Here is a 131,502-nt window from a genome sequence, read left to right on the forward strand (position 1 = left end):
AATTCCCACCCTCTGGGCAGGGACTGTGGCCAACGGCCTTGGACTGGGAGTCCCGCTTGAAGGCAGTGAAAGTCAAAATATTCGTCGTTCAGTCCTGTCTGACTCTTTGAGACCCCATGGACTGTAGCCCACCAAGCTCCTTTGTCCAAGGGATTTTCCAGGCAAGAATACTGGAGTGGGTTGCCATTTCCTTCTCCAGGGGATCTTCCCAACCCAGGGATCGAACCCAGGTCTCCTGTATTGCAGGCAGGTTCTTTACCAACTGAGCCACCGTTGGCTGCATCCTTCCAGATTCAAGGGAACACACACCTTGTGGCCATCGTCCCTGCTCCCCCACCCACAGAGTTCACTAGGAGGGACCTCCTGGATTGCTGTGCCTGCAAACTGTGGCGTCCCATCCTGCCTTGGTTTCTCTGTTCAGGCTCTCTGGACCCTGCCTCAGTCGGGGTCTAGATACCCTCTCCTCTGCCCCCAGGTGGTTAACAGCTGGGACTCTTCTAGTCCAACTCCAAACCACCGGCCTCTGCCCCTCTGCCTTCCGACACCCATGGGTACAGAGAGAGTGGGGGCTGACTCTTGAGAGCCTGAGTGCACAGGAACCCTTCTACTTGGTCGCAGGCCAGGTGCCCACCACACACACAGTTGCAGTACTAGGTGTCTCCAACTATCTTCCTGCAAGTTCTGTGGCTCTGATGCCCTTGGTGCCAGGCTTCCTGTAGGGCTTAACCTGAGTGCCCTGTGAATACCAAGGGTGGCCTTGCCAGCACCGTGCAGGGCCTGGAGGGCTGCCTGGTGTCTACGTGAGGAGGACATGATGGGTAAGCTCACTGGTATGGCTGGAGATCAACTCAGTCTGTGTGCTCAGAGGCTCCAGGGCCCCTCCCTCAGGCTGTGTCTTGTTCTAGGGCATGTCTGTCCCAGGAATGTGTCATCTAGGGCCAATCTGAAAAGAGCACTCAGCAGGCACCTTTGGGGGTTTCAACCCTGTCCAGCTTCACACGGTTCCAGGATAAAGAGAGTGCCTTTGAAGGCAGGGCCAGGGGATGGGGTCCTCCCACTGGGACACCCAGAGAAGAGACAGTTGGAAAGGGCAGCAGGCATCTGGAGTAGGGCTGCCTCATGCCCATGGCTGTCCCACTTCTATACCCAACACCAGAACATCCTTTCATGCTGGCACCCTGCCCTCCTGCTCAGGTCCAACATGGCTGGATGCCCCACTTTCTCACTGAAAGCCCTGCCCTCCTCCAGGGCTCTTTATGCTGCTCAGGGGACCACCCCCAGCCCCAAGCCAGGCATCCCGCATGCCTACCTCCCTCATCCCTCAGGAGCCTTTTCCATTTCCCTGCCCATCCCCTAGGTCAGGCACCTCTCAGCCATGGTCCCTGCCCAGAGTTTCACAGTTTGCCCTACAGACACACCTCCAGGGCCTCTCCCCTTCCCACTTGGGGAAAGTGCCAGGCCTTCAGCCCTGGAGCATCCCTTCCTCTGCTCGAGTACTGGGAGTCTGGGCTGTCCCTCACCTAGGCCTGGCCTTTCCAGCACCACCCCCCCCCCCCAGACCCTGCCCAGAGCCTGGAGGGAGGAAGGCGTCCGAGGCCCACCCACCTCCCGAGCAGGAGCCAGCCCACCTTGCAGCAGGACGCCCAGGAGGGTGACAGAGGCCAGAAGAGCTACCTCGTCCTTCATGGTGGCGGTGGCTCTGGTGGGCCAGGCTGGTCTGTGAGCGGGTTATCTGCGGGGCTTTATCACCCTGTCTGCTGCTCCGAGGCTGGCCAGGGAGAGGAAGAGTGGCCCGCTCTCCCCGCCCCTCCTCAGTGGCCGTGGGTGGGGAGGGGCGTGGCCACAGCCTGGGCAGCTGAGCAGGCGGAAACAGAGGACCACATGGAGCCTGGGCAGGAGAGAGTGTTTGCCTGGGGACAGCCCAGCCTCCTCCTCTCAGTCCTTTTGGCCCTTCTTGGCCTAGCCTTGCACTGGCAGAACTCAAACTGTCCACCCTAGGCTTGCTTCAGCTGCCAGGTCACCCGAGTGTCCCCAAAGGCCCCACAACAGCAGCAGATCCCACCTGGCCCTCCAGACCTTCTCTTGTCCAGGATGTGATCTCAGGAATTGAGACGCTCCTACTTGAACCACCCATTGCCACCACTTCCCAAGTCCCATTCATTCTCAAATCCATGGCCCACCCTGCCCCAGTCACCTCTTGCTTGGCCACGGGTCACGGGCCCCTCATGCACTCCTGGCCCTGGCCCCCTATCAACCCACTCCTGCATCTCCCGCTCCCCAGCTGGGGTTGTTTTATAACATGCAACTCTGACTACAAGGTACTCCAAGCACCCAACCCACACGGGGCACAGCCAAGTCCTTGCTCCCTTCCAGAAAACCTGATGTCCACCAGTTCTACAGCTGCCTGGGCTCCATGCACGTGGGCCATCCCAAAGGCCACTGGGCTGGCCTGGTCAGCCCCCTCAGGATGGCTGAACCTGTCCTCTCTGGGCCTCTGGCCCTGGTACCCACAGTCACCTGCCGTTTCTGCCTGCCCAGCATCTCTTTTCGTGAAGCCTCAGCTCTGCCCACACTCAACTTCTGAGCTCTGGACAGCCGCCTCCCACCCCCAGGCCTGCAGGAAGGACACGCAGGCCAAAACTGCCTGTGTGGCCCAGGGCTGACCCAAGATGCTGAGCCGGAGTCCTGGCAACTTCCTTAGAACTTTGGGGAGGGGAACTCGGAATGGGAGGGAGATTCCTGAGGGCAACTTCCAGCCTCTCCTCATCCTGAGGAAGACAGAGCTAACCCAGGGCTAGGCTCTGAGAAGAGAGGCGGCTTACGTCCTGAAGCCCTGGGGCCACCTTGCCTGAAACAACCCCGACTGTTCAGCTTTTCCATTTTGTAAAACGGTCACTTCTCCTTTTTGCTCAAGTTGGTTTGAGGTGGGTTTTGGTCAGTGGCAACACAGTCCAGACTGGCACACGAGCACAGGCAGAAGCAAGTGAGCACACGCCATGCTGTGGGAGGGACAGAGCAGCTGGGTTCTGGGGCCGCCCCTGCTGCACTGGCTGGTGGGCTGCCAGGACGCCCTGGCACCCCTTTGCCTGGTCCCACTGGAGAGTCTCCGTGTGTCATGGTGCTGTGACCTGGGGATCTCCGCCCTCGCTGCCCAAGCCTGGGTTCCAGCCTAAGGGCTTTGTTGCCTGTTAGGCTCCCCAAGAATTCCCTTTGGCCTCTCATCACCTGCTCAACACCCAGCAAATGCTCTTTGTCCATCATTGTCCCCCGAGAACCAGCTGCATGCCAGCTGGGGTTGCTGGGAGCTCCTCAGGAGCAGGGGTGGGTCTCCAAGTCTGTGCTCCGCTTTGGACAAGTCTTCCCGTAGCAGTTAGTAGGTGCTCTGTGATGTGGAAATGACTGAAACAGAGACAGGAGTACCAGGGAGCAGATGCGGGATGCGTCCTCCAGCTCTCTCCACCAGTTCAGCCCCTACCAGGACTCCTGCTCTGACCTTTCCTCCAGCCCTAGACAGGCTCCCTGGAGGGTGGGGCACGTGCGCCACGGGTGGGCTGTGTGCCAGTGTTCGCGGGAACCTGTGTGTCTCCATGCTGCGATCCCATCGGTCAAGGTGTTTACGATTACTTTGAAGCTCGTTCATGGGCCTCTGTGTGTCCATGCGTCTCTGCACATGTTCAGGCTGTCTTCTCTGACAAGCTCTCATTTCCTCTGAGGACGAGACAGACTCTGTTCTGAGCTGGCAGCAGGAAGCTGAGTCCTAATTATCAGCAGCTTCTGAGGAAGTCCCTGGGCAGATGTCCAGGCAACAGCTGGGGGCTCAGCCCCTGAAACCCTCTCCAGATCTCTTGATCCGCACCTCCCTCTCTCTGAGCTTCCGCAGTCTCTCAGGGTTGGGCCTTGCTCAGGCTGACAGAGGTTGAGCCTAAGGCCTTCCATGCAGAGGCCACCCACTCACCCTCCTTAGCAGCCAGCCCTGGAAGTGCCAACATTGAAGGGAAATGAAAAAGCCCCTCCCTAAACCCCTGAAGAAACCCTAAGATCATGGTATCCAGTCCCATCACTTCATGGCAAATAGATGGGGAATCAATGGAAACAGTGACAGGCTTTATTTTCTTGGGCTTCAAAGTCACTGCATGTGGTGACTGCAGCCATGAAATGAAAAGACACTTGCTCCTTGGAAGAAAAGCTGTGACCAACCTAGATAGCATATTTAAAAGCAGGGACATTACTTTGCCAACAAAGGTCCGTCTAGTCAAGGCTATGGTTTTTCCAGTAGTCATATATGGATGTGAGAGTTGGATCATAAAGAAAGCTGAGCACTGAAGAATTGATGCTTTTGAACTGTGGTGTTGGAGAAGATTCTTGAGAGTCCCTTGGACTGCAAGGAGATCAAACCAGTCCATTCTAAAGGAAATCAGTCCTGAATATTCGTTGGAAGGACTGATGCTGAGGCTGAAGCTTCAATAGTCTGGCCACCTGATGCGAAGAAACAACTCATTAGAAAAGACCCTGATGCTGGAAAAGATTGAAGGCAGGAGGAAAAGGAGAAGACAGAGGATGAGATGGTTGGATGGCATCACCGATTCAATGGACTTGAGTTTGAGCAAGCTCCAGGAGTTGGTGATGGACAGGGAAGCCTGGCATGCTGCAGTCCATGCGGTTGCAAAGAATCAGACATGACTGAGCGACTTAACTGAACTGAAACCCCTGCAGGCCATGCCTCAGTGACTCAGGCCTATGCCCCTGTACTGCTGCTGCTGCTGCTAAGTCTCTTCAGTCGTGTCCAAAATGCGACCCCATAGACAGCAGCCCACCAGGCTCCCCCGTCCCTGGGATTCTCCAGGCAAGAACACTGGAGTGGGTTGCCATTTCCTTCTCCAATGCGTGAAAGTGAAAAGTGAAAGTGAAGTCGCTCAGTCGAGTCCGACTCTTCGAGACCCCATGGACTGTAGCCTACCAGGCTCCTCCGTCCATGGGATTTTCCAGGCAAGAGTACTGGAGTGGGGTGCCATTGCCCCTGTACTAGCCCCTACTTTTCCCTGAAGAACATCCTGGAAACTGAGCTCACCAAGGACCTCTGGAAATGGAAAGGCCAGCCAAACCATTCTGTTGAAAAGAAACCACAGTCTCAGTACCATAGACAAGCATAAGCAGTGCACAACTCAGACCCCAAGCTTAAGTTACAAAAAGATTTACTTTGAAATTATTTTACTTACCAAAAAAGTTGCAAAAATAGCACACATTTCCTATCACCCAGCTTCCTCTAATGTTAAAATCTTATATAATTCTAATTCAATTATGTAAAGTCAGAAATTAACATTGATACAATACTATCAGATATTTACAAATCTTATTCAAGTTTCACCCAGGGTCCCACTAAAATATTAACAGTACAAAGACCTCCAAAACGTTATGCAAAATTTTGGCAGACTCAAAACACATATTTGATTCTCTTTATATGAAATGTCCAGAAAAGACAATCCACGGAAACAGAAAACAGATCACTGGTGGCCTAGAGCTGGGAGCATGACTTCAGTCTCTAAGTCCTCTCTGACTCTTTGCAACCCCATGGACTGCAGCATGTCAGGCTTCCCTGTCCTTCACTATCTCCTGGATAGTCAGTGATGCTATCTAACCATATCATCCTCTGCCACCCTCTTCAACTTTTGTCCTCCATCTTTCCCAGGATCAGAGTCTTTTCCAGTGAGTCAGCTCTTCTCTTTGCATCAGGTGGCCAAAGTATTGGAGCTTCAGCATCAGTCCTTTAGGATAGACTGGTTTGATTTCCTTGCTGTCTGAGGGACTCTCAAGAGTCTTCTCCAACACCACAGTTCAAAAGCATCAATTCATCAGCGCTCAGCCTTCTTTATAGTCCAACACTCACATCCGTACATGACTACTGGCAAAACCATAGCTTTGACTAGACAGACCTTTGTCAGCAAAGTGATGTCTCTGCTTTTGAATGTGCTGTCTAGGTTTGTCATAGCTCTTTTTCCAAGAAGCGAGCATCTTTTAACTTCATGGTTGCAGTCACCATCTGCAGTGATTTTGGAGTCCAAGGAAAGAAAAATCTGTCACTGCTTCTACTTTTTCCTTTTCTATTTGCCATGAAGTTATGGGACCAGATGCCATGATCTTAGTTTTTTGGTTTTTGGTTTTTTTTTTTTTTTTTTTTTTGAGCATTAAGCAAGCTTTTTCTCTTTCCTCTTTCACCCTCATCAAGAGGCTCTTGAGTTCCTCTTTGCTTTCTGCCATTAGAGTGGTATCACCTGCATATGTGAAGTCGTTGATATTTTTCCTCGCAATCTTGATTCCAGCTTGTGATTCATTCAATCCGGCATTTTGCACAAAGTAATATGGATAGAAGTTAAATAAGCAGGATAACAATATACACCTGTGTCATACTCCTTTTCCACTTTTAAACCAGTCAGTTGTTCCATGTAGGGTTCTAACAGCTGCTTCCTGACCCACATACAGGAGACAGGTAAGGTGGTCTGGTGTTCTCATATCTTTAAGAATTTTCCACAGTTTGCTGTGATCCACACAGGTGATGAAAATGTTCTAAAACTGAACTGTGGTGAAGTCTGAAAAGTCGGTAAATTTACCAAAAAGCATTGAATTTCACACTTAAGATGGGTGAATGTTATGGTATGTAAATTACACCTCACTAAAATTGCTTTTAAAAAACAGTACAAAGAGAGGAGCTTCCAGGTGGGCCAGTGGTTTGGATGCCACACTTCCGCCACAGGGGGTGCAGATTCCATCCCTGGTGAGGGAACTAATACCCCACATGATGCAGCTTGGCCAAAGCATTAAAAAAAATAGTACAAAGGATGCTTGTAAACCCTTCCCCTAGCTTCTTCAAAAGTTAGCACATTACATAACAATGGTACTGTGATTAAATTCAGGAGACTAACATTGATCTAAGACTGACAATTAATCTACAGACCTTATCCAAATTTCAGCATGTCATTCCATAACATCCTCTTTCTGGACCAGGACCATGTGTCCTCCAGTCTGAGCCAACGGGATGGGTCCTCAGTGTGTGTTCATCTTTGATCATGTCAGCACTGTTGTGGAATGTGAGTTCTTCTGTAGATGACCCTCAATTTGGACTTTCTGATGTCTTCATATGATTAGACTGAGGTTATTCATTTGGGCAAGAATGCCACAGAAGTGATGTGTGTCCACAGTTCTTACCACAACCCTAAGCTTTACGCACAAATAAAGAACATTCAGGATGATGTCACGTCTTGCTCTTGACTTAACCCACTTGTTCCCAGCTCATGCTCTACACTGAGATTTATGGCTCACAGTTCATGGCTCTGAACTTGGCCCTTCTCAGCGTGATTCTGTTTGGGCACCTGGGGTCCCTTAGGCATCCCCAGGGTCTCTGAGCACCATTCCCTGGCAACCCTGTCCCTCTCCATTTTCCTTGTTGGATTTCCGTCTCCCTACCCTTCCAGGAGTGCCTGGGAAGAGATGACTGTCCTCTGCCTGGTCCCCAAGTCCTGCCCACGTGATGTAGATGCTCAGAGAAACATAACTAACTATGAACGAGCAAGTGAGTGGCTACCCAGGTGGTCTGGTGGCCTTTCTGTTCTCCCCCTGGAATCCATGGAACTTTCCTCCACCTCTATAGTTTTATCCTTTCCATGCCATGTGATTGGAATCACAGTAGCCTTTTCAGATGGGCTTCTCTCAGTAGTATGCATTTAAAGCTCCTCCATGAAAGGCGGCAAGAACGTACAGTGGAGAAAAGACAATCTCTTTAACAAGTGGTGCTGGGAAAACTGGTCAACCACTTGTAAAAGAATGAAACTAGAACACTTTCTAACACCACACACAAAAATAAACTCAAAATGGATTAAAGATCTAAACATAAGACCAGAAACTATAAAAATCTTAGAGCAGAACATAGGCAAAACACTCTCCAACATACATCACAGCAGGATCCTCTATGACCCACCTCCCAGAATATTGGAAATAAAAGCAAAAATAAACAAATGGGATATAATTAAAATTAAAAGCTTCTGCACAACAAAGGAAACTATAAGCAAGGTGAAAAGACAGTCTTCAGAATGGGAGAAAATAATAGCAAATGAAGCAACTGACAAACAACTAATCTCAAAAATATACAAGCAACTCCTGCAGCTCAATTCCAGAAAAATAAATGACCCAATCAAAAAATGGGCCAAAGAACTAAATAGACATTTCTCCAAAGAAGACATACAGATGGCTAACAAACACATGAAAAGATGCTCAACATCACTCATTATCAGAGAAACGCAAATCAAAACCACAATGAGGTACCATTTCATGCCAGTCAGAATGGCTGCGATCCAAAAGTCTACAAGCAATAAATGCTGGAGAAGGTGCAGAAAAAAGAGAACCCTCTTACACTGTTGGTGGGAATGCAAATTAGTACAGCCACTATGGAGAACAGTGTGGAGATTCCTTAAAAAACTGGAAATAGAACTGCCTTATGATCCAGCAATCCCACTGCTGGGCATACACACTGAGGAAACCAGAATTGGAAGAGACACGTGTACCCCAATGTTCATTGCAGCACTGTTTATAATAGCCAGGACATGGAAGCAGCCTAGATGTCCATCAGCAGGCAAATGGGTAAGAAAGCTGTGGTACATATACACAATGGAGTATTACTCAGCCATTAAAAAGAATACATTTGAATCAGTTCTAATGAGGTGGATGAAACTGGAGCCTATTATACAGAGTGAAGTAAGCCAGAAAGAAAAACACCAATACAGTATACTAAAACATATATATGGAATTTAGAAAGATGGTAATGACAACCCTGTATGCGAGATAGCAAAAGAGACACAGATGTATAGAACAGTCTTTTGGACTCTGTGGGAGAGAGATGGGGCGATGATTTGGGAGAATGGCATTAAAACATGTATAATATCATATAAGAAACGAATTGCCAGTCCAGGTTCCATGCAGGATACAGGAAGATTGGGGCTGGTGCACTGGGATGACCCAGAGGGATGGTATGGGGAGGGAGGTAGGAGGGGGGTTCAGGATGGGGAACACGTGTGCACCCGTGGCAGATTCATGTTGATGTATGGCAAAACCAATACAATATTGTAAAGTAAAAAAAATAAAATAAAGGAAAAAAAAAAAAGCTCCTCCATGTCTTTTCATGACTTAATAGCTCACTTATTTTCAGTGCTGGATTATATTCCATCGTCTGGGTGTACCACAGTTTATTTATTCGCTCACTACTGAAGGACATCTTGGTCATTTTCAGGTTTCAGCAGTTATGAATAAGGCTGCTGTAAACATCTATTCTATGTGCAGGTCTTTGCATAGATGTAAGTTCTCAGCTCATTTTGGTAAATACCAAAGACTGTGATTGCGGGATCGTATGGTAAGAGTCTATTTAGTTTAGTCAGGACCCCGCCAGCTGTTCTCACAGCGGCTGTACCGTTCTGCACGCCCACCACAACGGGTGAGAGCTCCTGTTGCTCCACAACTTGGCCGGTATTCAGTGGTGTCAGCACTCCGGACTTTGGCCATTCCAGAGGATCTGCAGCGGTGTCTTGTCATTTTGATTTGCATTCCCTGATGACATGTGATGTGGAACACCTCTTCATGTGCTTATTCGCCGTGTATGCCCTCTGGTGAGGTGTGTGTTAAGGTCTTTTGACCTTTTTTTTTAATTGAGTTGCTTTCTTATTGTTGCATTTTAAGTTCTTGGTATACTTTGGGGAATAGTCCTTTATCAGATGTGTCAGATGACCAGCCTTTTCTATAAATGCTGCTGGAACACAGGACATACAGAGGTGCATAAACAAACTTGCATTCATATCTCACACATATCTGAGAAGTAGATCAAAATGGCTCATATTCTTAATTGTAAAGCCTAAAGCAATAAAAGTTTCTTGAAGAAAACACAGGGGAAAGAATTTGAGACCTTGGCTTAGGCAAAAGTTTCTTAGAACAAACGCCAGTGATCCATAAGGGGAAAAGAATGAATTAAACTTCATCAAAATTTAAACATACTACTAGAATTAAAAGGTAATCCATAGACTCAGGGAAAATATTTGCAAACATATGTTTGATGAATGGCCTGTAACCAGAATATATAAAGAACTCTCGTGGGATCGCATGTAATGTTTAAAGATATTGGATCACTATTGAATCACTATTAGTTATAGACACCCAAAACCAATATAATATTTTAAGTCAATTATACTTTAAAAAAAAACTTTCCCATCTTGATAGCAAGAACATTTACCTGGGTAAACTGGGTGGACCCCTTTCGGGAAGGATGGAGTAAACACTGGCCAGGCATTGCAGTTTTCACCAGGGGCCTGGCCTTGACTTCAGTCAGTAGGTTCTGGGTCTGAGAACTAATAAAGGTCTGGAAATGGGATAAGGGATTATGAATTTTCCTGGGGCAGCTAACCTGGCTTTCTGCTTGTCCCTCTTTCTTGGCTGCAGCTGTCAAGCAGTCCATCTCTCCTGTCACTAGGGACATTGTTCTGTGAGCTGCTTCTCCAGATCCCAGCATCCTGATCTTGCTGACCATCATGGTCATCAGTGACACGTGGTTTCTGACAGTTCTGTGCTGCCATCTGACCTCTTTGATTTCTTTTTATTTCAACTAAGCATTTATTTTTAAATTTCCGAATTTCTAGCCTCTGGTATTTCTGACTCTTATAATTTCTGTCTTTCCCATGGAACCCAGTTCTAGAATGTCACCTCCTGTCCCCACGCAGACTGCAGAAGATGGCCACTCTGGGCGTTTGAGCGACGCTTACGCCCCAGCACTAGTGTGTCCATTGCTGCCTTGGTAAATGGCAGGCTCTAAGGAAAGGGGGATACATAGTCTCGGGTCTTTGAGGAGAGTGGGACACAGAGCTGATTTAACACTGACATCCAGGGACCTGAAGCACCATCACGGACTTCCTTCTTGGAGCAGGGGGGCAACCTAGGAGTCAGGTGACAATCCAAGCATACTCTGGCTTCCCAAATAGAGTCCCAGCCCGGGTCTTTTTCACATGAACCACTGGGTCCAAGACCCCTGAGTCAATTCCCTGGTTCCTGCATGCTTCATTAGTGTGGTCACACGAGGTGGTTGGCAGTGTATGAGAAACAGCTAACAGTCCTGAGACTGATGTCCTTGCAACCTGCTTGCAAAGCATCTGGGAACTTAGATTTTGGGAGGGTTCCCACCACTGATAAAAATGGCTCACAGTGTTAAAATTGTTTGGGTTTATGTTGAACACCTGCCTTCTTTGTGGGAGCCTGGAATCTTAGTACGTGCCAGCAGAGGGCACCTGCGTGACCTGCTGCCAACAAAAACCTTGGTGCTGAGTCTCATGAGTTTCCCCAGGTGGCAACTTTCCACATGTGTTTGTCATCATTGCTGGGAAAATTAAGCGAATCCTGTGTGTCTCCACTGACAAGGGACTCTCGGCAGCTTGAGTCGTGAGTCCTTATACTGATGACCTGGTGTGAATTGACCTGGTGAGCAGGAAGTGTTGAGTACATCAAGGCTTTGGTAAGACGCAGGCACTCCGGAGCGTCGGGGGCTTGTCCCCTTGGCGAGGTCACCAGGCAGTGCCATCTCAGACATCCCCTTGGAGCTAAATACAGGCTACTGCACTTTGCACCTCCTATCATGATGAAAGGAAGAGAAAACTTGGGTTTTGGAGGCGGCATATTCCATACCTGGGGACCCTGCAGAGACATATACACCAGGTGACACAGAAGGCTGTCAGCTGTGAATAGGGCCATGGGAAGGAAAGGCCTTTGCAGCAGGGCAAGCAGATGCTGCTTGGTCCACAGGACTCAGCAGGTCCCCGGGACTATAGGGTCTGCAGTGGACACAGAGATGTGACGTGTTTCTGGCGAGCCCCAGTAGGAGTCCTAGAGCGTAACCTCCAGCTGTTTAGTCACTAAGTCGTGTCCGACTCCTTTCAAACTCCATGGACTGCAGCCTGCCATGCTTCCCTGTCCGTGGGATTCTCCAGGAAAGAGTACTGGAGTAGGTTGCCATGTCTTTCTCCGGAGGATCTTCCCGACCCAGGTATCTAACCCATGTCTCCTGCATCGGCAGGATTCTTTACCACTGAGCCACCAGGGAGGCCCATTCTCCTACCTTACCTTATTGTCAAAGTTTGATAACTTCCACACTGACATCTCTAATCTACTTGGAATTAAGTTGCTTTTTATGTCAGATTGGGGTTGCATTTTTGCCCCAAAACTTTTTTTAACATAATTTTATACTTAAAGCTTGCAAAGAAGAATATAAAGAATTTCAGTATAGCCTTAACCCAGGTTTCTACTGTTTTACTATCTGTCTCTGGTCTCTCTCTCTCTCTGTACCCATAGACACACACAGAGACATACATAAACACACACACACATATTATCCTTCTGAGCCATTTGAGGATAATTTGCATACAAAATAGCCCTTTGTTCATCAATACTTCTGTGTGTATGAACATTCTCTTGTACAGCTAGAGCACAATGAGCAAAATCAGAAAATTAACATTAGGACAATCGGCTTCCTTGGTGGCTCAGGGGTAAAGAATCCACCTGTCTTTGCGGGAGATGCAGTTTTGATACCTGGTCCAGGAAGACCCCCTGGAGAGGAAATGGCAACCCACTTTAATATTCTTACCTGGAAATCCCCATGTATAGAGGAGCCTGGCAGGCTATAGTCCAGGAGGTCACAAAAAGTTGGACACAATTTAGTGACCGAACAACAACAGCAACAGTTGTCAATACACACAAATATTGAATCGTTGTGTTGTTACACTTGAAACTAATATAATGTTATGTCAATTATATCTCAGTTTTTAAAAGGTCAGTATCATTATCTAATCAATAACACCTTAACCAGATGTTGCCAATTGTCCCAATAGTGTTTTGTTTTTGTTTTGTTATTTCTATATTTATTTGGCTGCGTCAGTCTCAGCTGAGGCACCTGGGATATCTTTGAACTTTACTGGAGCATGCGGGATCCAGTTCCCTGACAAAGCATTGAACCCAGGCCCCCAACATTGGGAGCGTGAAATCTTAGCCACTGGAGTACAAGGGAAGTCCTCCAGTACTGTTTTTATGGACTCCAGGATTACATGTTGGGTTCAGCTGTCAAAAGTCTTCAGTCTCTTTTTAGTATGAAACAGTTTATGAGTTCATGTATCTTTCTTGGTCTTGTGTGATCACAGGTCACTTATTTTGCAGAGACCTACCTGTTTGGGTTTATCTGAGGATTATAACTGATGATCCACTTTGGGCAGGAATGTCAGAGAAGCGGTGTCCTCAACACCAGCGATGTCAGTCTGGTGATGCCTCCCTGTGCTGTTAGCATGGTGTCTGCTGCTTTCTCTATGAGAACAGCAAGAACTCTCAGCCCACACGCCCTGGAGAAAACCCTCCCCCTAAAGGACTTTGCCCAAACTCAGCCTGAGGCTGTGCCTATATCCCTGGGATGACCCCCTGAGGGCCAGGGAAAGCTCTAGGCAGACACAAGAATTTGCCGTTTGTTCCAGGCAACACGTAAAGTTAGGCTCCTGATTTCCCTGTTCTTAGAGGATTTATTTTTAAAACTCTACAATTTGTAAGAACTTCCTCTTTCCCTTTAAGATGTGTTTGTATCTCTTACTTCCCAGGAGTGTCTTTCTCAAGGAGTGTCATCCCCTTGAAACTTCATAATCAGGAAGACAGGGGCCTCTTCTACCAGTCTTTGGGAGAGAGAGAAAATCTAACTTCAGTAGTACCAGTTAGCAGACATGAATGGCCTAATCACTTTGACATTGGCCGATTTTCTTACCCGCTTTTTGTAATTTTTCACTTTCTGGACACTGCTGGAGTCCTCGCTCCATTACCTCCCCTACTTGTTGTCTGACTTTGTTTATCTTTGACTTTAACATTTTTTTCCCCCATTGAGGTAAGTACTTTTGTAGAGCCAGATTTTGAGAATATGTAAAAACTCCTGTTTCTTCTCCAACTTTCACCCCCCTTTTTTAACAAGTATTCGTGATTCTTGCCTGAAGATGGTGGTCAAATATGATTTTCTAATTCCATCATTCTTTTTATCTTTATTACTAAGAAAGAACTTCCTCTTCTTTTCTATTTATTTACTTATCTGAATCATTGGGAACTCAAATTCTTAAATTAAAAAAAATGATTTTACTTAATGGGTTATAATATTTTATTGCCATTATTTATTTGGATGTACATATTGTCCGAGATTTGGTCAGTGGGTATGCCTTCAAAGGGGCTTCCCAGGCGGCACTAGTGGTAAAGAACCCGCCTGCCAAAGCAGGAGACTTAAGAGACCTGGATTTGATCCCTGGGTCGGGAAGATCCCCTGGAGAAGGAAGTGCAACCCACTCCAGTATTCTTGCCTGGACAATCCCATGGACAGAGGAGCCTGGAGAGCTACAGTCCACAGGGTCGCAAAGAGCCGGACACGACTGAAGCGACTGAGCATGCACACACGGCACGTATGCCTTCAAACTGGCTTCTGTATCCTTTTGACTTGCACACATCTTCCTTTGAGCATGTCCTTGTTTTCTATCACAGTAAGATTCTCAGAATGCATCCAAGTACTTCCCTTATTCCAGCACTGGAATCACCCATTCCTCCAAGGACAAGAAGACCTATTCTTTTTAGTGGACAATGGTATTTAGAAACCAAAGTCTGGGCGCAGGTGTGCTCACTGCAACTATGCTATCATTGTGTCCATGCCTTCTTGGGGGAAAAAACTGGGAAAGAGATGTATGTATACACACACACACACACACAGGTTGTGTGTGTATGTATATATAAATATGTGCAATGTGTATATGTATATTTCTGTGTGTGTATATATGTTTAAACACACACACACACACACATAGAGATGCCTATCTTTACCTATATCTCTATGTTAAAAACCATGAGTTTGCACTGACAATTTTAAATCTAAAACCACAGCGTTCATTCTATCCTTCCTCCTTTCCATAACTCCAAGTTTCACCAACAGTAAAAAAATCTAGCTCCCATTATCCAAAATGTTATTTACATACTTGCACAGGCAAGAGTTCCAGAACTGCTAACTTTTGCCTCCAGAAACCTACAAGCTAGAGTTGCATATTTGTCTAGTTTTCTCTCTGTCTTCAGCCTGAGGGCATGTAGTCCAAACTATACATGTGTTTCTCATCCTTATTGACTTTATTTATTATCTCTCTTTCTTTTTGATTTTTGAGAATATAAATATAAGACACTCACAAATTTCCAAAAGTCTGCTCAGAGAAGGGTCTCGGCTGCCAACCCATCCCCACCCACACTCCCCTTCAGTTTCTGGTTCGTCTGCCCTGTGGTTTTTCCTTCTTTCTTATTTTGCATATATGAGTAGACACATGCAAATTTTCTTATTTCTTCTTTTTTCTTACACAAAAGGTAACATACTAGACATACTCTTCTGCAGTTTGCCTCCTTTCCTAAAGAAATACAGCGAAACATCCTGGACAGCATGCTGAACCAGTTCATAGAGCTCTTCCTCATTCTTTCTTGCTGCTGTTGGTGACCCCATTGTGGGTGTTAAGAGTTTATGCAATGATCCTGCTGCATGGGCATTTAGGGTCACTCCAATATTTTGCATTTACCGCTGAAGCTTCAGTGAGTAAATGTTTTCAACATAATGATTTTATAAAATTTAATTGGTGGCATGTGGGATCTTAGTTGCCCAACAAGGGATTGAACCTGCATCCCCTGCATTGTAAGGCAGATTTTTTTTTAAAGATTTATGTACTTATTTTGGTTGCGATGGGTCTTTGCTGCTGTTCATGGGCTTTTCTCCAGCTGTGGCAAGCAGGGGCTCCTTTGTCTCAGTGCTCAGGCTTCTCACCGCAGGGGCCTCCCGCGCAGGCTTGAGGAGTGCAGCCGTGAGAAGCTGCGGCACCCGGGCTCAGTAGCTGTGGCTGCCGGCTCTAGAGCACTGGCTCAGCAGTTGCGGCCTGGGCTTAGTTGCTCTGAGACATGTGGGAGCTTCCTGGACCAGGGATTGAAGCCACAGCTTCTGCCCTTGCAGGCAGATTCTTAACCACTAGACCACCAGGGAAGTCCCCTTTGCACTATTTAAAAAAAAAAAAAACTTTATTGAGGTATATATATACCAGAATATTCATCCATTTAAATTTACCCATTTGTGCAAGCATCATAATCTGATTTTAGAACATTTTCATCTCCCTGTAAAGATCCCAGCCCCAGGCCCCCACTGATCTGTTTTCTGGACATTTCGTATAAAGGGAACCATACAATATGTGGTTTTTCGGGTGTACCACAGCTTTGCAAAATGTTTTTAGGTCTTTGTATTGTTTTCACAGCTCTTTTTGTAACTCTGAAATGATTTAAAAATGAAAAGCAAGGGGGGCAAGGTGGGGGAAGAAGGAAAGAGAAGAAGAGGTGAATGTCTGCCCCTTTCCAGCATGGAAGGGGCCAACGTGCCACCAAGTGGCCGGCTGGTCTACTCGAGGGATGAGTTGACTCACAGGCTTGGCACTGGTCCCTGTCACTAGCAGGGTGGACATTCAGCAGTGTCAGAGCTAAACAAGCCTTGGTGAGTTAGGGCAATGCTGCTGGGATCATGTAGAGCCCCCCTCCCCTCCACCCCCCCCCCCTCCCCGCCACTGGTCGTAATAGCTTGTTTATTCATAAGCCCCTTTTCTCAGCACCAGGGTGGCTGACAGCAGAAGCCGGCTGATGTTTGTTGCTGCTGAAGTTTGAACTCAACTTGGCTGAGTTCGCAGCAGTCCAAGTCTTCTGCCAAGGACTATCTGCTGTTTGTAGGGACTGCTGGATTAAATAAGCATATGTGAGGGAGACCAGTACCCCTGCATACACTCCATGGAATTCTCCAGTCAGAATACTGGAGTGGGTAGGGATCTCCCCAAACCAGGGATCGAACCCAGGACTCCTGCATTGCGGGCAGATTCTTTACCAGCTGAGCCACAAGTGAAGCCCAAGAATACTGGAGTGGGTAGCCTACCCCTTCTCCAACAGATCTTCCTGACCCAGGAATTGAACTGGGGTCTCGTGCACTGCAGGCAGATTCTTTACCAAGTGAGCCACCAGGGAAGCCATAAGGCTTTTAGGGTGGTACTAATCTCAACTTTTCCCTCCAGAATGCAGTATCACTTTTTATACTCTCTTTGCTGGGAGAAGCAATTTCCAAAGCATTCACCAATGGGAGGGTTCTGTAATGATCAGGTGTGCCCGTTCTGATTGAACATCAGGGCTAGGGAAGCAGGGAGGTGGGTCTGTGGCCCCTGTGGTTCCATTGTGAGTTAGACCTGGGCTAGGACTCTGTTTCCTGTCTCCTCTTACTCCCCTAACCTAATGAGGGAGTCATGAAGACACTCGGCATCCCCAGGTGTCTCTGTCAGCTCAGACCTCGTATACAAATGACCTAAAAACATTAGGTCTTCTCTGAGTAAATAGCTATAACTCCCATTGGGAAGGACAGGGAGAATCATTGTATCATTCACAGTAACGGCTGCCTGTCTGAAACTGGGCAACGTCTTGTGACTTGTGGGGCGGCTTCCCTCAGCCACCCAATCAATGGCCCATTGTCGAGTCCTTCTGCCTGTATAGAGGAAGCCAGCCCCTTGTCAGCTCTTAGCTAGTCGCCCCTGGGCACACTATGATCCACTAACAGCTCCCTAGCTTTCTGTGGGTTGGGTCCTCTGCTCGTTGGCTAGCTGTTCACATCTGGCTTCTGAAGGTCAGTGCTGCCACCTGGCCCTACTGCTTGGGACCCCCATGACGCCATTACTATCAGGAGCCTGGTTCTATTATATCTCCTGCTCAGTCTCGGCCTCAGAGGGATGGCCGTCCAGCTTCTCGTAAGGGCCACCCGGTTCCTCTCTTCTTGGTAAATGGGATGTCCTCTGGATCCTCTTGCAGAACATAACTAGCTGGTAGATTTTGAGGCCCATCTCAAATACAGCCTGTCCACTCGAGCATACCTTTCACGGAGCACGTGGACCTCTCCTCTCCCGATTGCTGCAGCAGCTGCTGCATTTCCCCTTCCCCGAGCACGGGCCATGGCTCTCTCAAGGCCTCTGAGAGCCATGCCAGGGGCCTGTTAGCATGGCTCCTGGGACTTCAGCACCCATTGCAGGTCGTCCTGTGTTACAGCAGGGCCGTCCGACACGGAGGAAGCCTCCCTAGGCTGGTCTGCCATTAGCACCACCTTGCCCACACCCCACTCTTCTTGGTCCCACACACGCAGCTCCTGCCCATCCATCTTGGCAAGGTCTCCGAGTGCCTCTGGCATATTGTCCCTTTCCTCTCTTGGCAGGCCCAGCTTCCCCAGCCAGGTTGTTATTACATAACCCTCATCATTGGTCCAGCGGCCAGGAGGGGAAGTGGAAAGAGGCTTGTGCATGATTTTTAAGCAAGAGAAAGTACCAACCCTTAAGGGGAAGGAGCAGGCTGTGTTTGTGGGCCTCGAGGTTGCACGGGGACCTGGACTTCCAAGACTTTCTAGGGCATCAATCAGATGTTACCCCCCACCCCAAGTGTCAGGATCCCTCTCCTTCCTAACAATGACAGTAACCTTTGTGTAGCAGATTTGGTGGGCTGAAAGTTCAAGCTGCACTTTTAACCCCCAAGTCCTGCCCTGATCCCCTCAGTCTGTCCGCCCTTCTCAGAATCTGACAAACAGGCCCTTTGATTTCTTAAGTTGGTGCTTAGTCATCCTTAGCTTGTCAGTCTTTCTTCAATGCATTGGTGATGGATGGCCCCTAGGAATAATCCCCTGACACCATAGTTCTTTTAAAATTTTTATTTTGATTAAGAAGACTTAACATACCCTCTTAAAATTTTAAGTGTGTAATACAGTGTTCTTGATTGTTGTTATAGAGACCTCTAGAGTTTCTTCATCTTGCTTCGTTGAAACATTTCGCCCATTGATTAGCATTTCCCCTCCTCCAGCCCCTGGCCACCACCATTCAGCTCTGATTCTGTGAATTTAACTAAAATACCTCATGTAAGTGGTATTTTATATCTTGCGTTTCCCAGGTGGCACTAGAGGTAAAGACCCTGCCTGACAGTGCAGGAAACATGAGAGATGTGGGTTCGATCCCTGGGTCAGGAGGATCCGCTGGAGGAAGACATGGCAGCCCACTCCAGTGGCCTTTGTACCCCCATGTGGGCCAGGTTCCAGAGGTGGGCCGCCCCTGAGCCACAGGCAAGGAAGGCAGCTCCCTTCCACCGAAGGTGGACACAGCTGAGAGCCAGCGGCAGCCAGCATTCCCGGCATTTGGTGAAAGGAGCCCCTCAGTCCTAAAGAGGCAGCTGGGCTCGCATCGTCTGTGGGAGCAGGACTGGGCTCAGACCGTCTTGCTCTCTTGTTCTAATATTCCTTTAACACCATGGCGGGGCTGGAGAGAAGAGCCAACAGAGGAGATTGGACAGGTTCAACAGGAGGAACGAGAGGCAGCAGCAGAGTTTAAGAAAAGCCATCTTTTACTGCACAAGCAAGGATCCAAAAGAAGAAATGGCACAGGGGGAGATATGGCTAATAAAGCAGATTTGGACTTTCTTACTACTTGGGGGCAAGGACCCCCTGGTCTCTAACTCCCATGGTAACATGACATAGTAGGAAGGACAGTAACATATGCAGCTCTTGATTTTGAAGATGACTGTATGTGGTCGGGCTCCACCCTGCGTTACACAAAAGAAGGGAGTACCTAAGACAGTATGCAACCAATCTAGAGTCTTAAAACTCAAGATGAGAGATGGTGGTGGTCAGCGGTGATAAGTTCAAAGGTAGGGCAGTGAGCACGCACCTCAGCTGCATCAAGTGGAGCTAGCTCCTTCACAGTTTAAGTACAGGGAACCCCAGCTTTTCTTTCCATAACCTGGAAAAGTTCTGCTTTCCAGATACAAAGACAAACGGAGCCTTCTGCTTGGACTTCCGGTGTGGACCTGACAGCCCCCACGTGTGAGGCGCCCGTCAGCCAGGACCCGCAGAGTCACCTGCAGCAGGGACTCTCCCCGCCGAGCCCCACCAGACAGAAGAAGGCTCTAGAGCCCCTCGCCAGCTTGCTGCTGTGTGTTGCCGGGTCTGTTTCTGCAGTGGATGGCCTCTCCTTCTCTCGCGCGGGCTGCCTGAGCCTGCATTCCAGGACACTGGTATCAAGGCGGATCCGTGTGTCCTGTCCTTGTCCTGCTGGATTCCACTTTGAGTGAGGGTCTGAAGCCATTTCCCCCTAAGTTTCATGAAATGCTCTGCATGTACCAACTAGGGTCTGCAGCCCTGCTTACTGCAACCATTTAGAGGGCAAATTATCTGAAAAGTGGCGGATGCGCCATCAGCTTGAAGACCAAAAGGGAAACGTCCAGTAGGGCAAACTGATCCCACGTGCAGATCCGTTTCTAAAACATCACCCACCATTCCCGTGTCAGTCCTGGAGGACCCGGAGCTTTCAGTTGGTTAGTCTTGGAGCAAGTTCACAGGCAACCATCATTTTGCATCGTTTAACAGCTTTGCAGCTACATTGCCACTTCCGTGCCCTCATCAGCTGACTGGCCTTAAGGCTGACTGATAAACACGCGAATGATGGCAGAAGTCACCACAGGGATGAGCACAGCACCCTATCGTAACTTCAGCATCTCCCTGGCTGGACTGGCAAAGACCCCAGAGTAGCACAGGCCTCCGGATGCTGCAGTGCTGGGGGCACCTGGAGAGGGACAGTTTTTAATTGAACATTTTTCAGGCATCTGTTCATTTTGGTCTCTCAGCACTCCTTCTTTCCTGTTAACAGCACCCTCTTCCTTTGGGGACTGGCTTCCCAAGTGGCACTGGAGGTAAAGAACCCGCCTGCCAATCCAGGAGACATAAGAGACATAGGTTTGATTCCTGGGTTGGGAAGATCCCCTGGAGGAGGGCATGGCAACCCAGTCCAGGATTCTTGCCTGGAGAATCCCATGGACAGAGGAGCCTAGAGGGCCACAGTCCATGGGGCTGCAGAGTTGGACACGACTGAAGCGACGTAGCACAGCGCCTTTGGGGAACTTCCTCTCCCACTCCATGTGGCTATGAAGTGCACTTCCCCAGGCCTCTCACTGGCTCCCGACGGCAGCCGGCCTGTTAGTTATCTCCGTCCAGGGCCCACCACATCTCAAGCCTCTCAGGCCTCCCCCAACCCCCTCCCTCCCGGTAGCCCCAGCACGATCTTATCACTGCTTCAGTCCCTTCCTGACATTTCCTCATTTTGAAACCAGTCACGCATTTAGGACACCCCTTCCACATGCTACTAGAAGTCCCCGCAACAGGGCCCTGCGCTCCCGCGCTGCAGCTGCACTCCCTGCTCCTGAAACAATGCCCGGCCAGGCACAGCACACGCTCACAGCAGGTGAGCGAGCCTGCCTCCGCATAAGCCTGCCTGGTGACTCTCAACACACATGGGAAGACGGCTGAGCAGCAGAGACCAGAACTGCCTACCCTTGGCACTCCTGAGGCCTAGCCTGTTCAACATCTCCTTTGATTCTGCGAGTTACCTAGTAACCTAAAAAGCAGACTGGGGGCAGGGAATTTTCACGGTTTTGTTAGCCAGTTTTTCTGTTTGCACTCAACAGAAGCTTGATAAAACCTGCACTAAAAGTTACTATGTTCAAATCCTTCCCAAATAGTGGGAGCAGCTGCTCAGCCCAGGCAGGTCAACTTGGCACTTTGCCATGACTTGGGGGTGGGGGTGGGGGTGGGATGAGGGGGAGGTAGGGAGGCTCAAAAGGGAGGGACTATATGTATACTTAGGGCTGATACGGGGCTTCCCAGGTGGCTCAGTGGTTAAGAATCTGCCTGCCAAGCAGGAGACACGGCTTCAATCCCTGGTCTGGAAAGATCCCCTGGAGAAGGAAATGGCAACTGCAGTATTCTTGCTTGGAAAACCCCGTGGACTGGAAGGCGACAGCCCATGGGGTTGCAAAGAGTCAGATGCAACTGAGTGACTAAGCAGCAGCAGCAGCATAGCTGATTCACGCTGTTTTACAGCAGAAACCAACACTGTAAACCAATCACCCTCCAATTAAAATTTTTTAAAAACCTTCTGAATATTAAAAAATATATATATATATACACACACACATATACATATAATATCTCATCGTGGAAGTACGGCAACTTTCTTAACTAACCCCTTCTGACAGCTCTGTCAGATTCTCCTAGTTCTCTGCCGTTACAAATACTACTACCAGGAACAGCAACTTTCCTGTTCCATGTCAGCAACTTTCTCTGCTCCTGGATTTGTTTTCAAGGATGGCTTCTCAGAGTTGGAATTGCTGGGGTGGACAGATGGCATGAACATTTTAAAGGAGCTTACTACCTTTTTCAAAATCTCTTCCCACAAAGAACGTCGTACCGCACGCAGCCTGCCTCATCACGCTGCAGACGCCACTCTTACCTCCGTTGCTCTGACCAGCACAACTGCCTCGCTTTTGTTCTGTTTCGGACTTCTCTGACCACTAAGGAGAGCGAACCCCCCGCCCCCTGCACACGTTCTGTGCGTTCTCAGCCAAGACTTCATGAGTCTGGTGCTCTTCCCTTCCCTGTGCCCTACATTCAGGGCTTCATCAGAGTTAATCAAACCTTTAATTCCACCACGTGACAGGCTTCCTCCCTGAAGGCTGCTCTCTCCTGCTCTTCCGAGAGCTTCAGCTTCTCCAGGCCTGACCCTCTTCCAGCCTGTGCCTGAGGTGAGAGGTCACTGAGAAGACGCGCTTTCCAGGTTCCTGGTGTGTCTCCATTTGATGCCCTTGACAATGTGATACCGACAGGAGTGAGGGGGTGAACGTGCCAGAGCACACGCATTCTTACAATAAAAAAGGAAATGAAACAAGACCCAGAGAACTGCACTGACAATAAACCCAAGGGTTTTAAGTGAAACATTTGAACTGCTAAGGACCTAAGGTATCCCTGAGTTATCTGGTCCAACTTTCCTCACATTAGACACAGGACATGGATGAGCCAGACGGGAGAGACTGGCGGCCCTGGGCAAAGTCAGTGCTAATTTTCTATCTATCTATCAAAAGTAACGGAGAAGGCAATGGCACCCCACTCCAGTACTCTTGCCTGGAAAATCCCATGGACGGAGGAGCCTGGTAGGCTGCAGTCCATGGTGGGGTCTCGAAGAGTCGGACACGACTGAGCGACTTCACTTTCACTTTTCACTTTCATGCGTTGGAGAAGGAAATGGCAACCCACTCCAGTGTTCCTGCCTGGAGAATCCCAGGGACGGGGAGCCTGGTAGGCTTCCATCCATGGGGTCGCACAGAGTCAGGCATGACTGAAGTGACTTAGCAGCATCAAAAGTAAAAGTCACTCTGAGGGAAACCAAACCCAACACCCCCACCACCCATGTCCATTAAGAAAGCAGCTAAATCACACTACCACCGAACAAAGCAGCTGTGCGCTGGTCCGCCTCCTGCCTTGTTGGCGTGGCCATGTGAAGTAAAATACGTGGGCAGTTTCCATACTAGCAAAATACTTTTATTATTTTATAGTGATAAAACAGGAAAGTAAAGACTTCTTTTTGGTGTATACCAGAGTTAAGGAAGTAAAATAAGGGAATTAATAGAATTTCTATGTACTTTGATGACAGTAAAAAGTTAACAATACCAACTGTTTGTCATAAAACTTATAGCCCCCAAAACACATATATAAAGGATCATAGTTTTTAAATCTATAAAAGTAAAAAATATACAGTCAGAAGCTCTAACGCGTATTCCATCTTTAATATAAAATTGTAAACATTTATTTACACAAAGCAAATGTGTATAACAAAAGTCCGAGCACCCTTTACTTTTGCGTCATGGCTCCTGGAAGATGGGGATTTGCACTCACGTGGAGCTGTCTCCTCCCCTGACTACCCAAAAACCAGGTTCATAAATAAAGCCACTGGCAGCTCCCGGGGGCCCCAAGCATCACATTTATTGCTCCGACACTGCAGCAGGTGAGAAGCCTGCCGTCGGTCCAGGTGGCCCAGGACTAAGGCGGGGGCAGCCCTCCCCACGGGGGGCAGAGGTGTGAGTGCCGAGGACAGAGGTGAGCGCAGCCAGAGGGAGACCGGGAGAGGAACAGGCACCCACCACCAGCCTCCAGCCCGCTATTTTTGGTAAAAAAAAAAAACCCACTGAAGTCACCCTCTTCCCCTTCAGATTCGGGAACTCACTCAGAGGGCGGCGTCTTCACTGGCTTGATGATGCATCCCTTTCTCTGAGCTATGTTCAGCCTCCGGGGAAGGCTGCGAGGGAGATAAAAGGGAAACGGCCCCATGGCCACTCAGCGGCAAGTGGCTGCTGGAGGAGACCTGCGGGTCCAAGCACCCCCACGAAAGGCACTGCTGGTGCAGAGTAACGGCCAATGCGCGAGCCCTCACCCCCCAAAGCCACTCAGGCTGCTCGCATGAGCATTTTGCTTGGCTCAATTCTTTACATATGATACTCCCTGAATTATCCATGTTCAAACTCCAGGGAAATAAAAATGGGGCGGTGATTTCGCCAGAGATCATTCTGCATATAAGCCACTCTTTTCACTGTACTATTTTCCCTCCAATATTCCATTTCAAAGAGTTTCACCCTACGCTTACCATTTTGCTTTTGCTATATTGAAGTGCTCTCTCCGTCTTCACTTTCCACAAACAGCCCACAGGTAATACTATGTGGACTCTTAGCTTAGTCAAGACCTAAACAGTCATAGACCTTAAAAGAGAAATCCACTTGAATTTTTAGAAAGGATGTGTTAGTGTTACAAAGCAATTCTCTCTAAAAAGTGCAAGTCGTCTGAAGAGGCAGTGGCAGCAGGAGCAGAATGGAGCGGGGTCCCTTCCTCTGGCCTGTGTCCTTTTCCCTCCTTCCCCTGAACCTCTGCTTTCTGGGGAGGGGACACCCACCTCCTTACAACGCTAGGGTTCCCTGGGGAATTCTAATGACTCTTTTCCTCTCCAATCTAGTAAATTAGTGCCATAAGGAGGTTTTCCACTTGGGCTGGAGAAATAAAGAACAGGAGGCAGGAAGAACGGTTATGGGAAATGAAGATAGGGTGAAAGAAAAGACATCTGTGCACAACTCAACAATGATCACCTTCCTAATACATTAAATACGAGTCTCCAGAGAAACTGCAAAAGGTGAGGAGTCACAACAAAAGAGACACAGGAACCCCAGTTTGTATTTCAGCCTTTAGCCTGGGGTCCTGCTCTGAAAACATGGGAGGAAGGGATTCCTCAGCCCAGGTCCTCCTAAATGCCAACCTGGAAGAACAGCATTCTGGGAGAACGCGGGGCTGCAGTAACGACCGCATCTCTGCCACTAGCTCTGCTTCTCACGGCATCCTGTTCCTTTTTGGCACATGCAAGTTTCCAGTGAGCCTCTCTTTGTCCTGAAGGCTGACAAAGAGCAGGAATAAAAAAGGCTCTTAATCAAAAGGAAACCCTAAGTTTCCAATGCCACTTATAGATTTTAACCACCTACCCTAATCTGTTTTAAAACCTTAAAACCTTTAAAAAATCTTTTCTATGCTACAAATTGCAAATAGTTCCACTATAAAGTTTCAACAAAAATCTGTCCCAACACTGGGCAAAGTGGAGAAATCTTGGATTAGATCAAAACGATAGCACAAATTTTTATAAAGCTGGCATCGTGGGGTTTTACGGTTGGCTTTTTGGTCTTCTGGATAAAAAAACCCCCGTAGAACCCAGTCCTGCTGTCCCAACCCCATTCAGTGACACCTGCAGGTGGGGGGGCCAGCCTGACATCCCAACTGCTGGCTGGGAGCCGTGGGCCCCACGGTCCCGGGAGGACCAGGCCTCGGCTCCGCGGCTCTAGCTCCGCCTGCCCGGCTCCCTGGGCTGTGGGCTTTTGGTCCAAAGTAGTTCCTCTTTCTTGAATCTGAGAACAAAAATACAGGCTGTGTGAACACTGAAACCACCACAAATCCTCCTGCTACTGAGGCCCGAGGAGGTCGTCCAGATCGCTCATCCACTCCTCGGAAGTCCTGTTCTTCAGCAGGGAGTCGATCAGGTCGGCGTCCCCAGCCATGCTGGCCAGCCCGCCGCTGCCCGGCTGCCCGCTGTAGGCGAAGGGCAGCTCCTGGCCTGCGGTCCGCACGGGGTAGGCCTGGGCACAGTGCAGGCCTGGCCGGCCGCCCATGGCTGGGGCAGGGCTCTGGCTGAAGGCCCCCAGCTCAGGCCCCGCCGGGCTCAGGCCCGACAAGCCCTGCTGCGGGGCTCCCTGGGGAGGTGCTGGCACAGGGGCACTGGTCCTCTGCTGTGCGCTCACAGTGGGCAGCATGGACCCTGCCACAGCTGCTGAGCTCATGGGGGCCATGGGCCTGCTGGGCATCGCCTGAGAGAACTGCGGGCTGGACATTTTCAGGTGGGCCTGCTGCAGGTGGAAACTGGAGGCTGCGGTGAATGGGCTTACGGTGCTGTTTCCCGGGGGCTGGCCGCTCAGGTTTGGCATTCCCTGATGTTGCCACGTGGAATTCTGGCCTCCCATGGCTGCTGATACCCTTGGGACCTGTGGCTTAGTTAAACCCGAGTTCAGGGTCCCCTTACTGTGCTGCTGGGAGAGACCAGAGTTCCCCAGTGAGTTCTGTCCATAGGCAGCTGAAACTGAGGTGTTCTGGCCCACGCTGGTCTGCCGTGGAATGTGGGCATGTCCGTTGGTGGCCTGTGGTGGAGGCTGGGGAACTATCTGGGTTATGCTGGAAGTCATGCCGTAGAGGCTGCTCTGTGGCATGCTTTGGGAGCCAGTGAACTGAGCCACACCCCGGTCCTGCTGGCCTGAGTTTGAGGGGAGAGAAGAAACTGAAGTGTGTCCAGGGCCCATTGGCATCAGGTTCCCAGCCTGAGGGAACACTCGGGGACAGCTGGAGTTAGATGGACCCAAGGTGTTCACGCCAGGCATGGCAGAAGAGGACCCTAGAAGGCAGAGAAAGTGCTGTCAGCCAAGCTAGTGTTTCTTCACCACCACTATGGAGAGACATCTAAGACCCACGCGACAACTGCTACCCTACAGGCATGAAAGGCAAAGTCAGTGTTCTGATACCTCACCAGATACCTCATGATCACTGCAACCTTAATGAAGAGAGCCCTGGGGGCCAAAGGTTCCCCACAGGGTGGAATGGAGCCCGCAATAAGGAGATTAAGACAGGTACATTAAAAGAAAAAAAAAAAAAGGCACAGAGGAAGGGGCAAACTCGGTGGCTAGGTTGTGGGGAAAGTGTCTGGGATAAAAGGAAGAGATAGTCTTGGCCAGATTCAGAGCTGCAGCCCCCATATGGGGACAGGGCTGTAGGGCTGCAGGGTAACTGGACTGTGGCTGGTTTAGACCTCGCCAGCCAGGGACTGACAGGACCACTCGGATGAGGGCCCACACGACGTGGTACCGCAGGGTGCGGGAGGGAGGCCATCAGAAGACGTGTACCGAGCGCCTGCTCTGCGGCGCAGGCCGTGCTGGGGGCACAGAGGGCGTGTGCTCGGGGAACCTGCCAGCTGGGGCTCTGTCCCAAGCAGTGCTGTGGTGACCGCACTGACGGAGATGCTCCCCATGTGCGCAGGAGGGGCTGCTCAGGAGCTGGCCATAACGGAGTACACTTTGTTTATCCTCTTCTGCTTTCCATTAGCACCTAACTAAAAACTGAGTTGAAAAAGAGAGAAATGCTGAAATAATCCACTTCTTTCCCACTGATAACACACAGCAACATTAAATGGGGTGAAGGCAGGAAAGCTGGCCAAGGCTCATCTTCTGAGCTGCCCAGACTTCAATCCCCTGGTCCTGTCAGCGTAACATAAAACCCACTCAGCCTCCTCTGGAAGCGCGGCTGTGGGCAACTGCATCAGGACCTGCTATAGCAAGAGGCACTGACCGAGGAAAGCACAGGTTTTGAAGATAGTCCAAGAGCTAGGAAAGCAAGTATGGCCTGGACTTTTCTGCATCTATCAACTGAACTCTCTATTCCTAGAGCAACAGCCTGAGCAATGCTGGTCAGGTTCTCTCACATATCTGAGACATGACAGCTGAAACTTCAGAATGCTTCCTGCCCCCACCAGATCAACTGTCTGCTGCTGACACCAACATGAGTAGACAGAAAGAAGAAAGAAGCAAAAGGCCACAAGTGCATGAAGTTTCTCCTTATCTGGAAAATAGGACAAGATCATTTTTTAAAGAGACACATAACAGTAGAAGCAAAGAACTTTCTTAAGAATTACAGAAGCCACTTCCTATGGATAAGATATCTATCAACTAGAGATGATTTTGCCTTAAACGACTATACAGCCAGGGACCCAGCCAAAGCAGCCTGCTTCTGTCCTTGTCTGGCTGACCTACAGGGCACCCAGAGAGCCAGGCTCCTTATGCAGACTGAAGCTACAGGAGCGTGGAAGTCCATCTGGCACCTGTACTGGAAAGCTGAGCACAGCAGGAAGTCAGCACGAGGGGAATGTCTGCTCAGCACCTGCCTCCCCTGCCCCACATCATCGTCTCAAACACTCCTCACCTGTGAACTGTCCAACCTGCTGTGGGAAGGTGCTCTGTGTTGGGTCTTGGTACTGGGGTGGCGGGCGGGTCAGATGGCGCTGAAATTGCTGCTTCTCCTAGAAAATGCCAAGATCAACAGAAAGCAAGACCCACATAAAACAAAAACAAAGCGATCAGAGAAAAGTAAATTGTCCAAGTTTGTTACTCAGAGGGATTCCTGTGGAGATAATGTTCAGAATCTCATTTGGGGGATTCTTAATAAACAGTATGACACAGAATGATGGGTCAGATCTAAGGAGCCACAGAAAGGAATGGAGTTCTGATACACCAGACAGTATGGCTCAATCCCGAATGCTTTATATGAAATGTCCCAAACAGGCAAATCTACAGGGATAAAAAGTAGATAGTGGCTGCCTAGGCTTAGGAAGATGAAGGAATAACTTTTTAATGGGTACAGGGTTTCTTTTAGGTAATGTTCTAAAACTGGTTATGGTGATGGTGTGTAACTCTGACTAAACTGGAAACCATTTGAATTGTATACTTTAAATGGGTGAATTGTATGTCATGTGAATTATATCCCCAAAAGCTGTTATTTAAAACATGGTGAAACTGAGGCAGTAATGTGGGTTTTAAAGTCATCCTCAATCAACTTTATCCTCTGGGTAACTAGTTCTCTTCTGTCTTAAGGATGTAATTTAAAGTCCTGAGAATTCCTGTAACCTTGGAATCTGCGTAGGACAATCTGATGACCAAGGGGGCGAACAAACTGCAGGACTAGGAGGGGGTTGTCAGTCCCTGACAACCTGGGGTTCTCGAATCCCAGGACCTCAGGGATATCTTCATTTCCCTACTTTATGTTCTGCCTTATAGCAAACTACAACAAAGCAGGATCTCACAGAAAATTGGTGGATCAGTGAGCTCAGTGCTTTGGTAGCTGCTGGAAAAATGGTTCTAATACATTGCGATTCCACTTTCATTAATTCCCACTAAGTGACATAAAGCTGCTCTGACACAGGCTACCACTGTCTGAGAAATAGCACACTCCTGTTTCCCAGAGTACTCTAAAACCAGACATACAAATAAGCACAAATCCACACACATACATACCGAAGCTTGCAGCCACTGCCGCGACCTGGGAGGCAGGCAAACACGGGAAGGGGTGGGGGCAGGGTTTTCTCCCGCCTTTCTCTTTACCTGTTCTGCCAAAAGGTGCTGTTGTCTTTGCAAAAACTGCTGTTGCTGCAAATGTTTTTGTTGCTGCTCCCTCTGTTTCTGTTGGTCCAAAAGCAATTGATGCTGCTTCATTACCGCTGCCTGCTGCTGGCTACTGAGATAGGAGGTGCTACTGTGCGTGCTGGCCACGGAAACAGCAGGCGGCTGAGTCCCCACACTGGCAGCCTGGGTTGGTACAGGGACATTGGGAGGGTTCTGGTCCTGTCAACAGAAACAAGGGGGCCTCAAGTCAGGCGGGACACACCGAGGACTCTAAGCCCTGATCAGAGCGGACGAGCTCTGTCTTGTGAGAGCCTGGCTCCAGGCTCTCTTTTGAAGCCGCTGCTCTTTTGGCATGTGACTCCAGAGCAGCAACACTGCAAGGCAGGGCTGGAGACCAAAAGCACTGACACCTGAGTGCCAAGGCACGGCAACGAACAGTTAGTAGCTGAGTGTTAGCTTTGTTTCCTACAATTCACCAGTGGCTTACACTTGTATTACCTGCATACCCAGTTCCAAAAGCAACTGCAGCTTGTAAATGCTCCCTTACTGGAATGCATGGGCACAGACAGGCCCCCAGAGAAGAAGTTTCTGAGGGACACTGGTTGATGGAGAGGCTACACCGAGTGTGCAAACCTTGGGCCCCTGGAGGCAGGGCTGTCCCTGAACCAACAGGGCTTGTACGGGTTGTCCACCTATGAACAGCATTTTCCTGGGAACAGACTGCTTGGCTTCTGTCAGATATGTTGTTGTTGTTTAGTCACTGAGCTGTGTCCAGGGACTGTAGCCCACCAGGCTCCTCTGCCCATGTGGCAATATAGTGGCTGAAATAAGTAGAAGGATGGCCATTACACACACATTCTTCCACTGAGAGACACTTACACTGCTTTCAGTTTTTGGCTATTAGAAATAATCACGCAATGAATATCTTGTACTTAACATTCTTCTTTTTCTTTTTCTGGTATTATTTCTTGCAGGGGTATAATGTGTCAATGTTTACAAACATTTTTATGGCTTATGCAAACTATTTAATGTCAAATTACTTTCTGAAAGCACTGTGCCCATTTACACATCCTTACTATGATCTGAAACATGTCAATTTCCTCAGCTATTACTAGCATCGAGTTTTTCTATTTTTAAAATGTTCAGTTCAGTAGCTCAGTTGCGTCCAACTCTTTGCGACCCCACGGACTGCAGCACGCCAGGCTTCCCTGTTCATCACCAACTCCCGAAGCTTGCTCAAACTCTTGTCCATCGAGTCAGTGATGCCATCCAACCATCTCATCCTCTGTCATCCCCTTCTCCTGCTTTCAATCCTTCCCAGGACCAGGGTCTTTTACAATGAATCAGTTCTTCACATCAGGTGGCCAAAGTATTGGAGTTTCAGCTTCAGCATCAGTTCTTCCAACAAATATTCAGGACTGATTACTTTTAGGATTGACTGGTTTGATCTCTTGCAGTCCAAGGGACTTTCAAGAGTCTTCTCCAACACCACAGTTCAAAAGCATCAATTCTTCGGTGCTCAGCTTTCTTTATAGTCCAACTCTCACATCCATACATGACCACTGGAAAAACCATACCTTTGACTAGGCAGACCTTTGTTGGCAAAGCAATGTCTCTGCTTTTTAATATGCTGTCTAGATTGGTCATAGCTTTCCTTCCAAGGAGCAAGTGTCTTTTAATTTCATGGCTGTAGTCACCATCTGCAGTGATTGTGGAGCGCCCAAAAAAGTCTGTCACTGTTTCCACTGTTTTTTCATCTATTTCCCATGAGGTGATGGGACCAGATGCCATGATCTTAGATTTCTGAATGTTGAGTTTTAAGCCAACTCTTTAACTCTCATCAAGAGGTTCTTTAGTTCTTCTTCACTTTCTGCCATAAGTTTTGTGTCATCTGCGTATGTGAGGTGATTGATATTTCTCCCAGCAATCTTGATTCCAGCTTCCTCCAGCATGGCATTTCTCATGATGTACTCTGCATATAAGTTAAATAAGCAGGGTGAAAATATACAGCCTTGACGTACTCCTTTCCCTATTTGGAACCACTCTGTTGTTCCATGTCCAGTTCTAACTGTTGCTTCTTGACCTGCGTAAAGATTTCTCAGGAGGCAGATAGGGTGGTCTGGTACTCCCATCTCTTGAAGAATTTCCCACAGTTTGTTGTGATCCACATAGTCAAAGGCTTTGGCGTAAGTCAATAAAGCAGAAGTAGATGTTTTTCTGGAACTCTCTTGCTTTTTTGATGATCCAAAGGATGTTGGCAATTTGATCTCTGGTTGCTCTGCCTTCTGTAAATCCAGCTTGAACATCTGGAAGTTCTTGGTTCACATACTGTTGAAGCCTGCCTTGGAGAATTTTGAGCATTACTTTGCTAGTGTGTGAGATGAGTGCAACTGTGCAGTAGTTTGAACATTCTTTGGCATTGTGTTTCTTTGGGATTGGAATGAAAACTGACGTTTTCCAGTCCTGTGGCCACTGATGAGTTTATTTATTTTTGGAAATAATTTTAATTTATCTAGCGATATCTGTACAGGAAATCTGATGAGTTTAAAATGTTAGTGTTACAAATACACAAAGGTTCATTCACTGCAGCCTTTTACTTACAGTAGCGAAAGGAAGGAGATACCTCACTGCACCGTGACAAAACAACTGTCATACAACTGTTACAAAGTCACACGACTGTCAGCTCAGTGTCAGTGGGTCCCTCTATGTGCAGTGTGGAGGGCAGGCAGTCCAGGACATACCTCGGTGGACAGAAGCCAGCGCTGGTTCTGAGGAAGGCTGGGAATGCTGTTTGTTTACTCTCCCGGGGGTGGGGGACACTTTAGAACGTGAATGTGAGTAGAAACGCAGACAATGATCATGATAAATCGGTTCTCGACCATCCTCCACCCTTCAGACCCAGTGATTCTGCCAGGCTTGAGAGCCTTAAGTAAATAACCATGTATTTGAGACCTGTTAGGAAGCAGCATTCACCTAAATGCTATAAGCTTACTAAAACTTAGGGCATTTTGAACATACATATCTGAAAGTTTGTTTAAAAAAGAAAAAAAACAGAGCCTCTAAGGACATTAAATGTGATCTTTACCTTCAAAACACGGCCACGAATGATTTAAGTTGTGTGGCATGAGAGAGACACCAGGCCAAGTGCAAGGGGTTCTATCCTATTCTACTGAGAGTCAATCCTGGTTTGCTTGATTGATTTTCATTCCCAAGGGGGCTGGAAGTCAAAAAGTAGCTGCTCACTTACTCCCTTTGTTCCCCAACTATCTGGGACCTGAAAAACCACTCAGTGGGTGGATGTGAATGCAGAGTATCGGAGCAAAGACCCGTGCTCACCTGGCTAGGTGCAACCAGTGATCGGAAGGGCATATTTCCTGGCTTTGGTTTTATCAGAAATAAGGAGCTCTGCTCACTGCTAAGATGAGGCAGCTGCTGGGGAAGATAAGCCATCAGGGCCGGCTTGCTCTGGCCAGCCCCAGGGCCGCCTTGTCCACAGTCTGCTTTGTAGTGAGAAAGGGGCTTGGTGTTGCCATAGTCCAGCACCGAGCCTTGGCTAGCCACGGGGTTTTGATTCAAGTTACTTGGCGGCTGGTGGAGGCTCACATGGCTGGGCTGGAGGTAGGGGCCTCCAGGTCGAGGGGAGCTCTTGTTGACACTGGGCATCATGAGCAGTTTGGAAGTGGTGAAGTCTGGCTTGTAACCAGGAGGGCTGGCTGGCTTTTCCACGGGGTAAGGGGCATTTAAGGGACTGTGGGCAGGGCCTGTCTGCTGCCACGTGGACATCTGGCCTGGAGCGGGTGCTGGGGCAGCCTGCTGCGGGTTCTGGAGCATCTGCTCACGCTTCTGCTTGGCAGCGATCTGCTGGAGTTGGTGGGCAGAGGACAGCTCTGAGCCTCCGCCTGGGCCCTGGCTAGGCAGCACCACACTGGAGAGGGCTCTCTGTGCATTCTGGGCCTGGGCTGATGCCGGCATCAGGCTGGGACTGGGGCTATCCACTCCAGGCTGACCAGTGGTGAGGAAGAGGGGCTGGGAGCCCCCGAGGCTGGGTGAATCTGTGGTCACAGGGCCAGATGAAGGCCCCATAAAGGTCTGTCCTGCAGACCCAGCCCTCACTTGTGGAGAGCCTAACTGTTCCTGTTCAAAGGCCGCTGGAGAGAATTCCGTCTTAATATTAATGTCCTGTGCCAGGGGGGTCTGTGTGGCAGAACCAGAAGACTCTGGGTCCTTCTTCTCTTCAAAGTCCTCATTGAACAGATCCTTCATGTCTTCATCAGGAACTGACCTGTTCAGCTCCTCGATGAGCTCCTTCCACTCCTGCTCATTGAGGTTGAGGTCAGGCATGAGGTTGCCTTGAGAGATGGAGCCTCCGGCCCCTGCGATCATGCAAGGCAGGTCATCCATGGGCTCCTGTTTCAGTTCTTTATTCAGGCTCAGGGGAAATGACTCACTAGTGTTGCTGCCTCCATTCAGGTGGAGGCTCGAGTCTGCCAGACACTTCTTGCTGATGGAGTCCAGCCCCAGTGCATGCTTCCCAGTGGCCTGCAAGGCTTCAGGGCCAGGCTTGTCGGGCTGGCCGAGTGGGGAAGCCGGGGGCAGGCCGTTGGAAGAGACGGCAGCTCCCAGAGAGGCCTCTCGGCGCGTCTTCTTGTGCCCAGGAAAGAAATCTCCGTAGCCATTCTGCTGATCACCATTTTGAGGGGATGTGGCACTGTCGAGATTCCTCTTAACCGTATCATGGAGATGCTGAAAAACATGAAAAAGAGTGACTCACATATACAGCACCACGTATGTGATCCCTCTGCTTCTGAGGGTGACTTAGACCAGGGTCTGCACCCCTTGGAACACTCTCCTGCCGATTCTGCTTGCCTAGTTTACACTCTCCACTTCCAGGAACACACTCCCATTTCCCTTCCAGGGCTGTCTTCCCCTTCTCCTTTCCTGTGGCCTTGCCTGAATCAGGACTAGCTCAGCTGTGGCTAAGCAACACAGCTGCAGTCAGTGAGTCACTCCCTGGACACATGCAGGTCTTTTTGTAGGACACAAGTCTGATGCGGCCCAGAGTCATCTAAGCTGAGGGTGTGCCTGATAATGGAGCCAATGAGAAAGAGCCACAGAATATATATATACATTCTTGAGAATATCATTTGAGTTCTGGGATCTAGGTTATGCCTAAGACCAGCCATCCCCCTGGACTTTTCACTCACGGGAACCAATGAATTCCTCCTTACGTTTAAGCTGGTTTAACTTGGATTTCTGCTGCTCGCAGCTGAAGGAGACCTGGCTGGCGTAGGTTGGACCCTGTCGGGGGCTGACCACACGCTCCAGGCTCCTTCTCAGAGCACAGCACTCCCATGCCCTCCCCAGTCTTTTCAGGTGCCCTGCTGGCTCCACCCCTTCTCTCCAGGCCTGGCTGCTTCCTCACACGCCTCGCAGGTCCTCTGCCTTTTGCCCTACTCTCCTCCCCACCAACCCTGAGCACCTTCCACCCCCTGAACCCAGTCACCAGCCCTCACAGACCCCACCGCTTCTGAACAGGACCGCTAATTCCAATACAGTCCTATCTTCCTGGCATTGTTCCTTACCTCCCATCTCCTCAACTGCATTTGTTCACCTAACCTTATTAAGAGTCTACCATGTGTCAGGGACAAGTGCTGTGGGGATATCAAGACAAATGAGGCGGTCCCACGGGCTTCCAATCTTCTAGGACATAGCTACAGAATAAGATAAACACTCTATGCAAGCAGTAGAGCAGTGAGCACCCTGAGAGTTCAGGACAGGCGTTTCACAGAGAGAGCATGGCAATGGAGGTGGGGAAGACAAGTGGTGTCATCTTTCCGCATCTCCCCAGCTTTGCTTCCAGCTGCCAGGACTCAACTCCTCCACTGACAGAGGCACCAACACGCAACCTCTACACATGGCTGCTCCTTGCTGATGCTTCCTTCTGTGACATCTTTTATCCTTTATCCCCCATTCTCAATTCCACACCCCCCACTAGCCCTAAGCATCTATACGGTGCTATTTACAAAGTTCCAAATAACAGCTTTCAATATTATCATTAAGTAGATTTCAGAGAACAGCACAGGACATTCTGCGCTGCTGTCTTCTGCTGCAGAGAAGGGCCACAAAGACCCACCCCACCCCCTCTATGGGGCTGAATGCAGAAGTACCTGATCCCCAGGTGGGAGTGGGGTGCAAAGGGAGCCAAGGGCACCAGCTCTCAGCAAGAAACTACCTGTAGACACACATGTGCAATGAGCAAGAAAATAAGGAGGGTAATTCTATCAATCTCTGAGTTTCAATGTTCCATTCCCTCTCCTTCAAGATTTACTGTTAAAGCTGACTGCACAGTGTTCTATAAATTCTGGCTAAGTACTGCTTTAAATAGATATTTGGATACTTAAGTTAGCTCAGAAAAAGTTAGAAATGCTGAGTAAATGGAACTGTAGGTCAGAGGTATAAGCAAAACATGATCCTAGGACCCAACTCAAGAACACAGCCCCTGTGTATAAAGGACACATATCTCACAATAATAAATTTATGACAAATCCACAGCCAATATAATATTCAATGGTAAAAAGCTGAAAGCCTTCCCACTAATTCTGGAATGAGACAAGGATGCTCACTCTCACCTCTTCCATTCAACACAGTACTGGAAGTCCTAGCCACAGAAATTAGGCAGGAAAAAGAAAGAAAAGGTATCCAGATTGGAAGAGAAAAGGTACAATTATCATTATATGCAGATGAAAATACATATAGAAAACCCTATATACTTCACACAGAACTACTAGAACTGATAAACCGAGCAGGGTAGCAGGATACAAAATTAACATACAGAAATCAACTGCATGTCTTTATACCAACAGTGAAATATCAGAAAGGGAATGGAAAAAAACACCACCACCTTCTAAAATGTGTGCTCAGTCACTCAGTTGTGTTGGACTCTTTGTGACTCCACGGACTTAAAGCTTGCCAGGCTCCTCTGTCCACGGAATGTTTCCCGGCAAGGATACTGGAGTGGGTTGCCATTTCCTTCTCCAGGGGATCTTCCCAACTCATGGATCAAACCCGTGTCTTCTGAGTCTCCTGCAGGCGGATTCTTTACCATTAAGCCACCTGGGAAGCCCCAAAAAGTCATAACAGAAAAGGAATGTTTAAAAAACAAACAAAAACTTTTAAAAAAGTAAACCCCAAAATAAAACACTTAGGGATAACCCTGACCAAGGAGGTGAAAGACTTACATGCTGGAAACTATAGAACATTAAAAAAGGAAACTGAAGATGACTGAAAGAAATGTAAAGTAATCCCATGCCCTTGGACTGGAAGAATTCACACAGTTCAAATGGCCATATGACCCAAAGCAATCTACAGATTTAATGCAATCCCTATCAAATTACCCATGACATTTCTCAAAGAACTACAACAAATAATCCTAAAATTCATATGGAACCATAAAAGACCCAGAATTGTCAAAGCAATCCTGAGGAAAAAGAGTAAAGCTGGAAGCATAACCCTTCCAGACTTCAGATGATACTACAAAGCTATAGTAATCAAAGTGTGATATTGGCACAACAACAGACTTATGGATCAATAAAACAGAACCAAAGACCAGAAGTTAAACCACACACCAGTAATCTTTGACAAAGGATGCAAGACTATACAAGGGGAAAAAGACAGCTTCTTTAGAAAGTAATGTTGGGAAAATTGGATAGCTGCATGTAAATCAATGAAGCTAGAACAAATCCTCTCACCATACACAAATATAAACTCAAAATGGTTTACAGAACATAAAACATGACACCATAAAACTCTCAGAACAGATCATAGGCAAAACATTCCTTGCTCTAAATTGTACCAATGCTTCCTTAGATCTTCCAAGGCAAAAGAAATATAAACCAAAAGACAAAGCAAAAAACCTCAAATAGGACCTAATGAAAGTTAATGGTTTTACATAGCAAAGGAAACCATGGACAAAATGAAAAGACAATCTATAGAATGGGAGAAAATATTTGCAAATGATGCCACCCTCAAGGACTTAATTTCCAAAATATACAAACAGCTCATACAACTCAACAACAAAGAAACCGAAACAACTCAATCAAAAAATGGGCAGACCTACAAATATTTCTCCAAAATAGACCTACAGATGGCCAATAGGCACATGAAAAGATGCTCAACATGGCTAATTATTAGAGAAATGCAAATCAGAACTACAATGAAGTAGCACCACACAATGATCAAAATGGCCATCATTTAAAAGCCTACAAATGACAAATGCTGTTCTTGTTGTCCTACACTGGTGGTGGGAATGTAAGCTGGTGCAGCAACCGTGGAGAACAGTATGACGTGCCTCAAAAAATTAAAAACAGAATGACCATACGATCCAGCAGTCGCACTCCTGGCCATCTATTCAGACGAAACTGTAGTTCAAAACGATGCGTGCTCCACTATGTTCACAGCAGCAGGTTCACAACAGCCAAGTCCTGGAGACAACGTAAATGTCCATCGACGTGAATGGATAAAGATGATGGGGGGCGTGTACACGGTGGAACACTGCTCAGCCTCAGAGGAGGAGGAAACAATGCCACCTGCAGCAACACGGCTGAGATGATCATACTAAACACAGTCCGTCAGAAGGAGAGAGACGAACGCCACGTGCTGTCATTTATATGTGGCCTAACGACCCCCTGGAGAAGAAGGCAACGGTACCCCGCTGCAGAGATCCTGCCTGGGAAACCCCATGGACAGAGGAGCCTGGCAGGCTAGAGTCCATGCGGTTGCGGAGAGGTGGACACGACTGAGAGACTAAACAACAACAGCGGCAAATATGATACAAATGAACCTGTCTGCGAAACAGAAACAGTTGCAGACTGACACTCGCTAAGAGGGAGGGTGGGAGGAGGGCTGACACTGGAGGCGGGGGCCAGCACCTGTAACTTCTTATATACAGAATGAACAAACAAGGTCCTACTGTACAGCAGAGAACTATACTTAATATCCTATGATAAACCATAATAGGGAAGAATACAAAAAAGAAGTGTGTATAGACACATATATATAACTGAATCACTTTGCTGTATAGCAGTAATTAACACAACACTGTAAATCAACTATACTTCAATTACAAAAAAAGGACTAAGAACACAGCCCCTGCAACACAAGGACATGTGCTTCATTTTCATGCAGGTTTTTCTGCTTCTTGCTGCCACCTAGCGGTAAGAGGGGGAAAAGGAACCATGATCCTAAAATGGACCCTGCATAAGATCCATTGTTTTAAAAGTTTCCTTTGGGGAAAGTAAAATTTATACCCATGTAATTAGTCAGAAGGAAATCAAAATGAATTGCTAATATTGAACAGATTTTTTTTAATTTATTTTTTATTGAAGGATAACTGTTTTACAGAATCTTGCTGTTATCTGTCAAAACTCAACCAGAATCAGCCATCCAGTTTCACTTCAGTCGCTCAGTTGTGTCTGACTCTTTGCAACCCCATAAACCGCAGCACACCAGGCCTCCTTGTCCATCACCAACTCCCAGAGTTTACTCAAACTCATGTCCCCATTGGGTCAGTGATGCCCTCCAACCATCTCATCCTCTGTTGTCCCCTTCTCCTTCCGCCCTCAATCTTTCCCAGTGTCAGGGTCTTTTCTAATGAGTCAGTTCTTTGCATCAGGTGACCCAAGTATTGGAGTTTCAGCTTCAGCATCAGTCCTTCCAATGAACACCCAGGACTGACTGCCTTTACAATTGACTGGCTGGATCTCCTTGCAGTCCAAGGGACTCTCAAGAGTCTTCTCCAACACCACACTTCAAAAGCATCAATTCTTTGGCACTCAGCTTTCTTCACAGTCCAACTTTCACATCCATACATGACCACTGGAAAAACCACAGCCCTGACTAGACGAACCTTTGTTGGCAAAGTAATGTCTCTGCTTTTGAATATGCTATCTAGGTTGGTCATAACTTTCCTTCCAAGGAGTAAGCGTCTTTTAATTTCATGGCTGCAGTCACCATCTGCTGTGATTTTGGAGCCCCCCAAAAATAAAGTCTGTCACTGTTTCCACTGTTTCCCCATCTATTTCCCATGAAGTGATGGGACCAGATGCCATGATCTTCGTTTTCTGAATGTTGAAATTTTAAGCCAACTCTTTCACTCTCCTCTTTCACTTTCATTAAGAGGCTCTTTAGTTCCTCTTCACTTTCTGCCATAAGGGTGATGTCATCTGCATATCTGAGGTGATTGATATTTCTCCCGGCAATCTTGATTCCAGCTTGTGCTTCCTCTAGCCCAGCGTTTCTCATGATGTACTCTGCATATAAGTTAAATAAGCAGGGTGACAATATACAGCCTTGACGTACTCCTTTTCCTATTTGGAACCAGTCTGTTGTTCCATGTCCAGTTCTAACTGTTGCTTCCTGACCTGCATACAAATTTCTCAGGAGGCAGGTAAGGTGGTCTAGTATTCCCATCTCTTTCCAGTTTGTTGTGATCCACACAGTCAAAGGCTGTGGCATAGTCAATAAAGCAGAAGTAGATGTTTTTCTGGAACTCTCTTGCTTTTTCGATGTTCTAACGTATGTTGGCAATTTGATCTCTGGTTCCTGTGCCTTCTGTAAATCCAGCTTGAACATCTGGAAGTTCATGGTTCATGTATTGCTGAAGCCTGGCTTGGAGAATTTTGTGCATTACTTTGCTAGTGTGTGAGATGAGTGCAATTGTGCGGCAGTTTGGACATTCTTTGGCATTGCCTTTCTTTGAGATTGGAATGAAAACTGACCTTTTCCAGTCCTATGGCCACCGCTGAGTTTTCCAAATTTGTTGGCATATTGATGATGCAGCACTTTCACAGCATCATCTTTTAGGATTTGAAATAGCTCAATTGGAATTTCATCACCTCCACTAGCTTTGTTCATAGTGATACTTCCTAAGGTCCACTTGACTTCACATTCCAGGACATCTGGCGCTAGGTGAATGATCACACCACCATGAGTTTCTCAGCCCATATAGCAAATTCCCGTTGGTTCTCTATTTTGCATATGGTAACGTAAGTTTCCATGTTACTCTTTCCATACATCCCACTCTCTCCTCTCTTCTCCCCATGTCCGTAAATCTATTCTCTATGTCTGTTTCTTCATCGTTGCCCTGTAAGTAAATTCTTCAGTACCATTTTTCTAGATTCCGTATATATGCATTAGAATACAATATTAATCTTTCTCTTTCTAACTTACTTCACTCTGTATAATAGGTTTTAGGTTCATCCACCTCATCAGAACTGGCTCAAAGGCGTTCCTTTTTATGACTGAGTAATATTGTGTATACACTGTGAACATGTACCACAACTTCTTTATCCATTCATCTGTTGATGGACATCCAACAGTTTGCTTCCATGTTCTAGCTACTGTAAATAGTGTTTCAATGAACAACGGGATACATGTGTCTTTTTCAACCCTGGTTTCCTTAGGGTATACGCCTAGGAGTGGGACTACTGAGTCACATGGTGGTTTTATTCCTAGTTTTTAAAGGAATCTCCACACCGTCTTCCACAGTGGCTGTATCGATTTACATTCCCACCAGGGATTTTTAATTTTATTATATTCTTTCTGGAAAATCATGTGTTCCTCAGTGTCAGGTTTGGGCTGTTTGTAAACCTGGGAGCTAAGCTGAGTTTTCTATTTTCCTAAGCGGGGCAGATGGACGCCTAAAAGGTCAACGCACTTGATGGTTGTCTCAGATTAGGAAAAGAATCCTTCTTTGCCCTGCTGCTGCTGCTAAGTCGCTTCAGTCTCGTCCAACTCTGTGCCACCCCATAGACAGAAGCCCACCAGGCTCCCCCGTCCCTGGGATTCTCCAGGCAAGAACACTGGAGTGGGTTGCCATTTCCTTCTCCAATGCAGGAAAGTGAAGAGTGAAAGGGAAGTCGCTCAGTCGTGTCCGACTCTTAGCGACCCCATGGACTGCAGCCTACCAGGCCTCCATCCATGGGATTTTCCAGGCAAGAGTACTGGAGTGTGGTGCCATTGCCTTCTCCGTTCTTTGCCCTAACAGTTATAAAAGCTACCACTCCCTCTTTCAATATCCACATGCAAACAATTGCAAACAAGTTGCAAACAAGTTAAATTTGCAATATCAATTGCTTTTAGCCAAAGGAAACACCTGGTCATTTTCTCAACTGCTCACAAAATTTAGCTGGAGTGCTGTAGGCAGGTTTGGGAAGTGTGGAATGTGGTGGCTCTGGCAGACCTTCACATCTTGAGCATTTGCAGGAGTGCAGGGCATTGCAGAGGAAAGCAACGAGATGGGGAAACGGTCTGAAGAGATTTTACATTATTAAGAGCAATCATGGTAAGAGCTGTAAAGCATATGAAACTGGCTTGCCCTCAGCTGTCTGGTGCTCCTGGGCAGTCCGCTCAGAGGGTCCTAGTGTAACTACCAAACGGTCTCCCCATGCTCAGGGTCTCTGGGGGTTCAGTTCTGGCATAATGTGATCTGGAGCTCGCTTCGCTTCATTCCTTTTGTTGAATACTGCATGTTTTGATGGTAAACTGGAGGCCCTGCAATGCTCACCCAGCCAGTCATGACCCCTACCCTTGCCTGTGCCACCCATCATCTTCTATTCGGGAGAGGGGCCCCCAGATTATCAACGCTGAGTCAAGCTGGAGCTGCCATGCCTTATGAACAACAGATCGGTGTCCTGTGTCCCCCGGCTAGCCTCACAGGAGAGTCCATCTCCTTGTCCCTGCTTCCTCCCTCTCCCACCACCTACCAATGGAATTTCAGCTGCTCCGTGGTACAACTCCTCCAAGTGAGAGCTCTTCCGCTCCAAGTTCACCAGCAGCTGTGACTGTTAAGATGGGGTGTGGCTCCTATTAATGTTCCGTAGGCACTGCCAGTCACCCGGGGCAGCCACCAGCGCTTCCTGCCTCTTCTCAGGGACATTCGCTTTCCTCCCCCTCCCTCTTCCATCACCCTTTTATCAGCCAAACACCACCACCTCCATCCCTGAGAGCCAGACAGCGCTTTGGTTCACTACCTGGGAAGTGACTCAGTGTTGGACGGGAGGACTGCTTTCTGGCGATGGCCTTCGTGCTATTAAACACAGTCTAACACTGTGTCTTTTCCTTCCCTGTACTCTCACTCTTCTATCATCTGCCACATAATGACTCCCTTCATTCACTCATTCATTTGGTTGCACCAAGAACTATGTGGGGTCTTAGTTCCCTGAACAGGGATGGAACCCTCATCCCCTGCATTGGAAGGCAGAGTCTTAAACCACTGGACCACCGAGGAAGTCTCTATTCCCCCCATCTGTTTGGGGAAACACACTGACTGAAACTGCCCACCCTGGCCAGGCACCAAAGTAACTATTTGCATGAGTTATTTCACAACAGGTCTTAGTAAGGAACCGGAAACTAACCAGCCATCACCAACCAGAAGAGTTTGGGAAAGGTCAAAAGGAGATGCCACTGGTCCTACCGCCTCCCAGAATCCTTCCTGCTGGCTTCCATCTTGGCAGAACAATGCATGTGCCACCAGGAAGGACCTCGAGTCAAGAGAGGTTGGCCAAAGAAATCCCATCACCATAAAACCTGAGAGTGCAAGCCATGTTGCAGAACAGTTCCCCTGGATTCCATTACTCTGCTCTCCGCCTGGGCGCCCCTGTCAGTGAAGTCTCTTGCTTTGTCAGCTCATACGTCTCTTTGGACAATTCATTTCTGAGTGTTAGACAAAAGCCCACTCTTGGACCCTGGAAGGGGTTCCCCTTCCTGCAATGAAGGGTGACTCTGGTGGACTGCAACTGACATCCTAACCATTCGGGGTACTGAGGGACCAACCCGCTTCCTCACTGATGGACCAGACCCAGTGGCCGCAACTCGGACCCTTTTGTCTCTGGTCTTCTCCCGACATGGACAACTGGCCAGAGTGCCTTGACCTGGTAAGAACAAGAGACTCACTGACCTCTTTCCCCTTCCCTCTCTCTTTCCTCTCCTTAACCCTTCCTATCCTACCCTGTTTTTTAGGTCCCCGAGTCCTGGACGCAGGAGTCTGGTAAAAGGGCCTCAGTCTGAGCTGAGGGTTGGAGCTTGATCATCTCTGGTTGGCAGAGAGAACTAGAATTCTGGTTCCGTTCTGGTCTGGTTTGTGGTAGGGCCGAGTTCCAGTCCTCCCATCCCTGGAAGCTCAGGGTAAAGTCCGTGATGCCTGGGTGTCTGCAGGTGGCAAGAGACATCTGTAAGGTCATCCCTTTAGTCCCCCTTCCCCAGCCTCCTTCCCTCTCTTCTTTCAACCTGGCCTCCTTTCCTCCCTTTGAAATCTCTGAAGACCTGAGATATTTCCATTTACTCTGTTGGTACTTGTCCCTATAGGAGGTTTTCTGAGAGACTGTACTCTTGTATTTAAGGGAGTGTCTGACTAGGCCTACCGGGCCTGTGTGTTTTATACTTTGTGTTCTGGGTTGTGATTTGTGACAGCCATTTTGTTTAGACCTCAGAGAAAACTGGTTTAGGTAAAAGTGTGAAAAACTGGTTCCAAAGCTGGTTTGTTTTACATAAAGAGTAAGAGCAAGCTTGGTTAAAAGACCTTTCAGAATTTTGAGCCTGAGGGGAACAAGTTCTAGTAGAGCTGACTGTCTCTCCCTGTGCTCTGAAACCAGGCTCTCAGGAACACTAGACCTAGATGATCTCTAACTCCTGAGATTGGGGGGAGACAGGAAGAAGCCTTTAAAAGTCTAATTATTCCAACTGTCATTTATAGACTAGTGAATCTGATATAACAAATCTGATTCATAACTAAGCTTAGAAAATGAAGTTAGATTTCACATTCTGTCTAGATATGTGTATGTCTCTCTGTATGTGTTTTTTGGTTAATATTGTTGAGATTAATTTGTAAATGAGCTCTGCTTAAGTGGTTTAAGGAAAAGTAAGCACTTACAAATCAAACAATTCTAAATTAAGCTAAATAAATTTCAGGTCCTTATGAACTGGGAAACAGCCAGTATTAAATTAATACCTGGTAATACAGACATGCCTTTAGAACCATCAATAAGCAAAACACTTCTATTGTACCGAGCTTTACTAGAGGTCAAATACGACCGTATTCTATCTCTTACAAATTTGTCAACAACAAAAGGAACTCAATGTGGAAAAACGTCTAAGAAAAATAAATGTGTTTTCAGTAAAAGAAGGTGTGAGAAATGAATAAGTACTGAAATGAGTAAGTTATGCATGATCAGGATTTTCTAAAATTGGATTACAATTAGTTGGGTGAACGATTTTGTTAGGAATGACACCGTCACAGAACCAACTAGGTCCAAGATGGCAGAGTCAACTTTTACTGGACCTTGAGCCTCAGTATACACCCACTGTGACAGATCAGTAAGCTAAGCGACACAGCCACCAGCATCGGCTAAATCTGAGTGTTCTAAACTCTTTTGATTTTTTTTGACAAAACATCCTAAATCAAATTCTACTGAAGTTCTTTTGACCTTTCTTATCTTTAAGATGCTTCAAAGGGGCCCCGAAACATCCCAAAGAGAGATATTAAACTAATTATGTTCATTTGGTTGGTTACATTATATGGAAATATTATCAAATGAGTAATAAATGCTCTCAGGATACACTGTATGAAAAATATTACTAATACAGATATTCTAGAGGTTATATGGAGTTCTTAAAAATCTGATACATCCTGGTAAAATGTTATCAGTCATAATTCTTTGAAGCAGTATCTCCAACCCGGATGAAAGGACCCTTGTCAGGGCCCCTGCAATGGACTAGTCTATAGTGAAGATGGCTGACCTCAAAATCATCTTAAAATGACTCTCAAAGGCAAAACCATACTCACACCAGGACGAGAAGATGACGACATCATAGAGAAACAGCTTGCCCAAGGTCCTCGATGTGACTCGTATGATCATTTATGTTTTCCTGATGTCTTGGACCTTTGTGTGTGAATCAATTTTTTTTCTATTGTAGGCATGATCCAATGCTACTTTTAGAAATCAATCCAATTGTTGGGTTTATGGCCAATTACCTGTATCTAGTAGTTCTGCATTACCGTGGATGGATCTCTCCCTTCCAAGCCTCTAACTGGATGACCTTTAGCAAAGTTCAGCTCTGTTCTGTCTGCTCCTGACATTACTAGATGGGATCCCCTCACCTGGTCAATTAACAATGCCTGCTCTGATCCTGGCCATAAATATGAGTTTTCTTCTATTACTCAAGCTTAATCAGAGCAACAAGCAAAGTTTCAGCCAAGGAATAAAATCTCCCACAATTATGGGATGGATTTATGAAGATAACACCAGGCTATGGTAATTTAAGTTTAAAGTCTCCTTTATGTTGGGAACAATTCAATCATACTAAGGAATCAGTATAGTAACACCAGGAAACTGGGCTATGTGCCTTATAGACAGTGAAGTGAAAGGAAAAGGAGAAAAGGAAAGCTATACCCATTTGAACGCAGAGTTCCAAAGAATAGCAAGGAGAGATAAGAAAGCCTTCCTCAGTGATCAATGGAAAGAAAATAGAAGAAAACAATAGAATGGGAAAGACTAGAGATCTCTTCAAGAAAATTAGAGATACCAAGGGAACATTTCATGCAAAATGGGAACAATAAAGGACAGAAATGGTATGGACCTAATAGAAGTAGAAAAGATTAAGAAAAGGTGGCAAGAATACACAGAAGAACTATACAAAAAAGATCATCATGACCCAGATAACCACGATGGTGTGATCACTCATCTAGAGCCAGACATCCTAGGATGTGAAGTCAAGTGGGCCTTAGGAAGCATCACTATGAATAAAGCTAGTAGAGGGGATAGAATTCCAGCTGAGCTATTTCAAATCCTAAAAGATGGTGCTGTGAAAGTGCTGCACTCAACATGTCAGCAAATTTGGAAAACTCAGCAGTGGCCACAGAACTAGAAACGGTCAGAAGGTCAGTTTTCATTCCAATCCCAAAGAAGGGCAATGCCAAAGAATGTTCAAACTACTGCACAATTGCACTCATCTCACACGCCAGCAAAATAATGCTCAAAATTCTCCAAGCCAGGCTTCAACAGTGCATGAATTGTGAACTTCTAGATGTTCAAGCTGGATTTACAGAAAGCAGAGGAACCAGAGATCAAATTGCCAACATCCACGGATCATCAAAAAAGCAAGAGTTCCAGAAAAACATTTACTTCTGCTTTACTGACTGCGCCAAAGCCTTTGTGTGGATCACAACAAACTGTGGGAAATTCTTAAAGAGATGGGAATACCAGGCCATCTCACCTGCCTCCTGAGAAATCTGTATGCAGGTCAAGAGGTAACAGTTAGAACCGGACATGGAACAACATACTGGTTCCAAATTGGGAAAGGAGTACGTCAAGGCTGTATATTGTCACCCTGCTTATTTAACTTATATGCAGAGTACATCATGAGAAATGCTGGGCTGGATGAACCACAAGCTGGAATCAAGATTGCTGGGAGAAATATCAATAACCTCACATACACAGATGACCCCACCCTTAAGTCAGAAAGCGAAGAAGAACTAAAGAGCCTCATGATAAAAGTGAAAGAGAAGTGTGAAAAAGTTAGCTTAAAACTCAACATTCAAAAAACAAAGATCATGGCATCTTTGATGGTCCCATCACTTCATGGCAAATAGGTGGGGAAACAGTGTAAACAGTGTCAGACTATTTTTTTGGGCTCCAAAATCACAGCAGATGGTGACTGCAGCCATGAAGTTAAAAGACACTTGCTCCTTGGAAGGAAAGTTATGACCAACCTAGACTTCATATTAAAAAGCAGAGACATTACTCTGCCAACAAAGGTCCATCTAGTCAAAGCTACAGTTTTTCCAGTAGTCATGTATGGAAGTGAACGCTGGACTATAAAGAAAGCTGAGTGCTGAAGAATTGATGCTTTTGAAATGTGGTTTGGAGAAGACTCCTGAGAGTCCCTTGGACTGCAAGAAGATCCAACTAGTCAATCCTAAAGGAAATCAGTCCTGAATATTCATTTGAAGGACTGATGCTGAAGCTGAAGCTCCAATACTTTGGCCACCTGATGCGAAGAATGGACTCACTAGAAAAGACTCTGATACTGGGAAAGATTGAAGGCAGGAGGAGAAGGGGACAACAGAGGCTGAGATGGCTGGATGGCATCACTGACTCGATGGACACAAGTCTAAGCAAGCTTCACGAGTGGGTGATGGACAGGGAAGCCTGGCATGCTGCAGTCCATGGGGTCACAAAGGGTCAGACACGACTGAGTGACTGAACTGAAGTTCAGGAGGAACCAGGTGTTATCATGACAACAGAGGGAGATACCCTCATGGGTTCCTTTACCAAGATCCTACCATGTGCCACATAATGCCCTATACAGGCTGTGGACAAAATTATGGTGAATTCAGATATTCGGGAGGTTTTTACTCTACTCCAGGCAGAGCACTATGCACTGGAGATAAACAGATAAACAAGACATGAGACCCTCTAGGCTGCCTGGTGCTTAAGACTCCAAGCTTCCACTGCAGGGGGCGCAAGTTCCAACCCAGTTGAGGAAATTTAAGTTTCTGCATGCGGCACAGTGCTGTCAAAAATTAAATAATTAAAAATAAATAAAGCATTCACTTAAAAAAAAAAAAAGATAAATAAGACATAGTTCCTGCTCTACCTCTGGAATCTGATGGAGAATCAATGAAGTATTATGGAAGGAGAGGAGAGAACAGTGTGGGAATGGCATGGTAGACTTCTCAGAGAAAGGGATGACTGAGTTAGGTATTAAATAAGCAGAGAAGTCATCCAGAAGAGGGGGGAAGGCACTTTGGCTGAGAGACAAAGGCGAAAACATACAAATAAGCACGGAATGGTGGTAGACCGAGGGAAGCAAGCAGAACAAAATGAGCTCTTCAGCATCGATGAAGCGTAAATGGCACAACAGGGAGTGCTGAAAGGCTGGAATGGACTGTGACTGTCCCGAAATGTGATTTAGTGGAAAATGTTAAAAAAAAATACACAAAACTAGAGAGAACAGTACAATGAATCCCAATATGCCTGTCCCTCACCTTAATTATTAGGATTTGGTCCTTTTGATTCAATTCTATCTCCTTATCCTCCCCCCTTCTACCCCCTCCCCCAACTTGACAATTTAAAAAACAAATCCTAGACATAACATCATTTAATCCACAAATGCTTCAGTATGTATCTTTAAAAAGTAAGAACTCTTAAACATACAAGCATGGGTATAACATCACAATACCATTATCACAACTAAAACATTAATTTTTAAAAATTTATTAGTTTTTACTTTTTATTTAATGGACAGTAAATGATTTTATTTTATTTTAACTAAATGATTTTAAATAGCCAAAACATTTTAACAATCATTTGGGACTTTTAAAATCTTATTCTGATAAAAAATTTTTTTCAAATTGTATTTTACAACTTCTTTTTTCTTCCCTGAGGTGAGCAGACATCTAATTTATTAAGTCTCTGGCTTATCCTAAATAATTTTTTATCACCACCACCTTAAACTCATGAGGATGTCTGCTATCAAAAAGCCAGAAAGTAACAAGTACTGGCGAGAATACAGAGCAACTGGAACCCTTGTGCACGTAAAACGGGGGCTGTACAGATGGTGCAGCACTAAGAAGACAACACGGGTCCCGAAACCAAGCCCTCCTGTAACTGGTAAGCAGCCTCTCGTCTAGGATAATTCCATTTCCACAAGAACTGAAACCGCGGGTTTGTATACCCAGGCTCCTAGTAGCACCACCCACAACAGCCAAAAGGCAGAAGCAACCCAGGCGTCCATCAGCGGATGCATGGATAAAACAGAACACGGTGTGCCCACACAAGCCTTAAAAGCAAGGAAACTGCACGCATGCTCCAACAGGGATGAACCCCAATACACTGTAAGTGAAACAAGCCAGTCACAAAAGGACGAAACAATGCTCTGTGACTCTCCTCATACGAGACACCTGAAGCAGTCAAATTCGTTAAAGACGGAAAGTAGAATGGTGGTTGCCAGAAGCTGGAGAGAGGAAGAAATGCGAGCTGTTGTTTAACGGCTATAGTGTTTTCAGTTTTGTAAGATGAAAAAGTTCTGATGATGAAGGGTGGTGTGGCTGCAAATCTGAACTTCGTGCCACTGAACTGTACACTTAAAAATGGTTAGGATGGTAAATCTTTGCGTTATATGTCTTTTACCACAATTTAAAATTACTCTTTATTATTATCCTATATCCCATCAGTGTTCACATTTTCCTGTCTCATCAATACCTTTTGCAAACAAAACAAAAACAAAATTAAGCATAATACATTATGGAAAATTTCAAATATACACTACAGGAGAAAGATACCATGACCTCTCTGTACCTACTGCCCAAGTGAGACAACACAGCCCACCTTCTCTTACTCACATCCTACCCATGCTCCTGGGGCTAGCCGAGGAATCACAGAATTTCTCCTTAAACACTTCAGCATGTATTGACAAAATATAAATGCTCTTTAAAAGAAAATCACGGGGACTTCCCTAGTGGTACAGTGGCTAAGACACCAAGCTCCCAATGAAGGTGACCCAAGTTCCATCCCTGGTCAGGGAACCAGATCCCACACATCACAACTAAAGATCAAAGATCCTACATGCTGCAACTAAGATCTGGCACAACCAAATAAATAAATTAAATAAATCAAGGGTGAGCCTTCAGGTCTTAAAAGAAAACAAAAGACAATCACCAAAGAAGTACTTTAAAAATATGAACTAAAAAAATAAATAAATAAATAAAAATAAAAAATAAAAATATGAACTAAAAATGTTAGTAGTAATAATAGGGGATTATCTGGTGGTCCAGTGGTTAAGAATCCACCTTGCAATGCAAGGGACACTGATTTGATCCCTGGTCTGGGAAGATTCCACATTATCTCAGAGCAACTGAGCCTGTAAGCTACAATGATCAAGCCCGTGCTCTGGAGCCCCTGAGCTGCAACCACAGAGCCCACCACCCTAGTCTGTGCTCTGCAACCACTGAAGCCATGCGGTGAGAAGCCCTGCATCGCAATCAGAGAAAGCCCATGTGCAGCAAGAAAGACCCAGCACAGTCAAGACTAAACAAATATTAAAAAAAAAATGTAAACAAAGACATTATAGAAACATGACTAGGGATAATCGAGTTTACAGAGGGAGAAACGGAGACAAAGCAGGTTAGTGGCCGCCTAGGGGTGGAAAGGGGGTGGGGGCACGATGGCTGAGGGGTGCAGGCTTCTGTCTGCTGTGATAACATGTTCTCAAGTTGACTGTGCCGATGGTCACACTCAAGCACAATTAATTACTGAGAATATACTAAAAATTACTCAAGTGTACACTTCAAATGGATGCTATGTAAATTATGTCTCAATAAATGTTTTTAAAAAGCGGAGGAAAGAAACTGCTTGATAGCCAGAGAGGGTCAAAGGAGGGTTATTTTAGAGTAATACTTGAGCTCACTTAAAGAACAGCAGATAATCAATCACTTATTGATTAGACTAGATCTCTCTGATACCCTCTTAAGAATTCAATCAGGCATAGGAATATGAATATGAAAAATGTATCATGATATCCTTTTCTTTCCTCAGCTTTTTGTGAAGCCTCCTCTCAGACAACCACTTTGCCTTCTTGCATTTCTTTTTCTTTGGAATGATTTTGGTCACTGCCTCCTGCATAATGTTACTAATCTCCCTCCATAGTTCTTTGGGCACTCTGTCTCTACCAGATCTGATCCCTTGAATCTATTCATCACTTTCGCTGTATAATCATAAGGGATTTGATTTGGGTCATACCTGAATGGCCTACTGGTTTCCCCTACTTTCTTCAGTTTGAGCCTGAATTTTGCAATAAGCAGTTGATGATCTGAGCCATCAGATCCAGGTTTTGTTTTTGCTGACTGTATAGAGTTTCTCCATCTTTGACTGCAAAAAATGTAATCAATCTGATTTTGGTGTTGACCATATGGTGACATCCATGTGTAGAGCCGTCTCTTTTGCTGGAGAAAGAGGTTTGCTGTGACCAGTGTGTTCTTTTAACAGAACTCTGTTTGCATTTGCCCTGCTTCATTTTGCACTCCAAGGCAAAATGAGAGAAGCAAAAGGCAAAATGAGGAGAAAGCAGCAAAAGGGAAGGGTGAAAGGGAAAGATATACTGAGCTGAATACAGAGTTCCAGAGAATAGAAAGGAGAGATAAGAAAGCCTTCTAAGATGAACAGTGCAAAGAAATAAGAGGAAAACAACAGAAAGGGAAAGACTAGAGAGCGCTGCAAGAAAACTGGAGCTATCAAGGGACCATTTTATGCAAGGATGGGCACGATAAAGACAGAAACAGTAAGGACCTAACAGAAGCAGAAGAGATTAGGAAGAGGTGGCAAGAATACACAGGAAAACTATACTAAAAAGGTCTTAACAACTGGGATAACCGCAATGGTGTCATCACTCACCTAGAGCCAGACATCCTGGAACGCGAAGTCAAGTAGACCTTAGGAAGAAGCATCACTAAGAACAAAGTTAGTGGAGGTGATGGAATTCCAGCTGAGCTATTTCAAATCCTAAAAGATGATGCTGTCAAAGTGCTGCACTCAATATGCCAGCAAATATGGAAAACTCAACAGTGGCCCCAGAACTAGAAAAGGTCAGAAGGTCAGTTTTCATTCCAGTCCGAAAGTATGTCAAGGTTATATATTGTCACCTTGATTATTTAACATATGAAGAGTACACCGTGCAAAATGCCGGGCTGGATGAAGCACAAGCTGGAATCAAGATTGCAGGAGAAATATCAACAACCTAAGATAGGCAGGTGATACCACTCTAATGGCAGAAAGCAAAGAGGAACTACAGAACCTCTTGATGAGGGTGAAAGAGGAGAGTCAAAAAGCTGGCTTAAAGCTCAGCATTAAAAAAACTAAGATCATGGCATCCAGTCCTATCACTTCACGGCAAATAAGGAAAAAGTAGAAGCAGTGACAGATTTTCTTTTCTTGGGCTCCAAAATCACTGCAGACAGTGACTGCAGCCATGAAATTAAAAGACACTTGCTCCTTGGAAGGAAAGCTGTGACAAACCTAGACAGAACATTAAAAAGCAAAGACATCACTTTGCAGACAAAGGTCTGTCTAGTCGAATCTATGGTTTTTCCAGTGGTCATGTACGGATGTGAGTGTTGGACCACAAAGAAGGCTGAGCACCAAAGAATTGATGCTTTTGAACTGTGGTGTTGGAGAAGACTCTTGAGAGTCCCTTGGACAGCAAAGAGATCAGACCAGTCAATCCTAAAGTAATCGACCCTGACTATTCATTGGAGGACTGATGCTGAAGCTCCAATACTTTGGCCACCTGATGCAAGAGCCAACTCATTGGAAAGACTGTGAAGCTGGGAAAGGTTGAAGGCAAAAGGAAAAGGGGGTGGCACAAGTTGAGGTTAGATAGCATCATCAACCAGAAAAGGCAATGGCACCCCACTCCAGTACTCTTGCCTGGAAAATCCCATGGATGGAGGGGCCTGGTGGGCTGCAGTCCATGGGGTAGCGAAGAGTTGGACATGACTGAGAGACTTCACTTTCACTTTTCACTTTCATGCACTGGAGAAGGAAATGGCAACCCACTCCAGTGTTCTTGCCTGGAGAATCCCAGGGACGGGGGAGCCTGGTGGGCTGCCATCTATGGGGTCGCACAGAGTCGGACACGACTGAAGCGACTTAGCAGCAGCAGCAGCAGCAGTATCATCAACTCAAAGGATATGAATCTGAGCAAACTCCAAGAGACAGTGAAGGACAGGGGAGCCTAGCATGCTGCAGTAGATGGGATGGCAAAGAGCTGGACACAACTCAGTGACTGAACAACAATCATGACAACTACTAAAAGTATAAACACCATGATGGTTCCATCTGTGGGGAAATGCTGACTTAATTAGGAGCTCAGGACTTCCCTGGTGGCCTAGTGGTTGAGAATCTGCCTGCCAATGCAGGGGACATGGGTTCTATCCCTGGTCCGGGAAGATTCGACATGCCGAAGAGCAACTAAACCTGTACACCACAACTATGAGCCCAAGCTGTAGAGCCCGTGTCTGCAACAAGAGAAGGCACCACAATGAAAAGCCTGGTCACCACAACCGGACAGCAGCCAGGAGAAGCAGCAAAGACCCAGAACAGCCAACAATAAATAAATAAACTTAGAACAATTAAAAAAATAAACCAGTGACCTTTGGCTATGACCTTAGCCAAGCCCTCCACCTGTATTCTCACCCTATTTGGCCTTTCAATGAGATCTTGGCTCATTCAATTACCATCTTATTGTCTATTTGCTATTCATTTCCCTCCTTACCAGTTCCTTCCTCCCCTAAGCACTGACAAATGCTCAGCACCTCCAATCTTTTAAACTCCATCCCACTCTACACACCATTGAGCACAGTGTTAAGCGCACAGGAAGGCTGAGCTTGAACCCTGGTTCGGCTGCTTAACTGCTGTATGCCCACAGGCAAACTATCAAACATTCAGAGAAGCTTTGGTTTCTCCTGTAAAAAACAGGGGGGGGCGGGGCGGTGAGTACTGAGAAGAGCCAATTCTGGAGGGTGGGAGGACGGACTGTGAGGAGCACCACTGCCTCTTATTGACCTTCTTCAAAGACCAGACTCTATTTTGTCATACCAAGGTGACCTCCTGGTTCTCAAATCCAAGCAACACTTTTCAAACTGTATTTACTTGACCTTTTTGAGGCACTGAGCTCCAAGCGTCACTAAACTTCTTCCTTCCTTAAGGCCCATGCAACCACTCTGGACCTGCTCCTGTCTCCAAGGCCACTCTTTGCAGGCTGCTGCAGCTCATGCCTGCTCCTTCAGGGATGACAGCACAGGACGTGCGTCCCTCTTTACTGTTCTCATCTCCCCAGGCAGCCCACCCACAGCCTGACACCCTGGCACAGAGCAGGCACTCAAATATTTATTGAGTGAACATTTCCCAAACCATCCTCTTTGCGAGCAGCCCTCTGTCCTGTGCCCCGCGTAACTGGAGACTGGTAATGTCCACATGGAGATTAGATAGGCCACCCTCCAAGTTCAACTCTTTGCCTTCTCCCCAACTCAGCCCCTTCCCTTCTTGCACCCTGACTCGGTGCATGACTGAAATCTTGACCCATCAGATGATTAGGGCTTGATTTCTGTTGACTGTATCTTTTTAATCACTCTCTAGTGAGATTCCTCCATGCCACCTCCATCTTAGTTCTTTTATTTCCCCCCCTAGATTACTGAAGTAACTTCATGCTGATCTCTTTCTATTCTCCTTCTGTTCTAACCCACTCTTTATACTTTCAACATGATCTCTAAAAAACACATATTTTAACCATTTAAAATTAGTTACTTCCCTATCACTTACACATGACACTCCAATTCCTTAAGTTAGCATGTACAGGCCTGTTTGATCTGATCACAGTAACCTTCTCTGCTTCATCTCCTGCTAGTACTTAGAAGCCTGGACTTAAACTGAACTCCTTTCAGGACTGAGAATGTATCTCTGGCCTGGGAACCTCCTACTATTAACATTTAGCTCAAACATCAACTCCCCTGCAGTACTTTTTCTCTGGCCACTTCCCCCAAACTTGGCCAAGCTCCTTATGCTGCCCCCTAGCGCCCTGACAGAACTCTGTACTTACACTCCACCACCAGTCACACTGTACACTCACTGATCTGTCTCTGCATCTCCCTCCACCCACGGAGGGCAAGAGCCCTGCCCCTTTCATCTCCAGTGCCAGACCCAATGCTCAAAGTTATAGGTACCCAATGAACATTTCCAGAAGGAACCCGCCCACCTTCCCCATCACTTCCATTCACAGTCTGACTCTACTGGTTCTTCAGCCCCATGGATGTCTGGCCTTCAGTTTCGTGGGCTCTGCCCAATAATGGACGGTACCAGTTCTGCAGTACGAGCTCACTTAATCTCCACAACTACCTATGTCATGGACTTAGTGCGAATGGAAAGTGAGTGCTGAACCAGGACTTAAACACAGATCTATCTGATTTAAAACTTAACCTCAAAACTTAACGTACACCCATGGCTGATTCATGTCAATGTATGACAAAACCACTACAATACTGTGAAGTAATTAGCCTCCAATTAAAAAAGAAAAAACTTAACGTCTTTACTTATCAATGCTCTTCTCTCCCGCTCCTCTTAGAGGGAAACATCTCACCTTGCAAAGATTAACTTCCTTCAGCTGCACCTTCTTATTTTCTCTGAACCTGCCTCATCTGAGACTTTCTTCCTTCAAACTCTTCCCCTTTCCATCTGAGGAAAAATTTATTATTTTTTTTTTTTAGGAAAAATTTAATGCTGTTGTTTAGTTGCTAAGCCTTGTCTGATTCTTTTGCAGCCCTGTGGACTATCCTATGCAGCCTCTGTCCATGGGATCTCTCAGGCAAGAATATAGAGTGGGTTGCCATTTCCTTCTCCAGGGCATCTTTCCAACCCAGGGATCAAACCCATGTATCCTGAATTGTCAGGCGGATCTTTACCACTGAGCCTAGAGCAGTGGTTCTCAGTGTAGCCCCAGATCAGTAGTGTCGCCTGGGAACCTATCAGATGCAAACTCTGAGGCATTGACTTGGGTTAATGAGATCCACTGAATGAGAAGTGTGGGTGTGGGCTCAGGAAACAATTCTAACAAGGCCACCAAGTGTAATCACATGAAAACAAGCAGGTGAAACTAATTTTAACATCTTATTTATTAATTCACTATATCGCTATTTCAAGTGTAATATTTAAAAGATTTTGCAGAGAACAAGATGGCAGAGGAACAGGTGGGCGTGGAGTACATCTCTCTCCACAGATACATCAGGAATACACCTTCAGACACAGAAGTGCATGCAGAACACCAGCTGAGAACGGACAGGAATACCTGACCAGTGGAAAAGAATATATAGACCCACGCAAAACTCGGTAGGAGGAAGGAACTAGGGGGAAACACAGGAGTGTTAGCAGGACTGAACCTGCCCTTGGCAGGTGGGGGAACTGAAGCAGGGGTCCAATCCCCACATGGGGCAAACGTCTGAGTCAGAGGAGAAACATTTAAGGCTGGGAGTGAAACAGCTCATCTGTGGCAGCCTAAATGGGATGAGAATCAGAACCTGCTGCAGCCATACGTACCCCGGACAGGGACGCAGGTCCCCTGGAAGTCTCAGTGGCTGGGAGTTGGAATTTAGGGATTGTGGAGCAATCCCAGGGGCAGGGCTGCTGTGGACTACGGAGAGACGGACCGAGGGGACGTGCGGGAGGAGACTGTGGTGGGAAATGCCTGTGGAGGAAAGCCGGCAGCCATGGAAGCAGGGTGACACTGCTGAGTCACGCGTGGGGCGGAGCCATCACCAGCCTCTCTCCTCACACACGCCAGCACTGGCAGCTGAACAACAGAGGCTGGCCCCTCAAACGCCTGACACACTCAACGACAGAGCAGGCCCCTTCCAGGCGCTCCTTTAAGTGGCTGATGTGCCAAACTACAGAGTAGGACCCCACCCAGGGTGCTCCTTTAAGTGCCTGACACGCTGATCTACAGAGCAGGACCCTTGAAAAATAGAGAGGCTGGCCCATCAAATGCCTGGCACACAGAAAAACAGAGAAGGACCCCAGGCAAGGGAGCCCTCTAAGTGCCTGAATGGGAGGAGATATGGAGAAAGACTGGCCAAAGAGGCCTTCTTACCACCAGCTACAAGAGGCTCGACAAAAGACTCTGATAGGGCCATAATTCCTGGGGCAGAGGCAGTGCGTGTCCCTGCACACTTTGCGCCACCAGGGTTCCCGCAAGCCAAGCAGCTGCGCCACCTTCACACTTAACTCCCACTGGGGCAGAGCTGCCACAGGCAAAAAAAAAATCTTGCGTCTATACACGCAGGGTCGCTTCGGTCATGTCCAACTCTTTGCGACCCTGTAGTCTGCAGCCTGCCAGCCTTCTCTGGGGCATGTCGGCCAACACTGGTTGCCATACCTTACTGGAGCGCTATATTACCTGCTGCCCTAGCTGCCAACCCCCGAGTACCTGGTGCCGCCAGAACCCCTGCGGCCCAAGCAGCTGCACCACCTCCACACCTGGCCCTCACAGGGGCAGACCCAAGTCCTCCAGGGCAGCCTCAGGAGCAAACCCCAGTGGACGACCCACATGCAGAGGTGGAAATAAAACCACAAATGAAACCCGGGGGCAGTGTGGCTAAGGAAGAAGACCCAAAACCTTCCCACCAGCTGTACAAGCTGCAGGTTAAATCCACATAAATCAACTAGGCAGACTCTGTGTCTACGGAATATATAAAAGGCCACTGAGAGCTCCCACAAAACAAAATGCACTAGTTCTGATAGCTGTGGATATTGGAGGCAAGAACACGGAGGAGGAGGACCAGATCAGAATCTGAGCTGCCCCACAGCAGGTCAGAGGTCAGCACAGTGTTGGAGGGCATCCCAGGGAGGTGAGGAGGGCTGTGACTCCCAGAGAGGGAAAGGCCTCCGACAGCAGGGACACAAGGAAAACAGTTATTATTCTTATGTTTTCACTTGTTCCCCCCCCCCTCCCGTTGTAGTTGTTGATTTTATTGGCACTATGAAATCTAATTAAGCTTTTAAGCTTTTTTTTTTCCTCACTCACATTTTTTATTGTTGTCATAAACTTCTGCCTCTACATTGGGCTTTTGCAGTTCTGTGGAGTTTTCCTCTTTCTTTTCTCTTTTTTTAATTTTAATTTTTAAAACCTATTGTTATTTTTTCTACACATTTATTCCTCTGCTTTTCCTATTATTCTTTACCCCTTGCAGGTAATCTTTAATGTATAAATCTTGTCTATCTACCTCTATTTAACTTTGCATATCTATTCTTTCGCTCTTTTCTTTCTTTCCTCTCCTCTCAACATATTTGTTAGTTTTATTTTCATTGTTTTATTCCCCAATTGGCTTCAGGTTTGTTTTCTACTTTGTGCTTTAGTTTTGTTCTTAACTGGTAGATATAATTTTCAGTTTTCTTTGTTTGCCAGGTCAATCTATTGTACTTTATTTCTGTTGGACTGTTTTGATTTTGCTTATGGGTGGATATGTATATGTGTATATTCAGTCACACTTTTTAATGTGGTTATAAACCTCTGCCTCTATGTTGGGCTTTGGCAGTTCTGTAGAGTTTACCTTTTTTAATTTTTGCTTTTCTCTTTTTTATAATTTTAATATTTAATCTTTTAAAACCTATTATACTTTTTCTACATTTATTCCTTTGTTTGCCTTTCCTACTGTTCTTTTCCCCTTGCAGTTAATCTTTAATGTATATAAATCTTCCTCATCTACCTCTATGTAACTTTGCATACCTATTCTTGCTTTCTTTTCTTTCTTTCCTTTCCTCTCAACATATTTGTTAGTTCTGTTTTCATTGCTTTACTCCCCACTTGGCACCTTGCTTTAGTTTTGTTTTCTGGTTTGTGCCTTAGTTTTGTTCTTAACTGGTAAACATAATTTTTGATTTCCTTTGTTCACTGGGTCAATCTATTGTACTTTATTTTTGTTAGACTATTTTGACTTTGCTTATGGGTGTATATGTATATGTGTATATTCCATCAATTATTATTTCCCTGATTTTGTAACTGCCATTTGTCTGGGGTTCATCTTTGGTTTCTCATTTTGGGGTATATGTTTTAATCTCAATGCCATAACAAAGCACTTGTGGAATCTTCATTCCTACCAGATATCAAGCCCTGAGCCTTTGGAGTGGGAGCACTGACTCCAAGCCCTAGACATCAGAGAACTAACCCTAGGCGGTATCAAATAGTGAGAACCCACACAAAGGAAACCACCTGAATACAAGACCCAGCATCACCCAACCACCAGTAGCACCCTGTGCAGGAAGCCTCATCTAAACAACAAACAAAACAAAAATACAAACCTAATCATCAGCAGATTAGATTACCAACTCACTCAGCCTTGCCCATCAGAGGAAAAACAAAAAACTCAGCAGAAATCTCAACCTATATGAAGCTTACAATAACCACTGGATCAACCTTAGGAGGGCAGAAACCAAAAGGAAGAAAGAATTCAACCTTGAAGCCTGGGAAAAGGAGACCTCAAACACAATAAGTTAAAAAAAAAAAAAAATAATGAAAGGCAGAGAAATATTACACAAATGAAGGAACAAACCAGAAACACAGAAGTCCAAATAGATGAAGAAGATACAGGCAAACTACCTGAAAAAGAACTCAGAATAATAATAGTAAAGATGATAAAAAACCTTGAAAACAAAATGAAGAAAATGCAAGAATCAATTAACAAAGACCTAGAAGAATTAAAGAATAAACATACAGAGACAAACAACACAATTACTGAAATTAAAAATACTCTGGAAGAATCAATAGCAGAATATCTGAAGCAGAAGAACGAATCAGTGAGCTGGAAGATAAAATGGTGGAAATAACTTCTGAAGAGCAGAATAAAGTAAAAAGAAACTGAGGACAGTCACAGAGACCTCTGGACAATATCAAACACACCAACATTTGAGTTTCAGGGGTCCCAGTTAAGAACAGAAGAAAAAGAAAGGGTATGACAAAATCTTTGAAGAGATTGTAGTTGAAAATTTCCCCAACATGGCGAAGGAAATTACCAATCAAGTCCAAGAGGCAGAAAGAGTCCCATACAGGATAAACCCAAGGAGAAACATGCCAAGACATTCTAATCAAACTAACAAAGACTAAATATAAAGAAAGAATATTAAAAGCAGCAAGGGAGAAGCAACAAGTAACATACAAGGGAAACCTCATATGCTTAACAGCTGATCTTTCAGGAGAAACTCTGCAGGCCAGAAGGGAATGGCAGGATACATTCAAAGTACTGAAAGGGAAAAATCTACAACCAAGATTATTGTACCCAGCAAGGATCTCATTCAAAACTGATGGAGAAATAAAAAGCTTTTCAGACAAGCAAAAGTTAAGAGAATTCAGTACCACCAAACCAGCCTCACAACAAATGTTAAAGGGACTTACATGGTCAAGAAATACAAGAGAAGGAAAAAGATCTACAAAATCAACTCTAAACAATTAAGAAAATGGCGATAGGAACATATATATCAATAATTACTTTAAATGTAAATGGATTAAATGCTCCAACCAAAAGACAGACTGGCTGAATGGATACAAAAACAAGACCCATATATATGCTATCTACAAGAAACCCACTTCAGACCTAAAGACACATATAGACTGAAAGTGAAAAGATGGAAAAATGTATTCCATGCAAATGGGAAGCAAAAGAAATCTAAGCAGCAATCCTCATATCAGACAAAATAGGTCTTAAAATAAAGATTACAAGAGATAAGGAAGGACACTACATAATGATCAAGGGATCAATCCAAGAGGAAGACATACAATTGTAACTATCTATGCACCCAACATAGGAGCACCTCAATACACAAGACAAACACTGCTGCTGCTGCTGCTAAGTCGCTTCAGTCGTGTCTGACTCTGTGCGACCCCATAGACGGCAGCCCACCACGCTCCCCCATCCCTGGGATTCTTCAGGCAAGAACACTGGAGTGGGTTGCCACCTCCTTCTCCAATGCGTGAAAGTGAAAAGTGAAAGTGAAGTCGCTCAGTCAAGTCCGACTCTTAGCGACCCCATGGACTGCAGCCCACCAGGCTCCTCTGTCCATGGGATTTTCCAGGCAAGAGTACTGGAGTGGGGTGCCACTGCCTTCTCCAAGACAAACACTAACAGATATAAAAGGAGAAACTGACAGTAACACAATAACAGTAGGAGACTTTAACACCTCACTCACACCAATGAACAAATCATCAAAACAGAAAATTAATAAGGAAACGCAAGTCTTAAAAGATACACTAGATGAAATGGATCTCAGTGATATCTTCAGGACATTCCATCCAAATGCAGAATACATCTTCAAGTGTACATGGAACATTCTACAGAATAGACCCTGTCTTGGGTCACAAATCAAACCTCAGTAAATTTAAGAAAACTGTAATCATATCAAGCATCTTCTCCGACCACAGCGCTACGAGACGAGATATCAATTACAAGAAAAACACTGTAAGAAACACAAGCACATGGAGACTAAACCGTATGTTCAGAAGGGAGATTAAAAACTTTCAAGAAGCAAACAACAATGAAAAACACAACTCAAAACCTATGGGATGCAGCAAAAACAGTTCTAAGAGGGAAGTTTATAGCAATACGATCCTACCTCGAGAAACCAGAAAAACATCAAACAGACAATCTAACTTTACACCTAAAACAACTGGAAAAAGAAGAACAAAAAGCCCCAAAATTAGTAGAAGGAAAGAAATCATAAAGATTCAAGCAGAAATAAATGAAAAAGAAATGAAAGAAATAATAGTAAAAAAAATAATAAAACTAAAAGCTGGTTCTTTAAGAAGATAAACAAAATTGACAAACCTTTCACCAGACTCATCAAGAAAAAAAGAGAGAAGAATCAAATCAACAAAATTACAAATGAAAAAGGAGACGTTACAACAGACAATGCAGAAATACAAAGGATTATAACAGACTATTAGGAACAACTATATGGCAATAAAATGGATAACCTGGAAGAAATGGACAGATTCTTAGAAAAGCTCAATGTTCCAAGACTGAGCCAAGAAGAAATACGAATTATGAACAACCCAATTACAAGCACTGAAATTGAAGCTGTGATCAAAAATCTCCCAAAACACAAAAGCCCAGGACGAGATGGCTTCACAGGAGAATTCTATCAAACATTTAGAGAAGAGCTAAGGCCTATCCTTCTAAAACTCTCCAAAAATTGCAGAGGAAGGAACACTTCCAAACTCATTCTACGAGGCCACCATCACCCTGATACCAAAACCAGACAAAGACAACACACAAAAAGAAAACTAAAGGCCAATATCACTGATGAAGATAGATGCAAAAATCCTCAACAAAATTTTAGCAAACAGAATTCAGCAACACATCAAAAAGCTCATACACCATGATCAAGTTGGGTTTATTCCAGGAATGCAAGGATTTTTCAATATACACAAATCAATGTGATACACCATACTAACAAATTGAAAGATAAAAACCGCATGATAATCTCAATAGAAGCAGAAAAAGCCTATGGCAAAATTCAGCATCCATTTATGATTAAAACTCTTCAAAAAATGGGCATAGAAGGAACCTACCTCAACACAGTAAAGGCCACATATGATAAGCCTACAGCAAACATTATTCTCAATGGTGAAAAACTGAAAGCATTCCTCCCAAGATCAGGAACAAGACAAGGGTGTCCACTTTCACCACTATTATTCAACAAAGTTCTGGAAGTCCTAGCTACAGCAATCAGAGAAGAAAAAGAAATAAAAGGAATCCATCAGAAAAGAAGTATAGCTCTCACTGTTTGCAGATGACATGATACTGTACATAGAGAACCCTAAAGATAGTATCAGAAAGTTACTATAGCTAATCAGTGAATTTAGCAAAGTTGCAGGATACAAAATCAATACACAGAAATCACTTGCATTTCTATATACTAACAATGAAAAATCAGAAAGAGCAATTAAGGAATCAATCCCATTCACCATTACAACAAAAAGAATTAAATATCTAGGAATAAACTTACCTAAGGAGACAAAAGAACTGTACACAGAAAATTATGACACCGATGAAAGAAATAAAAGATGACATAAACAGATAGAGAGATATGCCATGTTCCTGGGTAGGAAGAATCAGTATTGTAAAAATGACTATACTACCAAATGCAATCTACAGAGTCAATGCGATCCCTATCAAATTAGCAATGGCATTTTTCACAGAACTAGAACAAAAAATTTCACAATTCATATGGAAACATAAAAGACCCTGAATAGCCAAAGCAATCTTGAGAAAGAAGAATGGAGCTGGAATGACTTCAGATTATACTACAAAGCTACAGTCATCAAGACAGTATGGTACTGACCCAAAAACAGAAATATAGACCAATGGAACAAGACAGAAAGCCCAGAAATAAACCCACGCACCTATGGGTACCTTATTTTTGACAAAGGCGGCAAGAATATACAATGGGGCAAAGACAGCCTCTTCAACAAATGGTGCTGGGAAAACTGGACAGCTACATGTACAAGAATGAAATCAGAATGCTTCCTAACACCATTCACAAAGATAGACTCAAAATGGATTAAAGACCTAATGTAAGACCCAAAACTATAAAACTCTTAGAAGAAAACATAGGCAGGACACTCGATGACATAAATCAAACCAAGATCCTCTAGACCCACTTCCTAGAGTAACAGAAATAAAAACAAAAGTAAACAAGTGGGACCTGATTAAACTTAACAGCTTTTGCACAGCAAAGGAAACACTAAGCAAGGTGAAAACAACCCTCAGAATGGGAGAAAATAAAAGCAAATGACACAACTGACAAAGGATTAATTTCCAAAATATACAGGCAGCTCATACAACTCAGTACCAGGAAAACAAACAACCCAGTCAAAGAGTGGGAAAAAGACCTAAACAGACATTTCACCAAAGAAGACAAACAGATGGCCAACAAACACATGAAAAGATGCTCAACATCGCTCATTATTAGAGAAATGCAAATCTAAACTACAATAAGGTATCACCTCACTCCAATCAGAATGGCCATCATCAAAAAGAGGGTGTGGAGAAAAGGGAATGCTCTTGCACTGTGGGTGGGAATGTAAACTGATACAGCCACTATGGAAGACAGTATGGAGATTCCTTAAAAAACTAGGAGTAAAATCACCATATGACCGAGCAATCCCAACCCTAGGCATATACCCTGAGGAAACCAAAATTGAAAAAGACACACGTATCCCATTGTTCACTGCAACAGTATTTACAGTAGCTAGAACATGGAAGCGACTAGATGTCCATCAGCACATGAATAGATAAAGAAGTTGTGGTACATATACACAATGAAATATTACTCAGCCATAAAAAGGAATGCCTTTGAGTCAGTTCTAATGAGGTGGATGAACCTAGAACCTATTATACAGAGTGAATGAAGTAAGTCAGAAAAAGAAAGATAAATTTTAATGCATACATATGGAATCTAGAAAAATGGTCCTGAAGAATTTACTTAAGGGCAGTAATGGAGAAACAGACATCGAGAACAGACTTGTAGACATGGGGAAAGGGGAGGAGAGGGTGAGACGCATGGAAAGAGTTAACACGGAAACTTACATTACCATATGTAAAATAGATAGCCAACAGGAATTTGCTGTATGGCTCAGAAAACTCAAACAGGGCACTGTATCAACCTAGATGGGTGGGATGGGAAGGGAGATGGGAGGGAGGTTCAAAGGGGAGGGGCTAGCTGTATACCTATGACTGATTCCTGTTGAGGTTTGACAGAAAACAACAAAATTCTGTCAAGCAATTATCCTTCACTGAAAAACAAATTTAAAAAAAAAAAAAAATTTGTGGGACTTTGCGGGTGGTCCAGTGGCTGCGAATCTGCTTGCAATGCAGGGGACTTGGGTTCAACCCCTGGTCGAGGAGGATACCACATGACGAGGGGCAACTAAGCCCACATGCCACAACTCCTGAAGCCTGTGAGCCTAGACCCTGAGCTCCATAGTAAGACTAGGCCCCACTCGCCACAACTGGAGAAAGCCCATGGGCATCAGTGACAACCCAGTGAAGTAAAAAATAAATAAGAATTATTTTTAGAAAACATTTTGCATTCTTTTTTTGGTAATCAGTTTTTAAAATCCAGTTATGAATTTTATAGTTTTGGCAAAATTTAATTTGGACTAGACACACAGTCGGTAAAGAATCTGCCTGTAATGCAGTTCAATCCCTCGGTCAGGAAGATCCCCTGGAGAAGGAAATGGCAATCCATTCTTGTTAAATGTTAAAGTGCTGTTAAAGTGCTGCATTCAATATGCCAGCAAATCTGGAAAACTCAGCAGTGGCCACAGGACTGGAAAAGGTCAATTTTCATTCCAATACCAAAGAAGGGCAATGCCAAAGAATGCTCAAACTACCACACAATTGCACTCAACTCACACGCTAGTAAAGTCATGCTCAAAATTCTCCAAGCCAGGCTTCACCAGTACATGAACCGTAAACTTCCAGATGTTCAAGCTGGTTTTAGAAAAGGCAGAGGAACCAGAGATCAAATTGCCAACATCCACTGGATCATCAAAAAGGCAAGACAGTTCCAGACAAACATCTACTTCTGCTTTACTGATTATATACCAAAGGCTTTGACTCTGTGGATCACAACAAACTGTGGAAAATTCTTCAAGAGATGGGAATACCAGACCACCTTACCACCTTACCTGTCTCTTGAGAAATCTGTAAGCAGGTCAAAAAGCAACAGTTAGAACCGGACAAGGAACAACAGACTGGTTCCAAATTGATAAAAGGAGTACGTCAAGGCTGTATATTGTCACCCTGCTTATTTAACTTACATGCAGAGTACACCATGCAAAATGCCAGGCTGGATGAAGCACAAGCTGGAATCAAGACTGCCAGGAAAAATATCAATAACCTCACATACACAGATGACACCACCCTTATGGCAGAAAGTGAAGAGGAACTAAAGAGCCTCTTGATGAAAGTGAAAGTGGAGAGTGAAAAAGTTGGCTTAAAACTCAACATTCAGAAAACTAAGATCATGGCATCTGGTCCCATCACTTCATGACAAATAGATAGGGAAACAGTGGAAACAGTGAGAAACTTTATTTTCTTGGGCTCCAAAATCCCTGCAGATGGTGACTGCAGCCATGAAATTAAAAGACACTTGATCCTTGGAAGAAAAGCTAAGACCAACCTCAGTTCAGTTCAGTCGCTCAGTCGTGTCCGACTCTTTGGCACCCCATGAATTGCAGCACGCCAGGCCTCCCTGTCCATCATCATCTCCCGGAGTTCACTGAGACTCACGTCCATCGAGTCAGTGATGCCATCCAGCCATCTCATCCTCTGTCGTCCCCTTCTCCTCCTGCCCCCAATCCCTCCCAGCATCAGAGTCTTTTCCAATGAGTCAACTCTTCGCATGAGGTGGCCAAAGTACTGGAGTTTCAGCTTTAGCATCATTCCTTCCAAAGAAATCCCAGGGCTGATCTCCTTCAGAATGGACTGGTTGGATCTCCTTGCAGTCCAAGGGACTCTCAAGAGTCTTCTCCAACACCACAGTTCAAAAGCATCAATTCTTTGGTGCTCAGCTTTCTTTATGGTCCAACTCTCACATCCATACATAACCACAGGAAAAACCATAGCCTTGACTAAACAGACCTCTGTTGGCAAAGTAATGTCTCTGCTTTTGAATATGCTATCTAGGTTGGTCATAACTTTCCTTCCAAGGAGTAAGCATCTTTTAATCTCATGGCTGCAGTCACCATCCGCAGTGATTCCGGAGCCCCAAAAAATCAAGTCTGACACTGTTTCCACTGTTTCCCCATCTATTTCCCATGAAGTGATGGGACCGGATGCCATGATCTTAGTTTTCTGAATGTTGAGCTTTAAGCCAACTTTTTCACTCTCCACTTTCACTTTCATCAAGAGGCTTTTTAGTTCCTCTTCACTTTCTGCCATAAGGGTGGTGTCGTCTGCATATCTGAGGTTATTGATATTTCTCCTGGCAATCTTGATTCCAGCTTGTGTTTCTTCCAGTCCAGCGTTTCTCATGATGTACTCTGCATATAAAGACCAACCTGCTGCTGCTACTGCTGCTAAGTCCCTTCAGTCGTGTCTGACTCTGTGCGACCCCAGAGAAGGCAGCCCACCAGGCTCCCCCATCCCTGGGATTCTCCAGGCAACAACGCTGGAGTGGGTTGCCATTTCCTTCTCCAATGCATGAAAGTGAAAAGTGAAAGTGAAGTCGCTCAGTCGTGTCCGACTCTTAGTGACCCCATGGACTGCAGCCTATCAGGCTCCTCCGCCCATGGGATTTTCCAGGCAAGAGTACTGGAGTGGGGTGCCATTGCCTTCTCCGAAGACCAACCTAGACAACATATTAAAAAGCAAAGACACTACTTTGCTGACAAAGGTCCATCTAGTCAGAGCTATGGTTTTTCCAGTAGTCAGGTATCGATGTGAGAGTTGGGCCTTAAAGAAAGCTGAGCACCAAAGAATTGATGCTTTTGAACTGTGGTGTTGGAGAAGACTCTTGCGAGTCCCTTGGACTGCAAGGAGATCCAGCCAGTTCATCCTAAAGGAAATCAGTCCTGAATATTCACTGGAAGGACTGATGCTGAAGCTAAAATTCCAATACTTTGGCCACCTGATGTGAAGAGCTGACTCATTGGAAAAGACCCCAATGCTGGGAAAGATTGAAGGCAGGAGGAGAAGGGGACAACAGAGGATGAGATGGTTGGATGGTATCACTGATTTGATGGACATAGTTTGAGGAAACACTGGGAGCTGGTGATGGACAGGGAAGCCTGGCATGCTGCAGTCCATGGGGTTGCAGAGAGTCAGACACGACTAAGCGATGAACTGAAGTGATGATTCTTGCCTGGAAAATCCCATGGACAGACGCACCTGGTGGGCTACAGTCCATGAGGTTGCAAGAATCTGACACGACTTACCGACTAAACCACCAGACAAACTTCAAAGATTTAACAGTCCTCCATGGCTGGTGGCTATGGAGGCACAGCAGGACGGCACAGCTCTAGAAACCAGCGCTGAAGCTAAGTTTCCAGGACAACACTAAGACAAGGGAGGGCTCCTAAACCTGCTGCCTCTTTCTGCCAGCAGGCCCCTTGCTGCACACAAGGCTCCTTCTCACAGCCTGCCTTCCTGTGTCAGGCAAGCTGAACTTCAACACACCAGGCCCTGTAATGACTCTGCATGGGCAGCTAACTGGCTAGGAAGCCTCAACTTTGCCCCTTCTCAGTTTCTCCCAACTTCCTTCTCGTCTCATTCAGAGTATTCAACCAGAATCTACTGAGCGCTTGCCAAGCCAGCCACTGCCTGGGCCTTGGCGATATAGCAGGGAACAAAACAGACAAATCCCTTGCTTTCCTAGAGTCAAAATTTTAATCAACTTGTACTCCCAAGGAAATAAAGCATAGAAAGGGAGTTTTGTGGGGCTTATGTTTTTGGTTTTTTTTTTTGGGGGGGGGGGCTTATGATTTTTTAAGTCTGCTCAGTAAAGGCCTCACTGAGTGTTGAGAATTCTGAACTCGAATCTGTGAGAGATGAGTGAATGAGCAGTGCCGTCTCCTGGAAGAGTGATTCAGAGGCTGAGTGGGAGTGTGCCTAGTGGTGGTGATGGGAAGCATGGAGAGATGGTGCCAGAAAGGACCGAGGAGGAGTAGGGGGCAAGAAGGACAGGGGTACCACACTGCACAGGGTCTGAGGGCTCTGGTTAAAGGCTGGCGAGATGGAAAACCTGTGGCAGGGTCCAGCAGAACAGAATTGTGCTGGCTGCTGGACAGAGACCACAGGAAGAACAGGGAAACAGGAAGAATGGTCAGGAGGCCATGATCCAGGGAAAAGAAACAATGGACTAGGGGCGGACCAGTGGTAAAGAATCCCTGTGCCAATGCAGGAGACATGGGTTTAATCCCTGGTCCAGGAAGATCCCACATGCCATGGAGCAACTCAGGTTGTGAGCCACAGCTCTGGAGCCCGAGCCCTGAAACCCAAGGGCTGCAACTGCTGAGCCCATGCCCTAGAGCCCGTGCTCTGCACACAAGCAGCCACTGCACTGAGAAGCCCAGAGGCCGCAACTCGAGCAGCCCCCTCGCACCAAAACTGGAAAAAAGCCTGTGCAGCAGCGGAGAGGCAGCACAGCCGAAACAATACTTTTTTTCTTCTAAAGAAAGAAACAGTGGCCTAGATCGGGGTGACAGTAGCAGAAGTGGAGAGCTGTGGCCAATTCTGGACGTATGTTGAAGGTGGAACTAGCAGGTTTGCTGATAGGGTTTTGCCCAAAGGTCTTTGGGAAAAGTGTGTACCTGGCAGGCTCGTGTGTGGGTAGAGCAGAGTAAGAAATGACGGTGGCAGTAGAGGTCAGGTTCAGTGGCGCTGTTCTGAGGGACTCCCAGGCCTGTGATGGGGAGAGGCCACGGGTCCTAAGGATGGAGGTGAGCAGGCAGAGAAGTGGATGTCCCAGGAACACAGTGAGCTATGTGGGCACTCCTCGGCACTCCACAGTAAAGAGCACCCAGTGCCCACATTAAAGCCTTCCTCAATTCCCAGAGGCGACTGCAGAGTTTCCCACTGGCTTTTCACGTTATCCTCCAATGTGGCACATGTAACACAGCACAGGGATGGCCCGTCTCTGTTAGTCCCAAAGGAAGGGTCACTCCCTCATTCAACTCTGTCTTTTCAGCACTAGATTGGGACTTGAGTCATTAACGCTGATCAGTACACAGATCTCTAAATTCTGCCTGGTGGTTCAGATTGCCAAGTTTGCCAAACCAGTTCATACTTCATTTGATGAACAAAGGTCAGCAGGAGATCAAAAACAACAAAATAAAAACAAACATTTAAAAAGAAATCCCCTGGACTTCCCTGGTGGTCCTGTGATTAAGAATCCACCTGCTGATGCAGGAGACACTGGTCTGGGAAGATCCCACACACCTCAGGGCACCTAAGCCTGTGTGCCCGAACTACTGAGCCCATGTACCGCAACTACTGAACCCTCGCACCTAGAGCCTGTGCTCGGCAACGAGAGAAGCCACCGCAATGAGAAGCCTGTGCCCCCAACTAGAGAGCAGCCCCCCCGCCCCACTGCAGCTAGAGAAAACCTGAGCACAGCAACAAAGACCCAGCACAGCAAGGAATAAGTGAAAATTTAAAAAATACAAATATGAAAAGAAATCTCGTAAAGCAGGAACAGTTGTCATTTATTAAGTATATATTCTATGCTAGGCAGAGTAACTCTGCAAAGCAGCTGTTATCACCATTTTACACGGAAGGAAACTAAGGCTCAGAAAGGGTAAAGACAGCGAGAGGAAGATCAGCGGTAATTGTAACTCAAAAGCAATGGCAGAAGAGTGTGTGTGTGGAATGACCACGAGAGTGACAGCTGCTCACATCGCAACTGCTCACGTCTAGAAGACACAACAGAGAACACTGGGGAACGAGCCTCGAACACCCACCTGCAGCGTCGCAGCTCCCTGCTATAGGCTGGGGCCACACAGGCACAGAGCACGCGTAATTCCCAACTCTCCACATAACAGACTGCACACATGCGCTCAAGCTACACCTCAGAATCCAACCTATGACTAGACTTTCTAATAAAAACATTTAGGACAACAGTGTAAACGGTTACACTCTTTGTCTGTGGTTTTCCACACATTTGTCCACCGGATTCTGTGCCAGTGCTCCAGGTGTCTCTTGAGATGTGCATTCACATAAGACACTCCATCTCTTCAGCTTCTGGGGGACCTGTCTGGTGTTCCTCTGACAAGCTCTTGTGCGGACTGACTACTGTCATTCTGAGGCCCCCCTCCACTGGGCCCTCGAACCCCGGCTCTTCACGGAGTCTGGAGCATACCAAACTGTGGAACTATAGCACTGTTCTCCTGGGTCTTCAGCTTGGCAACCGCAGATCTTGGGACTTGTCCGCCTCTGTCACTGTGTGAGCCAATTCATTACAATAAAACCAATCAATGCCCCCCTCCCCGGCCCCATATATATGTCTCCTAATGGCACTGTTTCTCTGGTGAACCCTAATATAATAACGTAGTCAAGGCTTTTATAATTTGACATGTTTTACATCTCCAGGATTTCTGCTCAATACATCCTTCTTCTATTACATTTTTCCTTTGCAATTAAAATCCTTTTGTTGTGAAAGGTATCACAATATATGCATATGTGAAGAGTAATAAAATGAACACTGTGTATCAACTGCTCAAGCTAAGAAACAAGAGTCCAGCACTTTAGAAAGCTGGCACTCAAAGTATTGTCCCACAAAAGAATGAGCATCACCTGGAAGGTTTAAAAAGTGCTGAATCTCAGCTTCCTCCTCTGCCTTATAATCTGCGTTTTAACAGGATCTCCAAGTGATTCATATGCACATTAAGTCGGAGAAGTTCTCCTTAGAAGCCCGTTTCTCTTCTCTTCAACACTTGCCACAAATCATTAATACCCTGATTTTGTGTTGATCGCTTTTAATAATAGCTCTACCACCCTCATGGAATCTATCCCCACTGCACATAGCACCTCGTCTTGGAAATGGAGGGCCAGCGAACACCAGCCATGCGAGGAGGGGGCAGCACTGATCTCACTGGACGGAGGCTCCAGGAGGAGGAGAGCAGAGCAGTCTCAGGCCACGGTTTGACTTCCGCTTCCATGGAAGTTGACAAGGCCCCCTCTGAGGAAGATGCAAGCAAGGTCACAAGCCAGTCCTGGGAAACACAGGGCTTTCCACAGTTGGGAGCCTGGCAAGACAAGCAGCGGGCGGGCCAGGCGCTGGACATGCCGCAGAAGTCTGGTCTGTGAGAGTGGGCTGATCTGCACTTCGGCCTCTGAGTCCAATGTGGCCTACCCCCTGCTCTCAGGGAAAAGTTGAAAACGTCCATGAGTGTCCTCGGCAGAGCTTGGATAGAAGACATGATGAAGATGAGCCAGGCACCGCTGAGGGCCTGAGCCAGGCCCTCGGCACCCTGCCCTCAGGACACACGCTGGCTCACACTCCAGCCGCGTGGCTCGGCTGCCCGTCACGCCTGACGCAGAGCTATCATGCTGGCATCACGTTTCTTCCTCCTCCAAGTGAAACCTTGCCATTTTTTTCTGTTGGGTCTCTTATTTTCTGTGTCTCATGTTTCACTGTTCCTTGATTTAGTCTTTCAATTTTGATGGAGTATTTCTTACAGTAACTTCTTAAGAAAAGGTATGTGACAGTTAAAATTTTTTAGATCTCTGATTTCTGAAAATGACTATTCTATACTCATTCTTGCTGTATACTTTGGCTACCTATATAATTCTAGGTTGGTAATCGTTTTACTGCAGAATTTCAGCACCGTACTATTGCCTTCTTGATGCCTATGTTGCTGCCAAGAAGTCCAAAGATAGCCTTGATTCTTGAGATGTGACTGGTACCCTCCCCGTGCTGGAAGTCTGCTCTCCTCTTTAAACTCGCGTTGAGGAACTGGATGAGTGCCACGGGTCTGTTTTCTTCCCCAGTGCTGAGCATAATGTGCCCCTTTACTCTGGCCGCTCATGCCCTCCAATTCTCAAGTTAAATCATTTCTTTCTTCCAGTCATTTCTATTTTTCTGATGTTCAATCTCCTACACTCGTCCTCAAATTTTCTTCTCTATTTTTAGCTTTTTCTCTTTTTTTTCTTTACATTTTGGGAAAATTACTCATACTTCATATGTATAATTCACACATATATTTCACATTTTGTAATATTTCTCAGCTTTTGTTTTCTGAATTAAAAAAAATTACTGTTTCATAACATCTCATTGGCCAAAGTAATTCATAAGTCCAAGCTCCAAATTAAGGAATGGGGATGTATACTCTGCCTGTTCTGAAGCTATGGCAAGGATGCAGGTGTATAATATGACCCAAATAGTGAAAAACTGAAACCAAACATTTAAGCTATCCCCACACAACTAAGAGATATGACACAGTCCCATCAATAAGAGTGACTCATTGGAGCAGTGATAAGGGATGAAAGTCAAGGGAGAGGTGGAAGAAGGAGGGTATCTGTAGACAAAAAAGATGCACAGGTGAACATGCCCCAAGTGCTGCGTGGGGCTACGCCCCCGGTGGATGCGGAGGCCGGGAAGGTGCTGAGCTCTGGACCGTCTCACTGGAGGAAGCACTTCACACCTCCTCTTTGGCAGCTCTGGATTTCCTGCATCACTACTCTTCTGTTTTGGGACCATTGTTAAGTAAAATGAGAGTCAGATGAACATATACACTTAAATACCAGGACAATCAATCTGATAACCCAGATGGCTAAGTGACTACACGGTGTGTCTATACACAGCATAGATATGTGAGACAAAGGGATGATTCATACCCCCAGGCAGACAGAGCGAGGCAGCACAAGATTTCACACACTGCTCAGAATGGCACATGATTGAAAACTTATGACTTATTTCTAGAATTTTCCATTTAATATTTTCAGACAATAGTTGACCTCAGGTAACTCAAACAGTCAAAAGCAAAAGTGCAGTTAAGTGGGGACCACTGTAATTCTGATATACATGACCCTCTGCCAGAGTATCTTTGAAAAATTATTGTTCTACACTAAATATTAACCAATTAAAAAAAAAATCTAATTTTTATGAAACTCCTTCTCATGCAGGATCTCATCTGCAGAAGCCAAATGGCACAGTAGAAGGATAAAGAGTTTTGGTACTGGAGTTTGGTCTGAATTTCTGGTCCTACCACTGAGCTGGCAATCCTGGCAAGTTAATCTATGAGTCTTAAGTTTCCTGACACGTAAAACTGGATATAATATCTATCCTATGAGACTCCTATGAGGACTAAATGACAATAAATTTAAAAGAGTCTGGTTCTTTCAAAATTCTCTTGACATGACCAGCTAGGTCACCTGTATCAGAGCAGACCTGACTGGACGCCATGATCCCAAAGCAGGCACATTGTGTATAAGCAGCAGAGGTGGCTGAGGGCGGAATCCCAGGACAGCCGCCCCTTCCACAGCAGACCATCTGCAGCCAGCCTACGGCTTTCTTAGTGGAAAGGCCCTGGTATCATTAGCCAATCAGCAACACTCAGAGACTCTGCTTTCCCAATGAGGGAGAAGATGGTTCGTGGTCTTCTGGTTTTAAAAAGATCATCCAGTTTTTCCTCCCCTGAACCATTCACATCCATGCCTCGGAGCCTAGACTGTGCTAGACTAGTTTCCCTCCTTTGGAGGTAAAATTTTTCTACTTATTTTACAATTTCTGGTCTCTTAGAGTATTTCCTTAATACCTTTGAAAGGTAAAAAAGTTGGAGCAGAAAGTAAGTAAGTAAGAAAGTAAGTAAGTAAGCAAGCCATGCCTAAAATCACACAATTGTTGTTGTTCAGTTGCTAAGTCATCTCTGACTCTGCCACTCCATGGGCTGCAGCACACCACGCTCCCCTGTCCTTCACTAACTCCTGGAGTTTGCTCAAACTCATGTCCATTGAGTCAGTGATGCCATCCAACCATCTCATTTCTCTGTCTCTCCCTTCTCCTCCTGCCCTCAATCTTTCCCAGCATCACAGTCTTTTTCAGTAAGTTGGCTCTTTGCATCAGGTGGCCAAAGCACTGAAGCTTCAGCATCAGTCTGTCCAATGAATATTGAAGATTGATTTCCTTTAGGACTGACTGGTTTGATCTCCTTCCTGTGCAAGAGACTCTCAAGAGTCTTCGCCAGTACCACAATTATCAATGCTCTGGTGCTTATAATTCTTATGGTCCAAATCTCACATCCACAAAAGACTACTGAAAAACTGATAGCTTTGACTATACCGACTTCTGTTGGCAAAGTGACGTCTCTGCTTTTTAATATTCTGTCTAGCTTGTCATGGCTTTCCTTCCATGGAACAAGTGTTGTTGTTTTTTTTAATTTCATGGCTGCAGTCAGTGTCCGCAATGATTTGGAATCGAAGAAAAGAAAATCTGTCACTGTTTCCACTTTTTCCCCATCTATTTACCATGCAGTGGTGGGACCAGAAGCCATGGTATTAGTTTTTGAAAGCTGAGTTTAAGCCTGCTTTTTCACTCTCCTCTTTCACTTCATCAAGAGGCTCTTTCATTCCTCTTTACCTTCTGCCATTATATTGATATCATCTGTATATCTGAGGTTGCTGATATTTCTCCTGGCAATCTTGATTCCAGCTTGTGATTCATTCAGCCCAGATTTTGCATGTCATACTCTGCACAGAAGTAAGCAGGGTGACAATATGCATACTTGATGAACTCCCTTCTCAATTTTGAACCAGCCTGTTGTTCTTTGTCCAGTTCTAACTGCTGCTTCTTGATCCGCATACAGGTTTCTCAGGAGACAGGTAAGGTGGTCTCGTAGTCCCATCTCTTTAAGAATTTTCCACAGTTTGTTATGACCCACACAGTTAAATGCTTTAGCAAAGTCAATGAAGCAGATGTTTTTCTGGAATTCCTTTGCTTTTTCTATGATCCAACAGATGTTGGCAATTTGATCTCTGGCTCCTCTGCCTTTTCTAAATCCAGCTTGTACATCTGGAAGTTCTCAGTTCATGTACTGCTGAAGCCTAGCTTGAAGGATTTTGCATTACCTTGCTGGCATGTGAAACGAACACAATTGTATGGTAGCTTGAACATTCTTTGGTATTGCCCTTCTTTGGGACTGGAATGAAAACTGACCTTTTCTAGTCCTGTGGCCACTGCCGAGTTTTCCAAATTTGCTGACATGTTGAGTGTAGCACTTTAACAGCATCCTCTTTTAGGAACTGAAATAGCTCAGCTGGAATTCCATATCTCCACTACTTTTGTTTGTATAGTAATGCTACCTAAGGCCTACTTGACCCTATCACACTCCAGGATGTCCAGTGCTAGTTGAGTGACCACACCATTGTGGCTATCCAGCTCCTTAAGATCTTTTTTGTACAGTTCTTCTGTGTATTCCTGCCACCTTTTCTTAATCTCTTCTGCTTCTGTTAGGTCCTTGCCATTTCTGTCCTTTATTGTGCCCATCTTTGCATGGTATGTTCCTTTGGTATCTCCAATTTTCTTTAAGTGCTCTCTGGTCTTTCTCATTCCATTGTTTTCCTCTATTTCTTTGCACTGTTCACATAAGGCTCACTGTTCACATAAGGCTTTCTTACCTCGCCTTTCTGTTCTCTGGAACTCTACATTCAGTTGTATATAACTTCTTCTTTCTCCTCTCTTCTTTTCTCAGCTATTAGTAAGGCCTTCTCAGACAACCATTTTGCCTTCTTGCACTTTTCTTTAGGATGGTTTCAGTCACCGCTTCCTGTACAGTGTTACTTACCTCTGTCCATAGTTCTTCAGGCACTCTATCAGATCTAATCTCTTGAATCTATTTGTCACTTCCACTAAATAATCATAAGGGATTTCATTTAGGTCATACCTGAATGGCCTACTGGTTTTCCCTACTTTCTTTAAGTCTGAATTTGGCAGTAAGAAGTTCATGATCTGAGCTACAGTCAGCTTCAAGTCTTGTTTTTGATGACTGTATAGAGCTTCTCCATCTCTGGCTGCAAATAATATAATCAATCTGATTTCAGTACTGACCACTGGGTGATGTCCATGCGTAGAGTTGTCTCTTGTGTTGTTGGAAGAAGGTGTTTGCTATGACCAGTGTGTTCTCTTGGCAAAATTCTGTGAGCCTTTGCCCTGCTTCATTTTGTACTCCAAGGCCAAACTTGCCTGTTACTTCAGGTATCTCTTGACTTCCTACTTTCACATTCCAGTCCCCTGTGATGAAAAGGATGTCTTTTTGGGTGTTCTATAAGGTCTATAGGTCTTATAGTTCTGTAAGGTCTTACAGGTCTTCACAGAACCCTTTCAACTTCAGCTTCTTTGGCATTACTGGTTGGGGCATGGATAACTGCGATGTTGAATGGTTTGCCTTGCAAACAAACTGAGATTATTTTGTTTTTTTTTTGAGATTGCACCCAACTACTGCATTTTGAACTTTTTGGTTGACTATGAGGGCTACTCCATTTCTTCTAAGGGATTCCTACCCACAGTAGTAGATACACTGGCCACCTGAATTAAATGTCTGTTCTCGTCCATTTTAGTTCACTGATTCCTAAAATGGTGATGTTCATTCTTGCCATCTCCTGCTTGACCATGTCCAATTTTACCTCGATTCATGGACCTAACATTCTAGGTTCCTATGCAATACTGTTCTTTACAGCATTAGCTGTAAGTGCCATGCCTAAAATCACAAGATTACTTTAGGGCAAAATTTTCACTGCATGCACGTTTTTTGACTCCTGGCCCATAAACAGCTTTATCTCGCCTGCATGCATTGTGCTCATTAACAGCATCAACCTTTATTTTTGTTTAGATTAACAGACTTTATTCATATATGGTAATAAAGATACTACATAGGACTAGAGATACATACATATGAGGTTCTTCCTTGTACTATATTTAGGCAGAAAATCTTAGCATCTATCATATCTTTCTTTAGTAATGTTTATTAGCATTTTAAAATGACTCTGGTCTTTCTAGCACCATTGACAAGCCTTAGCCTTTCTTTTGGCTGCACCAGGTCTTAGTCGTGGCACGAAGGCTCTTAGTTGGAGCATGTGGGATCCAGTCCACCCGCCTGTCCAGTGGTAGGACTCCACACTCCCCATGCAGGAGGCTCAGGTTCATCCCTGGTCACAGAGCTAAGATCCCACATGCCACATGGCGTGGCCAATAAATAAATAAATAAAACCCTTATAACTGCTAAAAATTTTCCAGGCATATGACTTGGAAAATTATAGTTTTTGTTTTGTAGTTAATATACAAAATACTGTGTATATTATACTTTTTAAATACTGTGGTCACAAATGAACCTATCTATGAAATGAAAATACAATCAGGGACACAGACAATAGACTGGTGGTTCCCAAGGCAGTGAGGAATGGGAGAGGGCTGGACTGGGAGTTTGGGATTAGCAGATGCAAACTGGTAATATATAGAATGGATAGACAGGGTCCTGCTATATAGCACAGGTAGCTGCACTCCATGTCCTGTGATAAACCATAATGGAAAAGAATATGAAAAAGTGTGTGTATGTAAAACTGAGTCACCTTGCTATACAGCAACAAGTAACACAGCATTGCAACTCAACTATACTTAGGAAAAAAAGGTGGTCAAAACCCTTATGATAAACGTTCCCATCTTGAGCTCTTTTACGTGTGCAGTGCAGTAGCGGTGTTAACTGTACGCACACTGCCGTGCAACAAATCTCTGATGCTCCTCATCTTGCAAAACTGAAACTGTACATCCATTAAATAATTCTCCCCTTCCCTCCAGCCCCTGGCAACTACCATTTTATACTTTCTAAGAGTTCAACTATTTTAGATATCTCAGATATCTGTGATATCTGAATACTGTGGGTTTATTTCATTTAGCACAATGTCCTTAAGATTCATCCGTTTCAACATATGACAAGATTTGCCCCTTTTTTAAGGCTGAATAATAGTCCACTGTATGTATATGTCACATTCTCTTCATCCATTCATCAGCTGATGGAAACTTAAGATTGCTCCCACCTCTCGGCTATTATGAACAAGGCCACAATGAACATGGCAGTATAAATCAGGGGCTACGGTCACCTCTGTTAAGTCCACCTCTGACATGACTCCAGCCTAAAAACATACAGCTTCTGACTCCCAATTCACAGCTCCTCCCACAATCTCATTAACATTTATTCAACAAATGCTTGCTGACTGCCAAGTATGTAGCAGGTATGTGCTACGTTATCGGTCTTGCTCTCAGGTTGCTCAGTCTAATGGAGAGCAGCCAACACACCAGTTAAAGTACAGTGTGGTTGTTCTGGCAGAGGTTAAGTACCCAGCCTGGCTAGAGAAAGGCCTCAGAGAAGAGGTCCTAGAGGAGATGACACATGAGCAGAGTTCTGAATGGTGAGCAGGTGTCAGGCATTATGTGACTAAGGAAGGGCATACACGTAAAGACATCTAGAGAAATTAGGTTATTTTAAAAGAACTGCATTCAAAGCATTTTAGGGATCTTGGAGTGCTGCATATGGGCTTCATTTCCATGGTGCCAATTGCTGTAATACCTCAATGACAGGCTGCTCCACCAGGCCAGCAACATGGATGCTGCTCCAAAGTTCACTGAATACCACAGTGTCTTACACTGCTCTGTTAGGCACAGTAGTTCTTCACTACCTTAAGGGCCTTGAGTACTTAACCTGCCAAAGTTCAGCCTGTGAGTTGGGACGCTCTGAATTAGACTGGGCAGAGTGGGCAGCCAGAGTGCTGATATTTTTCATCATAGAAACATCATTCTTCCATCCTCAACTCACCAATAACATACAGCGCTTCAAAAGAATGTTTAATATGAGTAAGACACATGCAGGCAATGCACAGTGTCTGATGGGACAACAAAACTCACGACAAGGCTCCACACTGTTTAACTCTCTCCCTTAGAATTCAGAAGTGAGATGGTACTCATGGGATGTATGGTATTATGTGTATTTGAAAAATGAAGTCAAATCTTTTCTGACAGGAAGCTGATTAACCAGACAATGAAGACTGATTCTGCCAACTGGGTTACCTGGTAGACACTGGCAAACGGTGAACAAGCGACAGTCACAGTTCTAAGGTTTTGATGAAAACATACCTGAAGTGGATAAAAGTATTTATCAAAAACTACTGCCAAAGGTGTACTGAAGTGAATAATATTTTTATTTTCCCAATCAATTTTGAGTATATTAGGTTATACAAGATCCTTCTAAATGAAAGAATAACAGGTATAATCGACAATCAATTGATAAGATTTGGTAAAGCCTCTGTTACATTTCTTGGTGAGAAAGTGAATGATGATGAAATTATCCTTTTATAAGTCAGATGGTCTCTAATTTTCTGCTTTCATTAAAACTGACAGTGTACCTAACCAAGTTGTCGTCTAATTAACAAATTAATTTTTGATGATACATATCACTATGTGATTTCAGGCATACAATTCAAATTTCAAAAACTTGAACATTACTAGAATTAAATTTCCTCCTTTCTTTTATGCTTAGGCAAACAAGGATTTCTGGAACTTAAATTTGTAAAGACAAAAAAATAGGAATAGAATTAAAAACTGTCATTTTGTCAATAAGTAATATTCAGCCACAGTTATGTGAACAAATTTAGGCAGAAAAGCCTCCTCCATCTCACTGAGAGGCAAGTCTAATAAACCTGTACTTTTTTTTTTCTTCAGGGGAAAACGTGAACACAGTCCCCTACTACCACAAATTATGCAGGCGAACTTCCTACGTCTGGGGAGTTGCAGGAGTCAGCACATGCGGAGTGCGAAGGACTGACCTGGGAAAACACAGGCCAGGTAGGGTGCGCAGGCTCAGTAGTCGTGGTGCATGGGCCCAGTTGTTTGCTGTATACTAATTTACTATAATAACTTATTAAAATATCAAATATATATAACACATATAATCTTATAAATGCTACTATATTCTTTTGTATCAATCAACTTTTTGTTTTGGACGCACCATGGGGTTTGTGGGATTTTTTCCTCTACCAGGGATCGAACCTGGGTCCTCTGAAGTGAAACAGCAGAATCCCATTCACTAGACCACCAGGGAATTCCTTATAAATTGCCTTTAATAAGAGCAGAAAGGGAATTCACTGCATAGTTTTAATAACCTATAAGGAAAAAAGAATCTGAGAGAAAATAGATATACATGTGTGTATGGCTGAATCACTCTGCTATGTGCCTGAAACTAGCACAACATTGTAAATCAACTATACTTCGATAAAGAAAAAGAAAAAAGAAATGCAAGTTTCAAGAGAAAAAATGTCCGGGACGTCCTTGGTGGTCCAGTGGTCAAGAATCCACCTGCCAATCGGGGGACACAGGTTTGATCCCTTGTCTGGGAAGATTCCACATGTCTAAGAGCAACTGGGCCCATGCACCACAACTACTGAGCCTGCGCACCCGACCTAGCCTGTGCTCCACAGCAAGAAGTCACGGCAACGAGGGGAAGCCTGCGCTCCACAACTAGAGCAAGCCCACGTGCAGCAAAAAGACCCAGTGCAGCCAGGAAAAATCAATGAATTGAAAAATAAAATTTCTGTTATAGAAAAGCATTCTTTAAGTGGCTGACAAAAGCACATCACTAAAGTTTTCAGATTCCACTAGACATTTTTTAAAAGCGATGTAATCATTTTATTTTAAAATGTTAACATTTATGATTCTCTGGAAGTTATATCCTCTGCCACTATAAATAGCATTTTTGCCCTTTTCTCTTTTTAAAACAGCTGATTCACATTAAACATACGTAGTACTTCATGTGTTACATAAATGTTCTTAGTTCATATATTTCATTTAAATTGAGTTATGGTAATTTAGTATACTATTGATCAGCACGACAAATGCATTATAATTCTGATAAGCTTAAAATGTCAACAAAAATCTGTCAGGGAGGTTCGCAATGTTTCAAAATTATTTAGTCCATACACCCAGTATCAAACATAAAGCTTTTTGTGATATGACTCCTACCTTTCCAGTTTTATCTTCCAGCCTCTAGCACTTAAAGTCTTAAATTCAAAGAATTAGTCACTGTCACGGTTTTGTGCTTTTGCTTAGTTTTCCAAAGGGATCAAAATCCTATTAGATGTTCCCTGCTCTTATGACTGCAAGCCCACATGCATATTAAGCTATTAAATGCTTGGAAACCTCAATAAAGGAAACTGTTTAAATTTGTTTATTCCAGTATCACCCAAATCTGTGCAACTCTAGAACTCTTTTAATAGCCCGTGAAATTAGTGCTTCATGTTAACACCCTTTGGGAAAACATCTGGCAAAATATTAAGACCCACTTTAGAAGTCTGTAACACTTTCCAAACTTCACCCAAGGGTGAAACTTCACCTCTCCTAGTATTCCCACAGCTTTTACAGCCTTCAACAGGGCTTTGCGATGACTACATGACATAGGTCTGGCACCACAACTCCTGGTTCCCAGCAGGAGTTCAATCTCAGGTGAACAAATGACCAACTGAAAGATGGAAACGGGAACTACCCTGATGGTACATGGTTAAGACTCCGTGCTGCCAATGCACGGGTTCCATCGCTGGTTGCGGAACTAAGATCTCACATGCTGCGGGACAGAGCCAAAACAAAAAGATGGAAATGAAGAAAAGGGGTGGATAATTCCCAAGCTCCTACTTTGGTTGACTGGACAAGGGAAAATACTCTGAAGAAACATAAGACTGGCAAGAAAAGTGGAGAGTCCCTTTTGGATAACGTGGGAATCAAAGTGGAAATGCGCAGTACACAGCTGCATTTGACCCTGGGTAGAGATGTGAAGAATCTATTACAGGTGATAGATGCATGAAAGAATCAATGACATTAACCCTAGAAAAGAAAACTGAGTGAAAAAAACTAGGGAACATGAATATTTTTAAAGTGTCCAAAGAACATTTCTCAAGCCAAAAAACTTGGAATTCCCTTCCACTCCCTCCATGTGCCTCCAATCCAATCCATTTAGTCCCTCACCACCCTCTGTCACCTCTGCCTTCAGAAGCTATCCAGAACTCACCTCCTCTCCATCTGCACTACCACAAACTGCTCCAGCCTAGACCACTGCAAAAGCCCGAACTGCGCCCACTCATGCCCAGACTGATCCCAGACACCCTCCCTCCAGCATCAGAGTGGCCTTTAAAAAATGTCAGATCATGTGATGTTTTCCCTTCAAATCCCGCACTTGATCTGACCCTCACTTACCCAGCTCTCACACACACCAGCCGACTGCCTGCTGCTCTGCCCATACTGTCCCTCCTTTCTGTCCTTCATGCAAGCACAGAAGGTTCTTGCCTCAGAAACTTTCTGGTGGTAGTTCTAACTGGAATGTTCTTTTCTGAAACTTTCAGCTGACTCATTACCTCCTGTCATTCAGCCCAAATTAAGACAGAGCTGCTACTATCATATCTAAAACTGCTACTATAAATCACTCAGTATCACATCACTTTACATTTTTTCTTAGCATTTATTATAACTTAAAATTAGTTTTAAAAATTATTGATCTCTCTCCATGAGAGCAGAGTTTCAGTCTGTCTTGTTCACTGCTGTATCCCTAGCAACCAAAAAATGTTCTGACCTACAGTGGGCACTCAAATATTTTTTGCATGAATTAATAAAGGAAAGCAGGAGGAAAAGTCAGAAAGCTGGAAAGAAAATCAGAAGAGAGTAGAAGCTAACAGAAGAGTCTTAGGAAGGAGGAAGTCAAAAAGAATGATGACTAAGAAGCCACTGAATTTGGCAAGTCCATCTTTGGTGTCCTTTAAGGGGCAGCTTCGGAAAAGTAGAAGAGGCAGAAGGCAGATTACAATGGGGAAATGAGCAAATGGGAAGTGCAGTGGAAAGGGCAAAGGGAAGGAAGGAGCTAGGACACTATTTTGAGGGTGAGAAAAGACAAAAGAAAGGAGAAGATCTGTTCATGCTTCAAGCTAAAGGCAAGGACCCAGTGGAAAAGGGGATACTGATAAAAAAGGAAAGATGCTAGGACAAGGTCATGAACGTTATAGGAAGAAATGCAATCCTGAAGCCACGTTACTCATCTTTTCTCTAAAATTATCCCACAATGTCTGTTTCATGTTCAGAAATACCTACTCTCTGAAAATAATTTATTATTTATATAATTCTTACATAGGCTCAGTCTACAAAATAATTATTAAAATTCTGCACATCTGTAACTCTTAGAAGGTACACACTGAGGTGTTTGGGGTAGAGAGGGTGCAACGTCCTCACAGATGGTTCAGAGAACAGAACTTTTAGGGAGAGAGAAAGGTAGAGAGGAGAGAAAGAGCATGTGTGACACGATAAAGCAAATAAGGAACGATGACGACAAAGGGCAGAATCTAAGTAAAGGTAAGCAGATGTTCTTTGCGCTATTTGTGTAGTTATGTATAGATAAAAGTTAAAAAGAGAGCGACAAAGAGAAATATTATTTCCTAAACAATTAACAATGTATTGGTAATTCTTTCCTAACAAACAATATAATCTCCTAAACTAAGCAGGAAAGGCAACTTCCATGAATGGTTGACATGGAACTGTCAAATTTCTTGGTAACTATTACAACTTAAGAAGTAAGCAGCAAAAGTATGACAACGCTGTTTAAGGGGGCCAGGCATAAACCTTTATAGCATTTTACCAAAAGAAAATGTTGAAGCTATTGTAGAAGGCTATTTTCATGACAGAATTAATGTTTGTATAAAGTGAGTGGTAATTCTCTATTATTTGGCATCCCTAATAAAAAGAAGTCAATCCTGTCACCAGAAAATTACTATTTGGTTTTCAATGAGGACACGCAGTACAAACAAAACCTAATAAGGTCATTCCTTGACAACTAGAGTAGAAAAAGTCTGAAGCACAGTTTCTGATTCATCTGTAACAGTATTTACTGTAAAAAGATATTGGTCAAGATTTTGCTGTAGTGGAATATCCTAAGAAGGGGGAAAAAATAAGCAGAGAGTGGACTCTACTAGTAAATTTGATTTGATCCATTTTCACTTGTACAAACGGTTTGCTGATGGTAACTTTGCTAGGAAACGGATGCCTAAGAGTACCACAGGACTTTTGGAAAAAATAAGAATAATATTCCTTATGTAAGGCGTATTGGGCTTCCCTGGTGGCTCAGCTGGTAAAGAATTCACCTGCAATGTGGGAGACCTGGGTTCAATCCCTGGGTTGGCAAGATCCCTTGGAGAAGGGAAAAGCTACCCATTCCAGTATTCTGGCCTGGAGAATGCCATGGACTGTATAGTCCGTGGGGTTGCAAAGAGACAGAAATGACTTTCACTAAGGAATATTAATTAGATCAAATACATATACAGAATTGTCAAAAAACAATAATCACTTTCTCCCCTCCATCTCTCTGGGCAAAGCTGTGCTTTCTCTCAAGGCCAAAAGGCAAGAACTCTGCCCCTCTCTGAACTGAAGGAGCCACTAAAATGGGTTCTGCTAGACACTCATCTTCCATTCCTAAAACTTCACTCCAAAGCCAAAGAGCTCACCTAGAATCGTGTGGACACTGAAGTTAACAGGGTCCCTCTTCCTAGCAGGGAGGCAGTAGAGCAATTCCATTCTAAAGTTTAACTCAGGAAACCCACGGGTCAAGGTTTAATGTGATAAGACAACAACATAACACGACACACCTGATCACCCAAAGGAGTGGCTAACAGGCCAGGCTCAAGTTCTAACACACTCAGGACTCACTTCTCCTCAAACAGCATGTCCAACTTCTCTCTAGTAGTTTAGGGCTAAAAATATCATAGAGGATCTAAATTCTTACTCTCGTTAAACAAACTGAATCACTATAATATATATTCTAGCGGGTGTTCAAGGCAACTATTTGTGTGTAAAACTGAGATTTTTTTTTTTATGGGCTTTCACTATTTACTTAAATGGAACGACCACCCAAAATCTGAAGTCTTTCCTTTGAGCTGCATCCCTCTGTGTCTCCTAGGGCTTACAGTCTAGTTCTCAAGACACTTCTAAGGTAGCATGCAATGATGTGCTTAAAATACTTAAAATAGCACAGGCAATGCATTTGCTTAATGTTCTGACAAAGGAGATTCTAATTGCTGTGGAGCAGGATAAAAACTGGTCTTAAAGAGGAAGATGAACTGGACCTGAAGGATGTCAGGATTCTGAGAGGTGACGGGGTGGGTCTTACAGGCAGCCCTTCCATTTATGAAGTAGTTTCACCTCAACACTCATTTTTTTTTTAATCTTACAAGAATCCCAGAGGAAGTCAAACACATCTTCAATTTACAGAGAAGAAAAGTGAGGACGAGGAGTCCTGACTATATAAGAATTGATAACAATAAGCAATGAGATGTCCAGCCGTCCTGACTGGTGTGGGAGAGAATAAGAAAAATAATACAAACCGAGCATGGGGCCTGTGAGGGTCATAGCATTTAAAGGGTTAGAGACTAAATACCTGAAAACTAATTAGGGAAGAGTACTCCCAACAGCCCGGTGAGACCTAATAAAGGCGTGAATTATAAAAATACACAGAAATTAAATTGGTAGCATTTGTTCTAAACTTTAAATTACCAAGAAAACAATAGCAACGAAACTTCTAAGTAGTTTCAGGAAGGAAAACCTCTAAGCAACAAACTTCCCTAGCACTACTGAGAGCCCAAAAGAGTGTAATAATTTACCAACAAACTCTAATATCATCAGAGGTTTTACACAGGCTTCTAATTAAAACTGGAACTGCCAACAATACTGCTGTAATCACAAATCCACAAATTTCAGAGCTGCCTAAACAAAGAATTCTTTTGTACATCTATGTCTTTAGGAAGATTTCCAAAGATTCTTGACTTTCCATTCAGAACAGTTTCATTTGGTCAACTGAAGTCCGTCTTATTTCCATATTTAAGCCCTGACTCTGCAAAGAGCAAGGACTCAAAGAACAGCTGCAGAATAAATGAGGCCATTATCACAGGCAACTTTAATGCCAGTCTGTTCCAAAACCGAGTTCTCAGAATTTCGAAATCAAGTCTGGAAGAAGACTGTTCCACCGCCCGTTCACCAGCCTTCCCTGCCGGGGCCTTAAGGTCGGTCCTCAGGATCCTGTTTTCCCAAGGCAACGCCACAGTGCCATTTCCCGCAGATGACAACCGCTCAGTCCCAGCCATGTTAGCCTCCCCGGAGCGAGACCCAAGGGGCTGCGGGCACTGAGGCAGTCTCAAAGGGCCGTGGGCGGCGTCAGGGGCAGCATCTCCAGAGAAGGGGCTGCTCCCCGGGTCCTACTCACCGCGACTGGGAGGCCGTGCTCAGGGCCGTCGGCAGCATCGAGGCGCGGGGCCGCCGCTGGCGCCGGGGCCGGAGCTGGGGCCGGGGCGGGCGGCTGCCGGTGCTTGCCGGCGCGCTTGGCCTTGGCCTGGATGCAGCGCTGGTGAAGGGCGAAGGTGTGCTGGCGCTCGAGCTCCAGGCGCTCGGGCGATACGGCCTCATAGCGGGCCTCACAGGTGCTGTGGTGGCGCCGGCACAGCTCGATGCGCCGGCGGAGGCGCTCCATGACCGCGCTGTGCCGCGGCAGCGCGAACTCCGCCATGGGGCAGGTGGGCAGCACCATGGGCCGCGGGCTGCACGGGCCAGGCCCGAGGCGGGCCTCTCGGGCCGGCTGGCACTGCACGCCCCGCTCCCCGCCGGCTGCCCGGCTGCCTCACGGCCACGCCATGGTCCCGCGAGCTGCGGAACGGGCTCGCGCGCGGCGGGGGTCTTCCTCTGGCCCCGCTCGGCCCAACCAGGGCAGGCGCTTGCTGCCCACCTCAGGCCTCGGCCTGTCCCCGCCAGCCCGGCCCCATTGTTTTCCGCGCCGCCGCCGCCGCCATCTTAAAATTGTTTTCGGGGCTCTCGGAAGAGGGCGGGGCTCCGGCAGCCGACCCTGCCGTCACAGCTGATGAACAGACACTGCGGCCAATTAGAGAAGGAAGAGCGAGCCGCCCGAGGGGCGGGGCCGCACACACTAGAGGCCCGCTGGGCTGTTCCCTTGCGGAGTTTAAAAGGAACTCTCAAAGTCAGACGGAGGGAAGCAGCTGGGCGGGCTTCGGTCCTCAACTCTCAGCTGAGTGTGACCGACAGAAGCTGGCTCTAAACGCCGCCTCACGCGAACAGGCCCTTCCGGGTCCGCCGCGGAAAGAGGGGCAGTAGGCGCGGCGTAACCCGCCAGACCCAATGCTGGTCTGGCACCATAGCGAGTCACCATTTTCATACCGCTTCTTATATTCGGGTTTGATAAGCTCAACAGTAGCCACGCTTTTTCAGTGTCATCGGTTTTTCTTCGACCTCACTTCTCACATTCAGCCTCACAGTTGGTAAGAATCGTACTCGAGCTGAAGGTTTCTTCATGCGCTGTTCTGAATCGAGAGTATCAATTTGCCCTTATATTTAAGTATTTCAAAAGTTACAACTACTAAAGGAAAAAAAGCCGACATGGAAAGGTTATGAAGCCTCCTGGGGGAGGGGGTGGGCACAATAGAACTGCAAAGGATGATGCCTTAGTAAACAAACAAAAAAACACACGGGGAGCCTGGCCTGCAAGTTTTACGTTTAAAAGATGGTCTGTTAGGTAAAACTGAATCAGACGACAAAATCCAACTAAAAACAATTACACTCTAGTAGTATACCTAGTAGGCAAAGAAGTGGGAGACTAGGGGTAAAAAACAGGAGCAATCAAACTAGACAGTCTGTTGGGTCAAGAGAAACTAGGGTGCCAATACTTGTTGGCACCCTAACTGCTAAAGACAAACAGGAGGTGCCAAAAGGCTACAAAATGAGACACCATCGACAGCTCAAACATTTGGTACAGTAACTTCTTACTAGGCCAATGAAAATGCTTTAAAAGCAGCAGAAAAAATCAAGTCTTTATTCAAATAGTACTTGTTTTTATACAATTGCAGTAAAAAATACAAGTGACCCACCAAAGCAAAAGTGCTTAGGGCTCATGAACACCGTAAACAGTCCTGCTTTTACCATTCTTCAAACATAAATTTTACACCAGAATTAAAGTTCCTTTCTAATGGGAAAGATAATTGTAACTAGGAGCACTACCTTTTGTGTACTCTTCAGAAAGCAATTCAAAAGCCTAATACTACGTAAAGTTTTGACCTAATGTTCTAAAATATCCCTAAATAGGAATATAAAAGATGGAGTCTGATTCCAAAAGTCATTTATTTTTGAATAAGAATTTTGCAGTTAAATGGTTTCCATAATCTACAAGAATATTATCTACAAATCACCACTCTTCTTCTGAGGTGCTAGTCATCCTATACAACTGAAATTACTGAACCCCAATCCAACAGGAAAAAGATGCAAAGCCTACTTTGAATTATATTCACCTTCATGTGGTAAGATGAAGTAATAACTATTTTACTGTTCATAATAGTTTGTGTATTAGCAAACTTTCCTGTAGTAGCCAATTAATGGAAGATTAACCCACTCCTGAAACAGTAAAACAAATTGAAGGTTATCTGTGAAGTTCAGTCAAAAGCAGATGCTTAACACAGGACTTGAATGGAACACCATTTAGTAAAGCCAACAATCTGAGAAAAGTGGAGTGTGTTATGGTTAAGAGAAATTGAGGAACACATCTGATGCAGTGGGCATTTTATATCAATGGGGCAGATAACCAGCATATAAAATAAGTGCCTTTTAAAGAGATGAATACTGCTGCTGTTCATTCATTAATGTCCGACTTCTAATTAGGAGGCTGTATCTTCAACAAAGTGGAATACAGAACCAAGAAAAGACTTTTTATTTAGCTTTTTTTGGTGGGTTCCCCCCAGACCAAGGACTAGGGGGGAGGGTAGACAAACACTGCTGAATTACCCTGGATATGATAAATTATCTTGCAAATGAACAGTCTACTGATTTATATTCGTTATTCCACAACTCAGCTGGAAGAAACTGTAAGGGAAGCATGACATACAATGTCAATTTAGGGTGAAGGCGGCAGACTTCTAAAATGCAACGATCCCACACACTTACTTCAAGGAGAAACCTGCAGACATATTTTCAGGTCTTGCTAAGTAACTGTTTATTTGCACTCAATACATTTGGGAAAGTCTGCTACATAGCTAAGGTCACTGTGACCACAGAACGACAGATGAAAAAGGATAAAGCACTGAACAGCAAGAAAATGCATCCCACCCTCATAAGAATTTAAGTGAACAAGTAAAAAATTGAAGATAAACAGATACAGCCTTCATCTTTTACGAATATACTTCCTCCCCAATATCTCCCCAATATAAACACTCTGGAGTGTTTATATATTCAGTGCAAGAAACAGTATCATCGGTACATTTGCAACACCTCTGAAGAAACGATAAAGCTAAAAAATAAAAAAAATCTAGTTCTGAATACATTTCAGTGTGGTGTAATAATGATATTATTACACTATAGTGATGGGGGAGAGGCTCTGATAGCACCCATCTGCATTCCACATGAAAAAACAGACCTAAGCTCATTTATTAAAAATTCTACAAGCCACATTAAAAAAAAAAAATTGAACAGGACTGCTTTATCATGTAATTTAAGACAACTGTTACATGAACTGCAAATAAAGATTTAAAAGGTTTAGCAGCTACAAAAATCAGAAAACTCATGCTAAAAGTCACTCCCCCCATAAATACTTTTAGCCTGTGTTCAATTACAGTCAATTCTGAATTGGCTCAACTCTGGATTAGACTTCTGAAGTCTTTAAACGGAGTAAAAGAAATGGTGAAGATGAAGGATAGCATTCTATCCTGTACTTTGACCCTGGAAAGGTGTGGGTCTGCTTAACAAAGGAAGAAGACACATACACATAATCACAATAAAGCTTAACACTATGCAGAGCTTATAATCATCTTTAGCAATGGACTGCAAGCTGCGCTGTGAAGACAAAATGCATAGCAGAGGAGAAAGCTCTTGGGAATTTGGGGAACTTGAGAAGGTAAGACAGTGTCAACAATGTGGAAGATGTGATGAAAACATCTGCACCTACTCTGGAGCTCACACACGGTGGTAGCTCCTTGAGAAGCCACCTGCGTGAGAAGGCTGGAGCCCAGACACTCCTGGCGTGTGAAGGATGGATGCCTGAGTGCCATATATGCCACCTCTTCCACTAACTGCAAAGCTGTGTGGGAACTGAGCTGTTCCAAGGGCAAGAGAACACACATACTTTATAGTCTAACCAACAAGTGAAATGCTTTTTCTTTTTGTATGTCTATTTTTAATATAACTTTAACAATCTTTACTTAAATTTGGGCTTCCATCCAATCACTCTCACTTTCCTTAGGAGGCATTGAATAATGGAAGCAAGCAAAACAAGATTATAACCACAAATGACTGCATTTTAAACATGATTATCAATTAGGGGACAAAGACACTTAAATGTTTCATAATACCAAACTTAAAATCAGTTACAATTCACCAACTTCAAATTCATTCCCCTAACATTTTTAAAGGTTGGTTTTATTTCTGCACGGACAGATTAATATATTAAATTAAGCCAAGATTTTTAAAGACTGGCAAAGTTCTATCACTCTATTTTAAAAAAACAAACATGTTTAAAAACAAAAAAAATTACAAGTTAGTTGCTTCATGTTACATTTCACAACAATTATGTTAAGCTTTTCTCTCTACAGAAACAGGGTCCTTTATGTCACAACTCCAATTATTTACTGCTAGATGTTTAAAATTACACGGGCGAGTGTTCAGCTGGGACCTGCTGATGGTGGTGCATCGGAAGGTTTTTGAGTTTCAACCCAAGGTGTGCCAGGTCCTTTCCTAGGACCCACACTTGCAGGGGGAGGGGAGGGAGAGAAAAACCACAGGTCAAGTTCTTAAGATTGTTTCACTCTCTTCTCGGCTTTCTGTTTCTTGGTGATCTGTTCAAAATTTCATCCTCCTGTTGGTTGAAAAAACAAGAAATTCACTATAATTAGCATTTTTTTTTAAGTAAAAATTCACCAAGTTTTCAAGATCAACCAGCTGAGTATAATTCATTTGAGGAAAAACAAACAAACATGATTAGAAGAAAATGCACCCAAAACAATGATTGGGTCAGTGGTCGTAGAACTGTGCATGTGTTATTATTCAGTCTTTGTTTTCCATAAATGTGCACTTTTCTAAACCTAACCCATCAATATTTTCTTTAAAAAGGACCAAACACCAGGCTATCATATGTTATCCTGCTTAATCCTGAATAATCTACTGGTCGATGGACATATTAGTCCCACTTTGAGGCTGAGAAAGCACAGACTCATAAGGACTAAAGGCTATCCAAGCCCAAGCAGAGTTCATATAATATTCAAGACCACAAGCCCAGGGACTTCCCTGGCAGTCCAGTGGTTAAGACTCCATGCTGCCAGTGCAGGGAGCACAGGCTGGAACCCTAGCTGAGGAAATAAGATCCCACATGCTGCATGGCAAAGCCTAAAAGAAGTAAGACTACAAATCCGGTGCTTTCTACGCTACGCCCACTTATTGTGTGAGGAATTTTGGGGAATATGAAAATAGACTGGCCCCTACCTGAAAGAATTCTGCATTCTAGTTGAGACAGAATATATCCATTGAAAATATAAACAGCATTGACCTTTATCGAAAGGGCAGCGCTGTGGTAGCTGGAAATGAAAACTGGGTAGTTTCCAGAAAGGATCAGGATGAAAGAGAAGTGCTGAGAAAAGGGACCGTGGTGAGAATGACATGGACTATTTTCCTTCCCTCATACCTCATATCCAATCCACCTGATTGGATCACATCCAATCTGTCCAATCCGATCAGAAATCCAGATCAGAAACTCATGTCCTTCTCTATCACCCTGCTCAGAGCCACCGTATCTTGCCTGGATTAGTACAGTAATCTAACTAGGCTCCTTGATTCTCCCTGGTCTGCAGAAAACATCAAAGCCAGAGTAATGAGATCCCATCGGTCCTTTGCCCCGTAGACTATGATGCCTGCCTATTTCACTAGCAGGAAAAGCCAAGTCCCATACAGCAGCCTCAGAGGCCTCCCCCAACCTGGAGCCCTCCCCATGTTCTTCTCCTCCATCCTCGTAATCTACTGGCCACGCTGGCCTTCTAGACTACCATTTCAGGTCCTTTTAGTGGTGGTCTTCTCTTCCAAGAATTCTCTTCCCATGGACATCTCCATGGCAAAGCCTCTTACCTTTTTCAAGTTTTTGCTACGGTGAGGCCTATCATCTTTAAAATTATGTACAACTCACTCTGCCCCCAGTACTTCCAAAACCTTTTTCTGTCTTTTTATTTTTTATAGCTCATTGCTTTTTATCATACTGTTCCTTTACTTCCTTAAAATGCCCATTGCTTACTGTTTCCTTCCACTAGAATTAAGCTCCTCAAAGGTAGAGTATTTTTGTCTTGTTCACTAACAATTACTCCAGACATATTTACTGAATGAATGAACAAATGAATTCATCAGCAAGAGAGACAAAAATTTTAGAATGCAGTGATCTGTCCAAGAAATAGTTTTAAGGGCACAGTGAGGAGAGACAGTTGATGAAACAGGACTGTAAACAACTCGAAGCTACCATTACTAGAAAGCACTTTATTAGTCTTCCTTTGCCTTCTCCTTATTACAGAAAACCATTTTCAGCACAGAAAGTATTTTTGAGATTCAGATATAATTTAAAATTAAAAAATTGAAATTTTTAATGCTAAGAATCCCACTTTTACAAAATTGGCTATAACAGACTCTTTACTGTCAGAGCCACTGAAAACTATCTTGTGAAGCTCTCTCCGTACGTGCGCCTTCCCCGAGCTGCCCTCCATTACCTCTGCCTTAGGCTTCCCGTCGTCCTCCTCGTGACTGACAGTGTCACCATCTTCTTCAACATCACTTTTCTGCTTCTCTTCTAAGAAGTCAGAGTAAAACAACTGAGCAAAATCTTACACTTATTTTTTGGTAACTAGAAAATTAGCATTAGAACACGCTTCTAGAGTCTAAAACAATCCTGACAGTAACTTGCATGTAAGGGTTTGAAGCAACATCTTAGGGTGCTGGCTCAGAGCAGATATTTTGGGGTCTACTTCTTACCAAGTTTCTCTTCACCGTCCTCCTCTTCATCTCCCTTTTCCTTCTCCTCTTCCTTTTCTTCTTCATCCTCCTTCACATCTGGCTGAGGAGCATCAGTCTTTTTGTATTCCACAGGGCTGGCCTGTTTCTGAAATATTCCCCCAAAGCGCAACAGGTTTGTTCATATTTTACATATTATATTACCATGTAATTATTGAATGCCTATGGGCAAAGTTCTGTACAAGTGGTATGCTGGAGCAGGTACAAAGAAATGTGTAAGAAGGAATTCCTGCCTGAGAGCTTCCTCTCCAGTGAGCATGTGTGGTTCAAGTAGAAGGAAGAGTAGAAGCAAAGGGGTCAGGCAGGAATGTGTAAGTCTAACTAGTCAAAGGTGACTGAGCTAACAAATATGCAGAATAGTGGCAGAGGATAAAGCTGGAAAAGAAGATTGGGGATCAGGTTACAAAACGTCTTGAATGCAGTATGAAGCACAAGTCTTCTTAAGCAGAAGTAGAGGGCCTAAACAAAATTTTCTTCTTCTTTTTTTAATTCCATATAACAAAGACTAAACAAGAAAAACTACAATAAAGGCTGTATTACTCCTGTATGTGGTATTTGGGGGAAAGGGGGAATATTGAAAAGAGAAATGGATGACGAGAAATCAAAGACTGAATTATGAACTATATGAACAGAAACAGGTTATGCCAGCAGGAAAAGCTAGTTTGTGCCCAGATGGGTCAGTTTTATATCTAAGGTTTCCCCCACCCCACCCCCCCTTCTTTTCTTTCAGAAAGCTGCTGCCAAATACGAAGGAGAGCAATACACTATTAGACTAGCAACTGAGGGGCTAACAATCCTACTTCCATCTGGGCACAATAAATGGCCACTGAAAATAACAGGGTTTCAGAAGTCAGCACCAAATGTGGCCCAGTCATTACTGAGCTGCTACAAAGAAAAACCTCTGCCAATATATCTTGGTTATTTTTAACATGGTAAGAGTGAATCAAAATAAAACAAAACAAAGCAATGGCAACTCATACCTTTCCAGAACAGCAGAAGAGGATGACAAGAAACACCGGCAGAGCCACAGTCAAAATGTAGACCACCCAGAGCCACGGGCGCTCCTCAGCTGCCTCAATCATCTGCCCCACTACACCTGGCTGGAAAACAAGACAGCACTCATTTCAGGGTCGGCTTCTGACACTAAATATAGGCAGTACTGTCCCACTGTTAAATTCCTGCATGGCACTGCCCAGACACCATTTTCTCAGGATTCAAGCCTAGATGTCCACACAGTGTAAAAAGGAAATAAAGGTCTCAGTTTTCCTGCTGTCTTTATCAACAAGGGTATTTCTCTTTCCTAGGTGTGAAAGCTGGCTTCCTAATTACCTGCAAAGTTTCTTAACCTCAGGGACCAGTGAATGAAGAATTTCTTTTTCTTAGTGTGTCTCCAATTTTCAATTTGGCCTTATGACCAATTATTTGAAAATTCCACTTATTTAATAAACCAAGATTCAATATTCAAGAGTGCATTAAAATAGATCCTAAATGGAAAACTTTGTTAAATCATTTTTTCACATTGTTTCAATTGGAGAATAGTTGATTTACGATGTGCTAGTTTCTGCTGTACAGCAAAGTGAGTTAGTTATACATATATCTACTCTTCTAGATTCTATTCCCATATAGGTCATTAAAGAGTGTTGAATAGAGTTCCCTGTGCAGTACAATAGGTTCTTATTAGTTATCTATTTTATATATAGTAGTATATATGTCAAGCCCTGTTAACTGTATTTTAACACAATTTTAAAAGAAATACCATGCATATAACACAAATATAGACTCTAAAATCTTTGTATTAACCTAATGAAATCATGTCCAAAACCCCAGTATTTTGTCTTCAGTCAACACAGGTCACACTTTCTATAACAACATTCCCAAATAGGGAAAAGACAAATCTTAGAAGATCGCTCTTCACAACAGTAGCAATTAGTTACCTATAAAAGAGATAAATGGACAAGAAACAAGGAAGCACAAACCTCAGAAGCCCCATCTGCAGCTTTCTTCAGACCCCATCCATCATTGGCCCAATCGTCAACTACTCTTCGATCACCACAAACAATAAAGTTATCAAAAAAAATGTCCGAAGTCATAGACCACAGTTCCAAACCAATAGCACTAAAAGGAGTCATTTTGAAAGGCTCTAGATCTTCAAAGAAATCTGGATTTGGTATTTTCCGTGGTTTCCAGATTCCCTAAAGAAAATATTAAAAAAAATCATTTCAGTAATGATCAACACAAATTTATAGTGAACCTAAATAAGATGAATTCTGTATTATCTGTGAAGTAAGCGCTGACCGTGTGAAACTTAACAGGAGGAAAACAATAAATGCTAATGCCTCTAAGAGGGCTGAACTCCAACTACCTCCAATTTCTACTTTCAGTTTCACCCATGACCTTGATTCAGACCTACACCTTGCTCTACCTGGCACATTCCAAGAGCTTTCACTCTTATCAACTAACTGCTGGTAGGCGTGGGAGCATAAATCAGTACAGACTTCTTCAACCAGATATTTCACCTCCGACAACTACCTAGAGAAACAGTTACCACATATACTCAGACAAGTACAAGAAAAATTACTGCAGCAAGGATTCTAAAAGCAAATATGGAAATTCACCTAAGTGGCCGTCAACAAAACAGCTAAGGGGCAACTTTTCTTATTGCCTGCACAACTTAAAATACACTTAAAACAGAAAAGCATACACAGTCTATATGTAGAGATACAACTTACATTTCTAAGTAAGCTATAAAGTAGAAATTTATGATTTTAAATAATCTGGGATAGAAACAGAAGTGAGACCAGGGTCGGAATTGTTACAGAGCCACGGTAAACCTGAAGCTTTACGGTATCACCACCGGTATGATCATCTCATTTGAGCTTCAGCATGTTTTCACAGCTGAAGATACCGAGGTCAAGCAACGGGCTAACTCATGGTCAGGACCAGCTTTCACCACAGTCCCCTATCCACGCTACCAGAGACTGCCAGTGTGGACATTTACGCTGGAGCACCCCGCCACATGGCAGCAGGGTGTCCAAACCACACGTCTTCCCTTTTGTTTGTTTTTAAGTTATAATGCAATTATGAAAGCTCGTCTTTCCACTTTTCAGGTTCATCTTTTCAACACAACACATAAGTTCTCTCGTAATTCTGAAGTTTACTTTGTTTTTAATTCAATTGTTTGAATATAGAGGATCAATCTGTGGCAGCCTCACTACACACTCGAGAACTATCTGAACACTAAGAGCTCAATGAAGCAGCTCAACCATCAGCAGGTACCAACCTGGTAGTTAGGGTTGTCAATCATGGGGGGCTTCCATCTGCCCTTATAATTAGGGTTGTCAATCATGGGTCGCTGCCAGACACCGCACCCAGGGGCCGACTCACACTTAGGGTTGGCAATCTGAGGAGCCTCCCATTCTCCGTCCATATCTTCATCCCTATGGAAACATAAACAAACTACAGGTGGATTCTGTGAAGCAGGACTATGAAAAGCTACCCCAGGGCTTCCCTAAAATCCTGCAGGAATATTCAGCGGCATACTACAAAGCATCATTTTGTTTCTGCATTTCCAGTAACAAAGGGTTTTCTGTGATAGATACATTAAAAAGAGAGATGAAAATGTAATCAATTTAGTTTGTTGAGCTCTACACTTAAGTTTGAGCAGTTGAATACTGGAGTGGGTTGCCATTTCCTTCTCGAGGAAATCTTCCTGACCCAGGGACTGAACCCGGGTCTCCCGCGTTGCAGGCAGGCGCTTCACTGTCTGAGCCACCAGAGAAGCCCTGGCTGCATTCAGCACTGACTCACTTCAGTAAAAAAGCAGGCGATGCTAAAGTGAGCCAGCGCCCACTGCAGGCAGGCGCTTTACCGTCTGAGCCCCCGGGGAAGCCCCAGCTGCATTCAGCACTGACTTTCCCTTCAGTAAGAAGCAGGCAATGTTAAAGTTAACCAGTGCTCATACCAGTCCTCCGGCCTCTCTGCGTCTGGGTCAGGCACATACTCAGGCTCATCATCTAACCAGCCTTCGGGCTTCGTAGCTTCTTCATCTGGAATCTTAGCGGGGGCATCTTCATCCCTTAGCACAAAAGAAAAAGACAATTAATGACAACACTGGCCACAGAACTACAATGATTACAGTGTGGTCCCACTTTGTGAAATAGCTCCTCCTAGAAATAGCTAAAATCATATGCAAGGGCCTAGTATGCAGACCTGGAGAAGGCAATGGCACCCCACTCCACTACTCTTGCCTGGAAAATCCCGTGGACGGAGGAGCCTGGTAGGCTGCAGTCCATGGGGTCGCTAAGAGTCGGACACGACTGAGCAACTTCACTTTGACTTTTCAATTTCATGCATTGGAGAAGGAAATGGCAACCCACTCCAGTGTTCTTGCCTGGAGAATCCCAGGGATGGGGGAGCCTGGTGGGCTTCTGTCTCTGGGGTCACACAGAGTCGGACACGACTGAAGCGACTTAGCAGCAGCAGCAGCAGAGGATTTGAATAAACATTTCTTCAGATATACAAATGCCCAAAAAGCACATGAAAATATGTTCTACATCACTAGTCATCATTTTGAAATGCAAATCAAAACCACAATAAGATACCACTTCATAACCAGTAGGATGACCATAATGAAAAAGGACTGATAAAACTAAGTATTGGCAAGGATATGGAAAAAAATGAAACCCTCATACACTGCTTCTAAGAAAGCAAAATGGTGCAGCTACCTTGGAAAACAGTTTGGCAGTCCCTCACAAAGTTAAACATAGTTACCATGTGAACTAACAATTCCACTCCTAGGAATACACCCAAAAGAAATGAAAATGTATATTCACCCCAAAACCATTCATCTGAATGTTCATAGCAGCGTTATTCACAACCATAGCCCAAAAAGGGAAACAACCTAAATGTCAATTAAACAAGGAACGGATAAATAAAATGTGGTATCACCCATAGGATGGGATATTATTCAGTAACAAAAAGAAAGTATCAATTCAAGGTTCCACATGGATGAGTCTTAAAATTATTATGCTAAGCCAAAGAAGCTAGACACCAAAGACCACATATCTTATTAATCCTATATCCAGAATGGTCAAATCCATAAGAGAGAAAGTAGATTAGTGGTTGCCAGGGGCTGGTGGAAGAGAGAAACAGGGAGGAAGTAACTGCTTCATGGGTGTGAGCTTCTTTTTGGGTGATAAAAATGTTTTGCAATTAGTGGTAATCGCCACAGAACACTGTGAACATACTAAACCAGTAAACTGTACATTTTAAAAGGGTGGATTTTAGCGTGTGAATTATGACTTTAACAGTCACCCTTCTAAGTTTATCAAGAAGTACCTAATTTCAAAGCTTCATGCAGTTACTGTAAGCGTGCCACTTTAGCTGGTAAGCAAGGACATCTATTCTTGGTCAGGGTTATGCTTGTTTTAGAACTATGCTAGTTTAAAATTGTGTTAGGACTAAAACTTGTCTATCATTCAACTGACCTTTTAAGCTGAACATGTACTTCTCCTCCCCCACAACAAAATAGCTAATTAAGGAATACAATACTGAAACAAGGGGAGCCCAAATCTAATGTTCACCAGACATACAAATAAACTCACCCTTTACACCAGTGCAGCACCTAAGTATCAACTAGAATTTCACTATGAAACCTAAGAGGATGGTTTTACAAATGGAAGGTCAGTTTTATCATTTATCATTTTATCAGTTTTATCATTTCTCTTTGTTCACTTTCTAACACAAGTCACCATACCAAGAGTTCAAACAGGGTCATATACAAGAGGACAACCCACCTGTTTTCATTTCTTACCACTCTTCAATTTGCATCCTACATAAAAGACCGCTCAATTTCCCTCATGTGTGTTAAGCTTGCTCCTGTTCCTCTACTTTTGCACATGATATTCTCCTTCAACCAGGAAATGCCATTTCCCATCTTTACCAGTTAGTTATCTCTTGCCCGCTTTCAATTCTCAATTTAAAAATAATGAAGTTTGGTATAGTTGGTGCTCTGGTCACCATGGAAACACATATTAGATCATTCACCATAAGCGTGCCAACTTCAATTGCCTGTCTCTCAACTACGGTGAGAGCTGTGCAGGCAGCTGTGTACCTGTGGCTTTGTATTCCAGTGCCCAACAGAGAGCAGAGATCTCCTGAGTACAGTTTAATAGGAGAAAGGTTATTTTTCAAATTAAAATTTTAGGACTCCAGCTTTAAATTGAATTGCAGAAGCATGGGAAAGGCCAGGCCAAAAGATGTGAAGTTTTGCCACAAACCAACTGCGCTGCCACAGGCAATCCCTACCATCAGTTTCAGCATCTAGTAGCCTGTAAAATGGTGTGAGGCAGTCCAGATGACCACGGCAGCCCTGCTGATCACCATGTGGTCACTTCTGTTTTCAGCTATAGTAGTCTGCATTTTTCCTAACATTTAGACTGCATCACAGATTATACAAATTATCAGATTTCAACCATCATTAGATTGCTTAAGCCACATGGAATATATGAAATGCTCTACTGCATTCAAAAACAGACTCACCAGTCATCTGGTTTGACAGCATCAGGATCTGGTATTTTTGGTCTTTCATCCCAATCTTCAGGCTTCCGGTCTTCTGGGTCCTCAATTTCACGTGAAGGATTTACAGGAGGAGTCATGTCATTTAACAGATTCCCACTGTTCACAACAGATTGGTCCACTAATATTTCAAAACTATTATCTGGATTCAGGACTGAAAAAAATTAAATGCAATTTTAAAAAGTTAATTAGCCACTCATTCCCAAGTTTTCTTTACCACAAAGGATCGTATTTCTAACAGAAGGCAGAAGCATGGAGTAATGACTTTGGGTATTAAGAGTCGGAACATGGTCATAGAGGCTCAGGCAAGTTTGTACTCTTTTCCTTATCTGTAAATCATAAACATTAGTTCTTTAGGCTTTTAGAAATTAAACAACAGGTAAAATTTTAAAACAACAAAATATTCCATGAACGTGGAATATGAACAGAAAAACATCAAAAAACCAAAGGTATGCAAAGTAACTGCAATACTGGTTTGTCACAAACGGGTGCACACAGGTCAACAGGCAAATAAGTTTATTTATTATAACCGTCCCCAGTAGAAAAGGCCCATTTCCTCATCTTCTGAGTTGGTATTACCACTGTCTATGTTGTCAACAGTTCCAATCACACAAACCTTTTATTTGTTAAACCACAAATCTACTCAGGTTGTACTTTTGGACTCCAGTGAAGAATGCAAATATAACTTTAAATCTATAAAGGTATCTTAAGTGGAATTATGCTAAAGCCTGGATCCTACAACTAAATGTCTAATAGGCAAGGGGCTAGATCACAGCACATCCAGAATACTGTGAAAGATAACACAGTACTATGCTGCTATCCTAAACGATAATGAAGGTGATCAACGTTATCAATGAAACATTCTCATAGAAAATTCTCACACTTTTGTGAAGAGAAGAAATAAAACATACTTGCTGCTGCTAAGTCGCTTCAGTCATGTCCGACTCTGTGCGACCCCAGAGACGGCAGCCCACCAGGCTCTCCCGTCCCTGGGATTCTCCAGGCAAGAACACTGGAGTGGGTTTCCATTTCCTTCTCCAATGCATGAAAGTGAAAAGTGAAAGTGAAGTAGCTCAGTCGTGTCTGACTTAGCGACCCGGTGGACTGTAGCCTACCAGGCTCTTTTGTCCATGGGATTTTCCAGGCAAGAGTACTGGAGTGGGGTGCCATTGCCTTCTCCGTTAATATAAAATTATATGTGTTTACACATATATACATGTTTATTCACATATGGCCAAATACATATCACAATGTTGATATTTCAGATACTTTAAATGTCTTCTTTTTTCCTTTCAAATTTCTATGCTGAATATGTATACTTTTGTTATAAAGGAAAAAAGTTATTGCATTCTTTAGGAAACGAGGCATGACTATATGTGATCTCAAAGCAGCAAAAAAAGCCTTATGAATATAAAAACCCCACTCCAATGTCTGAATGATTATTCTCAACTGTCTAGGTGTTGGAGCATCCAAACAAGTTCAACTAGAAGACACTGAGAAAAACTGTACACACATTTCTATCGTATGTCCTGTTACTTAACGTAACGTTCTATCAACAAGAAAAGAAACAAAGGCAAGAGATGAGTGGAAACCAAGCAAAGAATCTCCTTACAGGACATACAAGCTTTTCTTAAAACCTGTTTCTCAATTCAACCTAAGGAAGAAACATTTCTTTTAGTGCTGAGAAACTAAGTTCTTCTCACCACTAAGATATTAAGTCAATAGAGATTGTTATTTGCAGGTTTATAACTTTAGAAGAATGATAAATGGGTAATGCCAAAAAACCCCCAAATTAACAGTTTTTCTTACTTAATGTATAAAGATGTGTTTTCTTATCAGTAAAATAGGTCTTCAGATCTGCATCTGGCCTCTTAGCATGCTTTTCTTCATATACACCCGTTTTGGGGTTTTTGTGGCGGAAAATGAAGTGCAATTTATAGTCCTCTCCACATTTATCTGGACCAAACATAATCGTATAGGGGGTCTTGTCGTGGAACTGATCCTTCAGAAACAAAAATGAATTAAATAACTCAAAGTGTTGAAAAGCAACTTTTCAAAAAGTATGATATATCCTCTTACAAAATCCCAAATAGTGTCCTATTTATTTATGAGATTTGTACAGATACCAGTGAAAAGTAATAACCAGAAATTACCAGGAATTTTACTGAGAATGTATGAAAGTGATTAAAAACATAAAATAATGCATTTATCTAGAGAGTTATACCTCTTTTATAAAGTTTGCTAAACTAAAAATAACATAGGACAGAAACTAAGAAACAGCTTCGAAATTTACATTTCAAATAAAAAGCACAGAAATGTCAAAGTCGATATTTTCAACTTCCAAGATATTTCAACAGCAGGAAAGAAGACCTTTATTTTCACAGGTCTTAGAAAATTTTCTTTCGTTTTCTCTGAAATTCTTAAAAGGTAATTGGGTGGCCACATAAACAGAAAGTACTTACCAGATTGAGCTCTGGGGTTTTGGAAAGTAGTTTCACATAGGCACCACCACATTCTATCCCATTTTGGAAATTAACCTCATACCTAATTTTAGGGGGGAAAAAAAAAAGCAGAAACCATATGGCATTAATTTATTTCCCCTTTCCCTCATTTTGATCACGTTTTATACAGTTCAGTTGCTCAGGCGTGTCCAACTCTTTGCGACCCCATGAATCGCAGCACTCCAGGCCTCCCTGTCCATCACCAACTCCCAGAGTTTACTCAGACTCATGTCCATCGAGTCAGTGATGCCATCCAGCCATCTCATCCTCTGTCATCCCCTTCTCCCCCTGCCCCCAATCCCTCCCAGCATCAGGGTCTTTTCCAATGAGTCAACTCTTCGCATGAGGTGGCCAAAGTACTGGAGTTTCAGCTTTAGCATCATTCCTTCCAAACAAATCCCAGGGCAGATCTCCTTCAGAATGGACTGGTTGGATCTCCTTGCAGTCCAAGGGACTCTCAAGAGTCTTCTCCAACACCACAGTTCAAAAGCATCAATTCTTCGACACTCAGCCTTCTTCACAGTCCAACTCTCACATCCATACATGACCACAGGAAAAACCATAGCCTTGACTAGATGGACCTTTGTTGGCAAAGTAATGTCTCTGCTTTTGAATATGCTATCTAGGTTGGTCATAACTTTCCTTCCAAGGAGTAAGCGTCTTTTAATTTCATGGCTGCAGTCACCATCTGCAGTGATTTTGGAGCCCCAATAAATAAAGTCTGACACTGTTTCCCCATCTATTTCCCATGAAGTGATGGGACCAGATGCCATGATCTTAGTTTTCCGAATGCTGAGCTTTAAGCCAACTTTTTCACTCTCCTCTTTCACTTTCATCAAGAGGCTTTTTAGTTCCTCTTCACTTTCTGCCGTAAGGGTGGTGTCATCTGCATATCTGAGGTTATTGATATTTCTCCCGGCAATCTTGATTCCAGCTTGTGCTTCTTCCAGTCCAGCGTTTCTCATGATGTACTCTGCATATAAGTTAAATAAGCAGGGTAACAATATACAGCCTTGACGTACTCCTTTTCCTATTTGGAACCAGTCTGTTGTTCCATGTCCAGTTCTAACTGTTGCTTCCTGACCTGCATACAGATTTCTCAAGAGGCAGGTCAGGTGGTCTTCTATTGTTATGTCCACCCAATCCTCCAAAATTAAATAAGTAAAAAAAACCCCGAAAAAACCTAATGCCGATTCCTAATAAATACTTTCTGCAAAATCAAGAAGTTCATTTAGGAGGAAAAATGGCTGCTTTATTTCAAAATAATTCATTGGGCATGAAAAAAAAAGTTACAAGATGCTGAAACACATCCTAAAATTTCTATTGCAACATGAAATTATTCTCATTATTTTTTACATAGAGTAACAGTTTTAAACATGTATCATTCTTCCCAGAAAGCTTCTATCAAGCAAGTGTTTTACTCACTGAACAATGAGAGGCTTGGTATCGAAGATGAAGGGCTTGTTCAGTTTAGTAGAGATAGCATGGTGTTTGGCCCGAGACATCAACACAAGTCCTTTATCGCCTGGAAGTTTCGATTCCTTCATTTCATCTACCTCCCATTTTCCTGCAAGACAACAAAAAAAAGTTCCATTTCACTCCCTAACTACACCTCTGAAGATCTTTAAATGGTAATAAATAAAACTCGGAGTTGTGTAAATTCATCACATGGACAAATGTTTAACATGTTCCATTTACCTCTAAGAGCTGGCCTATTAATATAAAACACACATAACTGATAAATATTATGATATAGTTTTTAAAAACCCATAGCACATGCATTGTACCAATGCCTAGAAAAGACCTTCCATGTCCAAAATACAGTACCATGGGTAATAAATTATCTTTCCACTTTATAGTATAAAAATTAAAATTAAACAGGTCTAACCCTATAAAATATAATGGGACACACAAAAATAGCAAACTTCCAAGGAATAACCTTAAAATGTATACATACATACTCCTTTTAAACTAGTCTTGAGATGCTATGGAAACATACCGTATCTCAATCTGCTATTATATCTAAATCAAATGCAACTCTCACCATCATATTTGGCGATTTCATCATCAGTGTCATCTTTCTTGGCTTTGGATAAAATCCACCTGTAATTAAGACATCCCCCCAAATTAAGATTCAAATTATAGCTGGCCTGTAAAAAGAAACAATGTAAATAATAATAAAAACAGGGACAATTCAGCTCTTCTTAGCCCACCTAATCACTGTATTTTCAACTTTTATTAAATATGTCTTTCAAGTAGTGATAATATACTCAAATCAAAAATCTGTAACAAAACTTACCAAATTCTTGAAATAATTTCACTTTTTAAGACTCAAGAGAAAAAAAAAGTTTTTCTCAAAGAACAAAATACAAGGTGAAGGGAAAAGAAATGGAAGCAAGAACCACATGTTCTAAAAGATTTTTCCTAAATGGGACTAAAAATATAAAATACTATCTAAAAAGGAATCTACTATTCTATCTTATTTACATGATGTTTGCCTCTAAGATTTTTTTCCCCCTATGAAACACTTACCCTGATAGAGTTCCTCTGTCAAAGGAATCAGCAAAATACACTTCCCCGGTCGGAACTGGAGCTTTGTAGGTGACCTGTGTTAAATATAAAAATGAATTAAGAATTAAAATATTCTCAGTAGGATCTATTCTTTTGGTTTGCTTTCAAACTTGCATAACTGGCCCTCAAATTCAACCCATATAATTTATCTTTGGGACAACATAACAAAGGCTGACAGAGAGAGCAATAAGTATTTTAGCAAATTTTGCTTTCCCTGTGGTAAGGATCCAAAATGTACCTTCATCTTTTGATTATCTCAAGAGGCAAAACGAACAGATTCAAAGATCACGTCAAACCTTTGGCGATGGCGGACTGCTGGCATCTGGCTTCGATTTTGAGTCTTCTACCTCTTCAATGACATCATCAAGGTCATCCTCAATGTCAATCACATCATCGTCATGTCCATCATGAGCTTGAACAAGAGCAGTTCCAAGGACCAGTAACATACACAGCAACCATTTCCCTTCCATGATCTAAGTATTTAAAAAAAAAAGTAGTTAAATGTATCACCTCCTTTCAAAAGTTTTGAACCCCTTTATTTAAAATTAAGGCTTTCAAATCAGAGCTGAAAGGAACTTTACTGTATTTCATTTTATAGATAAAGAAAATGAACTCAGAATAACAGGTTTTCCTAAAATCAGTTAGTTAAAAGATCCAATTTCAAGAAAAAATTCAAAATATAACTCAAACATAAACAATTGTCCCAATATAGAATATCATGTTGGCTACACAGACCTAGGGTGTTCAGATACAATTTCAAAATAACTTCTTGCATTTGTAAAGAGCTTTACAATAGACAAAGCCCCTTTTACAGAATAGTTTAAATGAGTTAAAACATTACAATGAAATAACAGAGGAGTTAACTTGCCTCACATTAAAGACTCAATTTAAATTAGATGCTGCTGTTTTTGTCCAAAGATCAACAAGCATAGGTATGGTTTTTAATTAGTATTTTAAGGGACTTCCAGGGAACCCCGTGCAAAGCAGGGGACTTGAGTTTGATCCATGGCTGGGGAACTAAGATCCTACATGCCACAGAGCAACTAAGCCCACAGGCCACAATTAGAGACTCCATGCTCAACAAGATTCTGCATTAAAAAAAAAAAAAAGATCCTGCATGATGCAATGAAGATCCCACCTGTCAGCAACTAAGACCCAATAAGCCAGATAAATAAATAATAAATCAGTTTTAAGATTCAAGAAAAAAATATATTAAACCACAGACCAACTATTTTTATCTCTTTTTTCTAAGCCTTCAAGTGTCTTATATATTATATTAGACTGTCAGGGATGGTAGTCAATCCTCTCTACAAAACCACAGATCTAAAGATATAAAAACTGAGCCACATGGATGCACAAAATGATTTGGTAGCAGGTAGTATAGAGTTCTAATTCTGCAAGACAAAAGATTTCTGGAGATGGATGGAGATGAAAGCTGTACAACAATGTGAACATACTCAATGCCACTGAACTTGATGGTTAAGATGGTAAATCTTACAAGTATTTTCACTACAATAAAAAAGATTTTATAAAAATAAAGAAAATAGCTTAATTTTTTTGGTCACTTGTAAATCAACTTATTCTAATGCTGAATTTAATGCCTAATTCCTTATAAATGCTATAATCCTTTAAAGTGAGTAACTATATAGAACTAGATTTTCATGTATCATTTGGTGGTATTTCTTTTATTTATAAATCGTGGGTACTGTTTTCACTAAATGAAAGAAAGTAAAGCTCACTGGACTCCTAGACAGCACAGAAAATAAAGAAATAAAAGATTAAAAAAAAAATAAAAAGTTACTCATAATCTTTCCTAAGACTGGTTTAGGAGTTTCCTAGGAGTTAGGAAAAACTCTCAATGTTAACATTCTGCTATGGCTTCTTCTATACCAAGAAATGCCAGTAATTTGAATTTTTCACTAGTAAGGCTTCTATTCTCTACCACCAAAATATACAATGGCATAGCAATATTGCTTTGATTTACAACTACACTGGATTCTCTGAAACTAAACAGACTGATTCAACACTTTTATCTAAATCAACTGTATACAACCTAACAAGTCCTCACAGAAATAATGCTATAAATGGTAGTTGGGTCCCCAGGGATAAACTATAAATCAAATTAGCCCACAAAACAGGGAGTGGTCTGGAATGGAGGATTCAGGCAGGGTTTAGAAGAGTGTGACTGCGGAACAGGTTGCTGGACCAAGGAACCCAGGAAAGGTGACATCTGTGTGGGGGAGGCAGAATAAAAGTAAAAGTTGTCCGGTAGCATAAGGCTACCATCCCAGTCAGGAACAACAGGAAATGCGCTTCTCTCCACCACCATTTCCCCTACACCCTGAGTTTCAGGACCTGGTTTTTCAGGTTTGAGAAGTCTCAGGCACATATCTGTTAACTTTCACATTATCTAGAGGGTTGTTAAAGCCATGGAGGAACCACCACTGCCAAACCATGACAAATCAATTCTCACAGCTGTGTGTTCATAAGCCTAAGCCACTGCTAGTTTTACATACGCTACTTCAATACTTGCCAAAGTAATTTGCCAATACTTCCAAGAAAATGCTACAGTAAACAGGTCTAGTTTCAAGAGCCACTATTAAGCCAGCCCAAACATTCCAAATTTTGTTAAAGACTTGGTCACACTTAGAAATAATTCAACACAATATATTTTAAGGTGATCTTAATTCTCCACTTCATTAATGAAAATCCAATATTATCAAGAAACAAAACCCACCCTCATTTCAGTCCTCCTACCCACATTCCTTGTATCAAAAAGGATGTTGCACTATTACAATTTCTATAAGAAAACATAGGAGAAATTTTAAGCAATCTTGGGTTTGACAAAGAGTTTCCAATACATCAAAAGCTAGATACACAAAAGAAAAAAAATTGGTTGAACTTACTTTAACTCCATGAAAGAAACTTGAGAATTAAAAAACAAATCAAGCTAGGAGAAAATATTTGCAAAATAAATATCTAATAAAGAAATGGTTTCCAAAATGTTGAAAGAACACAAACTCAACCAGTAAGAAAACAAACCACCCAATTACAAAATGGGCAAAACATCTAAACTCACCAAACAAGATATTTAGATGGCATATGAAAAGATCAAACACCATCTGCCATTGCTAAGTCACTTCAGTCGTGTCTGACTCTTTGCAACCCCATGGACTGTAGCCCACTGGGCTCCTCTGTCCATGGGATTCTCCAGGCAAGAATACTGGAGTGGGTTGCCATGTCCTTCTCCAGGGGATCTTCCTGACCCAGGGATAGAACCCAGGTCTCCTGTAGCTCCTGCACTGCAAGCAGATTCTTTACCGCTGAGCCACCAGGAAAGCGCTTTCATCTGCCATTAGGTAACGGCAAACAATGAGATACTACAATACACCTATTAGAATGGGTAAGATCCAAAACACTAGCAAGGATGTGAAGTAACAGGAACTTATTTCAGTGCTGGTGAAAATCTAAAATTTCAGGCACTCTGGAACATATCTGGCAACTTCTTACAAAGCTAACCATAGACTTACTATATGATTTGTCAATCATGTTCCCAAGTTCTTGCCCAACTGATCTGAAGGCTTACGACTGGACAAAACCTGTCACACAAATGTTTATAGCAGCTTTATCCATAATAACTCAAAACTTGAACAAACCAAAACGTTCTGCAGTAGGGGAATGAGTAAACAAACTGTAGTACACCCATTCGATGAAATATTGTTCAGAAATTACAAGATGAGCTCCTAAACTGAATCACTTTGCTGTACAGCAGAAATTATCACAACACTGTAAACAAACTATAAACTATACTTCAATTAAAAAAAAAAAAAAAGCTATTAAGCCAAAAAAAGACTTGAATCTTTAGTGGATACTGCTGAGAGAAGGCTAACTGAGTCTGAAAAGGCCAATGCTATACAATTCCAATTAGATTACATTCTGAAAAAGGCCAAACCCTAGATATCAAAAGAAAAAAAAGAAAAATCAGAGGTTTAGAGGTGGCGGTCGGGTTGAATAGGTAAGCACAGGGGGCTCTTTTAGGCAGAGAAACTATTCTGTATACTCTTGTAATTATGGATACATGGTACTACATATTTTTCAAATCCCATAAAACTTCACAGCACAGAGAATGACTCTTGATGTATGGAAATTATAAAACATCATTTAAGAGGTTGAGTGATCCAGGACACACACAGGATGTGACAAAACAACCCAACTGTATTACAAATGTATGAAACCACCTCACTCAAAGAGGTGGCGGGAAAAGACGTTAACCTAAGTAGCTCTGGAAATCAGTGAAGTCTGCAAAACCACACTGTACAAAAGCACTATTCAAGTTAAGCTGATTCACATGAGTATGCTGCTGCTGCCAAGTCACTTCAGCCGTGTCCGACTCTGTGCGACCCCATAGACGGCAGCCCACCAGGCTCTGCCGTCCCTTGGATTCTCCAGGCAAGATCACTGGAGTGGCTTGCCATTGCCTTCTCCGTCACATGAGTATACAGGTTAACAATTTGGATACTGCTATACATATATATCAGAATTGAACAATTAATTAAATGGATGGTGTATGGTAGGAGCCACTTTCAATGCTGAGGGTGGGAACTTTACGGACAAGCAAGGGAAAGAGGCCAAGATAATCCACATGGTAATGGGCGAGAGTTAAGAGACTACAATATGAACTCATGTTTATCTTAATATACAGAGGGTTACATACGAAATATTTATAGATATGTGCATATAAACCACTTAGTATACACACATATATTTTCTTGCTCTATCAGTTAAGAGGGCATACAAGAAACTACACCTCAGTAGCAATACAATAAATACCCTAGTACCAAGGATTTTGGTTTCCAATATCATCTCCAATAAAAAGGAAACAGGGTTCCTTGGCTGATTCTAGGATTAGGGCAGCAGACATATAAGACAAGCCTGGAACATCTTGTACTGCCAGAAAGTGACGAAGTGTTCAAAACAAAAACACCCACAATGATGGGGGGCTACATCAAAGGAACAAAAGGAAGAGCAATGGCCAAAGCTGGAAAATACGAGAAGTAAGTGGTATTGGATTATATTCCAAAGCACAAAATAAATGCCCATGAATCTACGCATTACATTACTGAATAAATAAATGAGAGTAAACAAATAAGAGGCAAATTTCCCAGGCAGAAATATTCCAAGTAACAGATACAGACAGTGCACGGTCAAGGAGGAGAAACGTAACTCCCTACCCTTACAAGTGGGCTACACGTAGTGCTATCTCTCCTGTATGGGAACAGGAAAAGCAGGAATTTACAGTGGAGAAACCCAGCAAACACTACTTCAGCCAGGTGCTCAAGGTAAAGACCAAAAGTGATGTCATTGAAAACAGTACTTTAGCGCTCACTTCGGCAGCACATATACTAAAATTGGAATGATACAGAGAAGATTAGCATGGCCCCGCTAATTAATTCATGAAGCATTCCATATTTTTTGAATGGATAAGAAAGCTGTGGTACATAAACACAATGGAGTATTACTCAGCCATTAAAAAGAATACATTTGAATCAGACCTAATGAGGTGGATGAAATTGGAGCCTATTATACAGAGTGAAGTAAGCCAGAAAGAAAAACACCAATACAGTATACTAACGCATATATATGGAATTTGGAAAGATGGTAACGATAACCCTGTATCAGAGACAGCAAGAGACACAGATGTATAGAACAGTCTTTTGGACTCTGTGGGAGAGGGAGAGGGTGGGATGATTTGGGAGAATGGCATTGAGAAACATGTATATCATATGTGAAACGAATCGCCAGCCCAGGTTCGATGCATGATACAGGATGCCTGGGGCTGGTGCACTGGGATGACCCAGAGGGATAGTGTGGGGAGGGAGGAGGGAGGGGGGTTCAGGATGGGGAACACATGTACACCCGTGGCGGATTCATATTGATGTATGGCAAAACCAATACAATACTGTAATTAGCCTCCAATTAAAATAAATAAATTTATATTAAAAAAAAAAAAAAAAAAAAACCAGTACTTTAACCTCTGTGGTCTTCCTCCCCAAAATCCATATTCCCTCTAATCATGAGAAAAACATCAAGGAAATCCCAACAGAGGGACTGCTGTCCTGACCAGTAGTCCTCAAATTGTTCAAGGACATCAAAAACAAAGAAAATCTTAAAAACTGTCACAGTCAAGAGGAGTTTAAGGAGACACGACGACTAAATGTAACATGGTACCATGGAGCAAGAGCAGCAAGTAAAAACAAAGGAAATCTGAATCAAATACGGACTTTGGTAACTACCATGACCCGTTCATTATTTATAATAAATGTACTATACTAATGTTAATCATGGCAGAAATGATTCTACAGATTTAAAAACGATTCTGTAAAAAATTCATCTTTTAAAAAAAGGATGTTCCACTATTATGCATCAAATATTTGTCTCCTATCCCAATGGCACCCCACTCCAGTACTCTTGCCTGGAAAATCCCATGGACAGAGGAGCCTGGTAGGCTGCAGCCCATGGGGTCGCTAAGAGTCGGATATGACTGAGCGACTTCACTTTCACTTTTCACTTTCATGCACTGGAGAAGGAAATGGCAACCCACTCCAGTGTTCTTGCCTGGAGAATCCCAGGGACGGGGGAGCCTGGTGGGCTGCCATCTCTGGGGTCGCAAAGAGTCGGACACGACTGAAGCGACTGAGCAGCAGCGGCAGCAGCCTCCAAAAAAAAATTCCAGGGCTGAAATATATACTATTGGAGTCTAGTCTAAGTCTCTTTTCAGAGAAGAAACTGAGGTCCAACAGACTGACTTGCCAAAAACGGTTATTGGCAAATGAGGAGCAGAGGCCAAGTCTCCTGTCTCCCAATACTTTACTTGATAATTTTATACCACTTTTGTCTTAGATACAAAATGATTTTTCACTTATATTAATGTTCAAGAAGACATCTAAGAAGCAGCTTTTTTCTCCCTTTAAAACTCTTCAAGGACTTATCTGGTGGACCAGTGGATGAGAGTTCATGCTTCCAACACAGGGGAGCCGGGTTTGATCCCTGTTGAGAGACCTAGATCCTTCACACCCTCTGCCACAACAAAGACTCACTGCAGCCTAATTAATTAATTACTTTGGGAAAATAAATAAATAGAACTCATGTGTCTTAACACTTAGAAACTCCTAAGCAGAGAGTGTAAGGGTTTCCCAGGTAGCTCAGTGGTAAAGAATCTGCCTGCAATGCAGAAGATGTGGGTTCAATCCCTGGTTCGGGAAAATCCCAACCTGGAGAAGGAAATGGCAACCCACTCCCAGTATCCTTGACTAGGAAATCCCATGGACAGAGAAGCCAGGCGGGTTACAGTCCATGGGGTTGCAAAAGAGTGGGACACGACTTAGCAACTAAACAACAAAGCCGACAGCGTATTTCTCTGTTGTCACTATTTTTAAGATTATTAACAGGAAATATGTAACAAGAAGCTCAACAACAAAGCAATAATGCTTTAAAAAATAAACAGCACATTTCCCCCACTCCCCCACTTCCCCAAAGTCCCAGAGCAAATGACTCCTAGATCTAAAATATTCAAGAATAAAAGTGAAGAAATTATGTGCCTGTAAACCAAGTTAACACTTTCCAGCAGTAAAGAAACATTAACATTTTCTAAGTCTCTTCACAGTTCATGCTCACTAAGCTACATTACCTCTTCCAGTGCAAGATTTCTCATATTCCTGAATGCCATTATAGCAGTTTCTCTCATGCTTTCTGCTTGAAAGCCATCCTTTTCTTGGAGTACTTCTTCCTGATTTTCCTCTAAGAGCCATTTTTATTTTTATTTTTTTTCTTAATCACCACAAGGCTATTACCTTAAACTCTACCGCAGTGCCCCTTTGAGCTTGGGCACAAATGCTAGGTGGATGTCTAATTCATGACTAAACTGCTTAGTGCCACCAGCTGTCTCTCAGCGCGCCAGGTTACAGTCCTGTCTTGGCCAAATTACAAATCACTTACAGACCTCCAGGAGACTAGCAATTAAAAATCAAAACCACAAACAAGAAAATCTTTTAACATTTATGAGTCTACCAAAGTGAACTTTTCTTAAAAATACCCTTAAATTAGATGTAAATATAGTTTTGTGTGGCTGTATCGTACAGCATCCCTTAACTAGAGCAAAAGTGAAGTCAATAAAACCAACAATATGAGGGCCAAGACTATACAGGCCAAGTTCTGATTTCTGTTGATTCAGAACTTGATCTGGAAATAAAACTTACAATTTCTAGGTTCCAGAGAAGTGAACAGACTGCACTTCCTTCAAATACTCATTAAAAATTTCTCAGCTAGATTTCTTTTCCCCCTTTGGCCGTGCCGCATAGCTTGAGACATCAGGGATCAAACCCAGGCCCCAACAGTGAAAATGCCTAGCCGTGAGACTGCCAGGGAATTGCCTCAGACGGACTTTCAATAAATACTGGGTGGCAGGGCTCAAGACTGTTTCCTGGCAGTCACAAGACTGAAGTGTGAAAATTCTGTATTACAAAGGGTTAAAGGAAAAAATGGGTCTAATGCCCATCAGCAAACCTGGCACATATTAAACACGAAATGAATGTTTGCTAATAGTGTTCAATTCCATGAGGGCCAACTAGTTATCAAATATTAAAAAAAAAAAAAAAAAACTCCGACCTTCAGGATCAATAAAGGGTGTCCTTAAAGTCTGGAAACATAAAATGTATTTGCCCATGTTTTCAGAGTTCATGAATATTCTGTATCATTAGTTCTACCAATCAAGTTTCAGGGGGGTTGGAGGTGGATAACATAAACTCATAACCTTTTATCTAACTAGGAAAAAAGATGCAGAGAGCTGTTAGTTCTACTTAAGACTCCAGCCTGAATATTTTGTCTATAAAAAACACCAAAAAGCAAAAACGTTAACTATCAACTAGTGTCATGATAAAATTGTACGTAACTATGTACACCTAAGGGCAGGTAAAACCTGGAGAAATCCAAATATGGTCTGTAAATTGTACCAATGCAATTTTTTCCTAGTTCTGATATTTTACTATAGTTATCTACCTATACTGTTATTTGGGGAAGCTGGGTATTGGGTACAAGAGATCTCTCTGTACTATTTTGCAACTTTTGTAGGTCTGTAATTATTTCAAACCTGAAAGCTTCTCTTAAAAAATGTATTACTGGTGCTCGCTTCGGCAGCACATATACTAAAATTGGAACGATACAGAGAAGAATTAGCATGGCCCCTGCGCAAGGATGACATGCAAAGTTGTGAAGCGTTCCATATTTTTACTAACGCATATATATGGAATTTAGAAAGATGGTAACAATAACCCTGTGTACGAGACAGCTAAAGAGACACTGATGTATAGAACAGTCTTATGGACTCTGTTGGAGAGGGAGAGGGTGGAAAGATTTGGGAGAATGGCATTGAAACATGTATAATATCATGTATGAAACGAGTTGCCAGTCCAGGTTCAATGCATGATACTGGATGCTTGGGGCTAGTGCACTGGGCCAACCCAGAGGGATGGTATGGGGAGGGAGGAAGGAGGAGGGTTTAGGATGGGGAACACATGTATACCTGTGGCGGATTCATTTCGATATTTGGCAAAACTAATACAATATTGTAAAGTTTAAAAATAAAATAAAATTAAAAAAAAAAATGTATTACTGGGTCAGTATGGTTGGTTCATTAAGACTTGATCAAAGTTGTATAGAAACCAGCTTTAAATCGACCCAGTCTTTCAAAGCACAGAAGTACAGAGAAAGACCCAGAAGTGTGAGTTGGATTAGAAATCTGAACATCTTGCCCCCTTCCTTCCAGTTAATAAGTGTTTTGCTTTTAACAATCAAATATAATTATCAGCCTATATCCAAGGCAAAGAATCTCTACCACTGGGATCACATGGACAAATGTACACAAAGCCAAGAAATGTACACAAAGCCAAGAAAATACATGCATATTTGTAATATACATTTATAAATAATATAAATGATTTCCAACTTGCATCTCAATTTTCCAAGGACAGAACAAAAAGCCCAGTTCTCAAAATCTCAGAGTCAGAAGGATTCTTCAAGAGACCTTAATCTATTCACTCTTAGTATTTCAGTTCACTTTTTAACTTTTAAGAGTGAATTTACCTTGAATTCTAGAAATGGAAGCATTCTATTTTAAAACTGACGATTCAGAAAATTAAGGCCTTATGCAAAAGGCACTACAGTGTATGTGATGGTGTACACTGTCATGTCAGAGAAATCCGGGTTCAAGACTTTCTTCACCCTCTTTGTAGCCTTGGTCAGCTTATTCAACTTACAGAAGTCTTTCTTCCCTATTTTATAAATGTAGCTAGTAGTACTACTAGCTCAAAGGCTCGCTGTGAAAATTCAAAAAGATAATACACAGTATACAGAGTCCAGTACTTCGTAAGTACACAAATGATTTGTTCTTTTGATACACAATTAGTACAACCACATCTTCAATCCCCAGACTGCCTACACCTCCTACATATTTCAACAAAGCTGAATGATTTTATGTAACAAGAAGAACTAGCTTTCTTCTCATTATATTCTATGATTTTTTTCTTTAACTCTTCCTTGCAATGGTGTATATACAACTGCAGCATTTGGACAGGGAAATATCCCTGTTTATCTGTGACTTTCTTATTTTCTGCTCTGCCACCAATTTCATGAATTCCTCCAAATTTATTTTTGGTTAATGGTAACTCTGTTCTCAGAACACATTCTAAAGAGTCCTATTATTTTACTATACATACTGAAAAATATACATGAGACTTCAACTGAACACAAAATATTCTATTAGAAACATACACATTCTGCATTGAATTTCAACAAATCAAAAGTTGATTTAGAGCAATTTTAGGAACTGGCAAACACTAAAGAAATATTAAATTTGTCACCTCATAGGCAGTATCTTTATGCTCACAAAGGGGCCATTCAAAAAAAAAGATTTTTAAAACAAATGGCGTCTCAAATTATTTTAAAATTAAACTATGATATTTTCAAGATAGTCTATTTTGCATCTATTTTCATAAAGATATTAGTCTATGGCTTTCTTGTCAAGTCTTTGTCTAGTTTTGGTATCAGGGTAATACTGGCCTCATAGAATGTGTTGGAAACTATTCTCCTCTCTTCTATTTTTGGAAGAGTTTGTGAGGGATTAGTGTTAATTCTTCCCTAAGTATTTGGTAGAATTCCCCAGTGAATCCATTTGGTTCTGGGCTTTTAAAGATTTTGTTTCTTAAAAGTAGTTAGGGGGACTTCCCTGGTGGTCCAATGGCTAGGACTCTGTGCTCCCAATGCAGGTGGCCCCAGATGGTCGGGGAACTGGATCTAAGCAACTAAGACCCAGGGCAGCCAAATAAATAGTTTTTTTAAGTAGTTAGGAAATTTCACTTCTAATTACTTTAATCCATGAGAAATTAGAAAGGAACAACAAATCCCACAAAAGGAATTTATCTCTTAGGAGGGTCAACAAAGTTCCCTTATATTCCTAGTCTGTTAAGTGCTTCTATCATGAAAGGGTGCTGCACTTTATCAAACTGAGATGATCATGTAGGTTTTTTGTCCTTTGTTAATGCAATATATTACATTCTTTATTGTATGGTAAACCAACCTTACATTTTTGGGTTAAATCCCATTTGGCTGTGGTGTATAATTCTTTTTTATATGTTGCTGGATCCCACTTACTAGCATTTTGAGGACTTTTCATTTATTTGCTTAAGGGATATTGTTCTATGGTTTTCTTGTGAAGTCTTTAATTTTGTTATCATGGTAATATTGGCCTTAAAGGATGAGTTAGAAGTGTTTTCCTTTCTTCTATTTTTTAGAAAAGTTTGTGAAGGATTGGTATTAATTCTTCCCTAAGTATCTGGTAGACTTCACTAGTGAAATCATTCAGTTCTGAAGCTTTTCTTTTTGGAATTTTATCTCTTAAAAGTAGTTAGGAAATGTCACCTCTAATTCCTTTAATCCATGAGAAATGAGAAAAAAGAACAGAAGTGACCTAGCTGGCAGAATTGGTTATTTTTTTTTTTAAAAAGTGATTTTTTTTTTTTTCCTTTTGCCTGCACAGCTTGCTGGATGTTAGTTGCCCAACCAGGGATTGAACTCGTGCTCCCTGCAATGGAATAGCCAAGTCCTAACCACTGGCCCACCAGGGAATTCCACAAAGTGATTTTTTTCCCAAAGGCTGAATGTAATTAAAAAACGAGGCAGTCTTTCCTTCATGTAGGCTATCCATTTATCTACCCTTTTAAAATGTTATGTCTCACTGATTTTAGACACCTTTAGATTGTCTAATTTAATCTTCATAAGATCCCCAGGAGCTTCTGTCATCCATGTGACACATGAGGAAACTAAAGCTAAACTGTCCAAGGTCACAGTTAAAAGTGCAGTTAATGAGCAGGACTGGCTTCTCATGTGGTTCAATGGTGAAGAATCCACTGGGGAAGCAGGAGACGTGGTTTGATCTCTGGATTTGGAAGATTTCCTGGAAGAGGGCATGGCAACCCACTCTAGTATTCTTGCCTGGTAAATCCCAAGGACAGAGGAGCCTGGCAGGCTACAGTCCACAATGTCACAAGAGTCAGACACAACTTTTGTTCCTGTACAACGAGGAGCAGGAACTCAGAAGTCACAATCCCTAATCTTCTACTTAATAACTTGGCATATTGGGTGAATTACTAACTTCAGGGCCTCAGTTTTTCCTACCAGGCTCCTCAGTCCACGGAATTTTCCAGGCAAGAGTACTGGAGTGGTTTGCCATTTCCTTCTCCAGGGTATCTTCCCAACCCAGGAATCGAACTTGGGTCTCCTGCATTGCAGGCGGATGCTTTACCATCTGAGCCATTTACACTGGGATACATTTACACTGTGTATGCCTTAGGATAGCTATATAAACAAAATGCATGCAATGTGTTCATATCAGTACCTGGCTTACAGTAATGTGCAACATTATCAATGATTTCTATTATTACTAGGTGTTGCCCAGCGACACTGTTTAAGCTTTGATGGTCCTAAAACACTGAGTTTTAACAGCGATAAGAAACTTGAAGTCTTAGATTGAAAAGGAACCACTTAAAAGGAATTTGATTCCAGTCACAGATAACCATTTTACTACTACTTTTCATTCCTCTTGATTACATCTAGTCAAAACATCAAAGCACATAACAGTGGGAGGGAAGTACATAAAATTCTAAGTGGTCCTTACTGTAAATGCTCATCCACTAAAAAAATAGATGTACACTGCCTAGTTCAGTTCTGAATTCTGGTTTTGATTGACAGGAACATTAAAATGTATCTTTCCACAGCACTTTCCTTTTTCGTATAAACTAAGTCGATTTAAAATGTGGATTCCCAAAACATTGCTGAAGATTCTAAGTTACTTAAAAAAATAAAATTCTCCAAATAATTTTCACAGTTAAGCTTAATTTAAAAATCATCTGTTATAGTTAACAAAGCATTCAGCCCGCACTTTTCTGACAAAGCTCTACAGTAAGCTGTACAGGTTGTAACTATGTTCAGGCACTGTTATTTCCTAGGAGTTGTTATGAGCTGCCAATTCTTCTACTTGCATAGTTCATTACGCCATTCAAAGTGGTTTCATGTTCACCATCTTATTTGTCTCTCCTAAAAGATCCCTAATGGTAAGGTATACTTGGCACTCCTCATTCTGTTCTAAGATGTGGAAACTAATGTTGTTCATTAAGCTAGTTACCTCGCTGGGCCTGGAATTCAAGTCTCTCCAGCCTGCATTTGTGCTTACCAATTGTCACTTCATCCCCTTAAGCTATCTCTCAGGGCCAAGTGAACTCTAACTGAAAGGATGCAAGAGCATGATTGCCAAACTGCAGGAACAACTTCTGTCAAAACGTTTACCCCTCAAGGTCCTTGGAAGATAATGTGCTAGTTGAAACTGTTGAGTCAAGATAGTCAGGTAGGGAGTTGCTGACGTTCATTATCAGACAGGTTAGGAAATGCGTTCGCTGTGAGACATTTACTCCAATACACCGTTCATTCTGGCCATCTCATAATCCAGTTCCCTGCCTTGTTTGCTTGTGCGGGGGCACAGGAGAACTCCCACACAATTCTCTACCTCTGCTCTTACTACAGAAAATGGACAACTCAGCAGCGATTCTAGTCATGGCACTTAAACATGGCTGTTAAAAGACTGACATACAGAATGATTTTCAAGATCAATACAGTTCCTCCCTTTAAAAAAAAAAACCCTGAAACAAAACAAATCCTCCCGCCCACTAATTCTTATTCAAAAATTAAGCAAAATGTTCCATTTCCTAACTCAGAGGTAAAGAAACCTAACTGTGGCTCACCTTTGTCCTCCCAAGCTTTTAATATTCAGCTCAGTTTAACTTCCTCCAGCCAGCATTCACTTGTGTCATACCCAGCAGTTAATCCACTAAGTCCAGTTTCTTCCTCCTATATCCATAAACATGACTTCAGGTCCCAGAACTTAACCAACTCAAAAAGGAGGATGTTGATGTAGGGGACCAACATCATTCAGGCCTTAATTTATTTAAATCATTTATCAAGTAGTCAAAGTGCCTCCTGTCCTTTTTTATACACAGTTTAGTTCTAACAACACCACCATCAGATTTTATATTCATTATTTGGAGAAAAATGGAGTACAGAGGAGAAGTAAAATGCCTAAGTTCATATAGCAACAAATGACAGATTAACGACTTGAACCAGGGCCTTAGCCTTAACCACTACATCAAAACTGCCTCAACTAAAACTCCTGATCATAAAATTAATCCCATGACCTTGAGCCAATCATTTCAGAGCTCTGGGCCTCAAGTTTCCTCCACTATAAAATGACTTGCCCAGAGAGCTTTTGGGTGCTTTCCTGCCAGTCTTTGTGAATTTACAAACCAGATTACTTACTCCTCATCCATGAAGAGATATCATTAAATGTCAGGGCTTAAGTTTTCCAGCCACTGCGTGTTCTAGCACATTCTCCATACTCCACTCTTCACTCTGTGATTTTAATTTTCAAATACTGAACCTCTAATGCTAAATATTCTCTCTCGACCCACTATCAACTCTTCCCCACTACAAGGGACATCGACTAGGCCCGATCCTATTCCAGACCTTTACCCAGTTACTCCAGGCCACTTCCCAGCTTCACAGTTAGCCAGCAATAGGCTTAAGAAAGCCCTAGAAGCAAAGCCAGAAGGAGAAGTTAGCTTTCTCAGAGGTCAAAAGAGGTTCTAAGGCACCTGCCACGCCTCCCGACCCCGGTGGCGCGGCCTGGGCCTGGCTCCCTAACTCAAGCGGCCCAGGTCCCGGCCTCACACCACACGGCCGGAGCGCCAGCCTGGGACTGAGCTTTCGAAACCCAGCCGGACCCCACGGCCCCGGCCACGCCCGACTCTTCGGGCCCCCGGTCGCGGCGCCGTGTATCCAGGCCCCCAAGGGTCCTCGCAGGCCCGAACACAAGCAGGCCTCCCGTCTCACCTCGAGCCTCGGCGGGACGGCCGGTGGCGCCCGCGCCTGCTCCCACCCGCACAACTGGCCCCGCGCCGCAGAGAATACAGCGGCTGAGGCAGCACAGCAGCTGAAGAAGCACGACCGTCACGTGCCGCAGAACCAAGAGGCCTTGACTCCCGCTGCCGCCGCGCGAGCTAGCCCCAGCGCACGAAGCCCGGCCCTGAGCCCGCCCCTCGCTCCTGAGTAGCTACGGCTAGGGCCAAGGCCAGCCCCCCCGCGCCAGCTTCTGAATTCAGTTGGTCAATGCGACCATCGCTCTGAGGACTTTCCCATACGCCCCCTAGGGCTATTCTTCGTGGAGCGTGGGGATTGGCTGGGAGTGAGGCAGGAAGTGGCCGTTGGTTGGGCGGTAGGGAAGGGGGCGGGCTGGGGCGGAAAGAATACTCCCGGGCGCGCGCGCCCTGAGGCGGGACCAGCCCTTCAGGAGTTCCCGCGCGCGGTTGCGCTGGTTCCTTAGTGGGCGCGCTTCCAGAAGTTGCATCTCTCTCTGTCTCTGTGGTTCCCACACCTTCTGTGCCTAGACCCGGGTCTCGGAATCTGGCATTCCGTTCCCTTCTTTGGGGGTCAGATGTCACCTGGCAAGAAGGGATGGGAACTCTGGTGAACCATCGGGAAGGGCCTTGCCCCCGATGCAGCGAGTGCGCAGCGCTAACGGCTCCCTCGGTCCGGCCTAAAGTCGACTGCACTGCGCTGTGTAAGCAGGCGCCTCGGTTCCTGCAGTGTCATTGCTCTAGGCCCTGCAGCCTGAGGCCACCTTGTTACCCAAGCTCAAATACACTCCACAGTACTACACTCCAGGTTTATTTCAATTTTCAATTTGTGATGTTTTCTTCAGTAAAATTAGTCATAAAGGGCACCGAGACACGCTGACAACAATATTGAGAAAAAAGATGGTGCAATGGAAAGATTTCAAACACACCACAAGTTTTGTAACTCACTTTTAACATATCTTCAGTTTTCAATATGCTGAGAACCTCAGAAAATGGAAGTGGTCTGTGGTCTTTTTATACCTTTATATGTCCTGGTTTCTGTCGTCCATTTGTTTGGATACCCAAAGGCTGAATGGTAGGGTGAAAAAAACTGTATTTGGTAAATGTAGCAACTACCATGGGCTTCCCAGGTGGCGCTAGCAATAAAGAACCAGCCTGCCAGTGCAGGAGACATAAGAGACCAGGGTTTCATCCCTGGGTCCAGAAGATAGGCCGGAAGAGGGCATGGCAACTCACTTCAGTATCCTTGCCTGGAGAAGCCCATGGACAGAGTAGCCTGGCAGGCTACACTCCATTGCACAAAGTTGGACAGATCTGAAGCAATTTAGCGAGCGTGCACGCAGGCACACACACACACACGCATGCGCGCACACACACACCCCCCCAGCTTCTCCAGTTCAGTTCAGTTGCTCAATCCTGTCCAACTCTGTGATGCCATGGACTGCAGCACATCAGGCTTCCCTGTCCATCACCAACTCCCTGACCTTGCTCAAAATCATGTCCATTGAGTTGGTGATGCCATCCAGCCATCTCATCCTCTGTCATCCCCTTCTCTTCCCACCTTTAATCTTTCCCAGCATCAGGGTCTTTTCAAGTGAGTCAGTTCTTCGCATCAGATGGCCAAAGTATCGGAGTTTCAGCTTCAGCATCAGTCCTTCCAATGAATATTCAGGACTGATTTCCTTTAGGATGGACTGGCTGGATCTCCTTGCAATCCAAGGAACTCTCAAGAGTCTTCTCCAATGCCACAATTCAAAAGCATCAATTCTTCAGCGCTCAGCTTTCTTTATAGTCCAGCTCTCACATCCATACATGACTACTGGAAAAACCATAGCTTTGACTAGACGGACCTTTGTTGGCAAAGTGATGTCGCTGCTTTTTAATATGCTGTCTAGGTTGGTCATAAATTCTCTTCCAAGGAGCAAGCATCTTTTAATTTCATGGCTGCAGTCACCATCTGCCGTGATTTTGGAGCCCAAGAAAATAAAGTCTGTCACTGTTTCCATTGCTTCCCCATCTATTTGCCGTGAAGTGGTGGGACCAGAGGCCATGATCTTAGTTTTCTGAATGTTGAGTTTTAAGCCAACTTTTTCACTCTCCTCTTTCACTTTCATCAAGAGGCTCTTTAGTTCCTCTTCACTTTCTGCCATAAGGGTGGTGTTATCTGCATATCTGAGGTTATTGATATTTCTCCCAGCACTCTTGATTCCAGCTTGTGCTTCCTCCAGCCCGGCATTTCTCATGATGTACTCTGCATATAAGTTAAATGAACAGGGTGACAATATAGAGCCTTGACATACTCCTTTCCCTATTTGGAACCAGTCTGTTGTTCCATGTCTAGTTTGAACTGTTGCTGCTTGACCTGTATACAGATTTCTCAGGAGGCAGGTAAGGTGTTATGCTATTCCCATCTCTGTAAGAATTTTCCACAGTTTGTTGTGATCCACACAGTCAAAGGCTTTGCCGTAGTCAATAAAGCAGAAGTAGACGTTTTTCTGGAATTCTCTTGCTTTTTCTATGATTCAACAGATGTTGGCAATTTGACCTCTGGTTCCTCTGCCTTTTCTAAATCTAGCTTGAACATCTTGAAGTTCACGTACTGTTGAAACGTGGCTTGGAGAATTTTGACCATTACTTTGCTAGCATGTAAGATGAGTGCAATTGTGTGGTAGTTTGAACATTCTTTGGTATTGCCTTTCTTTGAGATTGGAATGAAAACTGACCTTTTCCAGTCCTGTGGCCACTGCTGAGTTTTCCAAATTTGCTGGCATACTGATTGCAGCAATTTCACAGCATCATCTTTTAGGATTTGAAATAGCTCAACTGGAATTCCATCACCTCCACTAACTTTGTTCGTGTGATGCTTCCTGAGGCCCACTTGACTTCGCATTCCAGGATGTCTGGCTCTAGGTGAGGAGCCAGCTTTATTCCCTCCTGCCATCTTGGAAGGGAAAATGAGAAGGTAAATGTTAAAAGATGGCAGTACTAAAGGGAATTTAAGGGGATTGGGAAGGACTGCTTTCATCTAGAACGGACAGGGAAATATGTGACTTGAACTGGATAAGGTAGGATATGCAGATTTTCTGTAGTTGGAGAGTTGGAGAAAGGCTCATTTAAATATGAAAAAGCATACGAAAAGGCAGGAAAATGGGTATCATATATTTGGGGACATCATGTATTTTGGCTGGAGAAAGGTACGTGTTCATTAAAGTAATGGGAGCTTGCTCAGCTCGAGATTTGGGTTAAGACCTAGTCAATGAGTCTTTACGGAGATAGGTTAAATTTTAAATTTCAGTTATGATTTAGATATTTAGGGAAGCATTATAATTATTATTTGTTAATTTGGACACAGCATATGGCATGCAGGATCCTAGTTTCCCAACCAGAAATCAAACCCGGCCCTGACAGTGAAAAAGCCAAGTCCTGGCCACTGGACCAACAGGAAATTCCCTAGGGAAGCTTTATTTTAATATTATTCCAGGGAGTCTAAAAGAGAGAGAGACTACCAGCTATGAGTCTGGTTAGGAAGCTACTTCTTGAAGTTGATTAAAGGGCAGAATTAGGGAATGACAGGATGTCTTGAAACAAAGCATTAAATGTTGATGCTGAAGACTGCACCATAGGACTCAGAAATCTAGGAAAAGAAGAACCAAAGGCAACAATGAAAGTATGAGTCCAGATGACTGGTGGTAAAGTATAGAGCCCTAAAAGAGGGGGACTTCAACCTTAGCTGATCCTGGGAATCCTGGATCTGGGCCCAAGACAGAACAGGACTGTTGGTCCTGCTAGGGATTTTTCTGCTAAAGCATAATGTTCTTAAGAAGTTGAGGACAAATCCCTGCAGGCTGGCCATTCCAGAAGATATTTCTAAGATTAATGGCTTTTTTTCTTTACCTCCTCACCAACCCACCTCTCTGTTCTATAAAAGAAACTGGCATCCGAACCCAGATAAGATGGTAATTTTGAGACATAAGTCTGCCACCTTCTAGGTCTACAAGGCTTAACACCTCATTTTGTGGACCAGTATGTCCTGTGGGCCAAGCAGAATGAGCTTGGACTTGGTAACAAGTTCAATTCAATTTTGATGCTAACTACCCAGTTAATCGCAGACACCACAGGTTTAAAGGCTAAGACTGCCCCCACATCAGATGCTCAGCTGCAGATGAGGTACACAGGCTATCCACAGGTCACCTTGACCAGCTACAAATTTGGGGGTTCCCATGACCACCTCTTCAGGTTCAGAGAACAACACACAGAACCAGGAAAATACTTTACTTGCTATCACAGGTTTACTAAAGTAAAAAGCCTACCACTAAGGAACAGCCAAATGGAAAAATGCATAGGGCAAGTTATGGGTGTATATGTGTGTGAATGTGTAGAGCTTCTAGACCCACTCCAGGCATGCCAACCTCCCAGCACCTGCATGTGTTGAACAAGCTAGAAGCTCTCCAAACACCATTACTTAGGGAGTCTTATGGAAGGAGAATTACAGAAGCACAATTGCACTCATCTCACTTACTAGCAAAGTAATGCTCAAAATTCTCCAACCTAGGCTTCAACAGTGGAGAAGGCAATGCAACCCACTCCAGTATTCTTGCCTGGAGAATCCCAGGAACAGAGGAGCCTGTTGGGCTGTCGTCTATGGGGTCGCACAGAGTCAGACCTGACTGATGCGACGCAGCAGCAGCAGCAGCAGCAGGCTTCAACAGTACATTAATCGAAAATTTCCAGATGTTCAAACTGGATTTAAAAAGGCAGAGGAACCAGAGGTCAAATTGCCAACATCTGTTGAATCATAGAAAAAGAAAGAATTCCAGAAGGACATCTACTTCTGCTTTGACTATGCCAAAGCCTTTGACTGTGTGCATCACAACAAACTGTGGAAAATTCTTATAGAGATGGGAATAGCATAACACCTTACCTGCCTCCTGAGAAATCTGTATACAGGTCAAGCAGCAACAGTTCGAACTGGACATGGAACAACAGACTGGTTCCAAATAGGGAAAGGAGTATGTCAAGGCTCTATATTGTCAACTAGCTTATTTAACTTATATGCAGAATACATCATGAGAAGTGCCGGGCTGGATGAAGCACAAGCTGGAATCAAGATTTCTGGGAGAATAATCAATAACCTCAGATATGCAGATAACACCACCCTTATGGCAGAAAGTGAAGAGGAACTAAAGAGCCTCTTGATGAAAGTGAAAGAGGAGAGTGAAAAAGTTGGCTTAAAACTCAACATTCAGAAAACTAAGATCATGGCCTCTGGTCCCACCACTTCACGGCAAATAGATGGGGAAGCAATGGAAACAGTGACAGACTTTATTTTCTTGGGCTCCAAAATCACGGCAGATGGTGACTGCAGCCATGAAATTAAAAGATGCTTGCTCCTTGGAAGAGAATATATGACCAACCTAGACAGCATATTAAAAAGCAGCGACATCACTTTGCCAACAAAGGTCCGTCTAGTCAAAGCTATGGTTTTTCCAGTAGTCATGTATGGATGTGAGAGCTGGACTATAAAGAAAGCTGAGCGCTGAAGAATTGATGCTTTTGAATTGTGGCATTGGAGAAGACTCTTGAGAGTTCCTTGGATTGCAAGGAGATCCAACCAGTCCATTCTGAAGGAGATCCGCCCTGGGATTTCTTTGGAAGGAATGATGCTAAAGCTGAAACTCCAGTACTTTGGCCACCTCATGCAAAGAGTTGACTCACTTGAAAAGACCCTGATGCTGGGAGGGATTTGGGGCAGGAGGAGAAGGGGATGACAGAGGATGAGATGGCTGGATGGCATCACTGACTCGATGGACGTGAGTCTGAGTGAACTCCGTGAGTTGGTGATGGACAGGGAGGCCTGGCGTGCTGCAGTTCATGGGATCGCAAAGAGTCGGACATGACTGAGTGACTGAACTGAACTGAACTGAATTGCTGAGTAGTGGTGTTTTATACAAGTATGCCACAGTTTCTTTATATATTAACCAGGTAACAGACACCTGGACTGTTCCAATTTCTGGCTATATGATATAAAACTACTATGGACATGGTGTACCACTCTTTGTATAAACATATATTTTATTTTCCCCTTAAAACCCAACATCGTCACTTTCTTGGTTTACTGCCTCAATTGATAGTTACATCCATCCAAAGAAAGTGTAGTAATTGTTTTGAAATCTTGCACATCTAAAAGTATTTTTATTCTATTCTCACATAGTTTAACTTTATTGAAATATAGTTAACATACTATAAAGCTTGCGCACTGTAAGTGAATGATTCATTGATTTTTAGTAAATTTATGGAAGTTACCAAAATCCAATTTTAGAGTAACTCCATCATCAAAAAGTTTTTTGTTCCCCATTTGTAGTTAATTCCCAGCCAACCAAAGCAACCATGAAATTGCCTTCTCCCTTTTCTAGATATTTCATGTTAATGGAATCATATCTGACTTCTGTCACTTAGCATAATATTTCTGCACTTAATTTATGTTGTAGCATGTATCAAGGATTGATTCTTTTTCATTATTGAATATTACATTGCATATGTTGAAAAAAAATTTCACAGTGTGAGAGTTACAAGGTAAGTTTTATTTGGGGGAAAATGAGGACTATACCCCAGGAGAAAACATTTCAGACAGCTCTGAGAAACTGCTTCAAGGAGGCAAGGGGAGGAGCTAGGATATATAGGAGTTTAGCAGCAAAGGCCAGGTAGTCTGGGTACATCAAAAGATTACTGTTAATTAAAGAAACCAGCTACGTCAAGTTAAGGAACTTAGCACTCTTCTATGTATGGAAAGATCCAAGAGTCTGGACTCACTGAATCATTCCTTTGATATGTTCTTCAGCTCTCTGGGACTAGTATCCTATGTTTTCACACCCTGAGTTTCCCCAGGGCTCACCATGTGGAAGGGCGGCAGTCTGATGGCGGCTAGATGACAGGTATTCTTTTCTTTCCTGAGTTTCCTCGGGGTTCACCGGCTCGCTCTGGAGGGCTGCAATTGCTGATGACATCCTTGTTTATTGAACAAATCTGTATATGGACATGTTCTTTTGGGTAGTACATAGGAATTGAATTGCTGGCTTGAATGCTAAGTTTATGATTAACTGTTTAAGAAACTATCAAATTGTTTTCCAAGTTGGTTGCTCATTTTACATTCCCATGTTGGAGGGTTTCAGTTTCTCTACATCATCACCAACACCAGCTATCCCCTGTCTTTTTGATTACAGCCATTTCAGTGGATGTAGAGTGGTATCTCACTGTGATTTATTTCAGATTCAGTGAGCTCCCTCAGGCAGTGAAGCTGCTGATTTGTACAGCCTCCCCGGTTCTGAAGACAGAGAACTTGAGAAGGAAATGGCAACCCACTCCAGTATTCTTGCCTGGAGAATCCCATGGACAGAGGAGCCTGGTGGGCTACAGTCCCTGGGGTCACAAGAGTCAGACACGACCACCGCCACCCAGTTCTGGGACGGCTACTGTCACACCCAAGCTATGGGAATGTGAGCAGCCCCAGGCAAGAATGCCACAGATGCTCACTGTTCTAACCAGATTTCAGAAGTTTTTCATGGATAAATACATGCTTCTCAATTTCTCAATGACTTTTGGTCAATTTCCAGAACCCAAAATCTTTCAAAAAAAATTTCCCTCCCATTCTCATAGTTATTTTCTGGGGAGAAAATCTGCTGATCTCCTCACTGCACCAGACCACTTTTTAATCAACAACTGTTTTCTCTATGTGTTTTCTCTTAGCTTTTTTCGTTTTCCATGCTTTGGTCTCTATGTTTTACATTTTAAGGTTTTTGCTTTGTTTTTTGCTTTTTGCCTTGGCTGCACACTGCAAGTACCTGGAAAGCTTTATATTATTTAATTATTTTGGCCATGTTGTGAGGCATGTGGGATCATAGTTCCCCAAGTAGGGGTCGAACCTGTGTCCTCTGCATTGGAAGCACCTAGTCTCAACTGATGGACTGCCAGGGAAGTCCCCTGGAAAGCTTTTAAAATCCTAGTGCCCAAGCTATACCTCTCGAACATTATATCAGAATCTCTGGGGGAGGGCCCAGCCATCTGAGAATCAAAATAAATAAGCTATAAACCATTGAAAAAGAGAACTGTACTTCCCTGGTGGCTCAGATGGTAAAGCGTCTTGTCTATAATGCGGGAGATCCGGGGTTGATCCCTGGGTAGGGAAGATCCGTTGCAGAAGGAAATGGCAATCCACTCCAGTACTATTGCCTGGAAAATCCCATGGACAGAGGAGCCTAGTAGGCTACAGTCTATGGGGTTGCAAAGAGTTGGACACGACTGAGCGACTTCACTTACTTACTCACTCACTAAGCACATTTTTAAAAAGGAAAAGAAAAATATAAATTAATAAATCTGTAAAAGTGTTAGTCTTGTCCATCTCTTTGCAACCCCATTGACTGTAGCCCACCAAGCTCCTCTGTCCTTGGAATTCTCCAGGCAAGAATACTGGAGTGGGTAGCTGATGCCGAGCAGGACCCTGTGGGACTCCAGGGCACGGAGACCTTTTTGTCCCTGATTTCTTATAGGGAAGACTCCAGCTTTCATGACCTCTCAGTTCCAAAAGGGCAGAACAGTTGCTAATCAAAGGAGGAATAGCAATGAAACCACCTGAGGCAAGGTTAAAGGATCAGAGAGGCTCATCAAGATTGGGAAACTAGACCATCTAAGACCCTGCACACACCCTGACTTGACAGACACTCCGTGCTTTTGAAACTTTGCAGAAGAAAGAATGAACTGTTACTGCCTTGATCCTTAATCACATACTCCTGCCTGACTATATAACCTTTCCCTACTCAGCAGAGAGGGGTCTTCCCTTGTGGCTCAGCTGGTAAAGAATCCGGCTGCAATGCGGGAGACCTGGGTTTGATCCCTGGGTTAGAAAGATCCCCTGGAGAAGGGAAAGGCTACCCACTCCAGTATTCTGGCCTGGAGAATTCTGTGGATGGTACAGTCCATGGGGTCGCAAAGACTCAGACAGGACTGAGCGACTTTCACTCACTCAGCAGAGAGAGGGGCACAACTCTTGAGGTGGTAGCCTGCTGTGTTCCCCCCTTGCCTGGCAAAATAATAAAGCTACTCTTTCTCCTCCATAACTCTGTCTCCATATTTCTGTTTGGCATTGGTGCACAGAGAGCCAAGATTTTGGCAACATAGCCATTCCCTTCTTCAGGGCATCTTCGGGACTGAGGGATCAAACCTGGGTCTCCTGCATTGCAAGCAGATTCTTTACCATGTGAGCCACCAGGGAAGCCTTAATAGGTCTATATCTATAAAGAAAAAATTAGACTCCTCCTGTTTCTTCTTTAATGTCACACTACCAACACATTCACAATACTTCCTACACCAGATGTGTAGGAATTTTCCCCATGCCAAGCAATTCTGTGACACCAACTGGGTCCTACCATGTAACTCAATTCTGACACTATCCACCTGAAGATAGCGAGTGTCAGATCCTACAGGTTAAGGACTTAGTTCCATAAGACTGACTCCACTTCAGATGCTAATCGAAAGTAGTGAATCCTCAAGTGAAGTAGCTCAGTCGTGTCCGACCCTCAGCAACCCCATGGACTGCAGCCTTCCAGGCTCCTTTATCCATGGGATTTTCCAGGCAGGAGTACTGGAGTGGGGTGCCGTTGCCTTCTCCGTCACAAAACCTAGCCAGGCCTAATACCATGGCCCCAGCCCAAGTTACCCACAATTTCTAATTTGTCTATAAATTTGAGGTATCCATGACTTCCTCCCCTTGGATTATGTACTAGAACAGCTCACAGAATGCAGAAACACCTTACATCTATCAGCTTATTAAAGGATATGATAAAGGATACTGATGAACAGTCAGATGAGCTAAGCAGGGTGAGGTATGGGAGGGTCTGGAGCACAAAGTTTTGTCCCTGTCACCCTCCCAGAACATGGATGTGTTCCCCAACCTGGAAACTTTCTGAACTCAGTACTTAAGGGATTTTTATGGCAGCATGATCAATCATTAATTCCATTTCCAGCCCCTCTCCTCTCTGGAGAATGGTGGAGGGGAGGAGGGGCTGAAAGTTCATGGCTCGGTCTTTCTGGGGAACAGCTCCCATCTAGGAGTGCACCATGACTCCATCAGCCCAAAAGACACTGCTATCACACAAGAAATTCCAAGGGGTTTACAAACTGTGTCAGGAACAGGGGTCAAAGACCAAATATTAAAACAAAAGATATGCCTAATGCTCTTGCTAAGTCACTTCAGTCGTGTCCGACTCTGCGACCCCACAGACAGCAGCCCATCAGGCTCCCCCATCCCTGGGACTCTCCAGGCAAGAACACTGGAGTGGGTTGCCATTTCCTTCTCCAATACATGAAAGTGAAAAGTGAAAGGGAAGTTGCTCAGTCGTGTCCAACTCTGTGCAACCCCAGGGACTGCCGCCTACCAGGCTCCTCCGT

The 131,502-nt window shown here is 43.8% G+C and overlaps 3 protein-coding genes, 2 long non-coding RNA genes, 1 other non-coding gene and 1 pseudogene across 8 annotated transcripts in view; 3 read left to right on the forward strand and 4 right to left on the reverse strand.

Annotated features, from left to right (window-relative positions):
* Positions 1-1,768, reverse strand: part of LTC4S (leukotriene C4 synthase) — a 3,694-nt gene extending 1,926 nt beyond the window's left edge. Inside the window, exon 1 of one of the 2 annotated variants that reach the window (XM_055566467.1) lies at positions 1,629-1,768. In XM_055566467.1, coding sequence (XP_055422442.1) covers positions 1,629-1,686 — 58 coding nt within the window. In that variant the 5' untranslated portion in view covers positions 1,687-1,768. The remainder of the gene's footprint in view (positions 1-1,628) is intronic. The other variant, XM_055566468.1, reaches the window with a different exon arrangement.
* Positions 1,769-4,200: 2,432 nt separating this feature from the next.
* On the reverse strand, positions 4,201-13,353 carry LOC129641896 (uncharacterized). The gene is made up of 3 exons (XR_008709500.1): positions 13,233-13,353; positions 10,265-10,390; positions 4,201-4,476 (listed from the first exon to the last, which is right to left on the reverse strand). It is a non-coding gene; the product is annotated as an uncharacterized LOC129641896 (long non-coding RNA).
* Positions 13,354-23,499: 10,146 nt separating this feature from the next.
* MAML1 (mastermind like transcriptional coactivator 1) lies at positions 23,500-87,738 on the reverse strand. The gene is made up of 5 exons (XM_055539171.1): positions 87,079-87,738; positions 33,061-34,467; positions 29,704-29,943; positions 28,529-28,625; positions 23,500-26,951 (listed from the first exon to the last, which is right to left on the reverse strand). Exons 1-5 carry the CDS (start codon positions 87,397-87,399, stop codon positions 25,972-25,974), a joined length of 3,045 nt encoding a protein of 1,014 aa, XP_055395146.1. The 5' UTR covers positions 87,400-87,738; the 3' UTR covers positions 23,500-25,971.
* On the forward strand, positions 58,026-59,501 carry LOC129622582 (uncharacterized). The gene is made up of 2 exons (XR_008700072.1): positions 58,026-58,136; positions 59,421-59,501. It is a non-coding gene; the product is annotated as an uncharacterized LOC129622582 (long non-coding RNA).
* A 1,240-nt stretch (positions 87,739-88,978) lies between the features above and the next one.
* Positions 88,979-121,255, reverse strand: CANX (calnexin). 2 transcript variants are annotated; one of them, XM_055539178.1, is made up of 16 exons: positions 121,040-121,255; positions 119,896-120,001; positions 105,847-106,023; positions 105,512-105,585; positions 105,024-105,082; positions 104,405-104,546; positions 102,941-103,022; positions 102,288-102,480; positions 100,443-100,632; positions 97,864-97,977; positions 97,183-97,339; positions 95,879-96,094; positions 94,883-95,002; positions 93,864-93,990; positions 93,602-93,681; positions 88,979-91,716 (listed from the first exon to the last, which is right to left on the reverse strand). In XM_055539178.1, exons 3-16 carry the CDS (start codon positions 106,018-106,020, stop codon positions 91,663-91,665), a joined length of 1,782 nt encoding a protein of 593 aa, XP_055395153.1. In that variant the 5' UTR covers positions 106,021-106,023; positions 119,896-120,001; positions 121,040-121,255; the 3' UTR covers positions 88,979-91,662. The 2 variants fall into 2 exon arrangements, with proteins under 2 accessions (XP_055395153.1, XP_055395149.1); XM_055539174.1 differs by lacking the exon at positions 119,896-120,001.
* On the forward strand, positions 110,929-111,023 carry LOC129642537 (uncharacterized; annotated as a pseudogene).
* LOC129642470 (U6 spliceosomal RNA) lies at positions 114,727-114,834 on the forward strand. Its single transcript, XR_008709740.1, has one exon. It is a non-coding gene; the product is annotated as a U6 spliceosomal RNA (small nuclear RNA).
* Positions 121,256-131,502: the final 10,247 nt, after the last annotated feature.

Source organism: Bubalus kerabau, chromosome 1 (genome assembly GCF_029407905.1).
Source record: "Bubalus kerabau isolate K-KA32 ecotype Philippines breed swamp buffalo chromosome 1, PCC_UOA_SB_1v2, whole genome shotgun sequence".
In the NCBI taxonomy this organism is placed as follows: domain Eukaryota; kingdom Metazoa; phylum Chordata; class Mammalia; order Artiodactyla; family Bovidae; genus Bubalus; species Bubalus kerabau.

Bases quoted from the DNA above. Each gene is read 5' to 3' on its own strand.
- MAML1 (XM_055539171.1), bottom strand. From the start codon at position 87,399: ATGGTGCTGCCCACCTGCCCCATGGCGGAGTTCGCGCTGCCGCGGCAC. The intron at 29,944-33,060 runs GTGAGCACGGGT...TTCTGTTGACAG, and splicing joins CACTGGTTGCACCTAGCCAG to GACCAGAACCCTCCCAATGT. The intron at 28,626-29,703 runs GTAAAGAGAAAG...GGCATTTTCTAG, and splicing joins AGCACCTTTTGGCAGAACAG to GAGAAGCAGCAATTTCAGCG.
- CANX (XM_055539174.1), bottom strand. From the start codon at position 106,020: ATGGAAGGGAAATGGTTGCTGTGTATGTTACTGGTCCTTGGAACTGCT. The intron at 103,023-104,404 runs GTGAGTAAAACA...CCCTAAAATTAG, and splicing joins ACCAAGCCTCTCATTGTTCA to GTATGAGGTTAATTTCCAAA. The intron at 93,991-94,882 runs GTATGAGTTGCC...GGAATATTTCAG, and splicing joins TCTTCTGCTGTTCTGGAAAG to AAACAGGCCAGCCCTGTGGA.